A 140,496-nucleotide genomic window follows, 5' to 3' on the forward strand; every position below is an offset into this window, starting at 1 on the left:
CCATAGCTATACCCTTCTCATGACAACAATATACAGTGTAATGCTAAAGGCTACCGCCCACACTCCAGCACACGCGAGTCTCTCGTGTGATATTTTTAGCCTTGGCATTTCTCTAAATGTATTTGCACAGTTCAAAAACCAGAGTATTACATAATTATAACTCAGCTGTAAAGAGAGCTCAGTTCATCCATGCGACATGGGAACATAGTCAAAAAAGGATTAAAGAAAGCACACAAATATCACCCAATACAAAGCTTTTGGGATATGATGTGGCCATGGCACATTTGATGGCAATATTTCCAGCCTGCACTGATAAAAGCACCTGAAGGTGAAAGTTTAAACGTGTTCCCCCAAAAACAGAAGGTTCTGCAGAGACAGTCAGTGAGAGACAATGAGAAAGATGCAGTGTAATTCCACCAATGTGCTTTTGTCTTCCGTCTGCCTGGGTGTAAGATAGCGCTGGTGTCCTCATGTTCACCGTAATGCCTCCAAACTGTGTCATTCCAATCTGTCCTCTCTCATTCCCAGAATGGTGTGAAGTGTGTGGGAGCGCTCACTCTTCATGGTCAGAGACCATTTTATGGACAAGTAAATTCACTATGTGAAGCATATGTTAGTCTGCGCTGTTAGGACTGCACCACATTTTTTAGGCCCTGTGTTTTTGTATCCTTTTCCTGTTCATGATACAAACAAGAACCCACAGAGACAATCATTCAGATATCAACAGTAATAATATGCAAAATCTATAAACTTACGTGTGTTCAGAATTTGCCAGCTTAACTCATCCATAATGTATAATAGCTGTAATTTACCGTTCTGTGTATGCTCACTGTGTATCTAACAGTTTTACAAGTCGAATAGAAGATATTAACTGTGCTCTCCAGAGGCTTATTAACACTCAACAATATTCTTCTGGCTAATTTGTTCTGTGTAGACAGCTTATGTGGTCAAATAAACAGTGATGTTTGTTTTCAGGCTATAGTTTAATGGTGATTTTTTTTGTGAACTAAAACCTAGACAGCTGCAAAACTGATATTTAAAATATTATTTCTAAAACACATGCACCAAAAACTTACTGAACTGACATAATTTCAGCAAATTAGATATGAAAATGTTCATTTTTGCAGAAATTAAATTTAAAGTGGGAGGCAAGGTGTCCCCAAAAATACTAGGCTGCCCCCAAGTGGTGAAAAGGTATAACTGAAGCAAAAAGCAAACCCAGAAAAGGGTCATTTGCATTTATATCGTTGTAAAGTGGAGTTTTGGATGACATATGATTTTATCACAAAGCGTAAGTGTTTTTTTTAATTGGCAATTTCTTATCAAATGCAGTGGAGTTTCCATGTTGAAAGAATATTTTTTTTTTCAAAAGATTTATGAACAGACAGAAAAAAAACAGCAAATACACACATTATTGACAACTTGTTTTCCATTACATGTACAGTTTGAGTTCAACAACGCATTTACAAAATTCACTTCTAATAAAAAAGAAATTCTAGGGTTGTGCATCTTCGAAGCATCAGTTGAACAAAAGGCAAGGGATGGAAATATCTTTCTCGTTCTTTTGCTCTTTTTAACAGTAGAGTGGTTAAAAGGCAACAAGGTGATTGTCCTCCCTTCATCTCGCACGATCAGCCAAAGACTCACACAGTCACAAAACGGGTACTAATTATAGCTCAGTGGGGGAGCCCTGCTCACATCCGTAAACCCATTAAAGATTATATAGTCCCAACATAAAGCCGTATACCTTACAGCTGGTATATGATCCGTATGCATTTCCTGCACGCTACTGTACAGCCTGGATACAACACTAAAAAGGCATCGTGTAATTTTATCTTAAACATACTGTTCTGGCAATAATGCACATGAAAAGATCATGAATGAGGCAGATGAAAGGTAAAACATTCAATTCTGTATGAGAGCACAAAAAAAGAAGCCAAGTTATATATATATATATATATATATATATATATATATATATATTTGTGCTGCAAGGGACTTGAGAAAACGTCACTGTGAAAAGATAAATAAAAATATGAAATAAGAGATCCAGTAAGTCCAAGTAGGAATCCATAAAAAGGTGCTTAAAGTCTTTAGTTGTACAGCTGCACGATGATCAGAGGAGGTTTTCCAGTTAAAGAGCAAGAGAGTATTGATCAAAATTGTTAAAAACCTATCTATTAAATGGCATTTTCTATGTTAGAAAGGCAAAATAGCCACATTAATTTTACTAACCTTTACTGTATGTCTATACGACTAAAATATGAGTATGGCTTGTTATGATATGGTTCAAAATTAAGATGTTTTGCAATTCTTTAATCACTAATATATCTAATCCACTGGCTCTAATTTATATTACACTACATGTTTATTTTTGGTTTAATATTGCCATTTAATTCTCAGATGCAACGCCATTTATTTTCATCATTTCCTTTTGACCTGAGCACATCTAATCCATCTCGTTTCATTCGCGGTTCCAATCGAACATGGTTATATTTCAGGGACAATGCAATTTATTTTCAGAATTTCCCTCTGGCCTGTGTGTATCTAATGCATTGTGTTCCATTTTCATAGTCAACCAAATTCATTCTGATTTCATGAACTGCATAATAAATAAGAGAGATAGGTAGATCCTGCAGGTTACTTTGGACATATCTTCAAGATAAACGGAGCTATGTTAAAGCTCCATTCGATCACTTTGGCTGACAAGGCAAGTTGTGTCTCTAAAAGGAAAGTGCATTGACGTAACGGCCCTCAGGCATACTGACACATACACACGCACACACGCAAACAAAAATCGCAAAAATATTCCCCCCCGTTCATAATAAAATACCTTCTTTCCGCTTGAAATCGGTAAACATCTTTGTCACTGTTAATAAATTAAAGGTTCAGCAGTTCACATTCATCAGCTGGTTGTGTGTTTGTGTATCCGTGTGCAAGAGTATTTCGGGTAGGTATGTTGTACGGTTCACATTGGTTATTGTTGTCCTGTGGCTTTTTTGAGAAGCTCCAGGTCTTTGCGTGTTTGAGTTGCAGGTGCCAAACAGCCATATACTTCCAAACCCAGTGGCAGGTAGCGCTCCTGCAGCCCCAAGAAGTCATCCCCTTGCCCGGCTCGTAGTGAAACCCACGAAGGGGGTGAAGAACCGCCCAGGAAGCCCCAAAGTGCCAGACTCTCTGTGGTGAGAGGCAGCAATAAGAGAAAAAGAAACTTAAAATACAGTTACTAGACAGACAAGAAAAAAAAGAAAGACTGAAACATGTCACTGACCTTTATCACGCAGATCTGCAGCTTTGGCCATACCAAAGGAGACCAGATGTGGAGCGAGCTCAAACAGCCCTTCTGGCCGACCTCGGGTGGCCATGAGCACTATTGATCTGGAGGAAAGAAACAGGTATGCAAGCAACTAAGTAAAAATCTGGAAAATTTGGTTATATTGTGCTGTTTTTTTGTTTTTTTGTTTGTTTGTTTTTTTTTGGGGGGGGGGGGGGGGGGTATGATCATATGAATGCTGTTTACTTAGCTATTCATACAATCAATCATTCTTATTTTCCCTGGCTTACCGCTTTGGTATTCCAGTTTTCAGGTACTGTTCCATCTTGGCATCCATCTTGGCAAATGAGGTTTTCTTCGTGACTTTTCCAGAACAGGCGTCCACTGAGACCAGGAAAAACCCACGCTGTGAGAAAGGCATGGTCACCTCATTCACCTGGTGTGTCACAGGAAAATAAAAGCGGTTAGATAAACTCTGATTACAGATGAGACAAAGTGTTTGAATTTGATTTGGCAGCCTGATGTGCTCACGGTGATAAAGGAGATGTTATCTTTCTGCAGCTCTTTGCTGCTGAGAGATTTGATTTGTGTCTGGAGGTAGGAGGTCCATGGCTCACTGGAAAACACAAGCTGAGACAAAAACACACTGATCAGCAGCAGTGGCTTGTGTTTCATGTGGCTAAACTGAGGCCATCTTAAATGTAGCAAAACAAACCTTGTGAGCGCCGCAGCCTTTGCAGGGTTGTGTGCTTAGAGCCGGCATAGGCACCACTGCTGAGGGAGTCTTGGAGTACTTGGGGTAGGCTTTGGCTGTACAGTTACAGGTCTGTTTGGAGGATGTAGTGGACATGACTTTCACTCGTTCACAGCCTTTAATTGAACAGTAGCTCTGACCGTCTCGACTGTGCCGGGCACGAAGGTAGAGCCATAGTAAACTGGGAATGACAGAAGGAGTGCAGGGAAACACAAAGAACATTCATAAATTGAAAAGTTTAAACATGTGTCAGAATACTCAGCCATCATGATGCAAAGGTTGGCCTTCATATCTTTATGTCAGTTAGTATCAAAAGCCAAACTAAATCACTTAAATTTCTAAACCCACTCTTGACTTTGTGCACACCCTGTAACATTTAGAAGTCCAAGTGTGTGTTTGTGAGATGGTTATGACAAAAATTATCAACTGAGGATTGGATTTTTGTTCTCTCACCCAACAGATTGGTCAAAGAAGTACTTCCTTTCCATTGGTTTCTTCTCCAGCTGTTCGAGAGACGACACAGTGCCGTAGTCTGTAATGTCATCAAAAGTGTTGCTTTGCCTATCGTTGATGTCGGCCATGATCTGAAATGTGGTGTCTGATGGGTAACAGAGTCCCACCAACACCCAGTCATCTCTGAATGTGAGAGAGAGGGACATTGCATTACATCATTTGGGATCAATAAAAAGCACTACAACTTTATGGTCTGTTAATGCAGCCATTAAGCTGAAAACTTAATTTAATGCAGCGATATATCCTCATTTATGAGATAATATAGATATCCTCTGACTTGCACTCAGATAGATACTGCTTCATTATTGCTACTCACTTATCAAAGTTAATGAGAGACAGGACGATCTCTCTGGGCGCAGGTCCGCTCCAGTGCAGAGTGTAGCTCTTGCTCATCATAAGAATGGGCTGGTACTGCTGAGACAGCGCCCCCTGGCTGTTAATGCCCCTCAGTACCAGAGGAGCATTGGGATATTCATCTCTGCTGATGGATAAACTGAGGCTAGGGGCTCCCTGTGTCTGGATGTACACCTGAGGATGTCAAGGATGTTGTGGAGTGTAATGTCAGGGAGAGTCCATTTTTAATATCAGAACCACGGAATGACAGATGAGGTCTCGACACAGAAAGTGCTGTACCTGAGAATAGCGGCCACTGCAGGTCACTCCATTCCACTGGGCCAAGTTCACACAGTCGGGATGCTGGATCAGGTAATTGTCTGCACGGCCAACGTAAGTGTCCCTGTAGCCTGTTACTGACCCGTCCACATCATGAAAAATGGAGTTCTTGTCACCGTCCAGGTCATTCTCTTCAAACCACTGTCCAGGGCGACCAAAGAATGCCCGCAGACCAACCTGAAGACAGTATTTGTAGAGCGTGTTGTGACGGTCGCATTTACATTGTATCACTGTTTACCAATTCAGAGCATCATTGCTTGCTTCATTGCTTCTTCTCGTATTTCAGAGTGCACTCGCCAACCCAGTTGCTATTTACACTGTAATTACTTTTTCATCAGTGTAAGTGGCCATTTGTTTTACAGGTTTCTCTGATTATTTTTGCCCTCCCGAGAGAGAGATATTTGAAATCAAGCCTGCTATTTCGATAAAATTAAAAAAGTTTCTCCAAGTTTTGCAGAAAAACAAAGCATTGCTCTCCACTCTCTACACTAGTCATTTGGGTCATCATTGTATTTTGCCTTTTTGCTAGAATACTGACTGCATCTATCAATCTTTTTTGGAGGGGCTGCATTGCTACACTATTAAAGGATTGTATTTTGGGGGCTGGGAATACATATACTGTAAGTTAAGGATGATTATCATAACAAAATTGTTGTTCAAGACATCATTTTTAATGATGATACATAAAGAAATTGATTTAATTTTAAGCAAAGGACGTGTACTACCATATGTCACCACCAGGGGACACCAGTGACTTACAATAATTCTCTGTAGGAGTAAATCTGAAAGGGGTCTGAATGCCTTCTCTTGAGGTCTGTCTACCTTGAATAACTCTCACCTCTACTTTTTCCAAGAGTCTGACTTGATACAATTAAAATGTGAAAATGTTTGTAGGAGGGGAAAAGAAGCAAAGTGTCAAAGAGGATACAATGAAACCCAGTGGGCCAAGAGAATGGTACACTGGGTCAAAGTGGGGATAAAAGAAAGATACGAAAGACACATTTTAAAAATAATCCGTCACTCTAGGGAGTGTTCACAACTGCTGTCTTACCAGCAGCAAACCTGCAGACCAAAAAATAACCTAAACAACAGAGTAAGAGGCAGCAGATGGAGAGGAAGGAAGACTGAATCAAAAAAGAGCTGACACAACAAAAAGGTGAAAAGAGGGCACAGAAGTCACATGGGAGCACCCTAAAATGTCACATGACCAAAGCCTCAACTAAAAAAAGCTAGAAATGTTCACTAGCTATCAAAAATCATTACTTCATTCATATGGGCAGAGCACAACAAATAATTACATAATATACTATAATGGAGTTAATAAAACAGAAAACATAGGAGTGGATCCCAGAGACCCACAGTCTTAGTCTGAGCAGGTTCACATATTACTTCACATTTAAATTCACTTAAAAATGTAATATTTACAACATGCATATACGCTTACATCATATTCAGCTCACTAACATGTCCATTATACTTAAAGTGAAGTCGTATCCATCCTAGATATTTACTTACAGTGGAGGAGAAGCTGAGCTGGGAGAGGTTGTTCCGTGGGGTGAGCTGCCAGGTGTTCTTCAAGTTAAATCCCACTGCGCTGGTATAACGTTCCGGTCTGGGGATGAATCCACGAAATGTACTCTGTGTTAGCCTCACGGGACCATCATAGATCTGGAAACCTCGGATTGGAAACGTTCTATGGTAGAGAAAAAGAAGAAATGGGCAAAAACCAGGCAAGACATTTGGCAGCTAGGCATGAAAGAGACAAAACGTAAAGAAACGCAAAAAGACTGACATTGGTAACGCAGGTGAGTGATAAATGTTATTTTAAGACATGTTTGTCAAAAAATTAGAAAAACACATCGCACATCTGATTTCACCCCCCTTTTTTAAATCATTCTGCTTATTTTGCCGTTTTCATTAAATGTTTGTAGCGGTCATCAGACAAAGACCTAAGGTTCACCAACTTTATTTTCAGAACTTGTGTTGCAAAGTGACTAACAGAAAATTAGACTAGTCTACTGCACTGCAGCAAAATGTCCTCATTTTAGTGAAACTATCTTCTCTCTGGCAAGAAAAAAAAAAGAAGTTTCAGCAGCTTTGGCAGCAACCACAATGACGACAGACAAACCAAGTGAGCCAGATGTCACAGTGCGGTCAGGGAGCCTATAAAATAGTTGTAAAGTTGTACGCAGTGGTCACAAACTGACACCCTGGTTCTAAAGAAACTGAAAAAGAAGCAGCTAATTGCCAGTGTGGTGCTTATGTTGCTTTCCTCTTGTATAACAACTTCTTTAATGACAGAAAGAAAGACAGAAAAAGTGATCAGGATAGGATAGTCGACTGAGTAGGACGTGGTATTACAGCATAGGGAGACTATAAACTTTCATGTAACAGAAATCCAATTAAAGACATTGTCTGTGTGACGCTAGTGGTACACAGCACTCTGGCCATGTCAAACATCCATCTGCGATAATGAGATCTTATGTCTCCTTCTTAATACTCAAAATGATGAAAACAATAAAGAAACCTAGCTGAAACTGATGAGAGCTGTCAAAAGCCAGACATTCCTAAAGAGATCACTCTCCTTGCTCTTATGAAACCAAATTCTGCAATGAGTGTTGCCTTCCAGTGAAGCCCTGTCCGTGATGCCACCACAGTTCTTCATAAAGTGCTTAAAATATCACTGGAGGGAAGTCAGTCAAAACAGAACTTCCTTTCACAAGTCCACCTCCCACTAAAAGCAGCTGTAGCAGCCTCATCTGTCCATCTGTCCAACTACCTGATTACCGTGCTGGCTCTCTCTTCCCTTGTTTGTTTTTCCCAGCATATTTTTCTTTGGCAGCTCCTCCAGCCTGCTATTCCCTAGAACACTCAGTTTGATTTAGATTTTTTTACCTCTCTACCTCACATATATCTTTCCTACTTTCATTAATTAATGTCTCCCCATTTGCTCCCCCTCACCTGTTTCTCGGCAGTGTCCTCATCTTTCCATCAGGGCCTCCATCTCCCCAGTATTTATTCTGTCCCCCATTGGTCCCTGTGTTTCGACTTTCACCCACAAACAGGGACTGCGTCACCTCCTGGCTGGAGCCTTCATCCTTAGGGTAGCTGCCATCACTGAAGAATAACATGATAAGGGCATATAGTATTATATCAAACACACATGTAAAGATATATAGAATTTATGTCTTTTTAGGGCTGAAATCAGCAGCAAAAAAGCAGTGTGTTATAAATAAGGCATGATGCTTGTGACCACACAGAAAGTTTTAAGTTTCTGTTCTATGGTCACTATCAATCAAAATTGGTTTCTGGCAAATCCGTTTGGCAGGAGAAGAGGAAAGGCAAAACTGACTGAAAAATAAATCACAACACTGCTAGTAGCAGATTGGGAGAAGTACGTACCTGGCAAAAGACAAACCTACTCCATTGTCTGCAAAGCTGTTCAGAGAATAACAAAAGAATCACACATAAGTCTTACAAAATGTCTATTAATGAAATACATAAAAAAACAGACAAGAAGTGATCAAAGCTCCGACTAAATAGAGAGGAGCGGCGGGTTAATTTATTCAAAATGATTCCAGGTAACTCAGAAAATATGAATCTGTGAATCCAGTGTTACCAGTGGAGCAAGAAACACATCGATGTTGAACATTAAGTGGATGCAAATGTCATAACAGCTGTATGTGGTAGGATTGCATCATATTTCCAGCACAAGTCATCCCAGTTTACGTTGCGATGACACCATTCTTTTATTTTTCACCTCTGCCCTACATTTTCTGGAAGACTACGAGCTGACTCAAACTGAACAACAGTCTGTGAGCCGTCTCACCCCGAGTTCTGGATGACGATGTCTCCACCTCGTATCCAAGCTCCTAAGTCATTGTTCTTGAAGGAGATCAGAGTGTCGATGACTGCGGCCACCCGAGGACGGCTGGGGTCGGCATTCTGGTGAGGTCGGAATCTGAGAAAGCGCACATGAAAACTCATACTTTTATATTCTTGTTCTGTTGGTGTTTTGACATCTTTGTGACTTTCTATCCTTACTACAGCGACAAAGTCATTTTACCCCCTAATTTATCAGCACATACATTCCTTATGTAGGTCGCATGCACAAAATAACACACACAAATTGATTATTATAAGGTTATTGTGTCATCATGTTATAAATCTGCAGATACATGAGTGACATCAAGACTAGAAGTCTAAAACACATTGTTGAACTCTAGAGACTGCAGAGACTGCTCTTTGCCTCCAGCACTGCATCTTGAGGGTGGCATTACAGGAAAGGACATGTCATCATTACATCCAGAAGGTTTCAGCAACATTTTCTAAGACTTTTGTTTGTTTGTTTTTTTGTTGGAAACCACAAATTCTATCATTGAAAATAGTTTCTACAGAGTTGACATTATGGCTTCAAAGCAACCAAAATTTGTTTTTGTGCTCTTCAAAAGCAGACAAGACTCATTCTCCCTTTTTTCAGGCTAATGGTGGCGTGTGTGGCTGTTAGTTTTAAAAATACCTTGTAAAGGAACAAGGTCTTGCCCAAGGGAAAATTTCGACCTAAATGTGAAGCTCGACGAAAGCTCAGAGAATCACATAAATCATAAGAAATAACTCCCTGAAAACTGTTACAGTCTAATATCCTCTTTCTAGTGTGTCTTACAACCACACAACACATAATCTCCCCCTCTCTCGTGTACTTGCACACATTTTAACATTTTAAATCCTTCCCCTCCTACCTCTGCACACATGCAGACACACACAGATATACACAGAGCGTGGCCAGCAGTCTCAGTGGACACATAAGATTTTTTCCATCTAGTTGAGGGCTGTATTTGGGTAGGGAGCCGCAGAACGGAAACTCTATCTGTGAAGACTTGTTTTCTCAGTCAACACAAACCCGACAGACCTTCCACTAAAATGTAGTAACACACTATAAAGGCATCCATCTATCCCTGTCAATGGCCATATCCTCATAGATACACAACAGGGAGTTATAAACAACCCGATTCATACAGTTATTGACAGTGGCATTAAACAAATATATCAGTAAACCACAAATACCTGAATATTTACACAGTGTAACTATACACCAGGATGCAGACGATAGCCCACCACAGACCCTGTAACAGTGCACCGTTATAGGCGCACTGTGCAAAAACATACATTAAGCTGTAAATCGCTATCCATTTGTTAACACTCACAGCTAACTAATCCAGATGTCCCTACTAATATTAATAAAGTTTTCACACACACACACCTTGCGTTGTTATCTAGACACAGGTATTCCCGGGGGTCGGCAGCACTTGCATTGGTCGTCTTCACTCCTTTATCAATGAAAAGTCCAGCCTACAAAGACGAAAGTATGATTAGAATGAAACGCTGAGTTTTTTTCTAAAACTACAGCTTAAGAAAGAAGATTTCTGTTGGACCGACATAAACAAGACTCCTAGAATATTTTATATTGTGGTACCCCTGAGGCAATAATAAATGGACTAAATTTAAATTTTGGCCCAGCAGCGTTATAGACAAGATCCTGTCCAGGGTACTGCGGAAAGCAGAGAAGTGCCAGAAAGAATTCCTGAGAACAGTTTAAAATGCATATGAAGGTGAAATGTGTGTTTACATAACTCCATAACACAGGAATTAGTTTTGAATGTTTAAAATATGAGTTGTAAAATAAATTAAGGGAAAATGTAATATGTCTGTATGTGTTTGTATTTTGGCTATATGGAAACCTGTGCTCTGAGTTGGTCTTGTGGTATAAGTGAGGTATAGTCTCGAACCTCTATAAGAGAGGCTGCTGTGGTCAGACCGGACAAAGAACTTACAGTTCACCTGCCCGACTTCTGTCAATACACAACAGAGCACCATTGTAGAACCTGCTGCCGTGTGTGTGTGTGTGTGTGTGTGTGTGTGTGTGTGTGTGTGTGTGTGTGTGTGTGTGTGTGTGTGTGTGTGTGTGTGTGTGTGTGTGTGTGTGTGTTCATGCCTCTTTATCTAAGTGAGTAAGCAGAGAATTATGCACAATGTTTTTTAACAAGCTGTACATAAACACTGTGTTCCTCTTGTCTCTATAAAAAGCCAGAGGCAGAAAGTGACAACACAGAGAGATCTGGCTCCACATGGTAAACTGTAACACTTAAACATATACGGGGGAGAAAGCACACTAGCAACCAATACTAACGATACCTTAAAGTTGGAATGTACGCGATTGTTGTAAAAAATCCCCAAAGGAGTGAGCTCTGCCTTGGTCTCTGGTACCAGCCCATGAGAGTCTCCTGTGGAAGAGCTGTGGAACACAAACCATATGCCAGCATCCTGGAAAAGGAAAGAAGAGTACAGACAAAGGTAATAAAGAAAAATCATGTTCATATTGCAGCTGCACAACAGCAGGAATCTCACTAGCTAGGCTTATAAACAAGCAGTCTATAGGTGGTACTCCATAAAATACAGAAATAATATTTGTGGCAAGGCAGGATGTCAGAGGTCTCTCAAGTCTCACAGCAAGAACACAGCAGAAGTAGGAGTTCATAGGAGCTCAGTGGCTTATTAACGTTTGCAGTTCATCTGATATGGAGGAGAAAATGTAAATATCACAAAAATACCCCCAACCAAAAAGTAGTAGAGTGCATAACCCTCCCCTGTGGACATCCATGTGGTTAGTGCAGAAATGAAAAAGAGATGCAATGAGCCATCTTCTTTTCCTAATTTCAGAAGTCTCACTATGTTATTGCACCACTCTATTAAACATAAGAGCCTGGTAAATCCTCTTTTATTGGTGGATCACTTTCTTATGAGCATGAAAACCTTGATTTTTTATTATGTTCAGGAACACCAAAGCCAGTGCAGTAACAGTTAATACTCACATAAGTGGCTTTTCTCTTCAGTGACTCATTTTTTCTTAATAATTAGTGAAAAGTCAACTGGAAGCCATTTTCTTACATAACTCCCATGTTATTACCTGAGAACCAGCAGCTGCATTGCTGATGAGGTTGTTGTTGGGATTGGCTATCCAGAATGTTGAGACTGCCCTGGAAAACACCCCCACCACACACAGGGACAAAGACACAATTACATATACAGCAACTGGAAAGTTATTAAAAAGAGATATTAAAAAGACAGTCCTTTGGCATATCAGAGACTATGACTAATAAGCAGAAGGCAGAGATCAAAGAATCCTGTGATCTTTCTAAAATCCCTCAATAAGCCACCACTCCAACACAAGCTTGGTCAGGGACGGCACTGCCAAGACTCACAACACACACACACACACGCAAAGTCCTGGAAACAGACTTTGCTGCTTCCCTTCACAGAGGCACTTTTCTTGTTCCTACTATGACAGAAAAACATCCCATGGAGAGGAGAGGTTGTTATTGCATGGATAAAACCTTCCTGCCAATAAATGTCACACACTATTGCTAAGTACATTATCTCTCTCACATACCCATGGACCATCTGTTTTCTCTCAAAGTATGTCCGCACTATCCCACAAAGTTTCTCCTGTTGATTCCAGAGTCAAAGATTTACTGTGACACTGACATGGACACGTTTAAAAATGGATAATATCCCCTCTTAAATATGCAGCTGAGTGCTTAACAAGACCTCAGGGTCTCTGAATTGCAGGTGTTTTATTTTAAAAGAATAATAACATACAGCACCTTTCTTTTTGTTGCTATAAACAAAAATGTACCTCCACGTGTTAGTCAGGGGTTATAGCAAAACCACACCATAAGGGATGACAGTAAAAATGAAAAGCAATACACAGACATACATTAAAATAAGTAACAGATGCATTTAAGATAAAATGAAGGCTAATGGGTAATTGCTCATATCTCTGTAAATATACATATATCATCCTTAAATCTTACTTGCACTCTGTACTGGGTGAGGGAGTGTAGCCCTTGAAGACTTTGTCCTTGATGCTTGTACACAGAGTCTCATTGCGATCAGTGGGCAATAGAGTCCCAGGTCGAGTCAGCAGGCCAAGGTTGTGAAAGAAAGTGTTTCGTTGCTCAATCCCGTCCTCGAGGAAAAAACAGTGGCCCAAGGTGTCGTAGCCTACAGTGTTCTTGACCTGGGTGGGAAAAAAAGGAGACCACAAAATAGAAAACAGAATGATTAGGAGCACAGAGTGCACAGACTACAGCAGAGTCCTTGGCTGCAGGGAAAAATAAATACAGTACTATCCCGATTCCCTTTCACAGCATTTCCTTTCCAAGGAAAAGGCAGTTTTCGCCCAAATATGTGTAAAATCTTGGTAAACAAGAGGGCAAGGACAACATTTGTTAGTCCACCTTGGAATCATCAACACTCCACAGGAAAACACAGTACGTTCCAACTGCTCGATGTGTCTAGCCTCTTAAGTACTTAAAATTCCTGAATGAATTTCCCTCTGAGGACAGATCTTATTATGAAGGTATGTAGAGAAAGACGGTATAAAGAGGGCTGCTGAAGAAGATACACTAGAGAATTTCACACGGCGATTGTGCCAGAAGGGAAACAGGAAAAACAACAAGGTCAAACAATGCCATGCAAAGCTACAATTCCATTTACTCTCTGAAGTTTGGAAAAATGCGTCAATCCTATGGTCACAGGAACAAATGTTAACCCGTCACTTTTTGATGTCAAGAAAAAGCACAAATCACACATGCACTGAAGCAGGCAAAACACACAAATTCACAGGCTGCATACAGACAGTGTGACTCCAAAGATTATTGTGGGAATGGACCGTGTGATTTTACTTCTCCAAAAAGTAAAAACATCTACACCTGTCCAAAGAGGCTGCAAGAAACTATATAATGGAGAAAAAGATGAGACAAACAAGATTCAGGAAAAAGGGAGAGCAAAGGATAAAAAAAGAAAGACATAAGCCATAAGAGTAATCCTGTGATTGAGGCTGTAATGGATGGGTTTTCTGACAAACAGTCTTTATCATGCGGTTCTCATTACTAAGTATATGAATACACCTGTTGTTTCGACATTAAAAGATACATCGGTTTACTCCACCACTCACACGCACACTTTACTAACCAGCAAACCATTGGTAGCATGGATGGTGAGACAGCGTGAGAAGGAGTGGTGAATGGAGAGTCCGTCCACATATGTGGGTTCCCGGTATCCTCCGCTCTGGTCGACATCCCCGCACATGTGAAAATGGATTGGGTAGCGGCTTTTTTCTCGCTGTTGACCCATGTTCTTCAGCTCCACGTGGGACAGATGCACTGATGAGAAGTTACTAAAGATCTGTAGATGTTAGAGAGAGAGAACACAGCAAAGTTAGAATGGAGGATAAGTCAGACAAGACAGGAATTTAAAACTTATCAAACACTGCCACAAAAGTAGGCTGACTTATTGAAATGATAAATTAAAAGTTTACGTCTACAGTATGATGGGAGTTTGTCAATGATCCCACTGGGATGTGAACTATAGCTGTGTTGGCACCATACTCCAGTGTGTCAAACTGTTCCAAAACCACTGATGTTAATGAATAAGACATGTGAGTTAGAGAAGCAAAAATGAAAAGCCAAACATGCATACTTTAGAGAGGCACACAGCAAATAGTCAAACATGAATGTCAAAGAAACACATAATACAAATATGCTGTACAGTGCTCTCTAGGAGGTCTTTTTGTGGGTATGGCATAATCCACAGTGTCTGGTTTCTGTTAAGGAGGTATTGGCCAATCATTTCCGCAAACTGAAACTCACCCGAATGCACACATACATACTGACCAGCTCCCTCACCTCTCTCTCTCTGACTTACACAAACACACACATAAACATGCACATAGACAGTTCCTACAGTGTATACGTTGCCCAAGATAGGGAGCTCAATACCTGCTGCATATAGTCAAGACACACATATGTATGAGTTCTTGCACACATAAGACTGACAACACTGCCAAAAGCTTTATATCTTGATCTAGATGGAGCAATCATTTTAGAGGCAAATTGTGTAATGTGCTCTTCACTTTCAAAAGGAAAGTTAACATTGGGAACAAAGTGTTTATTTTGTTTAGCACAAGGGGGAAAATTACATAGAGCCCAAGGAATGCTATTGTGTATTTGCCACCAATGTGAATGGATTCATACTATCATTGACCAAATTAGAGGGAAGTCACAGACCATGTAGAAACTGATGTAGGACAGAGAGGATATAACGCTCCAGCTATTGCTGTGTATGACCCTAATCTGTTTTCAGTGTTTGTTCGCATTTATGGAGTGTGGGTCTTTTGAAGAGTAAGCGTCAAGAAAAAACATTAACACCTGATATCCAGAGGCAGAAGGGAGGGGAAATAAGAGAATGGGAGTAAGAAGGAGAAAGGAGAGGAGAACTTCATATAAACTGAATTGGGAAGATGAATAACCCCTCTTATTTAGAACAGTATTTAAATATAGAATGCATGCACACTTTCACAGTACAGAAACTGTAAAGCATATCACTAGTGGCCTTTAATGAGAACGTGAAGTCATGCCAAGACGTTTAGAAACATGCATCACCAAATGCAGACAGTCTAAACAGGTGTGCCATAAAATTACGCACACACACATAACACATACCTTGATGTGGCCTCCATAGGTGTCGTGGCTGTAGAACTGGCACATGTTATTTCCGTAGCAGGAGTTTTCCATTTCTCCATAGATAAGAATGTTTCTGGAAAGCAGAGCCACTTCAGCACGCATGTCGACTCCATCTACAATCTCTCCAACATGGTTGTACTGAGGTTTCCCTGAGCGCAGCACAGAAAGGGAGATTTTTGATCAAATGCAACAACACAGTGAAATTCCTAAAGAAAAATCTGTTGGACGAAACCATGAAAAGGTGCAGGTCATCGCTGTGGATAAGCACAAGTGTAAAGAAAGTCAAAGGAAACTGATTTAGTTTTGCTGAATAATGCAGCAACACAGTTTGACAACAAATTCTTGTGAAACCTTTCTGAGGTGGCACATGTCATACTGAAACCACGCCTTTACCACTAAAATAATGGCTTTTAAAAAGCGTTGAAACACACAGGGATATCCTGCCGTCAACTGACAACCACAAGAAGCATGCTTCGCCGCGCCCACTGAAACATGAACTGACCATGCCCCAAAGCCAACAAACCAAATACCAGACATGTAAAAGCAAAATTAATCAAATGCATATGAAACACTAAATAATCAGCTCTTCGACGATGCGGAAAGTACCCTTGTACACAGGGTGCAGCTGCCAGTGATAATTCCTAGCCATGCTCCAGCTGCTCAGCCTCTCCTCATGGCAGCAACACAAAGCTGGGCCCACACACACAATAACACGCCCTTGTCTCCAGGAAGGGAGTTGTCGTTTGTTGACAGCAGAGAAATGAGATCAGGAAAGGTTTCTGATAGACAGATGGGCTAAGAGTAACTAACAGATTGTTAGTGAATGGCATGAAAGGAGCAGAAAAAGGGAACAGGATGTGAAGCAAAGGCCGTGTATGCAAATCTGTGTTTGTTATAAGACGAGATTCCGATCAAACCATAAGCTCACAATGTCTTTTTAGCCTCCTCCTAATACTACACCACCATAACAGCTGAAAAGGAAATGAGATCCCACTGGACATGAGGATTCATAGCATTACATCTGCTAATCACATGCATTGACCATAATGAAGTGTCTTTGCTTCCTTCTGCTTTTGCTGCACAACACTGATTCTCTAGTCTTCTGAAAAGCTTCATAATAAGAAACATGTCTGTACTGTATTCCTCATTTTTTTCTTCCTGTTTCTTTTTGTCCTACTAGACAATTTATTGGTAATATATATGACTGTAGCTCACACACATGAAAGGAGTAGACTCACAGAGGATAAACAGTGACACAGCCAAAGCTACTCGTAGTTTGCAAAAACCAAGCCAAAACAATTCTCTCTGTACACACACTACTGCCCTCAATCTTACCTTGTATCCAGACTTGTCTTCTGGTACAGTGGGGGCAGGGCAGCAGGGTAAACTCTTCAGCCTGGTGCATGGAGTAGTCTGTACTAGCAACTACAATGCGATCCCCGGGTTGCCAGGTAGGCTGCACTTCATCCTGCAGGTTTAGCACCACCTGATCCACAGCATCCACCTGGAAGCCCGAGATGGGGAAACCTGGGGAGTAAAGAGTAGCATTTAAACTCAAATAAACAAGAGGCCAGTGGTGTGGAAGAAGTACACAATCCTTTCCTTAAGTAAAAGTACCAGTACAGAAATGAAACAAGTCCCGGAAGAAAAATCCTTATTATGTAAAAGCACATATGTTATAGAAGCAAAATGTAGTTAAAGTATAAGATAGAAGTACCAGCTTGGTGTTTTGACTGATTTAATATTTTACATGGCATCACTGGATTGGAACTACTGAAGCATCGGCTCATAAACACCAAGTTACTGTTGCAGCTACTGCAAGAGGACTAAGTTTGAGACACTTTATGTCCAGTTTTATACAGAGACAGCAGATAAATCTGAGGGCTTCAGATAGTTCATGAGACAGGAAAGAAGAAGAAACTAAATTTGCTCCACAAACCTGTCTTCAATTTGTGGACTGACATAATCTTTTATTAAACACTGGAGGATCACTGAAGCATATTTTTTGAAATGAAAGTATGTGTGAAGTTTAGAGGAAAAAATGATTTGATGGAGCTGTTAACAACTCAAAGATATCAAAAAGGTGACCCCGACTACACATCGCTGTTTATAAAAAGCCACACAAGTTTAATTATTACCAATGTGTCAAACTTGTTTTATTAGCCACTGTGTGAAATATAGAACCCAAAAACTGGACTTGAATACAGAAACTGAGTAAATGTAATAAGGTTCTTTCCACCCCTGCATAATGCACAGCATAACGAATCAGAGAACAGAATCCTGATGCTTTCTTATTGTCTTTATAAAATATATTTCTAACTTTTAATGAGGAATTAATGATAAAAACTGATTTTGAGATTGACAGTCAGGATGTTTGACACTGCATTGAATCTTCTAATAATTACAACAACAAAAAAATCTGATCTAATGGACTTTCATAACAACTGTAGCAAAACACTTTCACTCCGTCTATTCTTAGTAGTCATTAAATGGGGGGAAAAAAAATCCAAAAAGCAAATGAGAGAGAATAAAAGTTAGGGAGAACTAAATAATTACTACGTGTCCCTAGTGCACTGGGCTGCACTCAGTATTTCCACTGAGCAGTAGTTTAATTTTGCGTTTCTGAATAGTCCAAAAACCACTGAGATGCAATGAATCAAAGACAGAATCAATTCAGAGGATAAGTCTACAAATTTCTGTCTTTGATTATACTGACTCAGCCTCAGTTCTTGACCACCTACACAGAATGATACTAAATAATTACAGTTACTGCATCCTTGTTAATTGTTTTCAGCACTTCTTGATATATGTTTCAATAGGTTTTAACTGATTACATCATAGGCTGTTTCTCACCATTCTTCCACTCGCTGTAGGCAGTGACAGAGAAGCCCACTCCATCTACAGTGGTGAAGCTGCGTCTTGCCAGAGCTCGGCCTCCTGTGTCGTGGTTTTCATGTTCCTTAACGTCCTCGGAGCATGACGCGTTGCCACCACCTACCACAGACACCAAAGCCCACGCCTGTCTGAACAGACCAAAAAGATGAAAGTCAGTATCAAAGCAAAGCAAGCTATTATGCTATAGAGCTTAGTTTTCCACAATTTGTTTGAATGACAAAAAGCACCCTGAAGTGTGGCTGAAACTCATTAATCAACACTCAGGCACTGGTTCATTATTACCTTTTCCAGCCTAATGTTTGTCCATTTACACAACCACACACACACTCAAACGATGGAATTTTCTTGCAGATTTATGTAAAATAATGTTAATGTGATCAGTACTTTGCACTAAGCATGAGAAACTCTTTGTGACAGATAACCATAGCCATGATAATAAGGCACTAAAGGTGGAGGCAGCAAGAGAATCCAAGGACCAAACTCAGTTTAGGTGGATGCAAGTGAAAATAAGTAAAACAAGATAAAGAGATTTACGTACTCTCTTATGAAAGAATAAAGTTTCTGTTTGAGTTTCTCTGTATCAGGGCTCAGGGTGAGTCACACACATAAACCTCATCCACCGAGTCCACAGACTCTGCAGATCATAAAAGACAGACCGTTAAACAGGGTGTTTAACCAAGAGATTCAAGTGGTGTGACAAACCCAGAGGAATGTTAGAAACCTGACGAGGGACAGAAGGTGAAAGAGGAGCAAAAGAAAATGAATGACAGCAGACTGAAGGATATCAGAGAAGTCAGAGGATTATCAAAATGACGACAGGAGACATCAGGAAGGGTGAGCACACGGCTCAGAGGAATTATGGGTGTACCTGATACCGCTCCTGATTTTTTTCTCTTTTTAAACTTTTGCTCCTTGTCCTGCCTTCTCATTCCATTACACGCTATCTTATAAATCAGGAATGTCAAGAAAATTATATTTAAATGGGATCAAATAAGGAGAGGCTGAAATCATGTCAGCAGAGGAGCTTGAGGGTGTGGACGGGGAATGGGACTGGGTGTGTTTTTGGAGGACGTAAGATCTGAAATAAGACAAAAATACTTCAACTTACAGCTTGAGATGTTTCAAATGTCACGACCTTAGCTTGTTTAAGAGGCATACTAACCCTAACCCTGACTCTAACCCTAGCACTAACTCATATTTATTTACCAGCATTAGCTAAATGACTCAAGAAAGTTTAAAACCTTTGTTGTTCATGAATTTAATAACATTTTAATACCGGTGTCCTAATCTATAGCACAACCTTTAAACTCTTTATGAAGGCAAACCAACCCACACCAATATGACCTTTTCACTCAATTAACCATTCATGTTGAACCCTCAGAATCATATCTGAGTTGCCAATTGTCCATTTAGACTGAAGAAAAGTGATTTCAGCAAAGGTCTCTTGTTTCCACTGAGGCATTACTTGGCCCATTCCACACACTGTAAACAATCCCAAATTCAATTCTACAATTTACCTCTAAAGCTTTATTTCATTTATAACAGAACAAAAGCAAAGCCTGAACATTTGAACATCTTGCCAAAGGCTACTCTTTGGAGACCTATTTTTTTTAAAACAATTCAGTCACAACAAAATAAATCACAACCAAAAGCAAGTTCAGAGATCCAGTGTTTACCTGCAGAATCTCTTTGAATATTTGCAGTAATTTGTGATGCTATCCTCTCCAGCATCAGTCTCTGTAACAGGGTTTCTGCAGTAATCCACCAGTCACATTTAATGCTGTTTAATGCTATTTTAATGCTACACTGTAAAAATGTTAATGTCACGACTGTGAACTCAACAAATTACATGGGTTTATTTTTTTTGTAAAAGATGATTTTTATATGAAAACTGTCTCTACATTTCACTATTTCTGATTCAGAAACCACCCCTGATCACCCACAGGATTCTCTGAAATCCACATTTTCTAGCCATTTTTGCTGGAATTTGCGTTTCTCAATTTCCCAGTTCTCCTCCACCTGGTGCAGCACCTGGACACTTTTAAAAACACGCAGTTTTTGGCAATTGTACCCAACCGGCTGGAACAAATATTGTAGTGGTCCGGCATGTTTACGTAGATGCACATATCTGACGAATCACAGTCTATAATTATAGATTATTATTATTACCACTATTATCAAATATTTTTCTTGAAAACAGCAGAATGAATTTTTAATGCCACTGACAATCAAATCTGATGATTTTTAATGCCAGTGAAGGCCTTAATTTTCACTAAATCTATTTAATGACTATTAATGCTTTCTAATGCCCTGCAGAAACCCTGTGTACTAATATCTGTTGACAATAATTGCTCTCGCCGGCATGACAATCTAAGCATGGTTTTTGAAGATGAGACACCTCATGCCTTGTAACTGCGCACCCGACTGATACACAAACAGGATCCATATGCGAATCCACTCTGTTCTGTCATTACCGCCTCAGTGTGTGGTTTTCTGTGGGTTGTCCTGCTCAAGGAAGACCTCCTTTCTGTCCTCACAGCCCATGTGAATGTGCACAATTTAAATCAAACAGAGATGAATCCAGTGGCTAGAGAAACATAAAGGGAATAAGAGAGCAATTGTATCACTTTTACTTTTCCTACATCCTTGATTTGATGCTTATCAGTGTTTAACAACTTCATTGTTTGGCCGGAATAGCAAATGTGTGGAGGCCGGAGGTGAATTCACTCCAGACCGGCCTGGAAGTGTGTTTATGCATGCGTGAATGCTCTCCTTAGAGACAAAGATTAGAGACAGGCTGTTCAACAAGCACGAGGCCGGAGCCAGCGCATTCGTGTATCTGTGCCAGGAAGGATGGTTGACATCACTGAAATCAACCCATGGAAATTCAAAGGTATGTTGGTAATGTGGTCTTGGTTCTTTTAGATTTCAAGTCAGGCATAAGCTGAAAGGGGCAAGGTGTGCTTTTTCTCACAGCACTGGCACAAAATAATTTTCAAAAAAAATCTTCTTCACTACAAACTTTTACATAGCATAAATGAATCTGTGCTTCATCTTCATGCATCATCCTACAGGTCAGATGCCTTTACCACCCAACTCGTTCAGCCTAAAATCACTCAGCCTGCTGTAGTGTGACTTTAATAAGACATTAAACTGCATCCTGTCTCGTAAATACATGCATTTGTGCTACCACAAACAAGCCCACATGGAACTAGGATTAAAAATAAACAGCAAAAGAACTAGTAGAAAGAGCACAACCTTAAGTTACACACACAGAAACACCTCTGAACATACACAGTATGTCATCATCTGATCCATTTATGCCACTCTGTCGTGTATTGAGGGGATCTGTTCTGTTGTCTTGGCATCCGTCTTCAAAGGACAAATCTAACACTGGAAAATCAGGCGAAGAATTTGGCTTTTTAGAGAAGTAGCTACCCCACCCTGATGAGCTGCAAATAATACAGCTATTTGAAATTCTGAACTTAAAAATGCATGCGTTTGACTGACGGTAACAAAAGATCTAATGTCATGTGCAGCTAAAACTCAGTGTTCTAATCTGGAGAGGGCTACACCCTTGCCTGTAAATTTCTGGCATCCGTCCTTTTGAGGGCATAAGCAGCAGAGAAATAAAATGTCCTGAATTGTCACATTTTGCACGAATCCTGGAAACTCTGACCATAACCCCATTATCCTGTACGCGCTTCCTTTTCTGGTGGAACGCGATACAGCAGAAACACAAATGAAACAGGAAGGCAGATAATTAGGAAGGATTCAAGGGAACATCCCAAATGAAGAGGAAGATACACGACAGCGGACATTTTTCCGATTAGGGTGGACATGGAACAAAGTGCTGGTATTGTCAGTCCAAGTATTGAAGCTTCAAAGGTCAGAGAGTTTACTTTAACTATTAAACAAAAACACATTAACCTCTTTTATCAGCCCCAGGAGACAAAGAATAAACAAAACACTCCCAAAGACTCACACAGGCAACACACCTCGGAGAACCAACGCAAGCTCAGAGAGAGCTGGCACCGTCTGCAACACAACTAAACCACAAACATGCTCACATCTGTCTTCACACACCCTGACAGCAGATATATAAACCAGGGCAACATCAGGAAACCATCTGTGTATTTTGATTTAGATTTGATTTAAAAAATACATAATTTACAGGTTGTTAAGACATTTCTTATATGCATGCAAAGGCAGTGTTTACCTGTATTTGAGATCGTAGACGAAGCTGCTGCCGAGTTTCTCTTCGATGGCCTTCTTGGTTTCATCCAGCAGGTTTTTGACAGCAGAGTCTCCTACAGCTAGTGTGACAATGCGGCCTGCCGGAAGGGAGCGAAGCAGCTGGGTGAGCCGTCGACTGTCGTTACGGGACTCATGAGTGTCATACCGCTCACTGGTCAACACGGCAGCTGTATCCTGGTCCACCACGCGCAGGTTGATGCCTCGGCTGAAGTTCCGCTGGAAGGCATATCCCCCTGTGGCTAGCCCGGACGCTGGGATGCTTCGGGTTAGCAGAGACCAGGAAACTCTCTCAGTACCATGTAGCTCCAGTGTCCCACCACCCTTAACACCGATGAACTTGTGGCCAAGGCCAGGAACCTCAGGAACGGCCTTGTTGTCAGAACGGCCCATAAGGGCGATGGCTGCATGAGAGCGGTAGCGGCATTTGGGGGCACCAATATGGAGGGCTCCACCTTCTTCTATGAGGATGTAATGTGTCCTCAAAGTTATGTTTTTGGAGCCATCAGCATTGTCTGCAAAAACTACACGGCCTGTGAGAAGCCAAAGGAAAGATGGTAGTTACTATAGCTGATAAGTATGAATTCACCAAGCTATAAATTCTACTTAACAAATGATGTATCTTGATGTGCTTACCTCCTGACTGGATGGTAAGTGAAAGGAAAGTCGCAGAAGCATCCAATCTTAACAAATTTCCCTTCCTGACAACAACAGCCTTCTCTGGTTGGTGACCTGGACTCCAGCTACTAAGGGATGGGCTGTGATCCGGACAGTTCTCTGTAAACATGGCCAGTTAGTAACAAATCAGGAAACCTCATAGTTAGGATTACACAAAGATATACAAAAAAATTACTTTTTACAGCATAGAGAAATACATCAGACTCTTAAAAATGTTAAATCAGTGATTTGTAATACTAACCATCTAACACATCTCCACTTGTGAGACTAAGAACAAGGATAAGAGTGAGGAAGAAAGCACCCAATGATACGCCAAAGCAAATGAGAGTGTTTTTTCGTTGCTTTCGTTGGAGGCTCTGAGCCCGCTCCCTGCGCTGGTTCTCCACTGACAGGCTGAATGTGTTTTGTTGAGCAGGCGGTCGTCCATGAGGTTTTATCGGTGGAGGCGGTGGAGCTTTGGCAAGTGGCGGCGAGCGGACTGGAGCCACCCGTCCAGGAACATAACCTGGAACCCTCTGATGGTTGCCGTGAGGCGGAGCCACAAAGACAGGGAAGCGGCTGGGGCCATCACTCGTCGGCATCGTATACGTGTCTGCTACCTGAGAGGAGAAAAATGAGAATGAGCGGCAGCGTTAGAGCGAGAGTAAGTGGCAATAAATATCAAAAAGCATAAAAGTGCAGTTCAGTTTGCAGTGCTTTTCTACGGTCTGTCACATTCAATTTTGTACTATCATATAAAATGTGACCTTGGTGGGAGTCGGATTATTTTCAAATTAGTGTTACGTTTGTCTGGTGCCGTTTAAAACGCACATACTACAAATATGTGCGCTTTCCTGTACAGACTGCCCAACTGTAAGCAAAATGGTACAACCTAAGAAAGCGCTAAGGGATGAAACAAGGGAGTGACTGAAAAAGAGTTCAGACAGAAGAGGTCAAAGTGGAGGAAGAAGACACTGAAGGAGCACATATAATAAGAGTAAAAACAGTGGGAGGTGAAGGAAGAAAGGGGCTGATTCTGGGGAAACAGGCAATAACACACCAAGCATCTCACTTGCAGACCTCTAGGTAAAGATTCCTGGAGTGGGTCTTAAAAAGACTAATAACCCGCTCCTTCAAACAGTTGATTTATCCCCTTGCTGATTTGGCTTGAACGGAGTGGCATTGGCTGCTCTTGTCCACAGTAACGCAGGAGGTCGTGAATAATGGATCGCAACATTCCTCAGACTACGTTAGCACAGCCAAAACAGATGGCACCAATTACAGTAGGGAAGGAGAGGGCTCTCGATCCAGTCTGTGCTCTCTTTATTTCACACAAAGGGGAAAAAGTAGCACAAAGTGAGCTGAAGCCGTGGACACACACATGGTCATGTTTCACTTCAGAGGACAGCACACTGACTTACATTAATTTACAGGAGACTTAGCTGAACCTATGCTTTAAACAAGCCTTCAAAGCAAAATTTATTGATGACGACTCTTTTTTTTGGCATGAGCGAGGCATTGTCAAGTAAGTTATATCCCACAACATGTATTCACACAGAGAGGTCAAATGGGCGAACACCTGCACACACAGGGGTATAGGAAATGACAGTGCAGCAAAAAAGGCTTCAACTGCACTTTTCCCCAACACAAACACCCTTCACCACTGTACTAATAACACAGCTCAGCTACTAGGTCATCACAAGCAAAATATCAGAAGATTTACATAAACTGGATACTTACCGTTTGAGCTAAAGAATCACCACGTCTGTTTTTCATAGTGTCAAACGGCAACAAATGTTCATGACAGCCTCATTTTACATCAAAGCCACCCTGTAAGCGATTTGTAATCTCTAAATCATTTGAATGTATCCCATCTTTTCGCACACGTCTCCGTGCCAACCCACCAACACACACACACAACGACCATTGTCTCCACAAACCAATTAGTCATCTTTTTAGGCCGGAGCAACAAACAACAGCCCTCTTCAGCTCGTTAACAGTGCAATGTACAATCAAGGACTGTAAGACAAGGCCTCAGTCATTTATGCAGGCCAACAAATAAACTGAGCATAACCACAGCTGGTTCACCCTCTTCAACTTGAGTTATCCCATTACAGTGTCTGGAAGACGCTCTTCACAAGAGGTTTAGCAGATAATTCTCCATGTCTCACACTGATTACGTGTTGCTTTGGATGTTCACATTCTCATAGTCTGCTGCCCTGCATCGAGACGTCCTCAGTAGGAGCCCTGTGATGGGATGATCCCCCAAGGCATCAGTTTTTATAACCCTATCTCAGGCTTATGGTTTTATTCACATTCCTGGCCATAAAAGGGCTCAGACTGCTCCTGCTCCCCTGCTACTCACTGACCTGTCAGGACATAAAGAGTTGTGGACACCTCAGTGCTACTCAGAGTCAAGATGAGGATCGGGTGTATTTTTTTTCTATTAAGCAGGGACTCCTTCCCTCTCTCACTCACACACTCACTCACTCATACTTTCCTGATTTCAGAGCTACTGAATATCTAACAGATGTGCGGGGAAACACAGGAGTCAACGCAGGACAGACCATCATACATTCCTCAGCTGTAAAATCACCCCTTAGTTTGGAAATGGACATTGGCAGTGTAACCAACAGTAAGCCATGTGTTTCCTATATTAACTAACCCACAAGCAGAGCTAAAACAGCGCTTTCACACCTCTCAGCACTGACTTACAGTAAATGGGACAGGGGAGACACAGAGCAGTAAGGTGTGTTAAATGGAGGGATGCCATTATATATGGTGATTAATGGGCTTGTTTTGACTCCTTGCACCACCTTTCCTCACAATAAAAGCGCACTACAATAGTCTCCAGTGGCACTGAGCAGCACCAACACCACAAAAGAGGAACCAAGAGGCAACATATGGCACAAAGCAGCGGGGAAAGTTAAATATATTACAACAGAAATGCAGGTTTTGTTACAGCTCATGTCCTCCACTTTGACAGTTACAGTAGTTTACGGATGCGACACGTAGCAACGGGCTACACACAACTTTCCCAACACGAGCTTAGCCAGTTGTCACTTTTCCACTAAATATATTGAAAACCCAAATTGAGAAGCCGCTTTTTAAGAGGTCAAAGCTTCACCCGGTGAGTCCTCCTTCACCCCCACGGCGGTTGACGGACACAGACACGATGTAAGCGGCCGGGCGGACGGTGAGCTCCTACCGTTGGTGAGACTGTCCCGCTCCGCTCTGTCCATTCGCTCTCCGCGGAGCCGGTGAAAGCGTCGACCCTTACTGCCGGTGAGACGAATGAATCCGTTTCTCACCCTGGCAAGTTTGCGCTTTTCACGTCCCTTTTATGTCTACCTTTTCTTCACATGGTGTTTTTTCTGCTGATAGGCTGCCTTTCGTCCGTCGCTCAGCCCCCAGTCCCTCAGAGAGGGAAGCAGGCGCGGCTTGGAGCGGAGGAAGTGGTGCTGCGTTCAGGAACTGTCGGACACAGCGTGCCAGGAGCAGATCCTTCGAGCATTTCGGAGTGCGAAGAACACAGGAGGGAGGTCAGAAATACCGTCCTACTACTGTGTGTACTGTGACAATGAGTGTATTCTTATTACTGTCATTGTTGTTGTTAATAATGTTAATAATAGTAATAACAATAATAGTGGTAGTAGTAGTGGTAGTAGTTGGAGTATTAGTTGTAGCAGCACTAAAGTGAAGAACACAAGTGGGAGGATAGAAAGATAATTTTCTCTCTAATTAACGTGTTGATTGTGCTAAGCAGTGTTATTATTACTATTATTATTATTATTATTATTAACAAGTCGTATTTTTATTTTTATTACTCCACCAAGGAGCCAGGTGGAGTTATATGACAATTGGCGTACGTTTGTCTGTCCGTCTGTTATTCCGTCTGTGTGCAACATTACTAAGAAATGGACTAATGGATTTGGATGAAATTTTCAAGGAAGGTCAGAAATGACACAAGGACCGCCTCATTAGATTTTGACAGTGATGCAGCTTATAGTCTGGATCCACGGATTTCTTAAAGATTTCTGTATCATTGCGAGATAGCAGCACGGCATCACTGTGACTATAACAACAAGTGAATGCTACATCAGCTGCGTGCTGACAGTCACTACTGCATAATCGACCACTGCGGACTTATCGGGACATATCTGTCAGAAGTGATGCAAAGAACAGTTAATTAAATTGTGGCGGTGTTTCTGAGTTCCATCAATTCCCGCCTTCCACTACATATTTAGGTCGCACGATTCGGTATCCGTACATAAAGTACACATGCATAACACACACCTGTGCTCAGCACAAGGTCATTTTGTTTGTAGGTACATCTATATTAAATGGCCACATTCTATGTAGCCATGATTTCTGACAATACCATATGGGGGAATGAACAGCCTTGGCAGAGTACTGCGCTCTCTGAGTGCTTTTCTTGTTCTACTTTATTTTTATTTCATTGTATTGCTGTTGCTGCTGTTGTTAATAATAATATTAATAATGTCAGTAATGGTGGTAGCAATGATAATATTAATGGCAGTAGTAGTAGTAGTAATAGTAGTGAAGTGAACAACATAAGAGAGAGGTTAGAAATAAAGGGATTTCCTCATTATTAGATAAGACAAGATAAGTCTTTATTAATCTCACAGTGAGGAAGTTTTGTGTTACAGCAGCAAAGGTAGCGTAAACATTGGGGAAATGATGTACAAAATAAAAAAATATCCAAAATAAACCAAGATACACATAAGTATGAAATAGAAATGACATTATTGCACATGCCGGTGGTGTTGCACAGATTCTTATAGAAATGGAAATACTGACACGAGTATTCATATTGCACAGCTTATCTATGTTGCACAGAGTTTAATGTAAAGTAGAAAACTACCTATGTAACACATGTTCTAGATATGTATAAGAATAACAATATTGCACAGCGTATTTTAAAAAGTCCAGAATGTTCATCATTCACAAGATGTGTCTGTACTGTACTGAGAAAAGTATGACAACTTGTCAGTGAGCGGTCTACTGGGAGCAGCGCTAGTTGTACAGTCTAACAGCAGCAGGAAGAAAGGACCACCACCTCCACCAGATCGAGGGAACATCCCAGGACAGAGCGGACCTTCTTTACCAGTTTGTTTAGTCTCTTCCTTTCTGTTGTGGAGATGCTACTCCTCCAGCAGACCACAGGCTGACACTGTCACAGAGTCAAAAAAGGGCCTCAGAAACACTCCCTGTACTCCAAAAGACTTGAGTCTCCTCAGCAGATAGAATCAGCTCTGCTCTTGTAGAGAACATTTTTATTGTCCTTTCAGTCCAGCTTATTGTTCAGGTGAACATCCAGGTTCTTCTGAGATGTCACCATCTCCTTGTCCATTCCCTGGATGCTCACTGGTGTTGGCTGTGTAGGTTTGGACCTGCGGAAGTTCACCACCGGTTTGCTTTCATGTGTTCATTGGGATAAGGAGGGCACTATTATTATTATTTTTGCCGCTGTTTTACTGTGAATAATAATAATGGCAGTGGTAGAAAAAGCAGTAGAAATAGTACAAGTTATAGTAGTAGTAATAGTATTTCCAGGTACGAAGAACAAAGGGGGAGATAGAAATAGATATTTCTCTCCTAATAAACATGTTGATTGTGATAAGGAGCATATTATTATTATTGTTGTAGAATTAATAGTGGTATTAGCAGCAGGTAGGATTTCAGAACTGTTGATCTAAATACTGTTTTTAAATATTTTTCTATACTATGATGGCAAGTTTTTTTGGTCCTAAAAATACTGATAATAATAATAATGAATATTTGCATCGACATTTGCTGTCAAATACTCAGCTTTGTGTTCATTTTTTTATGGCAAACACAGGACATCAGTGTCATTGATGCAGTCTTAGTAGCTGAAGTAGTAAAATTATGATTTTTACAGTGATGGTAGGCTAGCATATATTAGACTATGTCATTTTATATAAATAATTTGTGTTCATGTAAATGTTTATCATTAATATAATCGTGCCATAAGCTGCACATGAGATGCTGGACTGTGGTGTGGAGTCTGCATTATGAAAGAGTACACCTCCAGTAAGATCATTACAGTCCTCTGTTGGCAGGAATTAGAGGAGTCAGACAGAAAACCAGTCTGGAACAGATGACAATGTTACCATGTCTAGACCAGTCTTATTGTCAGCAGTTGAAAGCTCTCGATTCCCTGCCCAAACATGAGCTAATAACAGTAAAGTGCCGTGAAATGACCAGCAAACGCTCAATTAGTGAAACTATCTCCGGAAAAAAAACATGCTTATGATAAACATTCATCCCTGTAATTTTGCAGCCGAAGCAGAAAATAACTTACTTACAATAAAGCACCCACAGAAGGTGTCCTGTGTGATTTTAATTCCAACCTTGTCTTTAAGACTTGTAGCAGCAAATTTACGGGTCTCCAAGGAGTCTTTGAAGGGGTCATTAAAGCACTGTTGGCTTTAATCTGAGCCACAGCGCCGCCTTCTGGTGAGAAGAAGAACATCATCCTCCAATGTTGGCAGCATTCACACTAAGTCTGAGGTTGGCACAAGTTCCTTCACTGCGGTGTGCAGGCCGGCTCAGTGTTGTGAATTCTGAAATGTCAAGCAGTGATATGATGACAGACACAATAAGAGCTGCTTTGTTTGAGGAGTGCACCACTATAACGCCCATAGCCTCACCATTTTTATTTTCCATTGTAGTCATGCTGCAGGATTTCCCCCAAAATAGTTCTGTAACCTCTACAATCTTCCAGTCATCTCCTCATCCTATCCTGTTACTGTCCCTAAGCGGAGCAGCACAGTTAACCTCTTGACCTCTCGCAGTATCAAGTTTACTTGTTTTCCTTTTAGTGAAGTCTGCTTTGAAATATTATCTGTTTAATTCGACGTCGGGAAAGTACCAAACTGTGCGCAGAAACAATGTACACAACAAAGTACTGGACTTCAACAACTGAGCACAAGTGATGCAGTGTTATGAAGAACAAGCAGCGATATGAAATTCATCTTTCAAACATGACCTGCTTCTGAACCACAATATGTTTTGTGGTTCCATTTAAAACACAATTTAAAAAAAAACATTTAAAGATGTTTGTACAGTTTTACCAAATGATTGCATATTTATTACGCAGCCCTAAAATCAAGCATAAAGTTTTCCTTTCAAAATAAAAATATCAGTCACAAGTTAGATTGTTTGTCAAACACCATTTTATTGTCTCTATCCATGTTAGAATTACTATATTCGTTTTGTTACATATAGGTTCCTTCCGTATTGAAATATGCTATACAAAATTAACCTAATCAAATCAGAGATGACACTTGTCAAGGTGACCAGTACAAAGGTCATCTGAAAAGCCGAAATGCCGGCCTACCTTGGTCTAATTGTCATATCAAGAGTTAGAGAAGTTAGCAGAAATACAGTTGACAGATGACAAAAGTTAAAATAAAAATGACATGTCCAGTAAAAATATTATTTACAAAGTAAAAATAAAGGAAAGCATGAGCTTGTTTATAAGACAAATAAGTTGTGACAAAATGTTTTCATAACAATAGACCATCAAGTGACACATGACAGTTACTGATCTTGATCTAGATCTTGGTCAATTCCACTCAACATGTAATTAATCAGACCTGAAGGTTTACAGTAGCACCCATTGGCTTATTGGTTCATTGTCACCAAACAACAAAATTTGACCCCTTCTGAACACAGGCTCAAGTTTAAAACAGGTATTAAAAATACCCCTAAAAAATGTTTCATCAAGAATTCTTATAGATTTCTGCCTTTGTTATGCAGGCCAAAAACATCTAGAGAAAGCAGCCATTCGTGGCATGCAGTAGCACTTTGACATTTGCTTCTCAGGCCCCTGATAGCGCCTAACAGAGACACCAGCACGCTGATGCTTTGTGTTGCCCCACTCAGCATTAAAGGGCAAATCAACATACAACAATGGGTTTAAAAATCTCATGCAGATGGAAAGGTAAAGTTAAGACAAAAAGCAAAACATCCTGTCCATCTCAGACGCCTTTAATGCTGAGCTGCTCACACAGATATAGCCACTGTCCATTCATTCTTCAGCAAGAAATGCTTAAACGACTTGGAATTAGGGCTGGACGATATGACGATAGATTTCGTCTGGACGATAGAAAATGTCTATCATTTTATGTGAAGATCCTATCGTCGCAGTGTCACAAAACATGCTTTACGGCAGTATTTTACGTCACCGACGTGACTTACGGCAAGCCAGCGTTGCCAACTTAGTGACTTTCTCGCTAACTCTAGCGACTTTCCAAAGCATCCTAGCGACTTTTTTTGTCAAAAGCGACTAGCGACAAATCTAGCGACTTTTTCTGCCGTTTTGGAGACTGACAGGAAAACTCGGATCACTCTGCTGTTACTGTTTTCAACGAGCAGCAGGTGCTGCTGTGAGCTTCTCCCCCTCCCAAAGCACAGGCTGTCAGTCCAGTAACCCCGCAGCAGTCCCAGTGTCTGATTAGAGGAGACCCACATCACTCCGCGGCCAGACGGCAGATGAACCGTACATGCACAAAGTCACTACAGATCCCATCCAGACTTACAGAGCGGAATATAAATGAAAATGTTTCTTCGCTGTCATACTAAAATAAACCACAGTATTTATCCTCTAGTACAAAAACATATTTTGGGTGTTTTATAATCACTTTTTGGTGTCTTCCACAACGTTATTCCTCTCTCCTACAACGTTGATTACAATTACATGCAAACTGGGAAATGTGCAAATTAGGAGATGGTGTCATTTAGCGACTTATAGCGACTTTTAGGACAGCCAACAGCAGCTTTCCTTGCTGAGGAGTTGGCAACACTGCATGCGGCTAAAACATAAACAGCTATGGAGGAAGACGGTGGACTCGACTCAGAAGAACATTCTAAACAACAAGATGACAAACAACCAGCTCAAACCGACGAGCTTGTACCTAAAAGAGGGGGAACTTCTGTCATATGGCGGTGGTTTGGATTCAAAAAGACCGACAAGGATCTGACTACTGTACTTTGTAAGGTATGCCGCTGCCTGGTCCCAACAACAGACTCGAATACGAGTAACTGTTTTTATCACCTGAAAAATATGCCATATCGTGATGTATATCGTATCAGGATATAAAATAAGCTATATCGGGATATAAAATTTTGGTCATATCGCCCAGCCCTACTTGGAATACAACATTGACAACTTTTTTTAAACAACTTCCTGAACCGAATAAAGTCGATACCAGCTGTGTTCATAACGTTCATCATGATTGGCATTAGTGGTTTAAGTCTTGATCAGAGCATTGACCGTTAACTGCTGTCTCAGTAGTTACATTTCTATCATATAAAAAGATTTATCTATAGAAAGATCCTAATCCTGGTACGTTAGAGAGATCTATAATAACTACACACATTATTTAACTTGATATCTTCAAATCCAAAGGCAGGAAAAAAAAAAAAAAAAAAACTGTCGTCAATGGGCTTCAGATACGTTATTCTATTGAGGCGAACATGTATTTCTGAAAAGGAGTGAGATATTTTGTCCACAGATGTGGCCAGCAATCATTTTCTCTGAAGACATCAAGTTAATCGCCTACAGCGTAGTGATACTAATCTTACAGCAACAATACTTCAAGTTAAACTGTGGAAACGTTTGTTGCGTGTGAGGAAATAACCCCCACTTTGTTGGTCAACGATATACAACCCCAGCCTTTCAACCGGCTACATAAGCTGCAGACTGAGCCTCATTCCTGCATCATATTCCTCTAGACTGCAACATCAAACTGTACCACTTTAAAACTAAACAGAGAAGATCGAGTACAGCCAACCGAGCTTTGGAGATGTCACTAGGTGGTATCTGAAAAAGTACACTTCTTCGTGTGCCTAAGTCTATATATTATACTAAACATTTGGCAACACTGGCACAGCTAGGTAATATGTCAGTTTGTCATGTACAGTTCTTCAGTGACAGCTGATACGTGCAAATATTATGTAGAATATAAAAAATATAATAAACAGTACTCCAAAAAAAGATGCCATGGTGACTGCAGTGTGTAGGACCAAACCAGACCTCAGAGTCAGATGGAGTTCAGCTGGATGTGAGCGACTCGGGTCCAGACTAGTTTGTACAAAGGCTGTTTTTCTTAGAACCTCAAACGGCTGAAGAGCTAACAAGAGGTCTCCGTTATGAACCGTAGACCATGTCCTTCTCAAAAGGCAGCAAAAATGTGACACATTCACACACACAGTCATATATATATATATGTCCACATGGTATGTTGCCTGTTGTGGGCATGTCTACTTGCTCTTTCATTCACACACTTTCACAATGTGCAATTTTCGACATGATTAAAAAAAAAAATCTAAAAGCTAAACAAAATAATGGGTACTTCTAAGTTCACAGCTGCAGCATGTGGAGTGGAGTGGAGTGGGCGGGCAGGCCCTGGGCAAACTGGAGCTCCGAGGTGAGAGAGGTGCTCGATAGTGAGGAGTCAGCCACCATAAGGTCAGTACTACACAGACAGACACCACTTCAACCTGCATCACTTCACCAAAACAGAAGAAAACGTTGTACCCCTCTTCCATCAACCAGCCACTCCTCAACGCTTTCTTCTCCCCATCCCTCTCCGCCCTTCCTTCCAGCTCCTCTACAAGTTGACCAGCTCATGTGCCACAAACTGTTTGAGTCTCTCCAGGTACTGTCCGTAGAGCTCCACGTCGTTGTGTCCGGCTCCTTCCACCCAGAGCGGCTCGACGGGGCGCTGGCAGCGTTCGTACAGCGCCAGGCCGTGGGAGAAGTCGATGACCTCGTCCTCCGTACCGTGAATCACGAGCACTGGTGACGTCACCTTGGAAATCTTGTCGATGCTTTGGAGTTAGAAACACAGGGGACACGTGAAAAAGAAGAATTAGACTTTGGCTGAGTTACTGTTCTCAGTAAAAATGCAAATTCAAAACATCATGAGAATTGGAGCTAGTATGCAAAATGACCACCAGAGGGAGCTGCTGAGATTTAATTTATCTAGACTGTGACAAGAAAAACACTTCCTGGGAGGATTTGACATTTACATTTCATTTGTAGGCTTCAGTGTTTTCCCTGATACAAATTCAGTCCTACAGTAATTTGTTTTTCTGTAAATTTATGTGCAATGTTGTCATATGAACAATCAGAGGAAGCCTGTGTGCCTTTCAGTGGATATTCAGGATGCATTTAGCCTGGCTGTCACACATGCCATCTGTCCGTCCAGTCCACTCACTTTGGGAAGGCGTCAAAACAGTAGGTCTTCTTGGTGTCGGGGAAAGCCACTCTCATGCCAGAGGTGAGCGGGGAGTGGAGGATGACGGCAGCGCTCTCATAGCGAGAAGCCAGATCCACGGAGGGCACGGTGCCAATGCTCTGACCGTACACGATCACATTCTCTGGACGGATGCCATACCTAGGAGGGGGACAAACAATGTAAGGAGAATCACGCTTTCACTCACCCTGAACAGGATATTTACACGACCAGTAGCCAGACACTCCGATAAATTCTGTTTGCTCAAGCAGACATCCAGTTTGACTGGAGTTAATTACAAAAAGCAGCTTGGTTGGCAAAAATAGAAAAAGTTTTAATTTGGGATCCACTAGTTAGTGCTGAAGCTAATTTCCTTGAAGTGCTTTTCTCCCCCCATGGCATAATAAATACACTTACGCTGCCAATTTGTTTCCCATCGTTCCCCTCATTTCCCCCACATGCTGCTCCTTGAGCAAACACACACCTGTGTGCTAACTGTGACTTAGTCATACTCTATTATCAGCAGAAACGTCATGCCTCAGTGACTCAGTGATTATAGGGCCCCCTAAAATAAGTACACAAAGATGTGATGCTGCCACAGTTCAGTGAATCTGGCTTTCTGCTGCTTTTCAAAGCAGCTGAACAGAGAGGACCACCGCTGTAGTCTTGTGACTCAGGAGGGAAAGGAGGGGAAAAGGAACAAAATCAGCAGAAAGAGAGCGAAAGAGACGCCGATATTGGTTTGAGGGTGAGGGGAAAAAAAGGAGAAGACATTCCACAGCTGATTATGGAGAACGTGACCCAGTCTAGCAAGCAGTCAGCTGACGACCTGAAACCTAGTGGGAGAACACTGCATCTCTGTCTGTGCTGCTGCACTGCTGGATGGTGCAGAGTTAACAGTCACAACCAGCTCTGCTCTGTTATTAAAATTAGGAGCTTGAACAAAACACTAACATTATAGGCTTAACGTTACGGCCTCTGCCACTGCACTCCTAGAACACACAGTGATGAATACATGAGCACCCAAGTCTGGCACCACTTTAGACTGCTGGGATGGATTATTATACTTACAACCCTTGCAGGGAAACAACCTGCAGTAATGTGGGCTTGTTGTTATAAAACGTGAACGACTTCAGTGCAGGCACATCTGCTTCAGAAGAAACATGGCAATGGACACACAGTGCAGCTTGCAGACTGTTGTAAGCAGCAATATAGGAGCTGTTTACTGTTGGTGTGTCAGCTGGTCTTTACGTATAAATAGGGGTGGAAATACTGGCACAGCACGGGAGAGTGTTACTGCAAACTGATGGGTGCTACGGCATTATAAGGACCATTAACTCAGAGGGTTGGCTGACTATAACGTACACAATTCATGGAATGAAAGCCTGTATCATTTATACAACGTGAAGCAGCGGTTTAAGGAATCTGAAGGCGAGTAAGGACAGCAGAATTTGAAGGCCTTGAATGAACTGCATTAAAATAACTCTGCCGTTTCTGCTGTGACAACTCCTAAAAATGTCCTCAAACCACTTCCACCCCATTTGCAAGTAAATGCCATCGTGCTTTTACAACCCATCGTGTTTGCAGCAATTTGACGATTTTCATCAAAATAAAAAGCCACAAAAGCTCATTGTAAATGAAGAACACACTTCCGTCTAGTCGGGGTTGTGGAAAGGCTGTTGCTTAGAACATTGAAAGCCTCAGGGGTTTCATAATAAGCTCACAAAAAAAGAAAGCAGATTCACTGAAAGCAGAATTCACGCAAGATGTTTACAGGAAGCCCTTCAACTGAAGAATGACCTACTTGCCCGATGATGAGAATAGATGCTAGATTCCAACATTTGCCTGGTTCAGTTAAAAAAAGGAAAGATAGCTGACCCTTTCTGGAACTCTGGAAAGAAAGACAAAAACAGAGGAAGTCAATCTGAGAGATGACTGCCACTCTGTTGATTTTAGAAAGGATATTCGATATAAACTTCTCCCAGGAGACACAAGAGTAAATTGCCTGGTACCAAGAGACTGTTAGGTTCAGTTATCAGCCTGACCAATAATCTAATCTACCATTTTTCCAATTATCTGCATCATTATCATTTTTAACCGACTCCTACTAAAGAATATTCATTTGAAATTTCTGTTATTTTGACTCTCCAATTGCCTATTATTTGTGATGTGTGACCAATCAAAACTGAAGGATAGGTGTTGAAATGTTCTCTTAACCAAACTTATCTTATCAGCATAACTGACAGATGAAGTAAATGATTTTGATAATCTTGGTACAATAAAATGTTCTGCTGGGAAACCTACGGTCCTGGCATTCATGTGGGTGTTTCTTTAACATACTTTAACACTTATTGCAGAACAGGCACAGTCCAAGATTGCCCAACAATCTGAAAACAACATTGGTCATATGTATACAGATCTTTACACATAAATGATCACAAAATCATTTGATCATTAGAAATCCTGAATCACTGCCTTTAATTTAACTCAATTATTCCTCCTTTGGCTCAGCAGCATACACAAAATGTTGGTATGGGTCATCTAATAACTCAAAAAGTCCAATATCTAAGATTAGTTGTCACTACAGTGTTTTTTTCTTAAATATTATGAACATTTTTCATCAGTGTAGCCCTCATGTATAGCTTCATATGCCGTCACCTTTTATTTATGCTTATCTCCTTTCGTTTACACCCATTTAGTCAATGTTCTTTTCCATATCATACCACTAAAACCAGGCCAATCCTGAGACACAAACATCACATGGATGTCACAGCAATGTAAAGCTTATGCAAGGTCAACAAAGAGAGGGTAAGCTGAAACATTCATCATTTTAGTCACCCAGCAAAAAGATAGAGGGCAGCGAAATGAAGCACGGCTGACCCCAAAATCCCAAACTTTGCACTTAACCCATGTTGTCTTCTGGCACAGGAGCGCAAGTGTGTTTCACCCAAGGACATGCAAACACAATAAATAATGCAAGGCTTGAATCTGTGACCTCCACTTAAAGTAAGGTCACTAACTGCTAACCCACACTGCTATCTTGGCACTGGTAGATGGGCTGCTCTGACTTTTGCTCACACATCCAAAGAGGGGGGAAGGCAAGCAAGGAAGGGAGACAATTGCAGGGCAGAGCTGCAGCTGCACTTGTTTTAAAAAGCCACTATGACAGGCTTTGACCAACCCAGCTCCGTGCAAGATGCAACCCCTCCCCCGGGGCTGGTCAGCACAAGTCTACAATTTACTCCATTGCATTTCAGCTTGAATAGACCTCAGTCATAGTCATGCTCCCTAGTTACAACCCCCCCCACACACACACAAAAAAAAACTTCATCAATTTAGTCTCCTGACACAAATCTGATCTATTATGCATCACATCCTCCCTCGCTCCCCTATTGTGTCTCTCGCCCACCTATTGCTCCCTGAAGACCAAAAATACTCTCATTCTGTGGCAGCCGCTATGACTAATAGATATTTTCAGGGCTTCCTGAACATATGTATAGCAATGTTTTAACAGATTAGAGTACCACCTGCACTACAGCAGGGGGATTGTTGACTGAGATGCTCAATGATCCGTCATGCTTAAAACCATTGCACTCGCGTACTTTTATTGAATACTCCCTTCCGTGGATTTTTGATGACAATGAGTAGATGATAAGATCTGTTTTGTGGACTGATGCCAGTGACACTGAATTAAATATTACGATGTGAGGACAATAAGTATAAAAGCAACCAACACCAGTTATAAGCACTTGTTTCTGTCTGTGGTAAGAAGAACAGTCAGGTGAGCCATCACACTACACCTAACCAACTTCAGACAGAGCAGCTTTTGTCTGTTGACATTTCAAGGTGGGAAAAGTAAACTTAAATGTTGCTGGGTTGCCACTCTGCATGTCCGTATTTGAGAATTTCTTACCAGGCTACAACGTCTGAGGAGATGTATAGCGTTTTGAGTGGGATCAATAGGGTAATTGACCAGGAAGTGAGTTTTCCCCGTTTGTATTTATTGGCCACAGTGTGGGAAGACCTTGGTCTGAAAGCTCATTGCAAATCGGTTGCTAGGCTACCGCTCAATATTAGACTAGCAGGATTGACTGCTGGCCCGCCTCCACCTCTGAGGGAAAAGAAAATGATACAGTGCCATTTTGTATTGACACACACACACACGGTCAGAGAGAGGAAGTGGACTAATGACTTTCATCAGCTCAGTCACTCATTAGGCAATACAACGCACCTCGAGTGCAATTTCTTCTAAACTGGTACAACGGATAGTCAACGGGTCACATTTTTCTGTTAGGTGTAATCCTTAGTTGGCTAATGGAGGCCATGCAAATGTGCAAACCTGCTGACTCACACAGGAACGACTACATCATATGACCCGCTCCCTGCCAAGGTAAAGGGAGTGTCTCATCCACTGTGGCTGCACCAAAAACAACACACAGGAGGAGATTGTGTCCAAGTCCCTGGTGGTTCAGTTGTGCTCAGACAGTCAGTGAAGAGACAGGTGGCCGCCCAGTGTCATATGACTGTGGAGAAGAGAGACAGTCGCCTCCACAAGTATGTCAACACTCAAAAGGAGGTGAAACCGCAGCATCATGAGAGAAAAAGACAAGATGACACAGAAAAGCAAAACAAACGTAGAAAAAGCCAGGACCGAAATGACAAATCATTTAAAAAAAAAAAAAAAAAAAAAGACGCTGACAAAATTCAACAAACAGAGAGCGGGAGAGATATGAGAGCGGCTCTCTTCTTCAGGCTGCTCGTCTGATCCAACATGAGAGCTGTGCACGAGGGATGTAGGCAGCCGACTAATGTGAGGCCACGCAGAGAGGCCTTTTGATGTGATAAACACAATCTAGTTGATTCATGTTCAGCGGGGTCAAAAGGCTGGGCTGTACCCGCTTTCTATCGCACAGACAGTCAATTATGAATCTGGCACAGCCCTCAAACAATCAGGGACAGGCAGCTGAGTCAAACAGATAAATAATATATGCTACTTGAGGACTTATTTACAACAAGCTTTGAAGATTCTAGACGAAACTTACAAAAGCGGACGTGCGCAAGGCCAAAAATATTTTTAAATTGTGCACAAGATTTCCCTCCCTGTATTAACTTCTTATGCATCCACAATGAAGTCAAATCAATCAGCTAGCAACTGGCCCCGAGTGGCTGTGAAAAATCCTTACAAGCTGCTGTCATTTCATTCTTCATGTAAAAAAAAAAAATTGAACAATTATAGCACAGGACTGAAAACAGAAGTTAAGCCGTTATAACACAAGAGGTCTGGAGATGTTTCACCAACCAAATGGGTTTGGTTTTTGGCAACATAAGCGGCCACACTTCTGACAGTGGAGATATTAGCATAATGTAACTGGAGGGACACCAGAGCTATCCCACACAGAAAGAAAAACACTGACATGGCAAGAAAAAGCAAGATACATTTTTGCTGATATCCGAGCCACAAATTTTACATCGATGTCACGTAGTCAAGTCAAAAAGTATGCAAAATGGACCCACTGATGTAGAAGATCCCAAGTCGTCTTTTTGTTCCTGTGCTTCATCATGACAAGTGCTTTGTATGAGACATATTAATAAAATATTTTGCCACACTCTGTAAAATGCATGCGTACATTTTATTAAGTCCCACATGTGGGGATTGCTCTCAAAAAGTATATTATTCATATCTTTGCATAAAAAGCAGCACTCACATTTACAGCCAAGAGGATTTCCCTATCCACACACCGAGACGAGCTTGTTTTGTTTTCATGCCTGCTTACTGTGGAGCACGCTGAACGGGGATTCACAAAGGAAATGCAACGACAGCTTAGCTGTTCTACCTCTTTTACACCAGGTATAAACATGATTCCTGTATGTGGATTTTTTTTTTCTTGGGTAAGGGAACACATGTTAATGCCATGATTAAATGTGAGCACAGCACATTGGGATCAGAGGGGGATCAATCAGCCAGCTGACATTTAGAGGTGGACAGGTTCACAATGCGATTGGTTTTCTCAGCCAGGTGGAAATGCAATCTGTACATCGTGACTCCATTCTCAAGACTAAACATCACTCGAACGAGGTGAAATGTCATCTACCACTGCTTTTCAAGTCAAAAACACCCAAGAAGAGCTAAAAGTAGCTCTGCAATGAAAAAAAGAAAGCCCACACATCAACATTGCTTCATGTGACCTGTGAGTGCAATGTCTGTTGACAAGCCAGCCAGCCCCGCCTAACCAATTAAAATGAGATTAAATTGTGAGCACAACTGAGATAACGAGGACGGATCTTTACGCCAGGTGTGCAGGAAAAGACCACATCAGATGTCATTAACCAGAAAATATATCCAGAGTGCATGTGAACACTGGGTGTAATACTTGACATTTGGCTTTTAAAAGTCATGTAATATGCAATGATTAAGCCTTGTTCAGACTTTACTACTAATGTGATAAAACACTTGTCAAACATTACAGATGTTCATTAAAAAAAAAAAAAAAAAAACAGTATGTTTTTTTTTTTTTTGTCAATACCAAAAATCAAGATGACGTTTCGGCTCAGTGTCGCTGCCTTTAACATGGGTGAGGAAAAAAAAAAAAAAGTAGAACCCTGAGCTGCCTCAGTACCTCATGACCTGTTCCTAAACACTGGCTTGGACTGCAGACACCTTATTAGTCACTGTGTGAATGTATGCATTATAAGGACGTACAGGGTAATTACCATTTATGCAACATATAACAAAACACTGCACAGACAAAACAAGCAGTCAGCAAACCCTGTTCAACTCGTCTGTTAACCATGGGATGACGAAGCACGGGATGCTCAGTGCCCGCATAGACTGAGGCTGTGAGGATATCATTTGTTTCCTTGTCTCTGAAAGCCTCTCATCTGTTCTGGAAGTCATTTCTTCACAGATTGACTGACAAATGTATGCGATACAGTATCTGAGAATAAGACCTACTAATGCCTTGCTTTCACTGACAGCGTTTATGAACAGAAGTGTTGGTCAAAAACGTGACAACACTAGCAAGCTTAGTAACACCAGTGTGGAAACTGCCTTCTGACCTGTTCAAAGTGTAAAAATTTAGCTGCTGTAGGCAAAAATAGATAGCGAGACTATGGAGCTGGGTGTGTAGTGCAGTCACTTAGCTTGTTGAGATAGTCTGCTAATATTTCACTGATTACAAATTATATCTGCTTAGCACTGCTACAGTTCAAACTGCTTCACGTGTGAAGACTTGTGGAAGCTCTTCACAGTATAATAAAGTTGGTAGAAATCAGTTATTAGTACTAAAAAAAAAAAAAAAAAAATGCAGTATCGAGAGACTGACAGTCCAGGGTATGTAGTGAGCAGAACACAGTCATGGGAGGTAGGTCACATCATGCAAATCTCATTTTATCATCATCATCATCCTATAACTGTGCTTACATGGAAAGAGCAGGCAACTCCAAGGATTTGCATTTACGTGAATATTTTCCGTTACCAGCCCTGTCCCACACACAAATGACCAAAAGTAGTTTGAGGATTTCCGTTTGTTTTGTTTTTATTGCTCAGATTAAAAGTAATTTCAAGCTTAATTTTTAAAATGGTCACGACTGTGAGTGGGAGCAGGAGATTCCTGACAGCTGAACAAAAACAACACCCAAGGAAGAGAACAAGAGCCTTAAATACTCCTCTCTCTTTCAAGTAGACTGCTGCTGTGTATAGAAAGATTATAGAAAGATCGTACTCGACATTGTAGCTAAAGCTTTTTGTACACAAGCAGGAAAAAAAATAGGTTTATTATTAAAACCAAAAGAGTTTTATTTATTCCATACATACAGTCACGTAGTAGGGCACCAGGCCAGCAGAAAAGCAGGTTATTCTTCACAGCAGTGGCTTGTGTGCTTAACTTTTACACTCGAGTTTCCTGTTTAACTTCCCAGTTTCCTTATAAAGGTCCTTACTTACAGAAGCCCAGTCATTATATTCTGTGAAAATGCTGCGAGAGAGATTCACAGTAGAAGTCAGCAGCTAATAAACAGTAACATTTTGTTGCCAGTAGCCTTACCAGAGTTATTCATCAGCGCTTTTAAATCTCTGCAGTGCCAACACCTGCGTTTACTACAGAAAGAACGTACACCCGCTTCAGCATGGACACAAGAGGAACACTCAAAGCATCATTCTTATGGCCGATTTACATTGTTTCGGCTTTTCTAGTTTTCCTGAGTTACTCCTCATCTGCTCTCATAGTAATTTGTTGGTCCTCCAGCAGGGAGCTTACAAAGACAAGAGTGTGTACTGGATGAATTTCTATTTTCCCCTCATCTGTAAATGCAAAAAGTCACAAATATGATACATATTATTTTCTCTAACACATCAACACATCCTGCTCTGTCAGGTGTGTGACCATGCACAATTTTTCAGTCACCCTTTTCCTAATAAATATTAATGTATAAATGTCAGAAATAGTGGATGATGTCACAACTTCACAAACCAATCGGAAGCAACCACCTCTACACTGCTTGCTTTGTCCCATCAACAAACAAAAGCAGACATTTCATTTACTATCCTATGAAATACTTACAGAGCAAAAACTAACAAGTGCTGGTTAAACCACTAATGGATTATCAGAGAAGTTTCTGATGCAAATAAACTGTTCAAGGAACCGTGTCAGCTCTACACATGTGCAGTGTATGACATATATGGGACAGCAACACAGAGGCTCTTGTGGCAAACCAGCCCAAAAGACATGAAGCACAATGTCTACGGTGTCACAAAGGACAAAAGAAGGAGATGACGAGAGGGTCAGAGACAATAAGCAGACGTCCTTAAAGGAGGATGGAAGGAAGTGAGGGACGTTGGGTTAGAAAAGCTGACTGATCAACACTGTTTACATGTGGAAAGGCCTTATCTGGGGGAAGGGGCTGAAGCTGAGCAAGAGTCCACACCTGTAGTGAGATAGTTGGAAACACTGTCTTTTCTGGATTCAAACAATAAATATCTTAAAAGAACGAGAAATATAAAGGACAGGACAATAGGCTAAATTAATTTTTCTCTGGAGTTTACTTGCGTATTTCTTTAATCATCAGAACAATTCATTGTAATAGAGCAGGAACTCTAAACCAAACTCTTCTAGGCCATCTGCACTGTAAAACCACAAGGACATTATGGGGGTTCTTGCATCTTTCACTGTCGTCATACAGCTAAGATACAGGATATTGCATCATATATCATCATCAACAGGTAGCACTGAATAAGTATGCAGTATCAGCTAGAAAAATTAGATACAATTTGTCAATTAGTAGAGACATCATAGCCAATAAATATCCATCTATTCATAGCCTGCAGAGCCAAAAGATGCAGCAGAGCACCCACTCACGCCTACATATGGCGGGCCAGCATAATCACAGCAAACCACGCTTCTTTTTATCGCCTACAAAAACCTCATGCCATCCCCGCTAAAAGATTGCTTGTCATGTCCACACATGAATCTTGTCAGAATCAGCCCAGCTCCTTCAGCACTCCTCGTCTTCTTACTCACTCTCTTAACTCGTCATGCATCAACCCACATCAAGAATGGAAATCTCGTGATTTTATTCCACATCTACTTGGAGTTCCTTGATCCCTGTTTAATTTAAGACTTTCTGAATTGTCCCTACTCACATTCATCATTCACAGGATAAACAGGAAAGGTTGACGTTGTTTTCATTCACATTATTTCTCAATAGCAACACGTAGCTGTCAAGCAAAACATGAACAGAGAGTTGCTATAAATACGACTCTTTTCTCACTGTTTACACAGCTGACAGCTTAATTTGCTACCGGCAGCACGTAGAGGAAAAATTATAAGAAATATCGAGGCTAAGTTTATCATCAAGCATCACATGGGATGCTTTTAGTTGTTTTTTTTCCCCCATAATATTTACATCGTTCACTTCCTCCTACCCTTAAGATTTGGGATGAGACAATTTACTGCAAGTTAAAATCAATCATTTTAAGTGTTCTTCCACTTGTGTGGATGTGATTCCCTACAAGTTCACGAGATTAAAGTCACCATTCTCTAAGTGGTTCTCAAACCTCATCTACATCGCCACTACATGTGTGGATGGTGTCATTAAGTTATTAGTGTATTGTGAGGCTTGCGTGTCCGCTCTAAACTAAAGCAATTGCAGGGTCTATGTCCTATTCAACTGTTCTAATACCACTGCATTTATTGTTTTTTATTGATTACTTCATCCGTCCTCTCCTGCACAGGTTCTACCCTCTCCCTTCCATCCATCAACATCTCCCCTTACCGTGACCGAAGTGCCTGCCAGGCAGCGTCTACATCAGCGTACAAGTTCTTCTCTGAAGGTTTCCCAGAACTGGCGCCGTAACCCGAGTAGTCGTACGAGAAGACGTTGCAGTTGATTCGTGAACCCAGGCCGATGTAGAAGCTGCTCATCTGCCCCAAGTCCACTGCGTTGCCGTGAGAGAACAGGAGAGTGTACCGGGCGCTGGGCGAGCAGCGGACAAACATGCAAGCAATGCGGTTCCCTCGTGACGTGCGTGTCATGAAACACTCGATGGCATCTTTTTCCCGGGCTGAGTACTGCCAGTCAGCGCGCTCGGAGAGATGCAGCGTCCATCTGCTGCCACTCTCGTCACACATGAGGCTGTAGGTCGGCTCTGGGGGCAGGAAGGCCAGCTTAGAGGCAATCTTGCTGGGGCACGGCGGACAGCAGAAGAGGCAGCATAGCTCACTGATGGATAAGTGGTTCATCCTCAAAACACTGTTGCAAGAAGAGTAAGAACAGTTAAAACAGAAGCATACATTTAATCAACAGATAAAATATAAGAATTGTTTGTGAAAGTGAACAGAGAAAACAGATAACTCATTCAAACAAGCCAAACTATGCACTCAGAAACAACTGAAAGGCTAATTTGCCATTGCATCCTCAACAAACTGGTCACAAGGAAAAACACCACAAGAGCAAATTTGTGCCACAGGGCTCCTGAGTGATGTTCTCGTTCTATAAACTGTTGTCTTTGTTAAGTGAAGAAGCAGGGGGTTTCCGGGGCTGGGGGCCAAAGCCAAGCTACTGTCCTTTCTTTATTTTTTTATACTCTAACAATTCCCCTCTCCAGAGTGCATGGCTCTGTTCAGACAGGCTTCTAAAAAGAGATATAGTCCCTGACCCTTTCGGAGTGCCAGCACTCTGTCTGCCTCAAGGCTCCGCAATCACTCAGACAGTATTGACCTAAAAGGATTTTTTGTTTCACCATGCACCTGGACCCTCACCCAAGGCTAGCTCTGAGTTCTTCAAGGTGTGTTTAAATTGCATTTGCCTGCAGTAGAGATGTCTGCAGAGCTTGTTTCAGTGACACACAAGAGGGCTTGTCAAAAATATCCTCCAGGAATGTAATTTCTCAAGTCATTCTCAAAACTGACTCAGGTGGCAAGAGTGCTTTGTAACGCGACTCCCTTTAACTGCACATGCTTTTTGAATAGGGAGTAAGGGCTCATTAATGTCAGGTCACGGCAATGTGTTCAGGATTGTATTTCCAAAAAAGGTGCTTGAAGTAAGATATTACATTACTTGCTGTTACAACTTTATAAATACAGGGTTGAGTCCATGTAAATATGACTGTATCACAACTGGACATGTGAACAAAAAGCACTCCCCCCCCACCCTTAGTGACGAAACAATGAAAGCTCTGTCTAGTTTAAGGAGAACACCTGATGTGACACAGATTCTTAACTTTACCATCATTTGAAATCACTGTTCTGTAGCTTTCTCTTAGCGTTAGGAATCATTCTCTTCCTGACAAGTAAACTTTGTCCATAAAGATTTTTTTTTGTGTCAGGATACACTGCCATGTTGCCCATTTCTTTCATTTTAGCCTCTATAAGGCCTGCAGGTCACAGTGACTTGGACCTGGGAAAAACAAATGCCTGTCAGCCATGTCATCAAGACAACTCAAGAGACAAAGATTTGCTACTGGCCTCTCTCACCAGTACTTTCACGTTCACTTTCAAATCTTCCCTTTGCAGAATCAAAGCTGCTTACATCTGTCCACTCAGAGGATACCTTGATTGGCATTTTTCAACAATCTTCCAGTCCAGCTTTTTTTTTTTTTTTTTAGAAAAGTCCTTGAGCTTCATGATGCAGTTCATAACTGGCAAAGCAGCTGTTGGACTTTCCAGATAAACTTGTCACGAAGCTAAAAATGACTTGTCACACCCTTGATTACACAAGTCAATGCCTGTGTGTCACTTATTCTATATAAACAATTAGCTGTATAATCTATGATTTAGGGTGAGTGCTTTTTAAAGCCACTTCCAGTCTAGGAATGACACTTCTGCAAGATGCTGTGACATCCCAAAGGAGCAGGAAAATACACAGCGGAGCCTATTTGTTTGACATAATCCCCCAAATAAGTCCATCACCTCCCAGACTTGGAGACAGAATGGAGCCTTGCAGCCCTTTCCAGTAAAATGGTGGATGTAGCAATGTGTTCAGGGAGATTACATTGATTCTAGGCTGGTTTGTGAGGGTTTCATTTCCTAGTGGCTGCAGACACAATTTACTGCCAAGCGTGGTGGGCCAATTAAGCAGCAACACAAGTGTGCGTGTGTCCCTCATTTGAACTGAGTGGAGAAATGATCTGAACATTACCTGCACGGCGGCTGGACGCTTGTTTTCTGTTTCTTTTTTTTTAAAGGATGACAGAATTGGCCAACGTCGCCGTAGTCTATCGTTATCTTCACACCAACTTATCTTCTTCTCGATGCCAGGAGATTGTCCCGGTTATCCTTGGCCAGATTATCCTTCTGTTCCGTGTCCTATTTGTCAGCTATGTCACGTTGAGTGTGAATATCCCTCTTGGCACCGCGGCTCTGAGTTACTATTAGCTATTAGCCACTTCGTCCTCCGGTCCAGACAGCCTCCTAAACTGCCGTTTCCTTTTTTCTTCCCCCCCGGGTTTCTCAACATATGGTCCGGAATGATAACGAGAACAACTCATTCAAAACGTTCAACCCTGTACAGCTCGACGGCAACATGGGTAGACACCAAACAGGTCTGAAATCCGTGTACAGGGTTCCGTGGTGGTTTGCCAAACAATTCACGACAGTCTCACTTGCCTCCGAAACATCACCGCTTTCGTTGTGTGAATATCGCTCTGCTTGTTGTCTTGGCTTCTAATGAAGGAAAGGCGTTGATTGACAGCTAAAGCGGCCAATAGCAAAGAGGTTAGCGAAACGAGTCCACCAATGGAAGAGAGTGTGGGTGGAACTTGGCGACGCCGCAGAGTGAGGGACTCATGTTGTGATTGACGCCTGATTCAACCAATCAAAGATTACAATTGGAAGGCACAGGCCAATCAGCTTCGACAGTGATCTTCCTAACGTTCCAGTAGCAAGAACAGTTTCATTGAACAAATTTGTAAATTTAAAAACACAACTGTATTTAGTCTCTATTTTTATCCCAACAAAAATGGGCTTGTTTTTGTTTACTTTACCGATTTGTAAGGAAATTGTATGTTTTGACGTCAGTGACGTTTCATTATGCGCACGTAGTACTTTTTCCGGGTTACTGGTGTGGCTGGCATGGTTCTTGTATTTCTATACTCGCATAACGTGTGTAGCTAAAACGTCTAAATAAGATGAGTTCTCAGAAAGGTAATGTTTCTCGATCGCGACGCCAGAAGCATCAAAACACGACAGCCTACAAAAACGACAAGTACGGAGCGACAGTACAAGTGAAGGTGTGTGAATTTTAGTGTACTGTGTAGCTGTGCAGAGCTCGGCTTAGGGTCTTTAAAAAGTCTTAATTAAAGGTATATTACATGTTATAAAGTTAATATTTGTTAGTATGTGGAGAGAATAATATGGTTGACGGGTAAGGTTGAACAGTAATGCTGTAACGCTGTTAAAATAGTGTATGAAAATATAGTTAAAAAATGACTACGGAGTCCTGAAAGGGTCATGAGGGGGAACTTTTTAAGACCTTGCGTTCCCTCGCAATAACATTTACATTTTTTCTGAGTTGTGCATGTGTATCTGTATAACAGAGTCTATACAACAGACCTTCAACACTGATAATCTGGTGTGAATTTGGTCAAATATTTACAGCTTCATCTAATAACTGCAACAGCTCCATACATTAAGTCATTAACCCAAACTAAACTATCACTCAGCAGTGCTTAAAGATGATAATTCAAAGATGATGATACGACACTTCTCTTGGTACTTGTGCTTCACCAAGACACCAAAGCAAGCCACAGAAAACAATGATTGGAATATCACGAGGAATCCTCGGGTCCTGACTTATATGTATGTAACTTTGACATATACCACCAAGGACAATGCCCCTCACAGCACCACAGAAACTCCTTGGGAACCTCTCGAGAAACATGTCAGAGAACCCAAGGCATTAATCCAGCCTCCAGATTCTCTAGATCTCCATTTATTAAGCATGTATAGAATGCACCAGAACAAAATTGATCAGCGTAGGCCTCACCCTGCAACCCATAGCCCTCAAACAGTACACTGCTATGTCCCACATTACAAGCTTTTGATAGGCTGAGGCCATGTTACGACAATATTGCTATAACATTTCTACTGTGTCTCTGCTTATGTGATCTTAATTCTAGAGAGCAAATGCAAAGATCCACGATGGGCTTTGTCAACATTGTAAGGATGTTCTTGAGTGGAAAGTCAAGTACAACAAATACAAGCCGCTGACACAACCCAAAAAATGGTAAGAACACTTAAGTCCTGAAGACATTTATTTCAATACAGAAATATATCTTAACAGCTGCAGCTGCTCATGACTTTACACCTCCTAGATAGTCTGAACTGTTACAGTAAATGAAGTTAGTAATTATTACAGAAGTGATCAACAAATAATTGACAAAGCAAGAGAGTGAACTTGGACATTGTTTATTGTTAGCTAATCAGTGTATTCATTGATGAACCCTTGGAAGTTAAAGGCTCACACCAGCTAAGAGCTGCTTCTTTTCCCCTCATCATTACTTTGACGCACAGAGAGGTAGACTTTGATCAAAAGAATTTACTGAATATTCAGTCAAGGCTGTTTAGATGAGATAAGATTTATTCGCCAAACTAACTCACCAGCTAAATGCAGAACCGGCCAACAGCATAAAGCTCTGGGAGGATCCACAGGTCAACTAGCACTGAGAATTATCGGCTGCTAGTATGAAAAAACTCAACTGTATCAGTTGAGTTCAGAGATACAATAGTGAGACTTGTACAGTCTTTGCAGGTGTGTTGTGTATGTGCAGGAAAGTGTTGTGATTGATTTCACTGGGAAAACTGATGACATTTGTGTGTACATGTTTTCTTTTTACAGTGTCAAATGCTCTCAAAAGACAGTGAAAGATGCTTATCACATCATTTGTAAGCCCTGTTCTCTTCAGCTTGACATCTGCTGCAAGTGTGGCAAGAAAGAGGACATTGTTGTTCCGTAAGTGTAGAAGTCATCTTAAATTCTGCTTACTCTTTAAATCTGTCTACCTTTAATGTACCCAATTTTATTGCACCATAACTTCCTAATTCTTTTTATGAGGATAATCTGTCCATTTTTCATCACAAACAAGCAAATACAAGTCTGCCACCTAGTGGATAACAATTTACATTACCACTGATACTCATTGACTGCATTTTTGCTTCAGTCTGAACATATTTAATTGGTTGTTGCTAGAGATACGGACCCATACCCGTAGTCTGTGGACTACGGATACGGCACTTGCCATTTGCCAATCAGATACGCGAGATCTGGACACGTGACTCCCGGTAGACGCTAGCGGTACGGACCCGTAGCATCGGTACTACAGGTACAGACCCTAAACCTAACCCTAACACTAACCCTAACCTTAACCTTTGCTTACCTTTCAACAGTTTGCAGTGGTTAGCAGCTTCTTGACTCGCGAGACTCACGTACGGGTCCGTATCTGTCTGGCAAATGGAAAGTGCCGTATCCGTAGCCCACAGGCTACGGGTACAGGTCCGTATCTGTAGACACTACCTATTTAATTTGTGGCCCTTACAATTTTTTTGCGTTCCACATTTTTAGAGTCACTGTATTCCAAAGTGTCATTCTATTTATTTATTTCTGCATTCAAAGCAATACTCACGGATTAATTTTCTTTGCTGTTGTAAAAGAACAAGTAAAACAAAAGCAGCTATAAACATTTTTTTTCCTCACTGTGTAGGGTAAACTCACATCTGGACAAAAAGGAGCAGGAAGAAGATGAACAAGAGATGAGCAAGAGAGTTTGTAGACGAAGAAAGAAAGACGCGGATGACTTGGACAGTGATGATGATTTTGGTGACCTTGACGATGAGGAAGATGAAGACTTTGACAGTGACTCAGGACCACAGAAGTCTCAGAGCAAACCTGCTGAGCTCCCAGATGTGTCCCTAGTTAATGTTAAAGATTAAAGATAGTGAGAGTTTTTTATTAAAATGTGTACAAAATATGTTTTCTTGTCAAAGTTTATTATGAGAGCTGCTATGTGACGACTTTCAAATGTAAATTATATAATGCTGGTTTGAGGTGGAACCTGAAAGAACAATTAATGTCAACATCAGGAAAATTGAGTGGACGTTGTTTACCTAAAGAACCTTAAGTACTTTAAATTTACAAACATTTCCATACATGAATGATTTACGCTCACTGGCCACTTTATTAGGTACACCTTGCTAGGAAAAGATTGGACCCACTTTTGCCCTCAGAAAGTAGTCATGGTATACTTTCAACAAGGTGTTGGAAACAGTCCTCAGAGATTTCGGTCCGTATTGACATGATAGCATCACACAGGTGCTGCAGATTTGTCGGCTACACATCTATGATAGGGGCTGCACAGTGGATTGGTGGTTAGCACTTTCGCTTTGCAGCTGGAAGAACCCAGTTTGCATCCCAGCCTTCCTGGGATCTTTCTGCATGGAGTTTGCATGTTCCCCCTGTCCATGTGGGGGTTTTCTCCGGGTACTCCGGCTTCCTCCCACAGTCCAAAAATATGCTGAGGTTAACTGGTAATTCTAAATTGTCCATAGGTGTGAATGCAACTGTGATTGTCTGCATATGTAGCCCTGTGATAGATTGGTGCCCTGTCCAGGGTGTCCTCTGCCTTCGCCTTGAGTCATCTGGGATGGACTCCAGTTCCCTCACGATGAAGATTAAGCGGTGTATGGATAATGGGATAGATGGATGGATGCAGATCAATGATGCAAATCTCCCGTTACACCACATCCCAAAGGTGCTTTTATGAAATGAGATCTGGTGACTGTGGAGGCCATTGGAGTACAGTGAACTCTCATGTTCAGCATACCAGGTTGAGATGATTTGAGCTCTGTGACATGGTACATTATCATACTGGGAGTAGGCACCACAAGATGTCCACTGTGGTCACAAAGGGATGGACATGGTTAGAAACAATACTCAGGTAGGCTGTGGTGTTGATGCGATGCTCATTTGGTACTAAGAGTCCCAAAGTGTGGCAAGAAAATATCCTCTACACCATTACAGCACCACCAGCAGCCTGAACCGTTGATACGAGGCGGGATGGATCCCTGCTTTCATGTTGTTTATGCTAAATTCTGACCATCTGAATGTCGCAGCTGAAACGGAGACTCATCAGACCAGGTAACATTTTTCCGATCTTCTATTGTCCAATTTTGTTGAGCCTGTGTGAATTGTAGACTCAGTTTCCTGTTCTTAGTTGACAGGAAGTGGCACCCGGTGTGGTCTTCTGCTGCTGCATCTTCTTCAAGGTTGGACGTGTTGTGCGTTCAGAGATAGTATTCTGCATTCCTTGGTTGTAACGAGTGGTTATTTGAGTTAATGTTGCCTTTCTGTCATCTCCAATCAGTCTGCCCATTCTCCTCTGACCTCTCATATTAACAAGGTGTTGTCCACACAGCTGCCACTCATTGGATGTTTTCTCTTTTTTCGGACCATTCTCTATAAATCCTAGAGATGCTTGTGTGTAAAAATGCCAAAAGATCTTCAGATTTTGAGATACTCAGACCAGCCCGTCTGACACCAACACCCATGTCACGTTCGAAGTCACTTAAATCCCCCTTTTTTTCCATGCTGATACTCCATTTGAACTTCAGCAAGTTTTCTTGACCACGTCTACATGCCTAAATGCATTGAGTGATTGTCTGATTAGCTATTTGTGTTAACAAGTAACTGAACAGGTGTACCTCATAAAGTCAGTGTATATATTTAGCCTGTCATACACTCTTCTATTTTAGATTCATGCTCAGTTTCCAGTTTACCAGGTATATGTATCCTAAGCTGAGTCTAATACAGCAGCTGTACAAAGATGCAATGTCTCTAATATTTTGTTCATTTATGTTACAAAGTATTAGAAATAGAATTCAGCATTTTAAGAAAAAACAGACATTTTGTGACTAAGCAGCAACAACTCTAAGCATTTATGTTGTGCCTAATGAAGTTTTCAGATATTTAATATGTGTTGGAATACTAAACACTTCAGAACATCACTAACTTGGGCTTTTCCATAAACCCTCTACAACAAAAACACATAAGTTTGAAAAAACATTGAATTGCTTTCAACTACACAAACTTCAGAAACATATTAAAGCTAACTTATTCATAAATATCCAATTAACACATGTATAAAGGAGGTTATTCTAAACACCTGCATAATACATTTTGTAAATTTTGATGTTAAGTCAGCCGTAACTGCTGTAGCCTTTCAACATGTCATCATCTGTTAAAATCATTTCAATTGACAACTTATTTTGTTTCAAATTTCACAAAAAGTGCTGCACACCAAATGTAACCTATACAAATACACTTTTCTTATCATGTTTGTTGTACAGCTATGAGATATTTCTGTGTGGTGTTTGATAATTGGAAACCTTGTGGCGCATCTTTTCAAGAGAACATGATCTTCTTCGAATGAGAATAACTTGCCTTTTCGACTTGTTCTTGAATTTCCCGTCACTGTAACCTGAAGTTACATAGAAATGTTGCCTTGCATGCACACTGATGTCACCTCAAGAGGACGTGCATTGTGATTCATCATGTGGGGTTGATAAATTTAGAAAGAATGACGCAATACTTCTTCCTCAAGTGTCATTGTGGAAAATGCGTGGATTGATCATTAGCTCATAGGATCCCCTTTTTATTCTGTGCCACATGTCTTCTTATGGCTTTGTTCTGCTTACACACTCGTGACTGAAAGCTAAACATTCTTACCTGACGTTGACTGCACAGCCTCTTTCAACACCAAGGTTTATTGAACTTTGCTGAGACAAAACTTTGTCATTTTTCTTCCTGGAGTACAGCAGACTTAAGACAAGACATGACAGAAACAAAATGTTCCAAATTGTAGTGGTAAATGGAATCCCTCCTCCTATTGTTGAAGCAATAAAAATGATGTATTTTAACACTTCTGCGGTAGTCAAGACTCCTGAGTGCAACACAGATCTCCATAAACCCTGGAGTACCTCAAGGAGACCCTCTAGCACCTTTCCTCTTCATCATCAGCTTAGACTATGCACTGAGGAACGCAATCTTACCCTCCGATGGCCTGACCCTAAAGCGTCGTCAAAGTAGAAGATACCCTGAAGAAGTCCTCTCAGAACTTGCATTCGCAGATGACATCGCCCTCCTAGAAAACACTCTCAGTGAAGCAGAAGACTTTCTGCCTCGGGTAGAGCGAGAAACAAAACAGATTAGACTCTTCCCGAATGCTGGAAAGATGAAGTTCATGCATCTTAACCCAACATCTGAATGGACGCTGCATGCATGAGATTGGTCAGAATTCGAAGAAATTTATGATTTCCTAAATCTTGGAGGCTACGCCAACACAACACATGATATAGAAACAAAAACTGATGAAGCTTGGGGAGCTTTAAACTCTGTTAAAAATACGTGTATCTCCAGTTAAAAGGACAATCAAAATGAGAGTATTCAAGGCGTCAGTGGAAACCATCTTGCTCTGTGGATCTGACTCTAGGTCACTATCACAGACAATCTCAAGAAGAATTGATGAGACGCATACCAGAATGCTACGGATGGTACAAAGCATATCCTGGAAATCGCACCTCACCAACAAGTCGCTATATGACTCACATCCACGCTTGTCAACCATCATTAGGTAACGTAGACTAGCCCTGGCTGGACATGTGGTGAAACAATGAAGCAGCTGATCAAGTACTGTTATGGAAACCTGATACTGTCAGAAGGGTTGGCAGGCCTAGCACAACATTAAGCAAGAAGACACTGATCTAGAAGACAAAGAACTTTTGACTGCAATGCTGGATAGCGGGAGCTGGATGAGGAACTTTATTCATGTCACCAATTTCATTAGATGCAATTGACTGACTAAAACAAAACCCAGCTGGTTATGTTTTCTGTGTTAAAAAACATTTTATATAAACAATTAACTTCCACTCAGTTGTCAGTTGAGGACTTAACTGTCTTAGTAAATACAACATGGTTGCAATGAATTCTACCTTCATGAGGATTGCTTCTTTTGATGTTCTGCAATTTTGTGGTACACTGAAAGCACCACACCTTGCTGATGTGCAAACTTTCCATATGCAGCCATATATTGCTAAATTAAATATTGCATATCTGGCTTGTTAAGATTTTATTGGGTATAAGGAAAAAATATGAACCCCGTAAATATTAGTGAGAAAAATGGGTTTGTTTGTTTTTTTGTTATTGGCTAGCTGATTGGCACATAGAAACTACACATGCAACAAATGGTTGGAATATAAAGGGAAAGAAATTTGAGTTAATGAAGATACTAAAGCTATAGTCACTACACTAATGCCATGATATTACTCTAAAATTCTCTTCCATTGTTACCTTAAATGGTTATACATGAACCAAATACAAATATTTAACCTTTCAGTTTGCAAAATATTCTCCTTGTGATTACTAACACATTACCTGGATATTTTCCTCTTTTACATGCCCCATCAGAGTCCTGTAATTAGCAGAAACCACTTCATTGTTACATCTCTAATTTAGTAGCTGCTATCAAAACATGTTTTATGTGAAGGAACGTCTCAAACACTACGATAGCCTGGTGTTTGATTATTTAATTTACTAAACAGGGTGAACTCAAACAAATAAGAGGAACATGTCACCCACTAAGGATTAATCTCATACAGTTTTGGCCACACCCTTATGTGAATGGACACAGACCTACTACTGTCAGTCTTACAGGAGGAAATGTACAGAATGCTCTTTTTCAGAGTATCTATATTTAGATTGTTCCATCTGTGCCCTGAAGTGCACTTTGTTGAAGCGTAAAAATGCAACTGCAATAATTTAATGCAGATTATAGAACTCATGAGTCTGCCGAACCCTGAACTTATAGAAGTGATATGTTTTCTGAGGGTCATGAGATGTAAAGTTCACACCCGTCTCTGTTTCATGTCTGTGCATTTCCAAGCTGTAATATTTTCGCTTTCTTTACCAATCGCAGGTTGTCTGATAATGTAAGGGGCTCCTGTGCAATTTGCTTCTCACAAGTACATATTTATAAAAGTCAAGTCCATTTTATTGACTAAAATGTTAAGAAAATCATTTCGTTTTTGAGCTGACAGACTGTTTCTGGTCAGGGATTAAATATTGAAATGGAGTTTTTGAATCCAAAGACTCCAAAGCAACTTTGTTTGATTCAGATATCTTTGGTAATCCATAAAACTCTCGCAAGTAAAGTGATGTGGAATCTGTGGATTTTATTTTATCATGTTTGTCACTGGGTTGCACTGTGGTGTCACCTTCCAGCCAGAAGATCCCCGGTTCGCATCCCAGTCTGGGCCTGAGATCCTTATGCTTGGAGTATTCATGTTCTCCCTGTGCATGCGTGGATTTTCTCTTGGCACTCCATCTTCATCCCATAGTCTAAAAAACAGGTTAAAGTTAATTGATGATTCTACATTGTCCACAGGTGTGAATGTTACTTTGCTTGTTTTTCTTCATATGTAGCCCTATAATAGACTGGTAACCTGTCCAGAGAGTTTCCTGCCTTCGCCCTAGCCGGGATAACCTCCAGCCCCCCTCCACCCTAATAAGGATGAAGCGGTGTATAGATAACAGATAGATGAATGTTTATCATTGCATAAGGTAGCGTCTACAGATACGGACCCGTACCCGTAGCCTGTGGCCTACGGATACATGAATATTAATGAGCCGGCTGATGAACGCGCTTTGTGATTGGCTGGTAATCCGACGTACATAAATATTAATGAGCCGGTTTGGTAATCCCAGTGATGAAGGCGCTTCCGTGATTCGAGGTGAATCTGCGTGCCGAGCCTGTCATGTCAGTCATCTGCTGTTCTCTTTTCTATCATGCATAATGTCTTATGAATATCATTATCAGACTTTTTCACGGACAGCGATTTGGGGGTTGAAATCAGCACTACTATTAAAAATAGCAAAACTTTTTATTCACGTGACCCTGTTCTAATAAAGCACAAACAGCAAACAAAACAAATGGCAGAACTAACAGCCAGCAAACTACAAGTATTTTTTTACCTTCAAAAGTAGCGACAGACTATTACATATTAACAACCTAAACAAAACCCTGACGTATTTTCTACGTCTGTCAACACAGACACTGCACGTCAGTCACTTTAATTTTAGCGGACTCTGTTGAATGGCTAATTTACATCACCACAAACAAATCTCACAATATCACAGTAAATCGAGTTTGTGTTTTTTTTTAATTCATGCCGAATTAAAGAGCTGCTCCTCAGCATTCACGAGTGTTTGTTTCATATTCGACATCCTTAACTTTATCTTGTAAATTAGCGTCCGAAATTAAATGGGAACATTTGCAATGGAGTTCGTCAGCCGCTTCACCACTGAACGCGGTAAACTAATTAATAGGAACTGGACTTCAAACAATTTAGACACGGCGTCTAAAAGCGTAAAAACTGCAATGTCTAAAGTGTGAGAGGAGACGGTGTATTTTTGGTTAAATTATACAATGTTCGCCGTCAAAGTCATTCATATAAACTGCCTGTAATGTGCAGCAAATAGTAGTTAGCTGGCGCCAGCTCTTCAGTGACCTTAGCGGGTCCGTACCTCTAGTACAGATGCTACGGGTACGAGTCCGTACCCGTAGCATCAACCATTGCATAAATTCGTGCAAGAGAATTTGTCATCCAAGTGCAGTCTTCTGATTCTAATGTTATTTTCCAGGAAAAAGATGACTGAAGGTGCAGCACTAAAGTGACTGATTATCTGGAAGTACAGCTCATTGCGCAGGCCCGTCTCGAAACAAAACGTGCAAAGCGAGCCAGACTGGAAATGCCTCATACAGCTGACAGAGATACACTCCTGAGTTGATTCTATAGTCACAACGTTTCGACAATAAAACCCCACACACCCTTTCCTCTCATTGGCCTGCGGTCAGGTGGAGTCATGCGTTCTGGTAGGTGGTGTTTGGAGCTCCCTGTGGACAAAACTCCGGTGCGCTCCTGCTGCTGCTGCTGCTGCTGCAAGTATCTCACTGCTCGATTAGGACAGATCTGCTGAAGATATGGCAAACCCTGACAATGCCAGCGTCGCAACTGCGTACGTCTACAGGGGAACTTTAGTCCACTCGACCGAGCAAACGGCGCTGCAGGTCCTGGAAGATGCGCTCCTGGGAGTGGACACACACGGAAAGGTTGGTCAGACTCTTAACATATCACAAACATGTTTTAGTTTCATGTTCAGATATTAAGAAAAAAATCTTTATTTATCCATCCTTTGGTGTATACATTTGCCTGTAATTTGTATGTAATGAATGTCCAGCGGAGTATCTCTGTCTGGGTTTTGCGCATCAAGACAAAATGTGCCAACCTTACTTCAGAGTTAAAGACGCACGCTTTCCGAAGGATAAGGCATGAATCTGTTATATAATACCTTAATTGTGTCCTACGGTGAACTGTTGCTTAGCAACTTACACAGTTTGGCCCATACAGGTCCTTAGACACAAAACCTTAATTACATTCTCAAGTGGCCTCCTTAAGTAGTTTCACAATTAGTGAGATTGAAATTCATAGAACATCGTTAAACCAACCCCAGAAAAGTAGAATTTCAAAATACTGTATAACATTAAGGAAAATGACTTTGTGGAAATCAAGGTGGTTATAAATGAAGTGGGTTGTGGCAAGAAGTTTCCATCAGCAGCATCATGAACCCATCAGTGGTGCTGCACACAGAATCTGACATGGGACATCTTTGTCTTGTTGATGGATACATAAGTTAAATCATAATAATATACTGTAGTTTTCTCGTTTTTCTGTTTCCTGTCTTTTGTCTTCTCAAATCTGTAGACCAGAGGACAAAAAACAGCCTCATACAGTTAACATATATATGCTTACTTTATGATATATGCAAAACACTTTATTGTAATCACATTTTATTTCAATAACTCTAAGCTGATTTCCATTTTACCGTCAGATTTCCTTCATTGGTGAAGGCAAGAAGTTAGAAGCACTGTCCCAGGTCTTTGAATTCAGCCCATCTCAAGTCATACAACTCACAGAACAGTAAGTGGAATATGAAATAAACTACTGAATATGTGAAACTGTTTGATAGTGGTTACAGGACTCGACACGGAATGACTTCAGCAAGTCAGAGAGTAACACTGGTGTGTCATTTCATTAGATGGAATTGTTTTTTGTTTTTGTTTTTTTTTGTGGCTGGGTTAAAAAAGTTACTCAACCTTATGACACCACGGTAGCTATGGGCCAGAGTGTGCTGGGTTGATTTCACCAAAATGCTTGTGTTGAGCTATTCAATTCACCCAACATATGGCTGTAATTAGCTCTCTTAGTGATTTCAATATTTAAAATCACCAATTTGGCAGGTTAATTCCTGTCTCAGTCCTGTTTTTAATCAAATAATATTAACCTACCATAAAATCCTGCCTGCCTTGTGGAAAACCTTCCAACCCTTTTGAACAAGTGTAAGCAATGTGTTCACAGTGTCCCAAACACCCAGCTTTATCAACTTAGCTATGCGTTACAGAAACAGCCCAGCACTGTTTTTTGAATGAACATACGTGTAAACAACTTTTATGACTTGCTGCACTGCAGTGAGTTCCTAATGCCAGGACTGGTAGATACCCACATCCATGCATGCCAGTACAGCTACGCCGGCACAGCGCTGGACCTTCCTTTGCTGCAGTGGCTCAATACCTACACCTTTCCTGTGGAGTCACGCTTCAAGGACTTGGAGTTTGCACGCAGAGTCTACACTCACGTAGTGGTGAGTTTGCCCGCATCACGAAACAAGCGGCAGTCAGAATGTGCTCAGTTGCTTTGGATCTTTGTGAGTTTGTGAGTGAGACACAGCAGGCAGCGAACCAAAACTGAAAGCACTCTGAGTACAGCAGTAACAATGTTTATGATGTTGTAAATGGCATCATAATTTGCACAACTCTCTATTGTGACACATCCTATAATTTGAGAAGCATGTGAACAGATCAGATGATTAATGTCTAGGAAAGTGAAGGTATGTTTGAGTGTCATCTTAATCTGTAATATGACTCCATGTGCTTTACAGAGAAGGACGCTGACAAACGGAACAACCACTGCATGTTACTTTGCTAGCATACATACAGATGCCACCCTGTTGTTGGGCCAGATTGCAAGTAAGATGTCCTGCACTCAAACACACACAGTTTGACCTGAAGCTTTATGGTTAAACACTGGCACTCTACAGTGTTTTCTACGTGAGATTAGAAGCTGAAGTGTGTCATTTTGTGAGATAAAGTCAAATGCTGATAATCTTATGTGCTTCTTAATGTTAGTTGTAGTTGTAAAATCCAGCCTGCAATTTGTAATAATCACCAGAGCAGCAGGTCTTTGTAGAAACGACTGAAGGCTGTGCTTCCAATGACAAATGCAGAGACGGTTACTCAAATAAAAAAAAAAACTGAAGAAGATGCTAGTCATTTACGTTTACTTTCACACGTTATACATCCACTCAGCTCTTTTCTTAACTCTGTAAAACATAATTGGCCTTCACCTTTATGCCTTGTCGCTATTATCTTGGTGTCATAGTACACAACACTGAACACTCAGTCACTTAAATGTTTGATGAGAGCACCATATTAAACTGGCTTGGACGGCTTCACACAGTCATTTTTGTGTAACCAAATCATTGCACTTTGTCCTGTTCTGAGCAGACAATCCTTTTTGAAAGAGAAACTGTTTAACTCAAGCACGTCTGTGTATGCCTGTGTGCGTGCGTGCACATTCGTGTTTGAGTATTTCCATCACATATATTTAAAATTCATGCTTCCTTTCTTCACATATGTATGATGAATTGATCAGTTAACTTAGATGCATAAAGATGTATAGGCAATATATGCAAAATCCAAAGTGCTATATTTATTCAGGTAAGAATCTTGTTAGGTCCAAAGTTCAAGGCAAGGTTTGAGGGGAATCTGACATAAACACACACACACCCTCTCCCAACCACACGCCATTGGTACGGTCAACTTTTCAATAAAACCCTTTTCAAACACGGGATACGTAACATTCCAGGCCTTATCAGTCTTAAAGTGACAGCTTTCTGTCATTTTGTCTTCCTCGCAGGTTAATTGACACCACAATTGATGGATAGAGTCACTTTATGGACACGATGTTTGTCAGTCATGAGTTTTGACATAACATTAAATCGTGTATAATAATTTTGTAATACAATAAAAACACAAGACTAAATCGAAACAAACAGAAAATTTATCAAACAGCAGCCAATTTTTATAGTTCCCTAATCACTGAAAATTTCATGTGTGATGATAATCTAATAGCTGCTTTACAAACGGTAAAATAAAATAATCCTGATAGCCAGATCAAGCTCAGGACTCAACCTGAGAATGACTGACTGGTAACAAGTGATTTACCTGTAACTTCTAAACTAGAACTTCATGTGCAACAGCTCATGCGTTGAGTAAAAAATTCTTTCCTAAATCACGCTAAACTTGTGGTTGTTTTGCTTGTCTGTCTGGTTACATGACAGGTTAGTGTTCAGGCTTTTGATGTGACAGACAAGTGTATGTGACAAGTACTAGGTGGCTTAACTTTTACTGAAACCCTGAGGCAGACGTGTTCAGTCCTGAAAAGGGCTTATAGACTGCCTGTCAAATGTTTGGACACGCTTTCTCATTCAGTGTTTTTTTTTTAAATTATTTTATACATTTTGCATTAATACTGAAGACATCAAAACTCTAAAAGAATATATAGAATTACCTTGAAAACAAAAAAAAAAAGTTTTAATCTTCAGTACTAATCTACAATGTAGAAATTAATCTAAAAAAAAGCATTGAATGAGAAGGTGTGGCCAAACTTTTGACTGGTAGCGCAAATAAACAAATCTAAAGATTAGCATGTCACCTCATAGTGGGTTTTAGTTATTTTAGCCAGCTGACCTTTTTCACAGCAGACACTGTGTTATCACGACAGGAAACAAATTTAGTCAGCAAGTGCTCAGTTCTGTGAAGTATATCAGTAGAGAAACACATCCGTGCAGCTTACATTCATAATATTCAGCTTTTCCACAACACATTAGCAGGAGTTGACAGTTTACTCGTTGCTTCCAGCTGTTTGTAGAAGTCTTTCTTATGAGTTCATTAAATACCTGCAGCCTCAAAAAACAGCAAGATGCATATGAGCATCTCCAAATAGAGGGAGCTGTGCGCATTTATGCATGTTAAACTGTGAAATGAGTCGACTTATTTAGTAGCAGCACCAATGAACAAGTTCACCTTGATGGATTGCAGTTGGGGCTGTTTGTTATCAAGTACACCTGATCATTTCCTCCTATGACAAACCGAAACGTCTCCTGTGAACAGGTCTACTACACCTCTAACCAGACTGATAATGAGGATGATAAAAGTGTATTTTTAGCCAACCTAACAGGCAAAGATAAATGCCAGCATGATGGTAAAAAAAAAAAACACAGACTGGTCATGTCTATCCAGTCCTGAGGATAATTAGCTAAACTAAGTCAAATCACCCAAGTGGTGGATGTTAAACACTCTCATGTCCATGAATGAAAAATTGTGCTGTAAATAATGATGGTGGGGAAAGAATCCACGGTGGTTGTGTTGCAGTGAATCACTATTTCTTTCACGTCTTTGCTGTGGATTCATGCCAACAACAGAAATGTTCCACTGGGACATTTTCACAAAACAGTAAAACAGGTGTCTTATTTAATGCTAGCTAGAAAATGTCATAATTCCTGTTCCAAATTCTGCTTATAGCTCCAACTTTGATGTTAATTTTCATACTCAGTCGTCCGTTTTCTTTCTTTCTTTTATGCAGATGACTTTGGACAGCGTGCCTTGGTGGGTAAGGTGTGTATGGACAGGAACGATTCTGTAGAACATTACAGAGAGAGCATTCAGGAGTCCCATGATGAAACCTGCCGGTGGGTATCAGCTGGTTAAGACAGCTTATTTCAGATCTAGTGTGTTGAGACGTGTTAATGCATGTGCAGACTGTAGCTATACAGTGATACAGTAAAACAACATTAAAAACCACAGTATTTCAAACAGCATCAAATAGAGCAAAATGCATAATTGTGCCCTTTTAACACTTTTAACATTACAAATAGATTAGTAAGCTGTGTAATGCTTCAAGTCCTAAATGAATTAAGAATTGCTGTTTTTTTCCCTCAAGGTTCATTAAAGAGTTCTTAAACAAGAAGGTAAGACTCTAATAATACAACAAACAGAACATTAAACTTATGCAACAGAATAGTTAATGCCTCTGTGCTGTTGCTGTTAAGGTTTTTTAATTGTCTCTTTCTCCCTGTGTCTACTGTTTCTTTGTGTTTTAGTACCCTCTTGCGAAGCCGGTGGTGACTCCCCGTTTCGCTCCGTCCTGCTCAAGAGAACTGCTAGAACAGCTGGGGGAAATTGCTAAGAATAACAACCTGCACATTCAGGTGAGTTCACCGTGGCAACCAAATCATGCACCACAGGTGACTTTTTCCACAGAGACAAATTAATGTTGGACCTGTGAGATTTTTTAACTGTGAAAAAAAAAAAACACGCATGAAAATATTGAGGGACAGCTTTTGTCATTAATTATCCAGGACTGCCTAAAAGCTACAGCTTCTGTCAAAGATTCTCTTAAATTACCAAGCTAATCTCTGACGTTTGTGTCTTTTGTTTCTAGAGCCATATCAGTGAAAACAAGGAGGAGATCCAGCTTGTTAAGGAGCTGTTTCCAGAATCGGAGTCTTACACAGATGTCTATCACAAATATAACCTTCTCACTGACAAGGTGAGTGGAAAATCACATCCCTGCCTTCACAAAAGCACACATTTATGTATAAAAATATGGAAACCAATATAAATGTTGTCAACAACTGATATTGTTCATGATGGGGATGGTTCACAGACAGTGATGGCCCATGGCTGCCACCTCAGTGATAAGGAGCTGGCTGTGTTCAGAGAGACAGGAGCCTCCTTGTCCCACTGTCCCAGCTCCAACTTTTCGTAAGTCTCTGACAGTTTCTTAGAAATATATGTGATCAAAGGCCATTTAGGTTTATATTATGCAGATCATAAGATCAGAACACAACAGTATGATAAATAATTGTAAATGATTGATCATAACGATAAGCAACATGTGACACTTTATGGATCCATGAAATGTAATTTCAATTTCATTATCAGTATATCAGTATAAAGGTATTTGAATTTACGAGAAACGCCAACAGAATACTGTAAACAGTCCTGAATTCCCTGAATTATATAATAATAAACTGTACAGTCATGTTCATCATCTTTCTCTCTGTCTGTCCAGGCTGTGCAGTGGAGTGTTAAACGTCCGCAACGTCCTGAAACACAATGTGAAACTTGGGCTGGGAACAGGTGTGTTGCCCTTTTTGCCCTTACAGAAGCTAGCTGCCACTAAGTTAGTCATTTTAGCTCATGACCAGGTGATTACTGCAAATCAGAAGCAATTCCAAATTTCAGTCCTCAAAAATGTGAACATTTGAAATGCCTGTTTTTCAGCTCAACAATTTCTGTTTGTGAATGCTCATGTTTGTGTCTGTACTGTTTTCATCTGAGCCTGTCTGTCTGTGTTTGTGGTGCTGCTCCAGACGTGGCGGGAGGCTATTCTTCCTCGATGCTTGATGCTGTGAGGAGAACTTTAGATGCATCCAAAGTCTTGACCATCCAGGACCCGACACACAAAACACTCACCTTTGAGGAGGTGTTCAGACTGGCCACACTGGGAGGCAGCCAAGGTGAGACACAAAACCAGCTGTCACTCAGAAACAGCTGCATTACATTGAAAACATCCAAAATGTTTAGTCCATTTGCAGTCATATTCTCCACCAGCAGCCAGAGTGTCTTTATTCACTCTCCGTGTTAGAGTGCTGCAGCAGAAATGCCTGATTCAGTACGCACACTGTGGCTATGAGATAGTGTTAATGGTGACTGATTGCAATTTTATGGGACAGTAGGGAACACAACAGCTTCTTTTATGATTGGTTTTGTCTGTAGCCTTGTCGCTGGATGACCAAACTGGGAACTTTGAAGTGGGCAAAGACTTTGATGCCCTGAGGGTGAATGTAGCAGCTCCTGGTGGACCCATCGACCTGATCGATAGAGAGGAACCAAAGGTTGGTAGTGTGTCGATCTATTCAGACACCAATAAAAACATAAATTCCAGTTATAGTCTAACACTAATTTATCATCATTTGACTTTCAGATTCTTTTGGAAAAGTTCTTGAACTTGGGTAAGTTTCACTTTCATTTCATTTTTCTAAACAGTTCAAACTCTAATCGACATTCACTTCATGTTTGCTTCTCTTAATTGGTCTTTGGCAGGTGATGATCGGAACATAGTGGAAGTGTTTGTAGCTGGAAAGAAGGTGGTGCCATTCACAGAGCCAAATGCAGAGTAAACTGTCTGCTCCTTGTCATACCTTCACCTCCCTCAAAGCCCAAAATACTCATGTATCTGAAAGATGATATCTACTGTATGTAGCACAAGCAGTGGCGGCTGGCCAGTAGAGGGCACTCGCAGTGGCTGGTTTAAAAGGTTGTACAACAAAATAGTAAGTTAAGGGTACCTTCATTTTTGTCCAGGCCTGTTTCATATTCATACAAAGTAATCTTCAACAGAAGAGTACTGTCTGTCTGTATACACACACACACACACACACACACACACACACACACACACACACACACACACACACACACACACACACACATTTATTCCCTTGACCAGATTTTTCTTTGTATAAAGTTGACTTTAGCACATCATCCAGCAATGTATTGCACTAAGTAATGTTTGGATAGTTGTTCACTGAAATGTTGAAATCATCAAAATTGTTGCAGATTGTATTTTTCTTTGTCTGCTAATTGAAAAATCACTTAATTGTTGCAGTTCTGATCAGTTAGTAACATTTAGCTTTATCACAAATTACTATACAGTATTTTTCTGTTCTAGAATTAATGTCTTAATATACTTAGCACTTAACATAATACTTGAGTCGTCAATTCAACACTAATGCACTGTTTCATGTGCTCAGCTGTATATATAATTTATTGCCAAAATTGTGGTTACGCAATATGTTGTGCATGTCTTGTGCAAAAATGCCTCAAGTTATTAATATTGGCATTAAATAATGATTATTTCACAGAGCACTGATATCCTGCCGTTTCTGTTCAGTTGTATCGGGATGGTTACTGAAACTGACTTGATATGGCACAGCCCCACCTAGAATATTTTTCACCAGCCGCCGCTGAGCACAAGATTAACCAGCTGAAAAGGCCTGTGGTTGCATGGACTGCACTGTTGCACAACTGCAGATAAATAAATAGGAAATGAAATGAATGAACAGGACAGATGATGCAGCTCAGTGAGGGTCACATCATACAAGACTGAGGTCAGCTGAACTTGAATTAACTTTGGTCCGTGTGTCTTTTTAAAGTTAAAAGCCACTTTGATTTATAATATTAGGATAATATGGATGTTAAAAAGGGAATTTAGGATGAACTAAGTGTGGTGAACTTTGCATTTTTTTAATTTCATTAGCACTTGATGATTAACAAGCAGATTTTTGTTTTTATCCAAGTTTTGTTCTGGCTCAGACCTTTTAAAATTTACTTGAGCCTCTCAAAAAGAAACAAACACTGATGTTGGCAGCCTTTACAATGTGTTCAATACAGCATGTTTTCCATTGCATAATGACATGAAAGTTAAGTAACATAAACGTAGGACTTGGTGCTGGTGATGTAAAGCTGTTCAGTGTATTTGCAGTGCCTGACCTGATTATTTGCAGTGGCTTGACGGTCACATTTTCCTGCTTGCGTAGCAGGAAAATGTGACCCAAAGTCTGGAACTGACTTGACTTCTAATCGTTCAGTTTTTCACTGTACACTCCATCCTAGTTCAAGTGTTAAAAATGGCACAGACACATGATTCTGTAGCATTCTCCTCCTGACTGCAGTAGTTTTGTAGAGTACAGTCTGCTGTTCAGTGCAGTAAACAACACAAACTGTTTCAGCAGGAGGACATTATGTATCATATGAAATGAGAAATGTTTTAACCTTCATTAGTACTGACACTTGCTCGATTTCCCTCAAATTCCACATTCTGATTTGACTCAGTGAAAAGCCACTTTGGCCCCTTATTGTGAGAATCAGTTTGTTCTATCAATTACAGTTCTAATGTGTGTTATGTTGCCTTTACAAACTCTCTTTTAATTGTGTGAAAATGAAGGATATGTAGCTGAATGTGTGTTTGCTTTGATGAATAATGTTTAGGACATCTTTACTTTTGTACTGAAAACATGGAAAATTTGTATTAGTATATTTTAACAACAGACATGTCTATTTTAAAGTCTTGGTCTTTGTACTATTTGATATATTGCAGCATGGTAGACTGAAATAAAGAATACCACCAAGCCTGTTTTATGCTATTTATCTCCCATCTGATCTGTGATAGTAACACATGATGTTTTGAAGAGATGTGGAGGAACTAAATGCTCTCTGACCCTTACATTCTGCAAACACTCCAGTTTACAGCTCCTTTAATGGACAGTCTTAACCATCTGGGCCAGACAGCTCAGATCACAGAATAGAGACATGAAGTTCTGCTTTAAATAGACGATTATAGATTCAGCATTGAGGTGAAGAGCCTCTAAAGGGAGACACTGGTCTTCACATACATACATGTCTCTGTTCAGACGACCAGTAGATGAGGTGTAGGCTAAAAAGGTGTTGATTTGTACCCTCAATGAACCTGCAATAAAACATGACAACCAACTAAATCACAGGTTGAATGAGGTCAGCCCCTTCTGATAAACAGAGGAGAAAGATCCTCAAAACCTCTCAGTCGTATTAAATACAGAGAATGACTGGCATCAGAATATCTCAATACTAACTGATAACACTGTTTAAAAGATTAAAAACTGTTATCTTGGCTTTCAGTTAGAACACTAAAAGCGCCCATCTTAGAACACACACATACATGTCTGGTAGCTTTTACATAGTGTTGAGGTGAGCAGTGATTTAACAGTGAGTTATGCTCATTTTCTTTGATATGCAAAATACGAAGAAACTATCCTATGGTGGATTTTTGAAAAATATAATTTTATGTTTGAGATTAAAACAGTAAATGTTGCATTTCATGTCACATTCTGGGTGCATGAGGTGGTTTGGTGTTTCTGCTTTAAACACACAACAGTTCATTGACCTTGTTATGTAGCTAAACCTATCCTCTGTGGTAACTGAATCTGTTATTTTTTGTGTTTTTGTTTTGATTAAAACCTAAAACCATCAGACTGGCTGGTTACCTTTAGATCTAAGTGTGTGGTGAGAGAATATTGAATTTTCATTTAATTCAAGCACGCTTCAGGAATCACTATTTATTTCGGCTTTGAATGTTTTTGTCTTGTGTATTTTACTTGATCCACTAGTGCTTGTGAGTTCAAAAAAGCTTCAATCTTACAAAACCACCTGTTAACTTGTAAGTGAACGTTTCTGAAACTGCTTATTGACCTTGAACGCAGCTTGAATGCAAAAAAAATAATTATTTTTTCCCTCAGTACAGTCTTTCAGGTAGACATGACCTCTCAGACTCCGAACCACAGCCTCACCAATAAAACTGTCAGTTTGTATGGATTTGTTGTTAGTATTTGCTTCAGTAATGAGAGGAAGTTTCGGACTGCTTTTTGAGCTATTTGCTGCTGACAGGCTGAGGGGGTAAATTCCTGAGAGATAAAGCTGAGGGATGAATGATCACAAAATCCTACAAGCCAGCAGTAAGGAAGTGCTGCTGAAAATCACGTAAGTTAAGTTAGAGCAATGTTTATACACAGTTTTCTTTTATTTACTTCCCTGTTTATTCCTTTCTATGCACCAAACGATATCAGACATTATTAGATCTGGCATGTGGGGGTCAATGTAACAGAAATTCTTTTATTACTTTTATTATTTATCTCATTTATGAACAATACCTAACCTGACCTCTATCTCTCTCTAAGTGGTTTATCTATTAATCTACTGTAACTAGAATATAACAAGTTGACTACACACTAATACAAAAGCAGTATAGTAAAGATCAAATACTAAATATCAACTGTTTACTTATGAACAGTGTGATGATAATGTGAAACTGTGACTTTTTATATTAGTGTAGTTCTTTGACTGCTTTTGACACTCCTATCAGTTGTTGCTGTGAACTTTTAGTTGTGACCATTTCATCCAAAAACAAAAACAAAAAAAACCTTTTCATGTACTTTTAAAGTCCTGAGAAATTATGCAACTTGTAAAAGAATATATGGAGCATGTAAGAACTGTGTAATGTATTATGAATATTCTCCATGTTGCCCCACAGATCCAGCATCCAGTGCAGCTGCCAAACCAGCTGAAACCCTGCGATGCCTCTGTTCAGGGCTTTGGATGAACATGGTGGGACAAAGGCTCGGCCCGGCCAGAGGGGTAAGGTGAAGAGTAAAGACTGGATGGGGAGCTGCTGGAGGACGGATGAAGATGGCTCCGTCCTCTCGTTGACTCGTCTATGTCTGCTCAGCCTTGCTGACAACATGAAGGATGTGTGGGTGAAAGACTATGCTGACAAATACTTGGATCACTTTTCATTCAGCTACATCATGGGACCCTTCAACTTACTGCGTGAGTCTGTGAGGGCTTAACTCAGTAGATAGCAACAGATTTTTTTCAGTTGTGATTTTTACATCTTCCTTATATCTTTTCATATAAGATTAAGTGAGCTAAAGAGTGACTGATCACTTCTAATCCTGTTGCGATGCCTCTTTGCCTGTTAGCGGGCGACCTTGTTGAGGAGCTGACGCGCCTCCTGTGCACCAGAAAGCAGTTGTCCCTGGCGGCCCTCCACCTCCTGCTGGTCCCTCAGCTCCGAGGTCTGTCTCTGGAACTCTGTCCCGGTTTGGTCACTTCAGCCCTCTGTGGCCACATTGCTGCACGTTGCCAGGTTAGCTGGAAACCCCCCAACCTCTGCCCTCTCTCTACTGTTCATTTTTCATACCAGCTTTTAAAAATTAAAACGCTTCTTTGCATGTTTGTAAAGATATCCCTTTTTTTGTTGTCTCTTACTGTGGCCCCTTTTCCAACAAGCTGGTTCCAGTGCTAGTTCGGAGCCAGAGCTTGACTTAGCACCGGTTCTTTGTGTTTCCACCAACTAAGCACCGGTTCCAGGCTTCAAAAACTGGCACTCAGCAAACACCAACTCTTTGCCAGGCCAGAGTTAAGAACCGAGTACATCCGAGTTATGGTGACCAACAATTTCAATGGTGAACACGCAGAAAAGCCATTTTTAAACGGCCGAGCAAGTAGTAGTAGTAGTAGTAATTAGTGTTAGTGTTTTGAAAACTGCAAGAAATGGACGCCAAATCCAAGCAGCAGTGGTCTGAGGAGGAGACCCAGTGCTTCCTGGCACTGCGGTCTTCAAATTCAGTCATAGTTAGAGGGTGCCTCTAGAGCCAAGTCGGTGTTTGAAAAGATCCAGCAGGAGATGGCCGCAGTTGGGTCGGCGCAGTATGAACTCCTCAATAAAAATGGATTTTATCATCAACTTACTGTGTTTGTTTAATTGCTATTTAATGGATGCAAACATAGTTGAAGCTAAGTAGCCAAGCTAATGCTCACAGGTTCACTGTTAAGAAGCAAAACATCTTTGACAATTACCTGTCTTCTCAAACGTAGTTGCTGTTGCCTGCCACTACAATGAAGACAGGTAGCTACTAACAGTTTGCTTTTTTGTTTCTGGATCCCAATGTAGGTCTTGCAATGCAGGAATGACACTTGCATGGTTGCGATGCGCGAACGTTGTTGAACGGCTACACATGCAGTGACATACTGACGTTTTATGGTCACGCAATAACGTGGCTCTAACTTGGCTCGTTTGCCAATGGAAAAGCAAATAGGTTCTTAGGAGGTGCGAGGTTTGAACCAACTAAGCACTAACACTGAACTAGCACGTGGTTCTTCTTGGTGGAAAAAGCATATGTGTTAATTATCTAGAATTCTATGGATATGTATGTAGGCTACAATTTCAGGATGTTTTACCTGATGCCATAGGCTATATATTTTAAATAAACAGGGTTTCCAAAACAAAAACTTAGATGTGTGGTTGTTACCTTGATGTAACTGTTACATCAGAAGGTAGGCAAGGTATAGACATTAATTAAGGATGTGATTGTCTTTCTCTCCTTTCTATATCTTTATTTGGATCTTGTCGGTACTTGATCTTGCTATGCTTCATGCTCTTGTCTTGTCTTGTCTTGTCTTGTCTTGTCTTGTCTTGTCTTGTCTCAGGGTCTGTGGAGTCTGGATCTGTCTGGAGCCAAGTATCTACGTTCTAAAGTTCTTTCTGAGACCCTCCACAGTCTGCCGGCTCTGCGCTCGCTCTCCCTGGCTGGCCTGCCTTGTGACAGATGCGTAATCATGACAGTCGCTCACTGCTGCCGTCTGTTGCGACATCTAAATGTATCCCACTGTCATTTGCTTTCCCCAGCCTCTCTGCTTCCTCTTGGAGGTAGTGTTTCCCGCTCACCTTCTGGAAGTCTCTCTCCAACCCTGCCTCCTCTCCCCTCTGCAGTCTACTGGCTCTGGATATTGGGTTTGGGGAAAAGGAGGGAGACTCGGTGGTGGCAGCAGCCTACCTGCTTCTCTCCTTGCCCTGCCTAGAAAGGCTGGCTGTGGAGGGCGTTGGACAGGCCTGCTTCCTCATCGAGTGTAGAGACTTCAGCCAGGCAGATGAATTTACTGACAGGGAAGGAGTTCGGAAGCTGGAGGAGGTGTGGAGGGAGAGGAAGCAGGCTGGGGATAGTTGGAGGAAGAAGAGAGAAAGAGCAGCAGCAGATCGAGAGCAGGAGGATGAAGATGAGGAGGAGTGCTTATCCTGGGAGGGCTATGCTAGTGAGAGTGAAGAAGATGCAAGTAGAGATGAAGGGCCATCTTGTTCTGAGAACCAAACACATTCAGGCTTGATTCTGCGGCTGAAGGAAGTCAAGGGCATAACCTGTCATTGCCTGGACCATTTAGGCCAACTATGTCCAGGAATCTGTTCCATATCTGTGAATGCTGACAATCATGAAGATGCTGGAGGAAGAAGTCAGGGGTCTCTGTTAGCTACAGGCCTGCAGACCTGGTCTGGGCAGCTGCAGAGCTTCTCAGTACATTTCCCAGGTCCTCTGGTGGATCTCCATCCTGCTTGCAGGTTGCAGGCTCCTCCCTGGTCTCTCTCACTCTGGAGGGGGTGACAACGAGCCCCACAGCCCACTACTGGAGGTCATCAGGGCCTGTCCTCGACTGAGAGACCTACTCATCTCTGCGGAGCCTCCTACTACGGTACAGGAGGAGGACGTTGAGGGGGATCAGCAGGATGATCAGGATCTTCCACAGCTGCCTTACCTCTGCTCTCTCACACTAAAGTAAGCTTGCTGTTGAGCTACACTGGTTAGTCCACTAGGAGCTACACACCCTCATTTGAATTCTGCAGCACTGACCTTCTGAGTCATTTGTTCCTGTTACAAATTATAGCCCTGTCTTGGACAAAGCTTTGATGGGAATTAGCTTGGAACTAATGTTGTTTCCTATTGACCTAATACAAATATTGATCAGGAGAGTAAAATGGAAATAGAAACAATCCTACATTCAGCATCTGCCTTACAGAAGTAACTTTTCTTGATGCTAAAGCTGCCAAATATAGCACATTATTGTGGAGATAGCCCTGACCTTTGACCTTGTTGAGGAAGTTGAAAGTGATTGAATCGGGTCTAAGTGTTTTATGTATACACACACACACACACACACACACACATATATATATATATATATATATATACATATATATATATATATATATATATATATATATATATATATATATATATATATATACACACACATACACTTAAGTCAGAGTATTAATTTCTGCACTTTAACACACATGCTGTTTAGAGGAAACAACAACATGAACTGGCACTACGCCAGGTCACTTTTGATTGGGGATATTTCTTAGAACATAGTCCACACTTTCCAACTATTTGAGTTTGTGTCTGGAATCAGGAGCATACACATGTTTAAGTACAATATACTGTTGCAAAATCAAGATGGCACTTTATCAAAAGAACAACCAGACATGATGGAAATAAATTCTCTGCTTAGAATAAAAGCATGATGATCTTCATATTATCCAAACATAGAAAACTCTTACTAATTACCAATTTATTAACTGATTTAAGCATGTTAGTTTTATCTCTTGCACTGCAACTACATCTTAAGGAATTAAATGACATAATCTAATAATTTGTAGTTGGTTTTAAATATTTTGTTTTACTGCATCCAGCTTCAAGCCTAGCTGCGCTAGACAACCCATGGCAGCGAATTTAATTCTCTGCCAGGGTGGTCTAGTTACCCTCCATAAGGCTCGAGGTTGGATGCTCCTAAAACTGGCCGACGAATCACCATGAAGTGTAGAGTCAGAAGGCGGGTGTAACTAAGTGACGACAGAGGCGCGACGATTCTGACAGAAACAACCGAAACAACTAGCCTAGCCGCGCTAGACAACCCACGAAACGAATTTAATTCTCTGCCAGGGTCAACAACAAAAACGACAACAGTCGTTGAGCTCCATTAGCACCGACTATGAATAATCTTTCCTGTTAACATGTCTGTAATATACTTGAGCTTCACCCATTGACTGTATAAATAAGGCTTCACCGAACTACCGCATCCTCTGATTTCCGGCGCTCTAGAACTACGTCAGCCTATTTGTTGCGCTGATTGGTTGTATACCTACCCAATTGCTGCAGAGTGATTTGAAAGACAACCTTTTAGCCCGCCTCCCTCCCTGTCAAGAGTTCCTAGACCCTTGTATCTTCAGACCTGGGTCAGGCGCGGCTAGGCTATCCAGCTTCAGGTTCACTTGCGAAAACTAGTGTAACCTTGTAACATTGTAGCCACAGAATAATTTGATGAATACAGCAGTTTTGAAGATGACCAGCAAAAGCCTGTGAAAGTAATCTTCATTTGCTTTGTGTTCCAAAAGTTTCTCTATGAGCACAGCCGAATGAAGCCCATCATGTCCTGGATGTCCCTGAAGAAGGGCTCAGGTGTCTCCTGGCTGGTTCTCCTTTACTGGAGAAGCTCTCGCTGGTCTCCCTGCCATGTCCACTGAACTGTAGTTACTGCAGAACGTGCTGCATGTGTCTCACCTGCATGCTTCTGCAGATTCCACACTTTCACCTCCGATGCCACTCGGACGGCTGCCAGCACGTTGATCTGCTGCGAACGACGTGATGATGGAACTGTGAAAGGTTTAATGCAGCAGAGCAAGAGACTGAAGCGTGTAGATGTGAGCTACTGCTGGCAAATCAGTAAACTTGAGTGGTCGAACTGCAAGACGTTCAGAAAAGTCCAAGTTGTCTGGGTGTAGTGAAGATATGACCAACTTCCAATGCAGGAGTCAGTGTAGAAAAGGGAAGAACACAGCTTTAAATTACTCTGATAAAAATAAAATGCACTTTTTAGCAGCGTCAATTGCATGAACATAACGGCTTCTGACTGCTTTGTTATCTTTGTAACAGAGATTGAAAGATTTTTTTTTGTACTACACATGCAACACATGTTCAATACTTTGTCCAATCAATATAGATGCACTTTACTGAACATTGTACTTGAGGCAATGTGAGTTCCTTTGCAGTTTTTTATCAAGATTACATGAAAAGTTAATTTGATTTATTGAATTCTTTGACCAAATATGATTCAAAATGTATTTTTAAATCCTTGTATTCTATAAAATAGCTTTTTTTTGTCATGTTAAGAAAAATCTTTTTCTTCATCTAATCACAGAGGACATGAACCATTAATGACCTCCATTTACCAGTCCTTTGTTCTTTTGCTTGCACTCATTATGGTTGCGCTATTCTGTTCTGGGAATGAATGACAACCATTTTTGCTTGCTCTTTTACTATTATTATTATGATTATTACTGTTATTAAATTTTAAAAACTATTTAATTAAATTGAAATCTTACCTGTAATGATTTTGGAGCCAGCATGTGTCAATATGGAGCGATTGACTTTTCGTGTGTCCTGATGTGCTGCATATGCCCCCAAATATTGTGGCTGTAGATGAAACGTCGTGGCCAGTTGACCTAATGACTACTTTTTCAATTTCACAGGGGGCGCTATGGAGCCGTTTTGCCCAGAGTCCACTATATTACCATCTTAATATAAGGACTCTAGTTTTGCCACACCGTGCGCAACTCCATAAATATAAAAATTTTCAACCAGTTCTAAATTTGCATGCAAAGTTTGACGCGTTTTGGGGTATGTTTAGGCCACCAAAGTGGAGTTTGAAAAAACGGGAAAAGAGTGAAGAAGAAGAAAAAGAAACCTTAGGGTTTCAATAGGGTTCTTTGGCACCGTCGGTGCTCGGACCCTAATTAACTGTCATTTCATAGATTTGCTTCCAAATTATGTCCTTGGTCCAGGAGTAGGTGCGGTAATGCGCCTTAAATCCTTGCTGCGAGCTTTGTATTAATTGTAAAGGAAGAAGAGGGCTGTTGGGCGGGTTGGGTTTGCCCGTTTGTTGGCCGCTGCCCGGGCTACACGGAGGTGAAAATCAAACACACCTTAGACTCTGCTACACGTCACGCACTGAAGCCCAAGTAGCGTCAGTTAGCCAGCGGTTAGCATCTGGCTGCTCAGAAATGTCAACTTCTCCTCAACGGGCGGGATTCTCACTTATTTATTAGTAAGTACTAAACCAGTTAAACACTATAGCGTGTGTCATACGGTGAGAAAATGACGAATTGTAAAAATACGTTAAATTGGTGTTTTTAGCTCCTGCAGTCAAGCCTACACAACAGTTACTCTGCTCAGACACCTGAACACGTTAGTAATGTTAGCTACAATCTGCTGTATTCCTCAACCACATTTATTTATTATAATTTCGCTAATGTGTGTGTACATTTTAAATACGTTGACATTGTATATTAGCATGTATATCTCATTGAAGCTAGAACATGTTGCGTTCACTTGTCAGAGCACTTGTGTAACATCAGGCTTTATGACAACAAGAGCTCAGAGTTCCCAAATGCTAACAGAACAACCTTTAAAATAAACGATATTTCCCCTTCAAAAGATCATGAAGACAAGTGAGGAAACCAGGATGGAGCCGTGGAGCAAGCTTCCCTCCGCCCGCTTGATTTGTCGTAAAAAGTAAACGAACAATACAATCTGCACCATGGGAAGGTTGGTTTGATGCCTCTGTGGGAATGCCGCTCATTCACATACCTTTCATTTTATGTGACATTTTAGGCATGCTTCGCTGACGCTCTCCCTTTTTAATTGCTGACAGGATCAGCTTTTTCGTGCCTTTTCCCAGCCTCATGGCATTTCAGCCTGTCGTCCCAGGTTCTTCCCCGGCTCCTCATACCCTCCATAAGGCAGCTGCTTCTTCATCGGCCTGGTCTTCTGCCTCATTGGGGCTGCTCTACCTGCCTGCTGGTCGCTGGAAAGGGGCATGCCAGCTGGATCACAAAGGAAAATCACTTCCATAGGTACAGCTGTTGTCCAAGTGCAGATGTCCTAAGAACACAGGGAGTGTATTTTAAACATGAGTATTTCTTTGTTGTTTCAAAAGGCACTTAGCAAGGGTTACTGATGTGGATGCAAACAGATACAAGCAACCCCAACCTGAAACTACGGCCTGGTCGTGGACTGTGGCAGCAGTGGCTCCAGGGTGTTTGTGTACTGCTGCCCCGGCACAAATGGTAACCCCCATGAACTGCTGGACATCCGGCAAATGCGAGATCAACACCGCAAGCCAGTGGTCATGAAGATCAAGCCAGGTACGACGCTCAGTGTTTGGCTCTCATTCCTTATTGTTTCCAGTTTCTGGGCGTATTTCACTCTTGTCACATTTTTACAAGTCTCTTGTGTCACCGCTTTCCAAAACGTGCTCCACTATGGGGGAAAAAACAACAACTGTCTTTTGGCAGCAACCTACCAACAATGAAAATTTAAGTTGTGGTGAGGAATTTGATTTATCCATTTTATTGCCAGTGAAGATGTCCTACCGAAACAAGTCCACATGTCATTATTTTAAGGGAACACAGATCCTTACTTCGTCCTGCCCAAAATGACTATGATTGGTTTAGAGAAATACAAATAAGCCAGAGTATTTTCCCCTTGTGGCAGAACGATAACTGAGGTGCAGTCAGACCATTATGTACTACAGAATGTTTTTTTTTTACTGCATTTTTCTTGTATTGCCATTACTACAAGTCAAGAGAACTCAAAAATGTCTTTTGTGCATTATGACAAAGTTGTAATGCCATAGTAATTTTTTTTTTAAACAAATAAATGAAAGTTGAATTTCTCTTTATACTTGCTTTATTCAAAATGAAAAAATCTGGAATCAGCATTACAACACTTCTCCAAGTGCTCACGTGTGTTAACAAGGAACCTATAGAGTATAATGATTTAGTAAAGTATCATACAGCTTAGATTTGGTTTGTTTTCCCCACCAGCCCATCACAGATGAGTTAAAGGACTTTTGAAAAGTTACAAATCTGATGTCTCTCTGTTTTTCCAAACCCGCTGGTGGTTTTTTGTGCTTCGGGGGGTTAAAGGAGAGGATGCAACAGTTTGTACTGTATGCTGAATTTACGAGATTTAATGTCTTAATCTACCACAAAACATTAAAAGCTGCCTGATTGTACTGTATGCTTGCTGTAAAGTTTTTCTTTTATTTTGCCCTTGTAGGTATCTCTGAATTGGCGAAAAACACCAGAGAAAGCCAGTGATTATATTTACCCACTGCTCAGCTTTGCAGCCCAACACATTCCCAAAAATAAACACCAAGAAACACCCTTGTATATCCTGTGCACAGCTGGAATGAGAATCCTTCCTGAGAGGTAAAGTTGGGCCTCATGAGAACATTCTCGTATTCTGTAATTGTGGCTACCAGAAATATTTAGACCTCAGGTTTTAAACAGCACTGAAAATGGAAAACGTGACATTTCTGTTTAATCTCAGTCAGCAGGAAGCTCTTCTTGAGGATCTGCGCACAGATATCCCAGTCCACTTCAACTTCCTCTTCTCTGATTCCCATGTGGAAGTGATCTCTGGAAAACAAGAAGGTGAATACATGGAAAATGAGTGTTGTGGACTAGAAGCACTTCCTGTCTTACGTACATTCATGACTTCAGAAATCATTTTCATATTCAATCATCTCTCTGTGAGCATTGCAAGATTTCCTGCCCATTGCATACCTAAATTAGTGAAATGTAGGGTTCTCTTCAGTATTATGGACCTACTGTTTAATTTTCCAGCGGTGTAGCTTTGTCGATGCTGATAAAAAGTTCAAATAATAACTTTTAGAATTGTATTGGTTTTAGGTGTCTACGCATGGATTGGAATAAACTTTGTCCTTGGAAGGTTTAATCATGTGCACAATGGTAAGGACCCAAGCAGATACGAATATAGTTATGTTCTATTTAAAAAGGTTGTTTTGCCATCAAGCAGCTAAAGTGTCACAGTAGTAAACTTAGACTCATGGAGAATGCAAGTAGCACAGTAATGACACGATGCCTGACTCTCTGACTTCTCCGCTGTGTTTGATAAAAGATGGGGAGGCTGTAGTGGAGGTACATGTTCCAGGCAGCGATCAGCAGGAGGCGCTCATGAGGAAAAGGACCGCTGGTGTCCTGGACATGGGCGGCGTCTCCACACAGATTGCATACGAAGTGCCCAAAACTGTAAGCTTTGCTTCTCCACAGCAGGTTATTATCCACAACCAATTCTGTTTTCGTGCTGTCTTTGGTTTTTTGTCACTCACCCTTTGTTCTTCTCCCTCCTTCCAACCTCTGTCATTCCCCGGTTAAACCCCTATGAACCATTTTTGTCCGTGGAGATGATCTGCTCTCCATTCATCACTATTGAAGGCATACTGTAAGCCTGCTGCATGACTCTATAGCAGGATTTAGGACTATGAACATGAAGTCATTTATGTAGAGTCCATCAGATGCAATGGAAGTTGTCCATGTGTAGAATTTGTGTTTGTGTTGTTGTAATTTTACTTCTGTAGCTGGATCGCATACGCTGTTTGTCCTTTTTACTCTTATTGTTTTTTCTTTACACCATAATGATGTTCAGTCAAAACTGTCATCCTGTTAGAGACGTTCTGCTTCTTTGAGATACATTAGACTGGACTTAGCAATATTAGTCCCCTCTTATATGGCCTTAAGCAGTGATAAATCATGGCTATATAATGAGGTTCTAAAGCTGGTATCTGTTTGTCCTGTAGGAGGAAGTTGCCAAGAACTTACTGGCAGAGTTCAACTTAGGGTGTGACGCTCATCGCACAGAGCATGTTTATCGTGTTTACGTGTCACCTTCCTGGGTTTTGGTGGAAATGCAGCACGCCAAGATACGAGGAGAGCCTCATCAGAAATACTGCCACTCGAACAAGTAAGATCCACGGAGCACTGTTTGATCAAACCTTTACTTTGTGCATGTCCTGAGCAGTCGCTACACAGTATTTAAACGGTATTCTTGATTTGTTAAGGCTCTTAGGTCAGCATGTAGGGGAGACTGCAGAGTCTCCTCTCCTGGATCCTTGTCTCCCCACTGACCTGCAGGATGAGATTGGTCAGTCGACACAGAAGCTCTATCTGCGAGGCACAGGAGACTTTGACCACTGTAGACAAATTCTGCAGCCATTCCTCAACCGCACCAATGAGACCCAAACCTCCCTCAGCGGTATCTACCAGCCAAACATTGACTACACCAACAGTCAGTTTTATGGCTTCTCTGAGTTCTACTACTGCACCGAGGATGTGCTGCGCATGGGTGGAGATTATAATGCCTCCAAATACGCCCAGGCTGCCAAGGTAAATGCAGCATCCCATCCTTTAGAAGTTCTTCTTATTTCATGCATCTTTCAGAAAGTTTCCTGGAGTGAAATGGTATTTCTGTTAGAAGACCAGTTCTATAGTGCAGTTAAGATGCCTCTGTAAAACACACCACAATGGCCTACTTTTAGTTTTCTTTGGACAGGACACGTTTTCTTTGTAAAAATGTTCCACAAATAATTTCAAATCAAAATTTTAAAACCATGCCGGTAATGTTCATGCCGTTTTAGGATTGTTAGTTTACTTGCATTGAAGTCAAAAGAATGTATGGTGTGTGTTCTAGGATGGACCAGGAATTAGGAGCTGACCAGTCATCTGTCTGTTCAATTATTGGAACCAACATTCAGCATTTTTCTTGTAATTGGTATTGTTAGATTATTTTTTAACTGATTATTGATTTTTTTTTTTTCCAAAGTGCTACTTTGGCTCGGATGCTGCCACTTCTCTTTATCTGTAGTCTCCACTGTATTGTCTGACAGGTTAAATGCCAACATTAACAGCCTATGAGCACCGAAGGATAAACTTTGAAGAATCCTCTTTAATCACAAATATGTAACATATAAATCAACAAAGGCATCTCAATGAAGTTTTGATGCCAAGATTTCAATTTTTACTGCAAATTTACATCAGTTCCAGACATGGGTTGTCTGTTTGATTTAAAAACTGGTTTGAGCCCTGAAAAAAATATTGGCTGATCCTCTATTAGGAATAGTTCTAATATTCTGTAATTCCATTTCAAATTTGTAAAAATTGTCTATTATTGGTCTTTGTTAGTATCATGCTACAGTAGGTTAAATAGGGTAATTACTGGGAGCAACAGAGAGGTTTTTAAACTGTTTATAAATGTCTTATTGCTGGAAACGTTCCTCATGTCTTTGTTACACATTTGTAGGGTTACTGTGCCACCCAGTGGAATACTCTGAGGGAACGCTTTGACTCTGGATTGTATGCCTCTCATGCAGATCTGCACAGACTGAAGTAAGTTATACATGATTATTATCAAACTGTTCTTGAGCGTCAACTAACCACATGTCTGCTACAAGAATGTTTACCAGTGTCTTTGTTTTAATGTCTGCAGGTACCAGTGTTTTAAATCGGCATGGATGTATGAAGTTTTGCACTCAGGTTTCTCTTTTCCAACCAATTATAAAAACCTGAAAACTGCCCTACTGGTCTACGATAAGGAGGTCCAGTGGACTCTTGGAGCTATTCTTTTTAGAACACGGTTTCTACCTTTAAGGTAAGATGGATTTGCTCTTTCAGGTGCCCCTTTCTTAGTCAGTTTACTAATCAAGCCTTGAGTAGTGCACTTAATGATGATAATGATAATCTTCTGAAATCTCATCTAGTTAAACAATTTCATGCAAGTGAGAGAATGATTGCTTTATCTACACAGCTGTTTTTAGTAGCAACACATACACAAAAGGATCTGTATTTAGCATTTTCTGGTAACAGCCGTGGCATTAATGTGAATAGACAGTGGCAGGAAGTAAATAAAGGCTGAGGGATCTCACTGGGCTCAACCTGTCCAGTGAAAACTCAATAAAATAATTCATGAATAAAAGCAATGACACTAAGCAACAAAAACTAAATAATTCCTCTGCAAAATCTGTATTTTTTTAAGCTCACAATCTTTCCACATAAATGACTCTACAAATACAGGAAAAAGTGATGGTCTTGATCCAACTAACCTGGAATAAGACTGCAGTTTGACAGGTTTGTGCCTAATGACATGCTGCTGAGATAACAGCTCAGAAATGGAAAACCTAAGATTCTAATCAAACCTCCTTAGGTTTTAAATATGAGGAACCAATTCCCACCTGCATTGTTATGGACATAATATCTTCCAGTTTAAAGCTCATCTAATAGCTGTGGGTTGTTTTTGTTGTGGCCTCTTTCAGGGACATCCAGCAGGAAAGTCTGAAAGGACTGCACTCTCACTGGCGGCACAGCTTCTCCTTTGTCAACAACCACTACTTATTCCTGGCCTGTTTCTTCATTGTGTTTTTGTCTATCATGCTGTACTTACTGCGACTGCGCCGTATCCATCGACGCGCCGCTCAGCGCTGCACCCCTTCCTCTGCACCGTGGTTGGAGGAGGGCCTTGGCTCGCCAGCGCTCCCAATCAACCTCTAAACTTTGTAGAACATAAAGTCTGAACAGCGTATGTCACTCTCCAAAGCCAATATTCACTCCTTTTCTGCCATCTGCTAGTTCTCTGGATCTTTAAAGGCTGCTCTCGACTATTCGTTAAGATAGTACTGAGATTTGGAAAAGCGACAAAAATCTTGCACGAGTCTTCAGGCTTTCTGAGGCAATGTCTGCGTTTAGGTTATTTTTGATGTATTTTTTTTTAGAACTCATGTTGTTGCCAGCCACACTTTGTCAAATTCAAATGGCAGCTGCCTCCAAGTGTCTTCTATTTAATTTCTAAAAAGACAAACACAGCGGTACATTTCTCTCTAGGTAATCCAGACTCAAATAAATACTTGGTCTACATAATGAATTTTATGGAGATTGACAAATATACTATGGTGGCATTTTATTTCACTTTATATTTATATGTGGGTACTTGCCTTTCTTTATGCCTTTTTACATCTGCATGAAGACATCTTTTTTTGTTGTAGTTGTGGGATGGAATAAGCACTCTGCAGAAACCTCAAAAGCAATATGATTTATAATTAGTAGAAGGAGCACTTTTCAATGCAGTTGAGATGCACGTCTCAGCTGGAATGGTCTGGTTTTTTTTTTTTTATGTGTGTGTGCGTCTTTCCGCCTCATATTTATACTGCGAGACAAGTAGTCTTTAACAGCTATACTAGTGCAATACATGTCTTGTCACTGTTGGGAGATTATTCAAAACTCATCTGCCCATTTTTCTACATTATCAATCTCTTAAGGCTCTGCCGAAACTCTTATGTTGGGTCATCTGACTGTTATGTGCGATACCATTACATGTATTTATGTTGGGCTTCATTTTCAGAAGCTGTCATATCACTGCTGTGAGAGGGGTTGTCAATGAGAGCACATGCCCTGTTATTTATATGACATTGGTCTAATGTTTTCACAGATGAATGCAAAGTAAATGTGACATTGCAATTCAGTAATAAAAGTTTTATTGTAAATGTGTCTGTTTATTTCATGAGGAGGGCATGACACTAAAAAAGCAGTTTGTGTATTTCAGCTGAGTGAATTTGTAGTTTGTAGTTGTGGTGAAATGTGAACACAAATGTCTTTCTTCATCTGTCAACTGAAATAATCTGCAAGTAGCCACTAATGGCAACACAGGTTTTTCACTTAGAGATTTTACCTGTGGTGAAGCTACTGTGAAACAAATAGGACAAATGTAAAATTTAACTGCATATTATCTGACGGTCATCAACTGTGGGGGAAAAAAACAGAATTTAGATGAATGAATGTCTTCAGTGAGGCTCTGTGTATCCATAACATTATAGAGTGACCAGTGCATTACTTCAGTCAAAACAATATTCAAAGACAGCCATGCGGTGTGCAGTGAGAAGGAAGTGATAAAACTTGATAGACACACAGACTGCAGTCCCCATCAGGTGGCATTTGCAGTCTTCTCTCATTGCAGCTTCAGTAAAATAAAACAACTCACTGTTGCGTTGACTACCTGGATTGGAAGATATATTCATGCCCAGTCTGTATATTTCAAAATGTTATAATAAATCCTGTATTTGCCTCTCCTGTTGTAAACCTTTAGACTAAATACAAGTTGTTGCCAGTCTGTAAATCACTTTTGCAGCTGAGTCTTTTGACAGAAACTGACATGATAATTAAGATTTGTGCACAGTTATGTTTTTGCTGTGGCTTTTTTAGCTCTCTGATCTTCACCATGGAAATCACTGCACTAACTAGTTCTGGCATTTAAATGGAATTCATCAGATAAGATGGTGACCAAATTAAAAATTAAACATCTCAAACTAAACCAGAGCTTTTGGCTGCAAGGAACAGAACTTTGTGTGACATAAACTGTCTGCAGATTAGTAAAGTTTTAACAATTGCACCTCACACATGGTGTCAGAAACTGTATAATAAAGTGATGATCACAGACAGTACAGGGTTTAAACAGTCAGTCTTACAGCTCTGACTGCAGTTCCCCCACTGAGCATGTGAATAATGTGTAACAACAATGCCTGAACAAGTGGCTCTTTAAGATGTCAGGCTCCTATAATGCTGAGTCACTGATATGTCATCACGCTTGGCCAACACACCCACAGTGCCACTGCAGTGAGCTTCGTGTAGAGCTTATGTTTCACCCAGTGGCTGGGGGTACTGTAGCAATGGATAGTTTAATAGATAAAACCAAACACGTTCCTGTGTACATATAAGTAATACTGCATTTTTTTTTTTGTTGCTTAAATAGAATAAAATAATTTGCATATCAAAAACTCTGACCAAAGGGAAGAAACAGAAACCTGAAGAAATAAACGTTCAGGTCTGTCTCTGTGGTGTTGAAAGGTGAGTGGACTGACAGGGAACCTGTGAATCGTAGGTGTGCTCAGTCGAATCAGGTGACATCCTGAACACAAAACGAGATACAGTTGAATGTTGAAGTGAAATTCAAACTTGGGGCTTGCAACTAGAGACAGGAAGACACAGCCAAAAAAAAACTATAAATAATTAAGAATAAAAGATGCAATTAGAAAAATGTGTACACATTAATTTAGCCTCATTATAATGATTAATCTCAAACAGGCTCCTTGAAACTATCTGAACTGTATGGAACCTGTGACAACAATGACACACTTTTTATTCAGGAGCTGCGACTAAAGCGTAGATGTGGTGGATCATTTATAAAGAGGCTTGTGTTTTCACTCTAGGCTGTTTCATATGACCATTCACATGATGGGAAGCAGGGATGATGTGTGCAGAACAGTATGTTCAAATATATCTTTTTTGCAGGTAAATAGGTTTCAAAACACTAACTTATTATTATGATGGTTTTTAAAAAATGAAAGCAGTACTATTAATTAATGCAATTGTAAGCACAAGACTTACATTTGGTCACAAACTGACTTGCTTTCCTTCTATATCTTTCATTAAACATTAAAGTCTTTCAGCCTCAGCTGTTGAAGACTTTTTTTTTTTTACCAGTCAGTACAAAGACAACCTGTGATTCTTGAATTATCCATGTCTACCCTTTGAAATAGTTGGAACTTAATGATTTAAAATGAATAAAGAGAAACAGCAAGTTTCCACCATGTGTGCTCTCAAAATTAAACTATGTAACCTTCACAAAATAGACCAAAAGTCAGTAGAGAAAATGTTCAGTACGTAAGTGATGGGGCAGTTTTTCTCTTCTTGCTTGAGATCAACAAATGCAGAACACAGTAGAGCTGAAACAAATAATTGGTTAATGAAATTAATCTGAAGTCTTCGGACAAATGGCTAATCAGTTTAGTAATTTGACAATCAAATGTCATTCTTCTTTTCTCAAAGGAAAGAATTTGATGTATTTTGCAAATTTTGTATCATAAAATAAATAAAAATAATCTTTGCTTATATTTCCTAGTTTTGTGTTCTATAAATTTAATTTAATGAGTTGAATGGACTCTCAGCTGTTCAGTCTTTCAACTCATCATTTCAAGTCAAGGTGTCTTGTGTTATAACAACTATTGTTTTTAAGTTCTAAAGTAGTCTAACTTTTAGGACCCTTGTTTTTCACAACACTGCCTATTGAATTGAATGATTGCTAAAGTTTGAGGTGCTTGTCCTATGCCTCCATCCAAATTAACACTTAGAATAATTTAAATAAGTTGTAATTTAAAGGTTTATTCTCCTCAAAGCACAACTTTTTGTGACTGAAAAACAAAGGTCCTACAAATGCAGTCTGTAAAATCCACCCTCTTCTAGCTACATGCTACTCAAAAAAATCAACCAGAAATGAGCAAAACCTATATATTTACATTAGATAAACTAGAAAATAGAAATCTATCCGACTATATTCCTTTATGATGTTTTACACTAACAGATTTTGCCATTTCTGTTCTAATATTTCAATATTTCCTCTAGGATATGATGAAACCGCATGCAGAGTGAAGAAACCACAAGTAATATATGTACCTTATCTTGAAGGAGTTTGACAATTTCTCTACCCTATTATTGAACAGATGCCGACTGATAGTGACACCACGCCTACTTATCTACTCAAGCAGGGCTCTCTGATTACACTTTGTCAAGCCCATTCAAAAACTTCTGCAGAGCAACACTAACAGCATGGATGCACAAATTCTAACAGCGAGGCTTTGTACCGTCAGAGGACTGTAGCATGTAAACTTTTCATTGGCCGCCTCAAACCGACAGCCCGCCCTATTACTCAGTATCCGCGGCGTGATTGGTCCGTATTCACCTGAGCCACGCCTCCAGCCCAGTTCACGTCACTTGGGCGCTGGAACTCCAGTAAGTAGTGATGTTGTGGTTATCCATGCCGCCGATGCATCTCTGAGCGTTATCTGGTACGGAAGAGCGCCTGGGAGAGCTCACCACGCATGGAGTTGAGTTCGGAGCGTGTGGTGGCAACACTGGAGATGTCGCAGGTCACGAGCAAAGACGAGGAGCCGTTTAACAGCGACGGAGACTACGAGAGCTTGCCACCTCATGTCTCAGTGACGACCCACATGACAGCAGGCGCCGTGGCTGGCATACTGGAGCACACGGTGATGTACCCCGTGGACTCTGTCAAGGTAACGCGCACACAGGGAGCCAAACAGTCGGGCACACTTGTTTTGCAACCGCAGCTCATTCACTACCGAGCTACAGAGCTCTGCTAACTGCTCTGCTACCGCTTGCTAACGAACGCTAGCTGTGAAAATCTCCGGGCTGCCCATCCTTAGTTAGCTTTCGTGTTAGCTAATTGAGCAGCCTGCTGCTACCACCACACTGAACAAACTAGTTCAGCAGGCTAGCATAAAGTAAATTAGACTTAAAATATAACGTGTGGTTTAAACCGAGCTAATAGTAAGGGCTTTACTGTTTTTTCACCTCTTTCTCGATATAACTCAACTTTGCTAACAGCGCGAGCGTACTCAACGCTCACTGTAACCATATTTTACCTCAGGCACGTATTAGCAAGGTTAGGGCAAACTTATCCTCATTTCAAACATAAGGTTGTTTTGTCATGCGTGAACACGTTTCAGTGCTATTCTGGGATTTTTTCCCCCCTCAGCATTACAGGTTTTTTTTTCGGTCAGTTGCAAATAAATGTTACTCAAGTTTTTCCAGTTTCTGGCTCAGGCAAAGTGAAGGTCATTCATATGGTTTGGCTGCAATACATGTCAGTCTGCCTTGAAATTTAAAATTGTTTTTTTATAACCAAAACATTCCAGTCAGTCTTAAAGTGTGAATAATAACTTACTACTATTGTTGCTAAACTCTGTAGTGCTGTTAGATAGTAAACTTTTATGTCCCACAGTGGATGCTTCCACTAAATTAATAAAAGATAAATGGTTTCCTGTTGGGCTACTTATTTAAAGTATAGGGTTACAGAGGCAACATGTTTCACATTGATCTCTATTAAAATGCTTTATTTTCTTCCATAATGGGCTCAAGAAAGACATTGTATTTACTGGATCAAAGCTATCTTTATTGTCATTGCACATCCTAAGTGCCCGTACAGTAAAATGAATATTATAACCAGGAGCAAAGTGCATTAACTGTAGATACGATAAATAAATCAACTATAACAAATGAGTTTGTGACCACAAATGGTGATGTAACCTTGTCATTCACAAAATAGACCAAAAGCCAGTAGAGAAAATGTTCCGTAAGTCAGTGATGGGGCAGTTTTTCCTCTTTTTGCGTGAGATCAACAAATGCAGAATACAGTAGAGCTGAAGCAATAAATAGGTTAATGAAATTAATCTACAACTCTTTGGACAAATGGCTAATCAGTGTAGTAATTTGACAATCAAATGTCATTCTTCTTTTCTCAAAGGAAAGAATTTGATGTATTTTGTACATTTTGTATCCTCATATACTCAGTATTGTTTGGTTTTTGCCTGTAAGTCAGACTTTGTTTTAAGATTTTGGTTGACTAAATAATTAAATGTAATAAAAAGTGTAAGTCTGATTCTGTATTTTTCGTGACAAAGTCTAATCAACTTACTATGCTCTTCTGAGATCAGTTATATTTGAGTAGAAAAAGAACGGACAAATTCAATTTTGAAAATTGTCATTTAAAATCCCTCAATTCTGATCTGTTACAAGTCAACAACCAAGTGCAGTTTTTTTTTTTTTTAGCTTTGTCTAAAAAAGAACCAGCGAAATCAGTCCTGGTACAACATACGCTTCCATAATAGCGGCTTGAATCACTGAATTGTTGCTTTGGAGCCACATTGTTGAGGAAATCTGTCCTGCTTGATTCAAACACAGCGGCAATCATAAAGGTACACAGATAATGATTGTGAATTTCCAGTTGTTGAACCAGCTTTGACAATGCAAATGCCTGGCAGGGGCCACATTAGTTCATAAACGGAGGAAGCCTGCCAGCATTTTTTTTTTTATATCAAGGGTTTGGCAAACGACAGCCAAATTTGCTCACTAATGCCATCTTGAAGTTACAGCCTATTGGTGTGTGAATTTTTAGGAATTAAATATAATTACTGGCTAGTTTTGAGCTTGTTAAAAATTGGCTTATGTCTCCGATTGCAAACTGTTGGTCTGAGAGGGAACTTTGCCCCTGAAATCCTCTCTTATGCCCAGCTTTTGTTTTCTAACAATGTAGCATTGTTTTGATATTTCAGCATCAGTAATCTTGACCTGGCACAGACAACTTAATAAAATATCATCCAAAAAGTAATTATGACATCCTTGCTCTGTGTCGTATTCTTGGCATTTTCCTTTGTTGACTCATGGGCCATTACCCAAGCCACTGTTGCCATTTCCTCTTAGGGTTTCTGAGTTTTCACAAGCAGCCTCCAGTTGTAGACAAAATCTCCATTCAGATCTGTGCTGAAATTTCATCGGAGCTAAACTGACTAAAGTATACAACGTGGTCACAGTTTTATCTCATTTACTTTGACAAACATTAAGGTCAAACAGTGCATCTAAGACATCAGAATAAGATGTGTTTATTTACAGTTAATTATCTGAATTTAGAAAACTGCGTTTGATGATGTAATGAGTTGGTTCTTATATATTGGTCTTGCTATGTGTTTCGCAGAATGGGAGTTTCTAGTGGGACAGGATGTGCTTATTCAGAATTTCAAGGTTCATTGGTTCGTTGTAGAAATCCATTCACTGTAACGTTTGTCCGAGTACAAAGCGAGACAGATCTAGGACTCGGGGAGTAGCCTGTGTTCGTGCTAGGAGGGGTATCTTATCGGTTCTGCACACATTTAGAATCAGCCTCATGCAGTGAAAGGGTGTGTGTAAGCAAATGCTCTTCTGTAGGGTTGATTAGTCAACGGCCAGAGAAACAGAACTGAGAAAGCTAAATTAAATAGATGAGACTGTTTTCTTCAGCATGTTGAATAATTTGAGTAAAATATCTAATTGCAATCTTTCTGACAGATAATATAATCGGATTTGTGATATATTTTCCAATTAACCGTCAACCAAGACGTGATGGAATATTACCCTGAGACCATTAAAAGTGTTACTGGCACGCAAAGGGGAAGGTTTCAGTTTGTCAAAGCGTAGACATGACAGGTTAAACATTCGGTCGGACACGCTGCGAAATGTGCGAGGTGTGGCTATTACATAACGAGACTGGTCTTATGCAGTTCAGAATGCATGCCCGAACCACGTCATATACATTCATCAGTGGGCATGCATAAACAGCTTCTGAGAGTTTCAATCCGCTCACATTCAATAGAAAAGAACAACAGCGTTAATCTCATCTTTGAACAGCTACACCTCATCTACCCTAACTGATCTAACGAACCTTTGCCATTTGCTAAAGTTTTAAATTGCAATTTTGATTTGAAATTGATTAATTCTTTAGTCGTCATGTATGCAATGTATTTGAATTTTGAGGACAAATGCAACTGTAAAAGTACTGACCTCATTTTTTAATCAGCAGCTGGAAATCTAATTTCTTTCTAATATTCTAAAGTTAATGTTGAAGTACTGGACTTTTCTTCCCATTGTTATTGTCTGTATTCCAGCAGAGTTTCTAAAAATTTCCTGTCAGGTCCACTGCAAACATACTTCTTTTACATTCTTACTTTCCTGCCATAACTTGACTGGCTGATATCAACATCAGCATTTGAAAATTAAAACATTGTAAAGGTATACCGTCAAATAACTATTTTAAAAAGAAAAAAATCTTTGGTGGTCATTGCGTCCCATCTCAGAACATCAAGTAATCTTTACAAACATTTATTAAGTTTTAGTCGCCTAACCTAAACCAAACTGATCATTTCTGTAAATCATCTTTGTTTTGGTTACTGTAGAATGAACTGGGTTTCATAGGAGACGTCTTTTATCATCAGGCACCCAGAAAGTTACCACTTAAAAAGAGTGCAGCCATTGGGTTCAGGTGGAACTGTTCCCCAGCATAATTTAAGCTTCAGGGTTTGTCTAGAAAAAAAAGTTACTTTTCTTTTGTTTAACATGTCAGAGACCTCACTTATCCTCACCTGTTGAGTTGTGAATCTAAAATTTAAATTAAGGCCTCAGTGTTGAACAGAACAGACTTGTGGCAGAAATGCCGCCACACAAGCCTAAATTATAAACTGTGCTGCCAAGTTCCATGTGCCCTAAGTTCCCAAATCTGTATCCAACGGAAATGTAAGTGATATTTTATTGTCAACCCAAAGGAAGGAAACCCAGGGGAACATGCTGAGGGAGATAGACTCGGCGTATCTCCTGAGGCAGTCCCAGATCTCCTCACAAATAAAAACATGCTTTGTGTTGTCCAGATAACTTGGCATGGTGGAGTAAAACAAAGAGCTGCCACTGCCTCCCACACCAGCCTGGGAGAGACACATATCAGTCAGACAGGAGCTCACCACTGCCAAGAGCACTTACTGTCAGAACAATGTGACAGCATTACAAGGAACAGTATTTCAAGAAATCATGATTTGGCCTCCAGCAGGTGCCAAGTTTAAAGCAACTCACAGTCACAGAGATGTTGTAGCTGTCATTGCATCTAACTAAACTAAAGCAAATGATAAGTAATGGTTAAGATACAAGACTTTCACTTTTTCAGACAAGGATGCAGAGCCTGCAGCCAGATCCGAATGCACAGTACAGGAGTGTGTATGAGGCTCTGAAGAGGATCGTCCGGACAGAGGGGATCTTCAGACCGCTGAGGGGCCTCAACATCACCATGATGGGAGCAGGGCCCGCCCACGCGCTCTACTTTGCCTGCTATGAACGGGTGAAACGCTCACTCAGTGATGTCTTTCAGAGTGGAGGCAACAGCCATTTAGCCAATGGTATGAGTTTCCACATCCCAACACAAGTCACTTGAATGACACTAACTGATTTTACAGTAGACTAAGCAATATGACCTGGAGGAGCTGGGATAAGTCACATTGACAGAGACTAGGATGACTGTATGGTTAAAAAAAATCCACATATGATGTGTGATAGGTCATTATAAACCAGTGCTTTTTCAGTAGGTAAATGGCAGGAAAAAAATTGTATTGCAGCACGACCTGAACTGAATTATTGTTTTAAGTTTTTTTTAAGCATTTCTGAGATTTTAGTCATAATCTGATCCATTTATGTTTTACAGGTGTGGCAGGTAGCGTGGCCACTGTTCTCCACGATGCCATCATGAATCCAGCTGAAGGTAACAAACACAAATCTAAGGCGGTTCTGTCCTTGCCCATCGAAGCAACAAAAGAAAACACAAACCAGTATTTCAGAATACACAGCCCTCCTCCTGCAGCTCCTCCCTCTCAGCTGGTCATAGCCTCACCCACCACACAAACACCCGCCTCAAACACGGTCGAGCTAGAAGTCGACGTCATGACTTCTCCTAAGTGACAGTCTTCCTTTTAACCCACTGCACCACCACGTCCTGTCCTCACCATGAACTATGTTGCTATTTATCCTATCTTGGGTGATCGGTGATAAGCCCCATAAGCTCTCAGCACAGGTTAGAATTTCTAAAACCTGAAAACACTTAAAACTGAGCCAGGAGAAGGTGCAGGAGTCTAGTTTCCTCTAAGACTACTTGGATTACAATATGCTAAAAGATTAATATGAATTTTTTTGCCACTGCTTAGTCCTGCCTACTCCAGCTTTAAAGGGTGATATTATCCAATCTTTCGTGTTGTCTACGAATCCAGATAAAAAGAACCAACAACAAAGCTTTGTAAAAATCTGACTGATTCTCTCAAATCTGATCTTTAGGATAGAGTCTGTCCACTGTTATTTGCAAGTGATCAGATCGGGTTTGTAGCTCTAGACATCATCAACCTATCAGCATGGATTACTGTGGAAACAACACAGGCATCAGTAACTACATAGCTATGCTGGTGACGTGGATTTCAAATAAGTAAAATATACATCGGACACAATGCTATCCCTCCAAGGCCAACACAGTTTGTTTCAGCCTCTATCTACAGACTTGTTCTTCATGTTGCTAATAGAACCATAAAGTCTAATTAGCACTTCTGACGTCATTGTCAAGTGACACAAAAGACACGCTGAAGTCTACTTGGAGCCCGAGAGCGTAAAACTGGAACACATCTGTAGAATTTTTATTGGCTTGAATCCAATTTGCAAAAATGATACTTTTTTTTGGTTGTCCAGACTTTCTGAAGTCAATCTGGATACAATTTGTTTACACCCAATAATGGATTTGGTCTGGTATTTTGAACAGCACCAAAGTGATCCTACTAACCAGTATTATCAGTTTGTCATTCATACTTTTTTCCTCTGTGTCATGAAGCTTCATTGTTGTAGAAAAGCATCCGTGAACCACCCTCCTGGGCTGGATGACATTTTCCTTTATGACAGTGGACGTTGGCACTTAAGATTGAATCATCTTCACATTCACCATCCTGCTGCAGTAAAAGCTTACAAATGTACCTAAAACTGTATTTCACACCTGTTTTTGAAAATTTCTTAGCATCATTCAGAAATCCTTTGTCCAACTGGCATGCATTTTTGTTCCTTGATCTCTTCCTTTCTTTTGGTCAGGTTTAATTATGATCATTAATCTGGTTTGCATTTAAAACCTATTTAAAACATAAAAATAAGATAATATTTCTCAGCCTAACTAAATCACTATAATCTTGTCTTTTTTATGGTATTTGTCTAAAATTGGATAGAATTTATGCTAACACACTTCCTGTTTTTTCCTTTGCTTAGTGGTAAAGCAGAGGATGCAAATGTACAACTCTCCATATCGAGGACTTTGGGACTGTGTTCGAACAATAACGTACACTGAAGGTATCGGAGCCTTCTACCGCAGCTACAGCACACAACTGACCATGAACATCCCTTTCCAGGCCGTTCACTTCATCACCTACGAACTGATGCAGGAGCAGCTGAACCCTCACAGACATTACCACCCGGGCAGCCACATAGTGTCAGGAGCAGCGGCGGGAGCCGTTTCTGCTGCAATAACTACTCCACTCGATGTTTGTAAAACGCTGCTCAACACGCAGGAGAATGTAGCGCTCAACTCCATGAACATCAGCGGGCACTTGTCAGGAATGGCCAACACCTTCAGGACAGTGTACCGGCTCGGTGGTCTGCCAGCCTTCTTCAAAGGGGTCCAGGCTCGGGTTATTTACCAGATGCCCTCCACTGCCATCGCCTGGTCGGTGTACGAGTTCTTCAAGTACTTCCTGACGAAGCAGCAGCTGGAACAAGAGGCAGGACCTCGCCCGCTGTAATGGAAACTGTCGGAGCAACACGTGCGTAGATAGACGGAAGAAATCTCCAACCTAAAGGTGTGAGAGCTCGGTGTGTTTTTTTTTTTTTTTTCCGTGTGCTGTTAAGGAAATAACACCAGTTAATGTCTCACAAGGAAGTCACCGTTGCAGAGGTGTGGCAGTGAATACCACTCCTGGTTGTTCATTTATCAACGTGTGCTTTTGACTTGGATTGATGTTGCACAACCATGATATGTAACAGAGATGACTATGCTTAAACGGACAGATCCTTGAAGAAGAATGTTATATTTTTCTTCCTCCACTCCACAAACACATGAACCACAAGTTCTTCAGATTCCCTTGTGTCTCGATGTGCTGACCACATATAATGTTGTCTCAAACATTGTTTAGATTTCTTGATATTGGAACTTTTTATTTATTTTGTTAGCTTTGCGAAGCTTGTATTTTATGGATGCGGAAGAAACACAGTGCTGTTTGTTTTATTTCATTGTGTGTTTATAATGAACCATTACACCACATTCTTTATTTCCACTGATGGGACAGTTGCACTTTCCAAGTGCCTCGTCAATATTAACACTGCTTCTCCTTTTTTGGCTCTTTTGTTCTTTGCATAGCAAGTTTTTGCTTTAGCTTTTTTTAACCATATCATTTTTTGTTTGGTCCAAGTGATATTTAAGGAAAACACTCCGTTCTGTTGTAAGATGACATCTTAGACAGGCTCTTCATTTTATAGTCAGTCACATCATAGTGTTTTCTTTTGTTCCATTATTTTCTCTGCACTAAATGGTCAAATGTCACTCTCAATTCTCTTGTTTTTTAAGTATATTTTTTTATTTTTTAATATAAGATGTGATGTAAAATGAGTGTATATCCCTTTAAGACAGGTCTGTTGGCACGCTTCTCCTTTTAGAGCTGGATGCAACGTGAGCATGTTCTATGTGAAATCGTCGACGTGTCTTTGACGTCATGTGAGCATGCTTATGTCACATTCTCCTTTGAAGGATGAAGAATAGAAACGCTGCACCTTGCCTTCAAGAGGTCTACATGTAAATGTTAAACCATATCTCAACAGATTAAGGACTAAAAACACCGTTTATCCTCCTGAGAGACTCTGTGTCTCAGTCTCAAGATGTGTAGGGCGTAATGGTCCAGTTATTTGCCTTGCTGAAGTACAGTGCTCCTGAATCACGCACAATGCTAAACTAATTTAAAGAGCTGTTGTAGAAGGAAGGCAGCGTGTTTGTAGGTATGCAAAACATGCATATCTATTTTGACAGTGACTATTTCTGAGAAACCTCTTTAAGCATCTCCAAGTGTGGATCAGATTAAGGTTGTGACTTAGGATGGTGGCGACGTCTCATCCCTCCGGTGCATTTGTACCGGTGTGATGTTTAGCTTTGGAGTGGCCTGTTGTGTTTATGTGTATCATACTGACCTTGTAAATGAAGGTTGTAAATTGTATATAAAATACATAATATATGTTTGGCTAAAACTTAACATGCAAGCTCTGTGATCCAAAACATCATAACTATAGTTTTATCTTGAAACTGAGCAATGATTGTGGGTATATTTTGTTACCATGAGGCTAGTAAAAACTTGATGAACTCGACTGGTAAGCGGGCGATGCTGTTTTTTTTCCTTTCTTTTTATTTTTTCCACTCATCCTGTTGTAGTTACACATTTCCTGTGTGCTCTCTGCTCTCTCCAGCCTATTGTCTATTTTGGATTCAGTAGTCATTCTTCCAGATATTGATGTAATCCTGAAAGCAGCCAGATTTATTTGTTTTTAATTATGGAAAGTTTTTTTTCCTTTCTCTGGAAAGGTTTGTCAGATTCCATTGGTCTCAGAAACCCTTTTAGCAGCAGACTCCTCACGCTTGTACAGTTGGGTAAATATTAATAAACCAAAGACATGCGTTATATTCTATGCATCTTACTTTTCATCTGTATGATGCTACTCTACGTGCCTCCCTGCTGTGAACTGTCATTCCATCTTTTTTCCCATAGTTTCCACTCGGAGTGGTGTTAAATTACCGAATCACTTGAATGCTTACGAATCTCTTGCGTAGCTCTGAAGGTAGAGATTTTCTGCATGGGTTTGGAGCTCAGTGGTGTCTTAAACAAATTCAGTGGAAAATGGAAATTGTATGTTACTTTGAATGTCTTGGTAAGTTTTCAGTATGTTTGGAAAATCACATTGTGACCTAGTTTTTATTGACTGATTTGGCTGAATTACTTTACACTATATAAAGTATTTATGTTAAATATAGTTTCTCATGCGTTATGGATTTCTCTTGAATGGATAACTTGAATATAAAGGGGTTTAATTAGCATTGATTCATACAGATATTTTTATTCTAAGCTAATAAATTTACAAATGACATTTGTAAATTTTGTTGTTTTTTTAAGTTGGCTGCACTGATTACTCTAATTTTGATTTAATCATCCATCCATCCATTCTCTATACCCCGCTTTATCCTCACTAGGGTCGTGGGGGGTGCTGCAGCCTATCCCAGCTGACTTGGGTGAATTCATGAACAAAATTAAGATAAAGCCAGTCAGAAAAAATGTTTAATTTATTGCCTTTCCTCTTCATTCCGTATGAGGCATTGATTTTTAACAGTGAGTCTTCACCGTAATGTTTTAATCAAAAAAGTAGAGTTTCAAATAGATGCTTCCACTTTAAAATAGACAGGAGACTTGATATTATGTGTCAGGATTTCCATAATGTAAATACTTATATGCTACTTACGCACAAGTGATTGAACTGGGAGGCGGGTGATTTTTGGTGAGTGCCATTTCCAGAACAGGAAAGCTTGGAAGTTTGGCTGTGCAAATGTTAAATGATTGTGATAATGCTGCTACAGTTTGTAACACTGGAGCTGAAATAAACGTGCAAGTGAGGAATGCTGCGTGTTGTTTCTGAACTAAATCTGTGTTTTCATACTCTGTTTTGTTTCAAGAGTTTTTTTTGGATGATGGGGTCCTGCTACACAACATTCCCAACACAAATGAGGCGACACTGCAGGTAATCACTGTTAGCTTCCTGTTAGAACTAGTCCTGTTTTACAGTGAAATGAAAACATAGAAGAAACCAAATGATAGTACATATCATTCATATCCGCCAAACCACAACTATCTGCATAACTAAGCACTACTTACCAGTGAGGGTGGGAAAATTTGATATGAACCAACCCTTTAAAATGTGCATCTTGCAGGAGCTCCACAGCTACAGTAGAGGGCGATATGACATCACAGAAAGGTTGTTACACAGTGACAAACCTCAAGGCAGCGATGATGTTGACCGCGATCCTTCACCCAAGCTGTAGTCAGTCCAGCACTTCTGACTCTGCTCTTATTTTTGAGCCATTTAAAGAGAAGTTTTTAGACTGTGCAAGTGTTTAAAGTGATTTGGGAGCTAATTACATTCCCAACACTGAAAATTCAAAATAAAAAGAACACAACATTTAATATATTTGAGACACTGCAGAAGACACTGGATCTGAAGGAACTCATCAACATTGGAACTTTTAAAAATCTCATCAAAGATCTTGCAGCAGCTACTTATCACGCTTGTTGTTTTAATGTAAATTCTTAATCCTGTGCTTTTATCTAGCATGGATTTGACTTATTTTGTTGAGTGAGTTGGTGTTGTTTGTCAGGCTGCTGTCTTGGCCGGGCTTCCCTTGAAATATAGGTTGTTGTATCTCAACGGGGTCAACCTTAGCATGATGCTATTGATTTTGTGCCGAATTGTAGCAGAAGTGACGATAAACTTTCTAACAGTGATTCATCTCAAGTGTCCCTCATACACTGTATCCCTTTGTCCATCCATTCATTATCTATACACCACTTCATCCTCATTTGCGGCTGGAGTTTTCCCAGCTGACTTAGGATCAAGGCAGGGGACACCCTGGACAGGTCGCCAGTCTATCACAGGGCTACATATAGAGACGAACAATCACACTCGTGGACAATTTAGAGTTACCAATTAACCTCAGCGTGTTTTTACACTCTCAGAGGAAGCTGGAGAACCCAGAGGAAACCCATGCATGCCCAGGGAGAACATGCAAACTCTGCTGGGATACTGGAAAGGCCGGCACACGAACCGAGGATCTTCCAGCTGCAAGGCGAAAGTGCTAACCACCAATCCACTGTGCAGCCCTGCTAAACAAAATAACAACCAATTGACGTTGTGACACAACAAAATGCATCTCAAAAAGTATCAAAGAACTCAACCAGCTCCTTATTGCATCAACTGTTTAATTTTAAATTCTTGTTACTTTTAATAAAAGATTAATTAATCCACTTGTATATATAAATGTACATACATGTTCGGGTCATGTTGGAAATAATACTTTAACATGTATATATACAGTTTCATGTTATCTTGTTCTAAATGTTTTAATGTTTAGGCATATTATTTTTTAGAATCATGTACAGTGGTTTTTATGTATATCTGTATATATTCTAAAAAATTGTGTTTTTCTTCATTTCCTCGTGTCAGCTCAGTATAAGTTGTGTTTTTGTTTTTCAGATTGCCTAAGTGATCATTCAGCTCCTGAACAACATGCCAGATCCTTTAATTACTTCATTACCAGAGATCACATCAACACCAGCATTTCATTAAAAGTAGGATTAACTGAACACACACCGTTTTTTTTGCCCTCATTGACATATTGTTCACAATTATAGGGTTTTTCTCCAGTGTTTTATTCTTACCATTTATACAAAGGTAAATACTGCTCTACTACTACACACAGTCTGCAATAACAGAAAAACAACTGGTCTGATTTTATACTGAGATGCAGACAGCGCAGAGCTTTATTCCACCCCAACATGCTTCAGGACACGTACACTTGTGCTGTAACCCTGAAGTGTTTAGTTTTAGCCCTCGTCCATGAGCAGGTTGTTTATCTGAAGCGCACAATGAATGCCCCCCTCATCCACGTCCTCCGTCCTTGTCATATTTTCTCGAATCACTTTAATCTGCAGTAAACTGTCCCACTACTTTATAGCATTATCTCGGAGATACGAAACCTGGAAAATTACTCCTCTCTCTGTCTGCTTGTCTTCCTCCCGTTTCTCAACTCTTCTTTCTCTTTCACACACACACACACACACACACACACACACACACACACATACACACACACATACACACACACACACACACACACACACACACATACACACACACACACACACACACACACACACACACACACACACATACTGTACGTACAATCAATGTTACCCATCGGATAAGTTTGATGCTGGAGTGTATCTGCTGATGGGAGAAGAAAGGCAGCTGCTCCGCTGGGTCCGTAACATGAGGGATCCAGTTACACTATCCGAGGAAGTTTATGAGTGTTCCCATGAGAAGATCAGGGCTGTTTTAAACCTTCTTATCAACTCTGGCAAATTTGTCAGACAGTCACGGCATATTGGAGCACCGACAAAGGCTGTCTTTGTGGTCAGGGTTGCTTTTCTCCTCATCTGTTAAGAAGATCTGCTTGCTTTTCAAAGCATCATTGGCCACCTTGACGAGAACGACGACGGCTCCACGACTACACTGTTATTACACTCTGAAAAAAACATAAAAGCAGAAGATAAACTCTGTAACGGAGAGCATTTTTGCCTCCTTTACTCCCATGTATGAGAAAATGTATCATTTAAATATAGAAAAAGAGATTAAAATTCAGTGTTACAAACTCCTCCTTCCTGCTTTTCATCATTTACTCGTCAGTTAATCCACGTGGCCCAAACACAGATATCCAGACACGCCCCAAAACTGAATAACGAAGGAGAAGGACACAGATAAGAGGATGTTGTTTTTAAAGTCTTCAGTGTTTGTGAGCCAACGTACCGTGTCTCTTTGAGCCTTGCGGAAGTGCAGGTATTACAATGGCAAGTACAACAATAACAATTCTCTAACCTTCAGCTTCACCCTTCAACAAGCTCCTTTATCTGATGAGCGTGTCCATATACAGCCTGAGATGCTGAGAGATGCAGTCGGATTCTCAGTGTCGTCAAAACAGATGTTATCTGCCCTCTTCATGTCTAATTACCTGTTCACCCTGAGGGCCTGGTGAATGGTGCAGCCACTGGCACCGTTGATAAGAACTAGTTTAGTTTAAGGAAATCATTAAGAGCTGAGATTTAATTTTCCACAGCTTCTACTTCATGCCACACTGTTGGTCTTTGTGCGTGTTTGCAAGCTGACATTACAGTATATCATAACTTTATATTAATGCTTTCTAACAATGAAATGGAGTGATTTATCCTCATGTATGACAACTGAGGGGATGAAAACTCTTCATAGACATTTTTTCAAAATAGATGGACACTTTAGGAATAAGAAAAATAGGATTATGATCATCTTCACTTGTTGCCCAGCTGTCTATGAGTCAGACAGGTTCGTTCCACGAGAGCTCTCAAATCCCCTTCTATCGAATCCATCAGTCCTCTGCTCACACTTTGGTTATGTTACGACAAACATGCCCTTCTTAAATATGTAAAGCCCTAAATCCTGCGTGCCATCTTATCAGCACTGTAAAGCACCGTACTGAGTCAGTCCAGCATACCAGCCTGCATGAGGTTACACTCACGTCTGAGGCCTCGTTCCCAGTGTTCAGCCTTTACGTATGTAGTTCAAAGTTACTCAAAGTAATAAACTGGATTCTGAATGACTAGATAACATAAATGTAATTATTAGTAAATCTGTAAATTTGTATTTGTATATTACATAAATGATCATTTTATTCATTTGTGGAAATGATAAAAATCTAAGGAACTATCTTTCACCCTTATGTGTGCTCAAAGAGACACACTTGGCACTCATGAGCTTAGATCCTCTCCTTATACACCAATGAAGGTGTGAAATGTGTTTTCAAAACAGGCCTGCTGTCTGCAACACTTCGTTTAAATGTGATGAAAAATTTAGTTTTCCCCCCTTTTTGATTTTATACCGGATTCAAATAAGAGTGAAATTTTCCTGTAAATCTGAAGTATATGCAAGAAAACCAGACTCAGCTGTGCTTGTGTTTGCTACTAAAGCTCAGATACTTGGACAACACCAAAGACTGTGGTACTGGGGTTTAATGCTGGACTTGATCATTTTGTTGCAACTTATTCATGAACTTTCTCATATCTCCTCCTGAAGGACCATCAAAGCCCTCAGATTCTCCCACCACGGTGTATTGACGATGTCTTCTTCACAGAAAAAGAAAGAGCGTTGGATAGAACGTTTACTGAAACACCTTCTCAGATTTGCAACAGCCTGCAGGAAGATGGTACACTTTAAAACTTGCTAAAATGTTGACTTTTAATTGTGTCTAATTATTTTGCACTTCTTGTACCCATTTCCCTGGACAGAAATTTGTGTTTAAATTGATTGTTCATTGTTCACAGAAGAACACTTCACGTTTCCTCATTGCTCTCATTTAAACATTCCATGCTTTCTCACTGGTCGCAACCAAACTTTCATGCATCCTCACTGGTTATCACTGAACATTCTATGCGTCCTCATTGGTTGTCACTGAACATTCTATGCGTCCTCATTTATTGAATCTGAACATTCTATGCATCCTCATTTATTGAATCTGAACATTCTATGCATCCTCATTGGTTGTCATTGAACATTATATGCTTTCTCATTGGTTGTCATTGAACATTCTATGCATCCTCATTGGTTGTTATTTAACATTGATAAATGGTCTGTATATATATAGCGCTTTACTATACCTACAAGGTACCCAAAGCACTTTAAAAGATACTTCACATTCACACACTGATGGCGGAAGCTGCCATGCAAGGCGCTACCCACGACCCATCAGAGGTAAGGTGTCTTGCTCAGGGACACCTCGAGCAAGACGGGGCGAGGATCAAACCAGCAACCCTTCAGTTGCAAGACGGCCACTCTACCCACTGAGCCATGCCGCCCTCATTGAACATTCTATGCATCCTCATTGGTTGTCATTGAACAATCTATGCGTTCTCACTGGTTGTCATTGAACATTATATGCGTTCTCATTGGTTGTCATTGAACATTCTATGCATCCTCATTGGTTGTCATTGAACATTCTATGCGTTCTCACTGGTTGTCATTGAACATTCTATGCATCCTCATTGGTTGAATCTGAACATTCTATGCATCCTCATTGGTTGGAACTGAACATTCTATGCATCCTCATTGGTTGTCACTGAACATTCTATGCATCCTCATTGGTTGTCACTGCATCCTCATTGGTTTCATTGAACATTCTATGCATCCTCATTGGTTTCATTGAACATTCTATGCATCCTCATTGGTTTCATTGAACATTCTATGCATCCTCATTGGTTGTCACTGAACATTCTATGCATCCTCATTGGTTGTCACTGAACATTCTATGCATCCTCATTGGTTGTCACTGCATCCTCATTGGTTTCATTGAACATTCTATGCATCCTCATTGGTTTCATTGAACATTCTATGCATCCTCATTGGTTGTCACTGAACATTCTATGCATTCTCATTGGTTGGAACTGAACATTCTATGCATCCTCATTGGTTGTCACTGAACATTCTATGCATCCTCATTGGTTGTCACTGAACATTCTATGCATCCTCATTGGTTGTCACTGAACATTCTATGCATCCTCATTGGTTGTCACTGCATCCTCATTGGTTTCATTGAACATTCTATGCATCCTCATTGATTGTCACTGAACATTCTATGCATTCTCATTGGTTGAATCTGAACATTCTATGCATCCTCATTGGTTGAATCTGAACATTCTATGCATCCTCATTGGTTGAATCTGAACTTTCTATGCATCCACATTGGTTGTCACTTAACATTCCATATATCTTCATTGGTTGTCACTGAACACTCCATGCTTTCACATTGTTGTTACCTGAACACTCTATGCTGTGTCATTGTTGGTGACTGAATAAAGTAGATGCACAGGTGCTCTGCAGCACTCTTTGTAAAGTCAAGTTTTGATATTGAACCTTTAAACGGGAGAATGTTGGGGAAGAGAGGGAGAACTGCAGATCCTTATTTGTTGGTGGAGCAGCAATGTGGTACGCGTGGAACAGGTAGAATGAATGAACGCTACCTCTGTTATAAAACACACCAAATGGGTGGGCTGGACTTAAGTAGTAAACGATTGGACAGACAAGGCCCTTGTGACTCACTGACGCTGTGCCTGTATGTACCAGCGAAAAGCTCCGTTTGTTGTGATGCAACAATAAATTACAGGTCATATGAATGATTTATTGTCTTTTAATGCATTTTGCTATGAAATGTGCAGCTCTAATGGGATCTATGCTGGTTCTTGTTTTTTCTCCTCCTCTGTTCTTTAACTTTATTGTTCAAAGCCATCTGCTTGTTTCAATTGTATTTAACAAATCTGGCTCGAAATATTTAATGCCATATGGACTGTAATATACACAAAAAAGTTGAAGATGACGTTGATGTTTGTTTAATCCTTTTACAGTCAAAGTTAATAATCATTTTTTGAACTTCCCTAAATGATATCAGTTAAACCTTGAGAATTGTTAGACCTTCAGCAGAACGCCAGCATTAAAACCCCAAGAGTAATGAAATGGTATAATATTGACAGCAATAAATACACTAAACCTGCTGAGTGAAAATATCACCATTTAAAGAAAAATGCGGCCAAGTTACTTAGCATACTCTTTGTACTGAGGATGAGTTTCGGAAATTATATTTCAGAGCAATAAGTGAATAAGTTTATGTTTTAACATGCCTGTATGTTCTACACTTATGATACAACATGTTGATGACCACCTACTCTTCCTCTATGCATCTACAAAACAGAGAGAAATAAAAACCCTTATTTTTTCATTCATAGGAGGGCTTCTCCTATATAGTCGGCTTATCCATGCTCTGCTATTTTCTCAAATAGTCATTCTGATTCTTTTCGTGTGTGTGTTGCTCCTCAATAGATTGTGTGTCTGTCCCTCTCTGTGCTTCTCTTTCAGGCCCTGATTTCAAATCTCCTCATGATTCATCACCAGTTCCTGAGTCGGGCAGTGTGAAAGCACTGTGTGAATTTTGAAAATAGTAAGACACCAGATCTGGTTTGGTAACGTTACACTGGAACAGCCTGTCACTGGAAGGATTTCTGTGAACTTCCAAACCCAAACTGTAAGCAGCGCTGGCATGAATTTCAATGATGCTGATAGCAGGTGAAGTTGGTTCGGTGCAGAAGATGCCATGATGACAGTGTGATTAGGCACCAGGTCTCTAATTACTCTACAGTTTTGTTCAATATTTTCATTTTAAATCACAAATGAAACAAATCCAAATTTGTATTAGTGACACCGGTGGATGTCAGGGCCCCCTCCTCTTCCTCTGCCCCACCTGATATCCCTCTACCTTTTCCCTCTCTCTCTCTCCCTCTCTCTCTCCCTCTGGCTCTCCTCCGCTGCTGTCGAGTGGAGTGCAGCCTCACGACTGTCTCCACTCAGCAATCAGCATCTCCCCCAGATCCCGGGCAGCTGAGCGTCATCTACTGATTACCACTTCTGCCATAAAAGACCAGTCTCTCCATCCATCCCTTGCCAGATCGTAAACTCTGCCCTCACAGTCAGTTTCCCTCTCGCAAGAAGTATTTTTGTGTCAGTAACTCCTGCCTGTCTTCTCTCCACCTAGTTCGACCCAGCTGCCCGGAACCCCTCCCGCTTCGCCTGATCCCTCACTCTGGATCCCCTCCTCAGTCCCCCACCTGAGCCACCAAACCTGCCCGCCGCCTCGTCGCCCCTGAACCACCTGTGCCTGGCTTCCCCCTTCCTGGAACCGAGCCTCCTGCCTGCTCGCTGCCGCCGAGCATCCACCCGCTCCCTGCCGCCACACTCTTGTCCTCCCGGGGCTCCCACTGACCACTGATCCCTGGCTCCGCCAGACCTCTCCTCACCTGCCCTTCCTGGATCCCTCCACCGCTCCCTCATCCAGGGGCGGATTGAACATTATTTCATTCGGTCGTTTGACCGAAGGGCCGGTCCACATCTGGGCCGGTGCACTGGTATTTATTAAATAATTTTGTTAATTGGGCACCCAGCCAAACTATCCAAACTCTCGACTGACCACACCTCTCTATCAAAACCCACATTTTGAACGGAGCCTGAGGGGTTTATCCTGCTGTCAGACCTCGCGGCAAAATCTGAACCACTTTCCGAAGCAGTCATGTGGTTCAGCCAGGCAACGAGGCTTCGAACGTCATAATTTTTGGCTCCTCCCCTAAATGAAGCAAGCCTCGATACGCGCTTCGTGGAAACGCCCCCTCCATTACTCGACACACGCTTCGAAGCCTCGGCACATCTCCTAACATCACTACCTGAAAGCAAAGATTGTTCAACATCATGGTTTAGGGGAAGGATACAAAAAGCTAGCTCGAGATTTCAGCTGTCAGTTTCCACTGTGAGGAACATAGTGAGGAAATGGAAGACCACAGGCACAGTTCTAGTTAAAGCCTGGAGTGGCAGGCCAAGAAAAATCTCAGATAGGCAGAGGCGAAGGATGGTGAGAACAGTCAAACTCAACCCACAGACCAGCTCCAAAGACCTACAACATGATCTTGCTGCAGATGGTGTCACTGTGCATCGTTCAACTATTCAGCGCACTTTGCACAAGGGGATGCTGTATGGGAGAGTGATGCGGAAGAAGCCTTTTCTGCGCACACGCCACAAACAGAGTCGCTTGAGGTATGCTAAAGCACATTTGGACAAGCCAGCTTAATTTTGGAATAAGGTGCTGTGGACTGAGTAACCTAAAATTGAGTTATTTGGACATAACAAGGGGCGGTATGCATGGCGGAAGAAGAACACAGCTTTCCAAGACAAACACTTGCTACCCACAGTAAAATCTGGTGGTGGTTCCATCATGCTGTGGGGCTGTGTGGCCAGTGCAGGTACTGGTAATCTTGTTAAAGTTGAAGGTCGCATGGATTCCAGTCCGTATCAGCAGATTCTTGTGAACAATTTTCAAGAATCAGTGACAAAGTTGAAGTTGCACCTGGGCTGGATACTTCAACAAGACAGCGGCCCTAAACACTGCTTAAATTCTACTCAGGCATTCATGCAGAGGAACAAGTACAACGTTCTGGAACGGCCATCTCAGTCCTCAGACCTGAATATTACTGAAAATCTGTGGTGTGATTTAAAGCGGGCTGTCCATGCTCGGAAACCATCAAACCTGACTGAACTGGAGATGTTTTGTAAAAAAGAATGGTCAAAAATACCTTCAACCAGAATCCAGACCCTCATTGGAATCTATAGGAAGCGTTTAGAGGCTGTTATTTCTGCAAAAGGAGGATCTACTAAATATTGATGTAATTTTTCTTTTGGGCTGCCCAAATTTATGCACCTGCCTGCTTTTGTTTAAATAATTACTGCGCACTTTCTGTAAATCCTGTAAACTTCATTTCACTTCTCATATATCACTGTGTTCATCTGCTATATGATATATTTAAGTGAAATTGCTGATCCGAACAACCAGTGATTTATAAAGGAAAACCTTGAAAATTATCAGGGGTGCTCAAACATTTGCATACCTGTGTGTGTGTGTGTGTGTGTGTGTGTGTGTGTGTGTGTGTGTGTGTGTGTGTGTGTGTGTGTGTGTGTGTGTGTGTGTGTGTGTGTGTGTGTGTGTGTGTTTTAGCTTTTGCTACATTGTGGGGACCAAATGTCCCCACAACTGTAGGAAAACCGAAAACTATGTCACTTGTGGGGACCTCATTTCGGGCCCCACAAGTTTAAACAGTGTCTTCTTGGCCATGTTGTTGTTACAGAAAAAAGTAAAAGTGCAAAAACGTTTCTTTAGGGTTAGCCATTGTTTTGGTTAGGGTTAGGGTTTGGTTAAGGTTAGGGTTAGGGTTAGGGTTAGGGGTCAGATATGAATGGGCGTCAATGGTAAGTCCCCACAATGATAGAAAAACATAGTACGTGTGTGTGTGTGTGTGTGTGTGTGTGTGTGTGTGTGTGTGTGTGTGTGTGTGTGTGTGAGTGAAAGGGGCAACAATAAAAATAAAGTTGAGATGGAACAGAGAATCTAAAAAAAATGTACAATCTTAGCTTTATATCACCCTCTGTTGCCCTCTCTCACAGTAGATCTCATCTTAGCAAACAGGTTCCAACTATCTACTATAAAACAAACAATACCACCATCCCATTCAGGAGGTCAACCACATGACTGCTTCATGCCCCAGTGACATAAAAAAAAAACTGACATCTTCTTACAGAACTTGATGGTTGTCTTTGATTTAAACAAATATGTACTTTAACAAGCCTTGTATTTTAGATCAAGATGTGTGACAGTCTTAGATAAATACTTCCTTATTTTGTAAGTTTCTCTTCAAGCTATTCTTCACTGTTGTATCCTATTATTGTTCACTCCTTTTGGATCATCTCATCAGATAACTTTTTCTACTTTTTCTTTTTTTTTGGGCTAGAACACTATGGTCTATAACTTATGAGCTAAGATGTTTATAATTTTGTATTTCTTAGCCTCACCTTCTCATGACGTCATCTCAAGAAAGTTGAAGAGCAGTTTATCTCCATGTAATCAGGTCAGTGGCTCCTTAAAGGAATCAGGTCTCATTCTTCAGCCCTCATTGACAACATCATCCCTATCTCAGTGCCGTCTTATCATCCCAGAGTTTAACTTCATGCAGATAGTTTAAATGCTTTCAGTGTAAAACACTCAAATTGTCAGCATACAGTGTATCTCTATCTTTGTCTGGCTGTTTCAATTTTAAATAAAAGCATTTGACACTTTCTTCAAATCTTACTATGCTGTCATCTTTATAACAAACTATGCAACATCACAAAATGTTTTCTAAAAATGAATTAAGATGTATGACTGTCACACAATTTAGTCCATAACTAAAATGTTCCTAGAAGCTGCAAATCATGTATTTTCTATATATTTTAACACAGAGCCTTATAGAAAAATAAAATCCAAGAAACCCTTTCTAGGCATTAATTTATTCATGATTTATTCAACAATGCCATACTTTAATTCAGTGATGACTGGCTCTCTGTTCAAACCCGTATGTCACGTCCATACAGTACGATTTGCATGATTTTTGGATAATGCTTTTTTTTAAAATAGAAAAACCATCTTAAAGGGCAGTTTCAACACAGGAGCAGACACTGGATTCCAAATCTATGTCAAATAACAAATAATCAACATTGATGGTGAATACAGAGCTTGAATTTCAGGGTTACGAAGCATTTGCATATGAATATAAATCATAACTCCACACTTCAATTCAGTGTCACCATAGCACTGGGCCCCAGGGGCCACTGTAGTCCCACAGGTAGGGTCTGTACTGATAGGCTTTGCAGAAAGTCGTTATTAGCGATGATCTGACCAAGTCCTCTCTCAGTCCCTCTGCTTTGTACACATCCTTACAGAACTCTGACGTTTGCTGCTTCCGTTTCGTTTTGTACCTCCGGTTCTGAAACCAGATCTTCACTTGTGTCTCGGTCAGTCTTAAGGTGCTGGCCAGGTGAGCCCTCTCAGGGGCAGACAGGTATTTCTGGTGATTAAATTTCTTCTCCAGTTCAAGAACTTGGAGATGTGTAAATGCAGCTCTGGATCGCTTCTGTTTCCCTGTGGAGGAAAAACTTGACTCTGAGGAACTGGGACAGGACGCATCCAGAGTCTCTGTGGAGAACAGAACAGATGTGATCGGTTAATTAAACAGACATGTTGCTTTGTGGTCTGCAGATCAGCTTAGTGGTTCATCATCAGAAGGTGAAAGATCCCCACAATGTATAAAAATAGAACAAAAAATCTCTTTCCATTCACAACTATATTTTCATGTTGCATTACGACAACTTCTCATGACATAGATGCAGAATTTATCCCACAAAAATCTGTCCCATCTTCTAAAACATTCTCCTGAAATTAAAGTCAGATAAATAAAATGTACTGGGTTATCTATCCATAACATTCCTGCTAATGAATGCTTGCTGAAGCTCACCTGTCTGCACTCCAAATGCTTCCTCCTGAGGACAGAGCGGTGCTGACAGATTTTCAGATTCTTCTTTCCACTGTGAACATCTTTCCATCTTCTGCGAGCAGCATTTCCCACTAAACCTTGTGCTGTCCTGAATGGAGAGGATGTCCTCAATGAGGAAGGAGGTTCGAGGTTTGACTGTGTCCGACATTTCCATCCCAGTAATCCACAAGTCAGAGGCCTGCAAGTGCCAGAGAGCTGCAGCAGGGGAGACGTGGTTAAGCAGTGTGTCTCCTTACACACTCACACAGTCTCAATTTATACAAGAGCCGGGGCGGGTCCATCCACACTGCACCGACAAGTGAAAGAGGTGGGGCAGAAGTGGCCACTCAGACTTCTACCTTGAGTCACTTTCATTTGTTTGCCTCTTCAGATCAACTTGATGGATATTTCTGAAGTGAAACAATAATGATGTGTTTATTAAATAAAGCATTATTACATTTCTTCATGTCATAATTTAAATAATTTCAAATGCTGAATGAATGAATATGTAAAAAAAACACAATTTCTATGCTTTAAATTGAATATGTCTATATACATTATACAGACATACAAGTACAGAAAGCTCCATGTTATGTAAATATTATATAATACTACTGCATACACCCAATTGTCAGCTCACACAGTAGAACTAGCTACGACTAATACAGACTAATACAAGCGTAAATCGGCACTAAATCCCTTCTTGAAGGTTATGATGTTCTTACAGCTGTTCAAACCTTTGAGAGGGGTGTTGATTCAGGTTTACTGGCAGCTGTTTATGGGGCTATTGAATTGATTGTGTTATACTTATTACAAATAATTAAGTATATAAATACACTCATTACATTGCATCATACAGAGAGGTGTTGTTCCTGTGTATAAATTAATTATAAGAGGCCAGGACCTATGTGCTTTGTATGCTAAACCCACATTTGTATCCTATATGATCTCACTGAATATTTAAGCCAACTTTAAAATAAGTAGTAATTTAACAGCAGACACACAAATGATGTATGTTCATGTAGAAAATGATGGTAGTTTGACAAAACTGTTAGGGTTTGGATTTTCCCCAAAGACAGACAAAATTTCCACGCTACAAGTCCAGACAGCAACTTTGTTCTAGTATATGGTGTCATAGCAGTTAAATGGCTTTAAGTCGTACTCTTCATGCCCCTACCAGCTCAGTGCAGTAGCCCAGTAGTCTGTGCAGGTTTCAGCGAGACAGCTTTGTCTGGAGCGAGGCAAGGAGGTGGGGGTCAGAGTGGGTGGTCATACCTCCGGGACCACTAATGAGTTGGACACATTTCGGCCGGCTCCTCAATGGACACATTCATTGTTCGGTGGCTGTTTATTTGTTGTTCTCTGTGGTTCAGGCTGACCTTTCTGCAGCCGCTGAGATGTTTACTAGTGCGGTCTGTGTTGCTGTGGGATTTCATGCTTGATTTGGAAATGCATGAATGTAGGTATGATAAACACGACCCCCTCAGTGCCCCCTGGTCCCGCTGACTCCTCCAACTGCCCTCCACCAACAACACACCAATGTCACAATGATGAACGCTTGTAAAATCGACTCTTTTTTCCCAACTGCACTAACTCATTTTTAGCATGTTCTGTCCTGCGTGTTGTGGATCATCATTTATAGAAGCCATCTGTTTGAAATCTGCTGAGAGTCCTCATCAGCTTTACCTGCTGTCCTGTTAACACAGTATTAAGATTATCAGTATGATATGTTTTAGCCTGAATTCTTCGTCTGCGACTGTCTGTCTGCTGAAGTATGTTGAACTGTAAGCACAGAAAGCCTTTATCCCTTCGTCTAGACACGGGTCTTCTCTCTCTTTTAAAATCCCTCATGTTTATTTTTGGTTCAAATAACACTGAATGTGAAATAAAATATAAAAAAACAGCGTTCTGGAGGAAGAAAAATAAATTGCAAAAGCTTTTAAGCTCCACTGAAACTGTGCATGTTTATTTAAATTCAGGCCACTTAGGTATTACTTAAAGAAAAAAAGCCAAACACATGTCGTCAGAGACATCTTCACTTGGCCGACAAAGAAACCACATGTTGTCTGAGGACAAAAGCATAAACAAAGTGAGCAGTGAGAGTGACTTCCTGTGTTGTTCTGGGTGGGGTGATCATACATTTGGCCCTTCTAAGAGTCCACCAATGCTGTCATCCTCTGTGCCCTTATGCTGTGACAATCCACATGATTGCTCCAGGGTGAAAACAAAGACATCCCCTCTACATTTATTGTGCAAAAGCATTTGTTGCACAGATATTACGCTGCATATTTGTGCATCAGATGTGACCTCTGACCTTTTAGCCTGGGAAGGCATTTGTCTTCCACAGTGCAAACTATGTGGTGACAATGTTTTCTTTGACCCACTGAAAGTTGTTGCGCCATCAATCTTCTACTATTTTCCTGCTTTTTCCATTGTCTGAGTTGGTGAGTAGTGAGTCTTTGTTGTAACAGTAGCATTGTCAGAATTTTGTCCTGTTATCTGCTCGGCATCAGAGTTGATTTATACTTTGTCCTGCACCTGGTTATCACACAGGAGAAGTCCACCTCCTCCTGTGAACTGTCTGACATTTTAACAAATATGCCATCCAGCTGATGAGATCAATGTGAGGTTTTAACACAAACCTCCAGCAGAACACATTTGAGTGTGGAAAATAAAAGGCTTTATGTTGAAGGTATGATCAAATTTATCTTGTCAGAAAACGACAGACTGATGCAGTCAGTCCAGTACTCAAAGACAGAGCAACTCAGAGCGTCTGGAATGTATTTCTCATTGCTGTTGCCCAACCTTAAATCCTCCAATCGTATGGTATTGGTTGGGTCTGCAAATGAATTGATATGTCTGACAACCGCTTTACAAGCACTGCTCAACCCATCAGAACCGGAACTCCTCGCACAAGTATCAAACTGTGTTGTTTAATAAAGAGGTGGCACTAAAGTTTCTCCCTGTTTAACAAAAATCTATTGTTTTTAGATTGGATTTTGTGATTGTGAAAAAAGGGAGAAGAATTTAGAAGAATACTTCAGATAAAGCTAAATGATTGTCTGTCTGTATATGTAGCCCTGCGACAGACTGGCGACCTGTCCAGGGTGTCCCCTGCCTTCGCCCGAGTCAGCTGGGATAGGCTCCAGCACCCCCTGCGACCCTAGTGAGGATAAAGCGGTGTATAGAGAATGGATGGATGTTGGAATTGGGGAGGTTCTTTCATGCATGTGAGTCTTCCAGTAGAGGGAGCTTTAAAGTCACACATCAGGTCTCCACAGAGCAGCCTCTTCTACACAATCTGCTCTGTACTAACAGATAAGAGAGAAAGACTACACACCATCAAATGTTATGTTTCATCGTCTTTAACTCATGGCTACAAAGCCACTTCTTGAGCTGATTCAGTTGTTGCAGGGTGGACGGTTAGACAGTGGGACTCCTGGATTTGTAAATCATCTCAGCAGCAATCATAAACACCAGATTATCAGGTTGGCATTTGAAGGCTATTGCATAGCCACAGACAAATCTGCTTTTCAAAGCTGGCATAACTACAGCATGACTTCAAATCTTTTTAGATTACTCATAATGGGTCTTTCACTGATGGCCAGACTCACGTCATCCTCTATTTAAACTGACCCTCATCACAATAGTGTAATCAAGCACCTTTATTTGGGAAGTTTTCTTTCATTCATACATCTCTCTCTCTCTCTTTCAACAACACAACTGCTGCATTTAAGCACAGGATGAGTCATGCGAAAATGAGACACTTTGTGAAAATTTGTGTTGTAGAATAGTTTATTGAATTACTCCAAAGACTCAGCTTCCAAATTAATAAAATTGTATAGGCATTATAGTCCTTATAACAATATACAGTGGTGGAAAAAACGCATTTAGATACTCTTAAAATTTTACACAATCTCAAATATTATCATGAAATATTTGTGGAAAATCGTTTTTTTTTTGTTTCAAAATGTGTGGCTGCATTAGATAGACACAAACAAATACAAATGCTTTTTTTTTATTGTTTCCAAGAAAAACAAACAAAACTTAAATCTACCAAAATGACCCAATATTCAAACTTTCTTATTTTTATGGAACCAATCAATTTTAAATTTTTAATGTCTTTTTTTTAGGATTTCTTTAGTATTATGGTTGTGCTTGTACTAAAATAAATTACAATTGAAGAGTGCACCTAAGAGTGATTCTAAATGCAATGCTTCACAAAAATATGGAGTGTCTGAAATTATTTTCCACCACTGTATGTCAATATTTTATTGTCTTTACAAAATCATAGAATGAAAACACAACAGCAGAAGTCAAATGAAATTATAAAGTAACAAAGTAAATTACATAGACTAATTCCTACTTCGGTAAAAAATAAAATTAGAGACCCAAAATAGCACCAAACAATGATAGGATAAGTGGGATTCTATTACTTCTATTCCTCCCTATAAGAGGTAATAATAAAAATAATAATAACAATACATGATAATAATAATACATAACATTTATATAGCGCTTTTCAAGACACTTAACAGCGCTTGCGTGTAGGATATGTAGAATGAGTACAGTGTCAGCTCAGTCTTAAGGCTAAAAAACGAAGACAACATGGACGTGCTGTATTGAACTTCCTTAAATTATCACTTGAGGCTGATAATAAAAATGAGTCAATCCCTATAGACCCCATGCTAAAATGTTCAACTTTAGGATACAAATAAATATGTGTACAAGCTGCTTCACCTCTTTGTTTACTTTTGAATTCATCAGGAGTTGCGTAGAGTCATGTGTTACCAATATGGCAATGACTGGAGCCACCACACTGAGCTTCAACACCACTCTGCAGGACTCCTGTGGCTGACGTTATGGAGGATCCGTCCATCTTTATATACAGTCAGTGATTCTTATATAAAGTGTTTGACAATCCATTGTGGTTACAAGACTCTTAACAAATTTTGTGACTGAAGGAAACTTTAATAACTGCTTTGCTTGTTCATTTTTTGTCAGGCTGGCAGCAGCCGGGCCTGGTTAGTTTTTTCTCTCTCTCTCCCTCCTTTCTCTCTCTCCAGGATCATCAGGGGAGGCCGACAGTGGCAGGTGTGGCTCATTCTCATTATCAGCTGCAGCTGGAGAAGTGCATCCAATCAAGCCCTCTTCATCACAATATAAGCCAGACTCCTTTTGTCTCCCAGTGCTGGATTGTTGCACACCTAGTAATGCCTCTTGTGCGCACTAGTTTGTTGCTCAGTGTGGCTAGCTTTTAATTCTGACTGTCTCCTTCGTTCAGGTTTTGGATTCCACCTGGCCAGCCAGCCTCCCTGGCTAACAACTACCGCCGCAGGCTGCCTCACTGAAGACGTCTTCCTTCCTCAGGCACACTCCACTGTACCTACCTGTCCAGAACTGGAGCTCCTAACTTGCCAAGTCCCGGGCCCAGTCCGAGCGTCCCGTTATTAGTCGTCTCTAGCTAAGTTGGAATTACCTAAAGCTGTGAACTATAGTTTTTGCAATAGCGTACCTTATCTCATTGTTAGAGTTGTTGCTTTGTCTTTGAATCTGAGTTTCGCTCTCTAGCCTAACTGATTTAACAAGCTCCTAGTAATCCTGTTCTACGTTTGTGTACTTTGTTTCATAGTTAGTTTCCCTGAACCACCTTGTGCTTCACTCTTAGTTGTTCACTGAGTTTGGAAGATTTGAGTTTGACTTGAGCTTGTAGTATTTTAGATTCTGTTAAACCCATTGAAATGCACTCTCTGATGTTCATTTCCTGCACCTGAGAAATCCTAACATTTTTATTGTATCATTGCTTCCGTCAGTCACTTGTAAATCTTCCACCTTTGTCATGGCCCACTGAGCCAGGTTGTGACAACATATAAGGTGGTGTAATGCTGTCCTTAGCAGAGGGTGAAGTCATGCTCTGTCTGAGTGCTGTAATCTGAGCTCCTTTGTTCTGTGTATTGGTAGTTGGTTCAGCCATGTGCATGTTGGCACACGTGAGTGCCTCTGTTTGAACTGTTGGTCTTCTCCATATGCATAAACAAACTTTTGTCACACACAGCAGGCAGCATAGCTCACGAGGAAAAACGCTCACAACAAGATGGTGGGTTTTTTTTTTTTTTTTTTTTTGAAAATGGAGTGTAAGATAGATGGGTAGCTCAGCACAGCATCAGCAGTAATGTGAGTGTTTAGCAGACCATCGTGGTGAAGATGGACCCAGCTGGAAGAAAAAGCTCCTGATTTACCAGTCGATCTGCATTCCAGCCCTCACCTGTGGTCATGAGGTCTGGGTAGTGACCTAAAGAATGAGGTCACAGGTACAAATGGTGTAAATAAGATAGGGTGAGGAGCTCAGACATCTGGCGAGAACTGGCTGCTCTTCTGCTTCAAAAGGAAATAGTTGAGGTGGTTTGGCCAACAGATTAGGATGTCTCCTGGGCACCGTCCTCTGGAGGTTTTGCAGGCAGGTGCAGCAGGAAGGAGAACCCAGAACTGACTGGTTGGATTGTACATCTCATCTAACCTGGAAATGGCAGGGCTCCAGACTAACTTTAGCACTGATGCCACCAACTTTTTCACAGGGCTGGACCTGAATATCTCACTTGGTCGCATGCACCTCTCACCAGGGCCAGAGTGGGACTCGGGCCGTTTACACGAGCACGCTTGCAGGTGAAAACGGCAACATATTTCAACAAAACACCCTACCGTTTATACAAGGACGGCGTTTTGGGGGCTTGAAAACGCAAAAAATTTGAAACCGGCCTCCAGAGTGGAAAAGTAGAAAACGCTCCGCCGTTACGTTTCCGTCTAAACAGCAAAACGCAGAACTTTGCCGAGATCTGACCACGTCGCGTACGCGATTACATCACATACGTGCTTTGGTTTGCCGGCCGGTACAAGGACGTAAACAAAGATGTGATTATTTCCATCCTTCCTACCTTCAAGCAACTCTGGCAGCTCTATGTACACTACAGGAGTCGTACCAACAAACGTGCAGAATCTGTACAGATTCCATTCATGAACATTTACCGCGGCGGAGATCCGAAAAGGGAGATAGTAAGCATGCGTGTAGACGTGGCAGAGTTTTATCACAGCGCCACCCAGCTGTCTGGCATGCATATCCAACCGAATTCCACACACTATAGAGTCACCGTATATACGCAGATTTCCTTCAAAACCGCTCGTCTAAACGTGAAATGACAAGACGCCACTTTTGCGTTTTCTGTTAGGATGGTCCTCGTGTAAACAGCCCCTCATTTTCAGCCCTGGACTTTCATGCCTCAGACCGGCCCGCTTTAGATCACGACCTATTACTTTTAAAATCATGTAATTCTAGCCTTGTCTTGGAATTCAGGGTGTTTTTCTAAAATATTTCCAGTTCAGTGCAAGTAAAGGTTGCTTCACAATGTGGATTTATTCCAACATGAGTGCACATCTCCAACATTAATATCAGAATCTATATTCAGTTCAAATAAGTGTTCAAGGATATCCAAACCTTAAAAATGATAAAAGGAGAAATAAAAATATTAAATATAAAAGGTGTTGCACTTTCTAGTAATACTATCATCTTCTGCAACGGTTCTATCACAGCTTAAATTTCACACATATGAGAACATCAGTTAAAGGGTTAATCTAATCTCCAACATTATTCTTTACAACATCACAATGTCCTTTTTTGCAATATCAAATATCAAGCAAATTAGTGTTCACAGATATCTAATCTTCATGAATAAAGAATAATTATTGCACTGTTGTCTGCAAGTTTATTATTCATAGTATAACATAACTTGCTAATGAAGTTTTTAAAATGCTATGATTTTCATTTTATATTTACAATAACAAGAAAGTAAAATCAGTAAGACACAGAAACGAAATAAGGTCCGTTTTTTTCATTTTCTGAGACCGGAAGTGGTCATCAGCCAATCAGAGTACTATGCATAGACTGTAATTTTTTTTCGTTAGTTTTTATGGTCAAAATGAGAGATCAGGTGGTCGATCTTAAAATAAATCAACATTGAAATTTCTGGAATAATTGACAAGTCCTATGGAGGAGGCAGCCCAGACTCTTTTCTCCTTGTTTGGACTAATTCTGATATAATAACTGTTGGTTTATTTATCGGTGGAGCAGCAGAACCTTTTCCACAAACACTTTTTCTGCCTGTTGGCTTGTTTTAACCAGTTTTCTACCTTCGGCTGATTCTACCAGCAGACACTGAAAGGACTCTGATTGATTGGTAAGTGTGCCGCTTTTAATGCACTTTATATGCAGCTGTAGTGTCAGATATAATGTGTGCCATGCACTCTAGATGTTGGTGGAGTTTATTTCAGTGTGTGCTGACCAGAGAAGAAAGTTAGCATCCGGTAAATATTAGTTTTAATGTTAGCAATGCTAACCGAGCTAGCTGCTCTGTCGTAGCTTGAACCCTGTTACGATGACGGGGATCGGCAGGGATCACCGGTGACACCGCGGCGTATGTGTATTTCAAATTACTGTAACTCCTCGCTACTTCGTGCAAATTTTAATCATTAAACTGCCCCTGAAAGCTGTGAAAGTTAGTGTGAAAGAGCCGGAGGAGACTGTACATGGGGAGGATTCAGTCAGAGTTTTGATGCGGTTTCTTGGAGTTTAGCAAAGTTTTAGTAAATAAATCCATGGGGTGGGGGTGCTGGAGTCTATCCCAGCTGACTCGGGCGAAGGCAGGGGACACCCTGGACAGGTTGCAGGGCTACATATACAGACAAACAATCACAGTCACATTCATACCTGCGGGCAATTTAGAGTCATCAGTTAACCTCAGCATGTTTTTGGAGTGTGGAAGGAAGCCGGAGTACCCGGAGAAAACCCACGCATGCACAGGGAGAACATGCAAACTCCATGCAGAAAGATCCCAGGCCCACCCCAGGATTCGAACCAGGGATCTTCTTGCTGCAAGGTGCAATTGCTAACCACTATACAACTGTGCAGCCCATGTAAATAAATCCGAATCTTGTAAATAATAGTTGTAGTATTTTTTTCTTGAAGTGATTTTCTCGTGTTTTGCAATTTTTATGTGTTTTGATGAAATGAGTACACAGATAAAAGACAAAAGACAGTGTTGGGAAGGAAAAAGTGCACTCTGTGCCACAAAAGCACACCTTGGATGTGCTATGTGTGTCATGTGGGTCTCTGTCTTCAGGTGGACAGGAATTGTTTCAGAAACTACCACTGCTAAAATAAAAAACGCCTGGCTATTGACAAATATAACAGCCTGTAACATGGACTCAGAAAGCTCCAGAAATGTAAAACTGTCTGAGTTAAGACATATTACAGTAAACTTTACTTAAGTGAAGAGCCTGAAGGTGCACAGGATTTGATTATTACATTCATGTCTAGGTTAAGCTTACCTAAACTAACAGAAGAACAAAATCAAATATTGAACAAACCTATCACAATACAGGAAGCATTACAGACTCTACAGGCAGGAAAGGCCCCAGGCCCTGATGGACTTAGCTGTAAGTTTTATCAAGAATAAAATGTTTTGGCGCGATAGCTCGCGCCAAAACACCGACGGTGGAAACGGCTGTTTTGAGCTATCGTGCGATTTCGGAACGAGATTTGCTTTCTAGCGTCCTGAGATTTGGATACAGACCACAACAAAGAGCGATCGCCAAGTAATGTGGAGGTTTTCGTTCACTTCTCATCTCTAGTATGTTGTGGGACACTCATTGAGACTATCCAAGCCGGTCGGTGTGGGAAAAAAAGCACGTTAGGGCGGACTTTGATGCGGGGGGGCAAGTTGCCACATACTTTTTGCTAGTTGAGCTGCGAAGCTGCCTGCCTGGCTAAATACTGGAGCTATGTCATAAATTAATTTCTCCATCACTCACATGTATGAAATGACATGTGGGTGGATGAAGCCATGCAGCTGAGTACAATCCAGACAACAACAAAGGAGTGCAGCGGCCCAGGGCCAGACCAAACAGAGTAGCATAGTATGTCTCTTAGAAAACATCATAATAAGTCTTTGGTATGAAAAAACGCCATCATATACATCGTATATTGTACAAATAACAAGTCAAAGGAAAAAGACATACATTGTAGAATTGTAGTAATTGTGGACTGACTGATTTACTGATTATCAGTATTTTATTTTTTACTAATTTATGGTAATAAATAAATTTATAAATGGTGCTACTTTGGTTCTGAACCTTTATCTACCTGTGGTCGCTCTGTTTTCTGGAGTGATTTGATTGGTTATACGTCAGGAATATAACTTCTTTAACTTAGCATCTGTAAACAAAACAAAAACATATCAACAAAGTTTTCTGTTAGAGTTTGTGTTCTTCTAAGTTTAATTCCAAGATTTTAAATACTTTCATTTACTGGAAACAAATATCTGCTCTAAATGTCTCACTAATAATCATTACCAGCCTTAAAAACTCACAAAACACCCCTCTATACTCGACCACACTTAGTACAGTCTAGTTCCCCCTTCTATAAATCTGCTTGGAATCTTCCACTTCCTGTTTGTCAAAGTGGCCTTCTACCTGGACAGGTTTTGTTGGAGCTCATGTAACAAACATTTTTGGGTAACTGCACTTTAATATGAATGGATGACACTGAATTAGAGTGTGTTTTAATGAGACTGAGTTCAGATGTGTAGCTCTGTCATTAAACAGGAAATTATTTCTCAGAAGTATGAAATGTTTGCTAGGTTAGCGTCCCACATGTTCTTTGGCTCAGCTAAAGCTAACTCTCCAACTTCTGGATCTCTTGAGTTGTTTGTTGTTAAAATATCTTGCTAGAGGTGCTGAAGCTCAGGAACTCTGAGATGTTTGTTCAAAATAAGCTCATTCTCAAGTATTATCTGAACTTCAGAATCTTCAGTCGAGGCCAGTCAGAACTTCAAGACCTTCTATCGGCTGGACCAGATGTGGCATCAGCTCCCTCTGAACATCTGGATGACAGGAGAAAAGACAGAAATCAAACACAGATCACAGAAATACAATTTATTCATTTTCATCATTTTATAAAATTAGCATTAACTTTATTAAAACTGGACAACATTAGCAATGAAAGTAAATGTTTTTTATCTCATCCTATTCCCTTTCAATTGTGGGCTTTGTGTATTTACTGTCTTTTAATGGTAAAAAATAAAATGGGTCACTACTATTGTTTGGGCATAGGAAGTATTGGAACTAATGCTTGCTTGTTCATTCTGTTCCAACAGCTCACCTGTTCCTTCCATACTGACAGCAGTAATCCCCTCATCACTACTGGCTCTGCCTCTGACACTAAATCACATTTTTAAAATGGTCAAAATTCTCAGCAGAAATCTCCACTTTTTACAAAGCCGTCAGGTCAGTTTCATGGATGTAGAGCTGAATCATCTCGCATCTCAGGGCACTTCTCATACAGAGCAGGTCTACACCAGACTCTTCATTATATTCATTCTAATAATATTCACTCAATGAACAATCCTACCTCCCACTCTGGACTTGTGGCTCTTGGCTGCTGCTTGGTGCTGGATCTTTCTTCTGACTCTGAGGGGCTGCAGGACAAAGTTTCCCAGTTATGTGGTCGAATCATGCTATACTTCATACTGTCAGTGGAGGCGGCAGCGGTAGCAGCAGAATGATCAACCCAGTGCCATGACTGAACGCCGGACCTCGCAGCCCAAACATCAGACCGGCCCACCGAGAATTGTCCTGGTTCTCCCGATTAGCCACCCCGGGCCTGCCTCCCACCTTGTCACAGGCAAAAACACACCACTTGTTGAACACCTTCTTATCAACAGATGCCACAATTTACCAATGTTCCCTGAACGCCCCACATTGCAGGCTGCAGTAGCTGCTGCTTGGTAGGCTCATTGCTCAGACAGGTGTGTGACCAAAATTATTTTGAAAAGAGTTAAAGAAGGGCGTTGTAAAGTCACAGTTGTCCAATATGAAGCTGAATGATTTTTTTTAGGTGCGCTCTGCATTTTATAAGAAGACTACATTTTTAAGCATAAATACAGCAATACACTGAAGTCATCAAAGTAGAAAGACAACTGGAGTGACTTGCTTTGCTTTCGGCCCTGCAACTTGACCCCAGAAGAGAAAGATTGGATGGAAAGAACTGACAGCAATCAATTACTGCTATCCAGTGTATTTTAGACTTCTAATATAGGCTTTTGGTTGCAGCTGAAGAATTCTTTTAGTTGCCTCTTGTGTATGATTGTCAACTGAACATGAGAGAAGGGTGGAGGAGGTGTGGCTGAAATGCCTCCATTTTTAATCTTTTTCTGAACTGCTGTAGCTCTAGTGCGACACCCAGTGGCACTAAATATCACATACTACACCTTTAAAGCTGCATAATGTTTCTTTAACAATCGGCCTCACAGTGACTGACCACCAATGAATGAGCAAGAACTGGATATGTCAACTATTTCTCTCTAACTTTCACAGTAAAGCAATCTGAATGTACAGTGTTCTATCTATGACATCCTCTTTATCAGGATAGTTGACACGTCACCTTTGCAAATGTTTATGTACACTGGGATTAATATATAGGGTCATCCAGCCCATTGCACTACATGGTAATGAGATGTGGAACCCACTCAGTCAGCACAGCAGTGCTTAGATGAATTATTCTGCAGATATGTGTACACAGAAAACACCTACAAATGTGTCTCAAGCAGAGTTTGGCAGAAACCCACTGATCTGATAAATAACACTCAAATGAGGGCGCTCACATGTTTTAGTGGCCTTAATTATTGCAAGAAAATCTTCAACCTGGAACTGTTTTCTTGTGTTATGTTCTAGCCCTCTTTTGTTACCGTAGATCTCAGTACTCTGTCTGCTATCATGGACAATCCTGTTACATTCTACCCGACTCGCCTCCGTAACAAGCATTTCAACCAAAGTGACAATATGAGCTATTTCCACTTGACTCTGACTCCTCTGCTGACTGGGAAATGTATTTTTTTCTGTGCAGCTGATCTGGTAACTCAAACATTTACATATCCAGACTTTCTAGACTCTACTTTAAAGACAAAGTTTTAGAAGTTGTGGTAAAGTGAAAATGGTAAATTATCCCATTTTGTTGGACAATCACATTTTGCAATTTCAGTATTAACTATAATGTAATACGTATTGTTCAGTTCTGAACTGATAATGCAATTTAGAGACTAGATTTATCTTTTTGGAAAGTCAGTTCTACCTTCCAGTGTCATTTGAGGAACAAAATACACTTTTATCATGCCAATATATTCCAGATTATTCTTTTTTGAAATTGAATGTGTAGTTCATTCAGGCCGTGTAAAGCTTGAATTGAATTGAATTTTTTCCATTTTCCTCTAAAAATACAGACCTGGCAACACTTCACTGGAATTGAAGCAACATATGTACTTTTGCTTGCTTATTTTTGTCAGAAGTAAAACAGACTTCCAGACTGCAAAACTATTTAATTAATCAACTTAACCACCAAAGTATCTAAAGCAGGATCAGGTGGAGTAAAAAAACATGTTGCTGACCTAAATTTAAATTTAAATAGTGCACATTGAATTGAGCATAACTTCACTTATATTTTTTAAGTGTTTCTGATTTTTAGCATGAATAAGAATTGGCAGATAACATCAATTAGACTTACACACCCGCCATTAACATAACTGCTGCAAAGCCTTATTCTAACATTCAAACACACACACACACATACTTTATCTGATCTCTTGGTCTCCTCTCTGTCTGCAGCTTCGTCCTTATCAGTTCAGAGGTGCTCCTTCAGCTCCTCTGAGGTGTTTCTTCTCCTCAGGCTCTTAGAAGTGACACAAACTCACATGATTCATTCACCGATCCACGACAAATTTCAACAATCCAGCCCACAGCAGCCTAACCAGGATGCCGTGTAAGTGTGACATCTGGATGTGATCGTTTGGATTCCATTTTCTTTGGGAATGCAGAGACTCAGGTTGAGTGGTTTTAGGTTAGATGGGACATTCTGTGTGGATTCAGTCTGAATCTGTGTCTCCTCAGTGACTGACAGGTCAGACTGGAACTGCTCCTGGTTTGATTGAAAGTTTGACAAAGTTAAAGAGCCACTCTGTCTGCGGGTTTGTTTACCAAGCAAAGCTCCGAGACAGGACGAGCTGCCCGTCTTATCAGCGGATTTGTGAATGGGACAATAATGAGGCCGGTTTGATAGAGCAGCCCTGCAGGTCAGATGTCACTTCATCCATTAGCCCTCAGATGCTCTCTGCGATAAAACCACAGCTCCATAGCCAGCCAGGGGTTTCTAGGTGCTGTTTCTTCTATTTGATCCTGAGTGGAACAATAGACAAGTTTATCTAGATCTCGGTGCTGTTTAGGAAGAGATGTCCAGGTATTTTTAACATCAGTATTCGCGAAATAAATGTTCGATTTTCTTTGACGAATTTGGAAAATGTGTCAAAGAAACTGTCACAAAAAGAAAGCATTTATTTGATCTGGAAAGTAAATTACAACCATTTGTTATTGTTATTTTTAGATCAATTCACATTAAATAAACTTTTTGTTACGAATATTAGGAAATCAGAATGCATTAATCTATTTTAGAAATATAAAATCGTCATGACTTCTCTAATGTCTGAATGAATCAATCAATTGCTGGTCGATTTTTTTCTAAAGAAAAGTGAAGAATTTATTCTTTCAGACAATCAACAATTCTCTTTCTCCACTTCACAACAGCTCGTCTACAACCCCACACAAAATATACAGTAAACATTTGACAGTGGGATGTATGCTATCTATATATACAGACTGTTTTTATTTTATTTTTTCTTACCAGCCTCTTACTGGAGACTGAAAGTGTCCGTGCTCAGAGTTTCCTACTAAATCAACCATCTGTGCAGCCGAAGGAGACACACTGTGATAACTGTAAACGCTGCTGTTTCCAAACACCGGGCTGTAATGTCCCAGAGTCACGTTAAAAGGAGCAGAGTGGGAGCCGCACAGCCTCCCGTCCCGGACCAGCACCGGCACCGGGACCCTCCTCCCCGCGGCCGGAAACCCCGCCAGCTCCAGGCTCTGGTCCTGCCGCTGCCGCTTACATTTGTACCTCCTGTTCTGGAACCAGATCTTCACCTGGGTGGAGGTGAGCTTGAGCAGGTGTGCCAGGTGGTCTCTCTCCGGGGCGGACAGGTACCTCTGCTGCCTGAAGCGCCTCTCCAGCTCGGACACCTGGGACTGAGAGAAGAGGACGCGCGGCTTCCTGCGCACTCTGGCGCCGCTTTTTGCGCTTTTGTCCCCGTCAGGTGAACAGTCCAGTCCGCTCATTTCTGCAGAGAAACAGAGAACACAATTAATTATTGAAACTCTGGAGGAAAGAACATGATTTAGCTAGCATATGGCAGCATTTTCAGGAGGAAAATCAGAGCCAAGAAACTTCACTTTCTTGGTGAACAAAGTGAAGCTTCTTTTCTATGTTTAGTTTCTTCCACCTGATAGTCAGCCATCACCTGTGGGAAGGTGATTTACTGACACCTAATATGAAGTCGTTAAATCTAACACACACTAGGGGATGAGTCCATCTCCATCCTGAGTTGAACAGGGATCCAGTCCATCAGCTCTTTGGTCATGATTTCTTTCATTTACATGCTTTACAAGAGAAATTCTAATTGTCATGAATACGTCTACTTTTGCCACCTGTTTGAAAACTCTAGTTCATGTTTTCTTTCTTTTTTGTTGTTGTTAAAAAGAAAACCAAATGTCAGAAGGTAAAGTTGTCCGAGTTGGAAGATCTGAATTGTTTTTTGACGTGTTCAAAACACTGGTTAAAATTTAACTTAAAACTAAGTGGCAAGCAACTAAATAATCCAATATGATTATAAAATATTGTTTACCACTTCACCAGTGTTACATGATGATTTTGTGGAAACTGTACTTGTAGAAAAAGTGTCAATTTCTCTTGTAAATCCTATCAGTCACATGAATCCTTCCTTTTTCTTAGAAACTGACTTCATTCCGTTTGGATGTTTGGTGCCAAATATTACAAATTCAAGGACCTCTCATACATGTCAAAGTTCACCTCAGTAGTTTGCCATCTGTTTCGGTTTTCTGACAGAGATGTAAAGGAAAGTGAAAATGTGGCAGGTTTTAGGCCGCTCCATCGTGCGCCCTGCAGGTTCCATCCTGTCCAGCGGCCGAAACCCACCTAGCCAAGCATCAGCCGATAAAATTAACTTATTATGAGCGTCAGATATCACCTTACCCTGCTCAGTTATCTCCTCTTCTGCCGTTGATTTCTGCGCATCGAGCTCCTGTATCCCTGAGACGCACGGCTCTGGCTGACAGTCATAAAAGTCGCCGTGTCTGTGCATGTGCTGATGCTGCATCGGAACAACTTGGTCGGTCATCAGAAACTCATTTTCATAGTCGTTGTGGTTCTCCAGCCTCAAAATATCCCTCACAGAAAAAGGCGTCGAGGTCGCTGAGCTGGCATGCATCCCCACAGGTTTGGTTTTGGCTGAGAGTCTCTTTGGTTTGGTTCCTTTGACGCGCTGAGCTGAGAGCAGCTGCTGATGCTGCCGGACGGAGCTGATAGCTGACTGATGAGTGAAGGCCCAACGAGATTCAGATCATTCAAGGGTCCGAGCTAATGAGTGTAAGGCTGACATATATGTGAGCAACACACAGACAGGCTGCCTCACAGATGTGCAGCTCCTGTTCTTCTCGCCTTACAGGAACACCTCTCATCATATCCGCCCTTCTCTCAGTGTGAGGAGGCGTAATTAGGAGGGTTAATTAAAAAGAAAAAAGACCAGGTGACGGAGTGTAACTGGAGTATGAACTTATAGCAAAAATAAATGGAGCAGCAGCTAAACAGCAGAAAGAATTTCCAACCTCGATTTTGTGCTCAGTTGCTTTATTTGTGACAGTTCTGGCACAGGTAAGGCGTTGCTTCTGTTTGTTGTTTTTTTGACACTCTTTTAAAAAAGCAACTTTGCTTCACTTTTCAGTACATTGTAATAAAATGAACGTTATTTCCTTCAGTGTTTTTCAGAACATTTTACTGTTACTTTATAAAGTTTACCTGTTTTATTGCATTGCAGATATCTAACAAAATCATAGGAAAGAATAATCAATTACGTGTTGATTGTAGAAAAATTACATTTTTTGAAAATTAATCTTTCTTCTAAAATGTTTTACTGAAAAATCGCACTCCACATGTACTTAAGTCTACTGATACTTTTTTTTACATACATTTGCCATATTTTGAAAGGAAAAACCATGTATGTAAAGGAATAAAATTGCAAGCATTAATGTAATATTCAAAAATAAATTGCTATTTTACAGATTTTCTCAGTTTTGATAAATAAATAATTCTCTTAAAATCCCAGGAAGGAATTCATTTACTGTTTTTCAAATAGTTATTAATTCTTTTAAAATGATTTTTTTAACGTGGTAAAAGCAGCAGATATTTATATATGCCATATTTTCAAAGAAAAAAAACGTGTATATTAAGCATTGAAAATAGTTAATTTGAAAAATAATAAACATATTTTAAATATTTTCTCCATTTTGTTGCATTACAAATAACATCTAATAAAATCACAGAGATAAGTATTAATTATGGTGTTAATTATAGAAAGAATACGTTTTTATTAATTAATAGCTTCAATTAAAATTACATTGTTCACCAGTTTTTTATTTCAGCTGAATATATATATATATATATATATATATATATATATATATATATATATATATATTAAAATGAATTTTTACAATATTTTTAGAGAATAATATAGATGATATCTAATGAATTCACTGGATAAAATAGTAATTTATATATTGACTGTCAAAAACAAACCGATTAAAAACAGGCAGTAAAAGTGTAAAGAACGTAAACATCAAAAATCTGTAGTTTTTACTAAATGTGCTTTTTTTATTTTCACATGCATGACTATAAAATAACAGTTTTACTACATTTAGATCAGCTAAAAAAATATCATTATTTGACAGGTATTTGCACCGATTTCTGGAACACCAAGGTATTCCACAGTCATTTAAGGTCTTCATTTTTACCTTTTCTTCTTTTGCAGTGTAGACACGAACATAAATTATTAGAATTCAACACAATTAAATCTTGTGGACGAAAGTTTGCTGCCTTACTGTAAACTAGTGAAACCTTTCCAGACTAATGAACCTGTTTCTGTTTTATTCTGTGTCTCCTCTAACCTATCTGAGCGTCTTGATCAGCTCGCAGCTCCTCCGGGGGGCATTCACTGACCTCGGGTGATGTCGAACAGCTTTACCATCAACATTGTTTTCAGCGTGTTATGAGTGTTGTGGGGCCACAACAAACAGTAACTTTACACCTGATGTTGTGGAAGTGGAGGAGCAGAGGCGCCAGTCCGCGATGCTTCACTGAGGCCGAGACGCGCCTCCACGCAGACAGGAACACGGACAGACGGACACAGACGTGGAAGTCCCACTGAGGCAGATATATGGAGACACTTAGGCTCTGGAGGGTTATTGTGTATGTTAAAGGGTCCTTGACAAGTGGAGGCAAAACAGATAAAGGCATTTAGTGGCGACACTCCATAGACTAATAGGGTTAGAGAGCAGCTGATTTAATGCGTAAAAAGTGAAGAGGTCAAGATTTTTTAACGTATAGTTCCGTGGATCCTATAAATTATGACAACACAGAAAAAAAATCTGTGTTGAATTAACTCCCACAGAGTTGATTTCAATACTTTTTCTGGGTTTATACAGCTACACACTCTAGAGTTAAGCTCCTTTGTTGAACATTTAACACTGTGCCAGTTCATACTTTAACTCGCTAAAAAAATGAGCTAATGAACACTGAGGGGTTAGACAAGTAACTCTACTGAGATTATCTATCTATCCTTAAGTGTTAGAATTAGAAGAATGAATGCCATTAAAATTTTTAGGAAAAAAAACATTACATCTGTTTTTCCTTTCCCATCCATCCATCCATTCTCTATACACCGCTTTATCCTCACTAGGGTCGCGGGGGGTGCTGGAGCCTATCTCAGCTGACTCAGGCGAAGGCAGGGGACACCCTGGACAGGTCACCAGTCCGTCGCAGGTTTTGCCTTTCCCTTGAAACTTAAAACATTGTGAATGAAGGTATGATCCACAGTATATGAGCTTTGAATATAATGTCTTCATTCATTGCACTTCAAATAAGTCCAGCTTCATATTCTACACCATCAACGTTAACCCAAAACTTCTTCTGACAAGATCATTTCAAGCATTTCATTATTGACCATGATGGAAAAAAAAGGTCCCCTGCTCATTTTGTTAGAGGGGAAAGTTTCCCAGTGAGAAGCAATGGTCATCTGAAGCTTTTAAGCAAGTGATTTGGTTACGTTTTAAAATTTTAAAAGAATCCTTAAACAGCGTATGTTTGGCTTCAAACCTCATTGATCATATGTATAATAAGGGGTCAATTATCCTTCTAGAAGATGGATAACAGATTATGAAAGATGCTTTTGTGTGAATACAAAGTGCTTCAGTTTTGTGGTAGGCATGTTTACCTTGAGTGAGATAAGGTAAAAAAAGCAATACAAGTAACACAGTATAGTGCTTCTCATTTAGAAGTCACTGAGTTTATTGTTTAGGTTAATGATTTAATGGACATGTACACACGTGGACAAAATTGTTGGTACCCCTCAGTTAAAGAAGGAAAAACCCACAATTCTCACTGAAATCACTTGAAACTCACAAAAGTAACAATAAATAAAAATTTATTGAAAATTAAATAATCAAAATCAGCCATCACTTTTGAATTGTTGATTAACATAATTATTTAAAAAAAACAAACTAATGAAATAGGGCTGGACAAAAACGATGGTACCCATAACTTAATATTTTGTTGCACAACCTTTTGAGGCAATCACTGCAATTAAACGATTTCTGTATTTGTCAATGAGCGTTCTGCAGCTGTCAACAGGTATTTTGGCCCACTCCTCATGAGCAAACAGCTCCAGTTGTCTCAGGTTTGATGGGTGTCTTCTCCAAATGGCATGTTTCAGCTCCTTCCACATATGTTCAATGGGATTCAGATCTGGGCTCATAGAAGGCCACTTTAGAATAGTCCAACGCTTTTCTCTCAGCCATTCTTGGGTGTTTTTGGCTGTGTGTTTTGGATCGTTGTCCTGTTGGAAGACCCATGACCTGCGACTGAGACCAAGCTTTCTGACACTAGGCAGCACATTTCTCTCCAGAATGCCTTGATAGTCTTCAGATTTCATCGTACCTTGCACACTTTCAAGACACCCTGTGCCAGATGCAGCAAAGCAGCCCCAAAACATTACTGAGCCTCCTCCATGTTTCACCGTAGGGACAGTGTTCTTTTCGTCGTATGCTTGGTTTTTGAGTCTATGAACATAGAGTTGATGTGCCTTACCAAAAAGCTCCAGTTTGGTCTCATCTGTCCAAAGGACATTCTCCCAGAAGCTTTGTGGCTTGTCAACATGCATTTTTGCAAATTCCAGTCTCGCTTTTTTATGAGTTTTTTTCAGCAGTGGTGTCCTCCTTGGTCGTCTCCCATGAAGTCCACTTTGGCTCAAACAACGACGAATGGTGCGATCTGACACTGATGTACCTTGGCCTTGGAGTTCACCTTTAATTTCTTTGGAGGTTGCTCTGGGCTCTTTGGATACAATTCCAACGATCCGTCTCTTCAATTTGTCATCAATTTTCCTCTTGCGGCCACGTCCAGGGAGGTTGGCTACTGTCCCGTGGGTCTTGAACTTCTGAATAATATGAGCCACTGTTGTCACAGGAACTTCAAGCTGTTTAGAGATGGTCTTATAGCCTTTACCTTTAAGATGTTTGTCTATAATTTTTTTCGGATGTCCTGGGACAATTCTCTCCTTCGCTTTCTGTTGTCCATGTTCAGTGTGGTACACACCTTTTCACCAAACAGCAGGGTGACTACTTGTCTCCCTTTAAATAGGCAGACTGACTGATTATGAGTTTGGAAACACCTGTGATGTCAATTAAATGACACACCTGAGTTAATCATGTCACTCTGGTCAAATAGTTTTCAATCTTTTATAGAGGTACCATCATTTTTGTCCAGGCCTGTTTCATTAGTTTGTTTTTTTAAATAATTATGTTAATCAACAATTCAAAAGTGATGGAAGATTTTGATTATTTAATTTTCAATAAATTTTTATTTATTGTTACTTTTGTGAGTTTCAAGTAATTTCAGTGAGAATTGTGGGTTTTTCCTTCTTTAACTGAGGGGTACCAACAATTTTGTCCACGTGTGTAGCTCAAGTTATATGTGTAATACATTAGATGTTGTATTTTATTTAACACACATTTTACACTGATATGTTTCTATATGTTTATATATATTTTAGGACATATTTTTCTTCTTGTGTTTACATATGTTTTGTACAGGTTATATTCCTATTACTTTGAAAGGGGGCAACTAAAGCATAAGAAATTTCCCCCTGGGTATATCAACAAAGTATTTCTGATTCTGATTCCTAATCTCAGGTTATTCCTGCGACCTTCCACAGTGAACAGAAGGCCTGATATAAAAGTCCATGAAGAGTTCTCTGATTGTTGATTGGATTTATTCTCAAATTAAATCTCGGGAGGACTATGCTGACAGTCTGTGTTGGTAATCAGAAATCAGAAATAGTTGGAATGGAGGATGTCTCAGAAGGCCACGTTAAAGCAGAAGTGTTCATGAACCACCAGAGGGAGTTTCTCTCATCAGCCAGCAGCAGTTAAACGTTAAAGAGAAGTTTGAAACTGAATCGGCCCCATTGATGAATTCTCAGAGGTCCTTTCATCTGCACCCCTGGTTTAATACACAACCAAACTAAGCTGCAGGTTTTAGATAAATGCCGCTAGAGGTCGCTGTTTCTGAGGTTTAACTCAGACCTGCTGCACACAGAACACACAAGGCTCAGGTTTATACAGTTAAAATAATTTTATTCATTTCCAAAATTTTAATTTTTGTGTTGAATTATAAATCCAATTTTGTTGTTATTAATACAGTTTTGTCTCTGAGTCCCCTCCTTTAGCAGCTCCTCACCTCTCTATGCTGCAGGACAGGACAACTCGTGTGCCTCTTTGCTGTGTGTGCTATGTGGCAGTTTATAAATGATCTGGGCTCAAAATATTTAAAAGATGCTTGCTGAGCCTGGAAGGTTTATGAAATCATTTAGTGGAGCCCAAAGTTCAGAGCAGACAAGATAAAAGGGTGTCTTACTGCTGGAAGCAGCGCTACTTGGATTTACCCAAACTGTAACTGTTTCTAAAAGTAAGCTAAAGACGGCTCTTTTTTCAGCTGATTTTGATCTACTGTTTTCATTTTCCTTAACTTCTGTCAGCTGCTTTGAATTATTCTTCTAAAATCTGTGTGGACTTTATTGAACTTGTTAGTACTGTTTTAGATTTATTTTGTTTAATTTAATCCTGTATTTTTGTTTTGTTTTTATATTTTTAATAGTGACTTGATACAAAGGAAATATACTACATGAGATATGAGACTATGAGTGGTGTTAAGCATGACGCATTTCCTTTGAATTCGTGCGGTCATGCATGACCTTCAAGACATGAAACAGTGCCTCAGTTACATGCAGTTATCACAGACTGTGTAATATGAACTACGCATGGCCTCTGAGTGACAGTTGATGACATTCAAGATGAGGAGGGAATGTTCATATGCTGTGGAGGATGAGCTGAAGGAAAAGGTTGTGTAGCTTAGGTGAGAGAGCATTGGCATGGGAAGGCTAGAAAACCAAGGTCTGGACAGGGCCTCCTAAGAGTCCATGCTGAACAGAAGCTCATCTCTGCTTGCATTGGTTAGTCATAGCCAACCAAGGAAGAAAATGAACAGAAAGCACATGAGCACTTGCAATGAAGATCAGAATATCATTCAATTGTATCTCCACTTATAATAATAGTACCCTAAGCCACAAGGAGGACTGTTTTAAGAAGGTATCTACATGCTGACTAAACACCTAGACTTTGAGTGAGAACATAGAGTAGTAAGATGTTTATCATTGCCTTCTGGATGAACTTCTTTAGTCCACAAGGAGGTAACAATAGCCATTCCAAGAAAGCTAGTGTAGTATCTGATCTGAGACATGTATTACTTAATAAGTTAGTAGAAACCACGACACTAGAAACTGAAAGGTCCAAATGTCCTAAAACTCAAATTTCTTAAGTCCACTTTCATTTCAGATTCAAGAAAGGAGGAGGTGAACAAGTGCTGAACCAGATTATATTATCATTACCTGTTAGTATGTGGCTACAGGGGTGAGACGGAGCTGCAGGAGTCACATACGCAGGTGAATCGGCAATGACGTCACTCTGGTGGGCGGAGACAGCGGACTTAAACCCGGAAGCTGTACGGCAGGTAACAGGCAGTGAGGAAATTTGACTTTGGGGCTTGAATTAGAGTTTATGGTGTGTAGAGGAGAGACTGGAAGAGACACGATGAGAGGACTCACAGAGCTGGAGCAGGATTTAAATGGTCAGGTCTGGATATTCCTGGAGGAGCCGGTGCTGGTGGACCGACGGGATGGGTGGAGCTGTAGAGCCTGAAACTTATTTTATTACTCTTACTGGATTATAAAACTGTCTGAAGAGGCACTCCGGCCAACACTCGAGATTTTGGACACGCCATCTCAGTTTCTGTAAGGCTGGCCCATTTTGACAACTGTAATCTAACTTAAAGATGAAATCGGTCAGACATGATCACAGTCAGAAGGTAAAAACAAATCTCCAAATACTAAGTTTTACAACCTGCATGAGCGAGGAGATGAACAGCAGCGATGAAGTGTGGATCAGCAGAGGTTGGTGTAGCAGCATGGAGCAGACTGAAGTAATGAATGAATGGAAGCTGCCTCGGTTATAAAGCACACTAAGTGGGAGGGTTGGACTGAAGTAGTAAATGATTGCACAGAAAAAGGCCTCGTGACTCCCTGACTGTGCTTAGTCTCCAGTTAATCTGACCTGCAGAGGGAGTCTGTGTAAACTCTACGTTCATTCTTACTATGCCCTGTTTATTAAAAAATGCTTGTGCAGCATGTGCAGCGGTTGTGTATACTCTTTCTTGTGCTGTGTGGATAATCAAGCACGGAGCATCTTCCCTTTTTGGCACTTTTTGTTTGCAGGAGCTGGTAAAACTCACTGACATTACTTTCAAAGTTGCACACATGGTAAACTCCAGATAATGCTAAAAACACTAAAGAAATTATTCAACACGGAGGTTAAACTTGATTAGCATTTTTCTAGCGGAGCTTATCCTGGTCATCTCACCACGGCAACCGGACACAGCAGACTGAGACCACAATGTGGAGGCACACACCCCAAGTAATATGAGATCGGTGATGGCAGGTGGAATCATGAACTCTGCTACACATGGTCAGATAATGCATGTTCATGTTTACCACAACTTTGTAAAAAACAGTATAATGCAAGCTGTTTAAAAGGCTGGAAAGTAGAGACTGTTTTTTTCTTTCATTTCTGAATTTAAAGCAAACATTTACACTCTGAATAATGCAGGCAGTAGCTGGAACAATACTGTTACTAGGGTTGATAAAGTTGGTTGTTCATCAAATCAATCCTTGACTCTTTCTATTGAGTAACATAAGGGGCCTTACAGCAGACAAATGTGAGAAAACGAGCAAGTAACTGAAACAAGATGTGAAAAATTTGTCAGTTGACAAGTCTGAGTGCAGCTGGCAGGTATCCTGCTGCAGCGGCTGCAAAAAAACAAAAAAGAAAACAGTGAGAATTCCAGCTTAGGTCACGGCCAACACACTCCAGATTACTGCTGGGACCATGATAGATTAATGCTAAAGCAATTCAAAAACAAGCAACACGTCTGCTTGACCTCTGGCAAGAACAGTGAGAATTCCTGCCCCAGCTGAGGGACGAACAGTCCACAGCTTTAATTAATGAACTAAATCATTATGAGTCATTCATTAGCTATGCATTATGCAAGTTAATGTTTTCATGCCTGTGTGCCGACGACAGCTGTGGCCAGAGGCTTTATGTTTCTGGGCTGTCCATCTGTCTGTCTGTACAGCTCTTGGGAATACGATGTCTCTCGGACACCTTGAGGTCATTTCTTTAAATCCGACACAGACGTTCACCAGTGAGCTGATTAGGTTTTGGCGATCAAAGGTCAAAGGTCACTGTGAGCCCATATCTCAAGATGCTCATTAGCGGGGGGAAAAAAATCACAAAAATATCTAATAGGATCAAATGATGAAGTTACAACGTTTTGTAGCTGAACGGTCAAAGGTCAGCTTCACTGTGACATCATAATGTTCTGCAAAAACACTTTTCTGGCCACTACTCAGCAGCATAAACAGAAGGAAAGATGGAATTTACTGGTTGGTTAAGGCACACAACCAAGAGACAGGAATTCTAGTTACTATTATTGTGATGTACTACTAATAAATAAATCTGCTTCACAGTGTTTTATTTAAATTTACACAATAAAATAACAATTCATAATAAAGTAATGTATTATCTGCTCATTGATATTGAAAGAAAAGTAACCACAAACATAAGATATTGGATTAAATATGGATATTCAGTTGTTTATCTCTGTGTGCATGTGTGCTAGGTTTATATAGCAAAAGTTAATACTGATAGAATTCTACTCTCACACTCTAAAATCTAGAATTTGGTGTTAAAACATGCAATAAAACTGGTCCAAAACACAAAAGAAAAGCCTTTTTTTTCAATCACATAGAATGCAGTTGTTTAGTTTAAGCCACTACTTTCCATTTTGGTTTGTGTTTGATTTCTTCCTTTCATCTTTTATGCATTTGGTGGATTGTTATATATGCTTTAGCTGCTGCCAGGACCTGCTCTCCTAGCGAGATAGACGTTTTTTTTCTTTTTAAAGTTGAAACAAAACATGCGACGCTTAGATTTTGCACTGTGATATTCTGTGAAACAAGCTGACAAACCACGAAACCTGAACTTCAAAAGCACAGAGCGGGAAAAAAACCCAGTGAACTGTTCGACACCTTGGGGATTTCAGGGTGTCCGGTTTGATGGGTAAATTACTTAATCACTGCCGCAGTGTTCTCTGAAGGCTTCAAGCAACGCCGAGCTTCTGTGACTGCTGCTGCTTTAAATCACCTTTCCCACTAAATCCACCACACGTCCTCTCACGTGTAACTTAAGAAGCCGGCCAAGTACAGTTTACCACAAATACCCCTAATTCATCATACAGCAAAATAGGAGGCTGATAGCAGCTGAAAGAGGAGATCGAGTCATTTTACACTGAGTGAAACTGAACCCAGCCTTTCTGCGAACACGAAAGATACTCATCAGAATGTTTTGTGACATTGATGTTTCCATTCAGGAGAGACGAAAACTTTTCAGGTAGAGAGTTTGTTAGACTCAACCGGTAGTCATGAGATATGGGAGCAGTCTTTTACATTCTCCACAGTGTTTATTGTGGTTTCTACAGACACTCACTAAAGCTGAAAGAGGCTGGGTTTGACAGCAGGGAGCGCTGGTGGTCAGAAATGACCTGCAGACTGAAGACTACTGTCAGCACCCCAGTGTCAGCGTGTAGCCACGTTGGACTGACCGCAAACCAGGACAACATTAGCGGCTCCAGATAGGCTGCCCTAGTCCTGTTTCTGACCTCTAAACTTATAGGACAAAGGTGCAGGGCCGCAGTGGGACTCTGGACTTTCATGCCTCACACCGGCCCACTTTAGATCACGACCTATTATTATGACAATCATGTAATTATAACCTCACATGTTAAGTCCACAATAGCAAACTTTTCTGTATAACTTTGTAATTCAGTGTATTTTTCTAAAAATAGTTCCAATTCAGTGCAAGTAAAGGTCGCTTCACAATGTGGATTTATTTCAACATAAGTGCACATCTCCAACATCATTCTTGACACCACATACTTTCCAACAATATCAGAATCAATACTCTGTTCAAATAAGTGTTCACAGATATCCAAAGCTTAAAAATGGATTAAGAATAAAAAAATATTTCATTTTAAATTAAAAAAAGTAAAATAAAAGGTGTTGCCATTTCTAATAACACTATCATCTCTTCTTCTTCTGCAAGGAAACAGTTCCATCACAACTTAGATTTCACAAATATAAGAACATCAGTTCAAGGGCTAATCTCCAACACTATTCTTTTCCACATCAGCATGTATGTATTATTAAAATACATCCTGTGACTGAGGGCGAGCAAAGTAATCAAAACCATCAACCGACTCATCTTCATCTGTCTCATCCCTAACTTGTGGTTCAGGTTCTGCTGCTGTGATCAGTCCCTGAGGAGACTCTGCTCTCCTTTCACACTTCCTATAGTTTCCCTAGACTTGCCTGCACCTGTATCACAATAATAATAAAAAAAGAGTCTGTACACACATTTTGAATTAACCAATTAAGATATTTTCAATGGGAGAATTTGCAGTCTTATTTCATATTACTTTCATTCTATTCGCGTTCATTTGTGGGCTTCCTGTATTTACTATCTTAGTTTTAATGATTAAAAAATAAAACGGGTCACTGCTATTTTTTGGCCATAGAAAGTGGTTATACTGGAACTAATGCTGGCTTGTTCACACATTCTGTTCCAACAGCTCACCTGTTTCTTCCACACTGACAGCAGTAATCCCCTCACCCTCATCACTGCTGGCTCCTGGCTCTGCTTCTGACACTAAATCACATAAAATACTCATACTTCTCAGCACAAATCTCCTCTTTTTACAAAGCCTTCTGATCAGTTCGGGCCAGTTTCATTAATGTAGTGCTGAATCATCTCAAGGCACTTCTCATATAGAGCAGGTCTACACCACACTCTTCATTATATGTATTTGAACAATATTCACTCAGTGAATCACTCTGGACTTGTGGGCTCATGGCTGCTGCTTGGTGCTGGATTTCTAGAGACACTGAGGGGCTACAGGACAAAATTTGCCAGATATGTGGTGTCGCATCACACTATTATTTAAATTATATAATGTTATGTGATCTGCCACAATGCCACACGATTCATTGACTTGATAATTAACCTGAACGGTGGTTTGAAGGCAAAGTTCAACATCTTGTCGCACCGTTTCATCATCCTCATTTGATGTTTAAAACCGCGAGCAGTGGCGTGCACAGACATTTTGGGGGGCAGGTGCTCAGAGGAAAAAAAGGGCACCTTGTGTGGTGTGTAGAACCACTGGCTGCCTTGATAGAATAGTGTGAGATTTAAAAAATTAAAAAAAAAAAATCAGGAACACATTTTCTGTAACAGCATTTATTTTAACATCTCAATAATTCCCTTTCTTTGTCTCTCTTTTCCTTTCCCTTCTGGGCATGCTGCAATTGGTAAATTAAAAGAGATCAACAACATCAAGACTAATTCCTGACATCAGGCTACAACAAGGCAGAAAGATACTTTTTCTTTTTTGTCATTTAGCAAATAAGTCCCAGCAAGTGTTGCCTCTACCTAATGTAGGCTAATAGTAAACCTTCACAAACTAAATATTCAGTTATAGTATACTCATCATATGCTGTACCTATTCACCAAATAACATTGGTTGTGTGGTCATCATCATCACATTATGCCAATTAATTGATTATTATTATTATGGGTAGCGTCCAGCTTGTTAAGCCGGCGGCTAAAAAGGAGAGAGGGTCTCCAGGTGGGTGGTTTCAGAGTGGCACAAGATATGAGGTGCTCCCATTAGAGAACAGACAGCCAGACTTTCCAGGTTATTCGTATTTATTGCTGGATAAGTCAAAAGGCTGTTGTACTATAGACAGCCGTGGCAGATAGCTGTGCTGTGATAGCTGTGGTTCTGAAATATTACAAACAGGAATAATAAATCAGTGACACATTTACCATAAGTACAGCTACAAATAATAATAATTATGCTGAGGAATAACGTAAAATGCACATAAACACAATAGCATAAACTGCAAAATACTGTGTATGGCTTAGCATTTCAATCACATTAACTCACATAACATTAGCAATGCATCCAGACACAGGCTGACAATCGACGTGATAGGCTAATAGCTAAGCTAATGTCCGTCACATAAAGTATCAATAACAAACAACAGGTAACAGTGAACAGTGTATAATCATGGTCTACACTGGGTTAACACAAGACCACTCACCTTTAGTTATTTACACACAGCAAGTAAAGGAAAATCCAACATGTATTCAGTCCGAACATGTGCACGGCAGAAACTCGTCAACAAACTGCAGAGAAAAACAAGGCAGTCGAGGTGCGTTCAGGGACATTATGGGAACAACATTAACATTCGATTAACTCAGCAAAGGAGGAAATGCACATATAAAATACAACTCAGACAATATTCCAGTCGAAATATGTGGTCTTTCTAACACGGGTCGTTGGCTAATTTAGGCTCGGTTGTTTAGCGCTGCATGAGACAGGCTACTTGATTCATTTACGTGTTACCTGGTTGGTGGCTGTAGTCTATGCAGCTAATGCCACGCACGTGTCCGCTCCTGGTGATCACGTTACGAGATGGGGCGGGGCGAGTCACGGCATGGCACGGGGTGTGTGTGTGTGTGTGTGTGCCTCTGTGTGTGCCTCTGTGTGTTTATGTTTAATGTTTAAATTTTTTTAAAAAGTTGAGATGCAGAGGGCACCTGCTTGATGCTGAGGACAAAGGGGCAGGTGCTCTAGCACCACCTGGTGTCTATCTGTGCACGCCACTGACCGCGAGCTCGTTTTAGTGAAGAAGTCTACAATTTCAGCACATTTGGCTGCATGCATTTCCAGAGCTTTCCTCTTTTTAATTCTTGCTTTCTTCGCGCCAGCCTTGCTCGTTCTATTTTCCATCTTTCAAACACCTCTGACTGTGTGGACGGACATGTTATGTCATTCAAGGAATTATCTTTTTAAAAAACATTATGAACAGCCTGAAATTTCCTAAGAAAAATAAATTCAATTTCAGCAATATTATGCCTCAATTTATCATTTACACATGAAAACTTTCAGATCACAATGGATCCACAACGGCACAAAACATTTACTCACAGCTATCTGGAACTGAATGATACAGTATTTACTTTATGATCAGAATGGCAAATGTCAGACAAAAAAAATGACAAAAACAAGACAAAAAAATTAACAAAAGTGAGACACAAAATGACAAAAACAAGAAATAAAATGACAAAAGCGAGAAACAAAATGACAACAACGAGAAACAAAATGACAAAAAATGAGACAAACATGAAACAAAGAACAAAAACAGACAAAGAATTAGAAAAAAGTTTCAAAGCGATAAAAAAAAATGGCCAAATGACAAAAACAAGACAAAAAATTCCATAGATGACACAAGTGAGACAAAAAATGACAAAAGTGAGAAACAAAATGACAAAAAATAGACTAAAAACACAAGCAAGACAAAAATGAAACAAAAGGACAAAAACAAGAGACAGCAATAAGTCAGACAAAAACCCAAAACAAAATATTACAAAAATGAGATACAAAATGACAAAAGAACAATTAACAATCTAGTATTTTACTTTATGATCAAAACAACTTCTCAGGGTCTAGAAATTATTTTAAATCCATACTTTTACAAATTTACAAGTTGCAATCAATGTCTTCAAGTCGTCCCATGGGCCGAATTGGACCTTTTGGTGGACTGATTTTGGCCAGCGGGCCGCATGTTTGACATCCCTGTTCTAGGAAGCCAAACCGAGATGGATTTAGCAAAGATCGCTAACCAAAAATCAAGACAAAGCTTGAATAATGGATAAAAACAAATTTAAAAACAGTCTAATTGTTATAATCACGCCTGGTGCTGTGATTTGAGGTTGTATTGTGGTTGTTTTCAGCTCCTACATTGAAATTTAAATATGTTTATATAAAAGCAGGTTGAGAGGCTTAAGTGCTTTTAACAGACATCCTAAAAATAAGTGTTAAATTTAAAGAAAATGTTCAAGAATTATTTCAAACACTTTGCACCTCGTGAGACAATATAGATATCAGAAGCAATAGCTGAATTTTAATAACAGTACACTATTATAATTGTTTATTCCTAACACTTCTGATACATCTGACCAGATAAATGTCCAACAAAAATGCTTCTGTATCGCCTCCTGTCCTTCTACATTGTTGCTGGGTTAAATTGCCACTTTTTCATTATTACCAAATACTAAAAATCTACTTGTGAAACATAATGTCAGTACAGTACATGAACATGTTACATTCTTTGCTGTTTCCATGTTTCAACCAAATTAGAGAGAAGGTGCACCAGTATTTTAGATTAATTTAGCATCTTAGATGAACCATTATTGTGTTTTTTTTATGGATTCCTTTTGGGATTTCTTTTGATAATACAGTGATATATTGAGCTTAATGGATTAAAAATACTGTATTT

At 40.4% G+C, this 140,496-nt stretch overlaps 9 protein-coding genes across 10 annotated transcripts; 5 read left to right on the forward strand and 4 right to left on the reverse strand.

Moving 5' to 3' along the window:
* Positions 1-1,223: 1,223 nt before the first annotated feature.
* cemip2 (cell migration inducing hyaluronidase 2) lies at positions 1,224-27,052 on the reverse strand. Of its 2 annotated transcripts, none has more exons than XM_022200856.2 (24): positions 26,811-27,052; positions 23,865-24,222; positions 23,582-23,722; positions 22,911-23,478; positions 18,650-18,819; positions 17,132-17,323; positions 15,776-15,945; positions 14,247-14,459; positions 13,085-13,290; positions 12,178-12,247; positions 11,406-11,534; positions 10,474-10,562; positions 9,043-9,174; positions 8,616-8,651; positions 8,175-8,330; positions 6,729-6,906; positions 5,175-5,390; positions 4,858-5,069; positions 4,482-4,664; positions 3,990-4,209; positions 3,806-3,904; positions 3,565-3,710; positions 3,272-3,378; positions 1,224-3,177 (listed from the first exon to the last, which is right to left on the reverse strand). In XM_022200856.2, the coding sequence occupies exons 2-24, from the start codon at positions 24,202-24,204 to the stop codon at positions 2,978-2,980; spliced, it is 4,173 nt and encodes a 1,390-aa protein (XP_022056548.1). In that variant the 5' UTR covers positions 24,205-24,222; positions 26,811-27,052; the 3' UTR covers positions 1,224-2,977. The 2 variants fall into 2 exon arrangements, with proteins under 2 accessions (XP_022056548.1, XP_051806899.1); XM_051950939.1 differs by lacking the exon at positions 26,811-27,052 and adding an exon at positions 25,343-25,480.
* Positions 27,053-30,804: 3,752 nt separating this feature from the next.
* Positions 30,805-48,062, reverse strand: abhd17b (abhydrolase domain containing 17B, depalmitoylase). Its single transcript, XM_022200854.2, has 4 exons — positions 47,524-48,062; positions 45,160-45,636; positions 34,873-35,052; positions 30,805-34,483 (listed from the first exon to the last, which is right to left on the reverse strand). Exons 2-4 carry the CDS (start codon positions 45,624-45,626, stop codon positions 34,264-34,266), a joined length of 867 nt encoding a protein of 288 aa, XP_022056546.1. The 5' UTR covers positions 45,627-45,636; positions 47,524-48,062; the 3' UTR covers positions 30,805-34,263.
* Positions 48,063-48,411: 349 nt separating this feature from the next.
* On the forward strand, positions 48,412-51,349 carry c7h9orf85 (chromosome 7 C9orf85 homolog). The gene is made up of 4 exons (XM_022200836.2): positions 48,412-48,613; positions 49,502-49,608; positions 50,221-50,334; positions 51,083-51,349. The coding sequence occupies exons 1-4, from the start codon at positions 48,512-48,514 to the stop codon at positions 51,309-51,311; spliced, it is 552 nt and encodes a 183-aa protein (XP_022056528.2). The 5' UTR covers positions 48,412-48,511; the 3' UTR covers positions 51,312-51,349.
* Positions 51,350-58,215: 6,866 nt separating this feature from the next.
* gda (guanine deaminase) lies at positions 58,216-67,803 on the forward strand. The gene is made up of 14 exons (XM_022200853.2): positions 58,216-58,540; positions 59,320-59,408; positions 59,958-60,129; positions 60,427-60,514; positions 63,192-63,297; positions 63,549-63,576; positions 63,709-63,816; positions 64,050-64,157; positions 64,275-64,372; positions 64,683-64,750; positions 64,984-65,130; positions 65,390-65,508; positions 65,598-65,625; positions 65,717-67,803. The coding sequence occupies exons 1-14, from the start codon at positions 58,412-58,414 to the stop codon at positions 65,791-65,793; spliced, it is 1,365 nt and encodes a 454-aa protein (XP_022056545.1). The 5' UTR covers positions 58,216-58,411; the 3' UTR covers positions 65,794-67,803.
* Positions 67,804-69,047: 1,244 nt separating this feature from the next.
* Positions 69,048-72,995, forward strand: si:ch211-214j8.12 (uncharacterized protein LOC100000539 homolog). The gene is given in 7 exon segments (XM_051951272.1): positions 69,048-69,187; positions 69,738-70,033; positions 70,186-70,352; positions 71,696-71,914; positions 71,917-72,589; positions 72,592-72,642; positions 72,645-72,995. Coding segments are annotated over 6 exon segments (1,536 nt in total). The 5' UTR covers positions 69,048-69,187; positions 69,738-69,780; the 3' UTR covers positions 72,818-72,995.
* A 3,742-nt stretch (positions 72,996-76,737) lies between these two features.
* On the forward strand, positions 76,738-83,431 carry entpd4 (ectonucleoside triphosphate diphosphohydrolase 4; the record flags this gene model as incomplete). Its single annotated transcript, XM_051951131.1, is given in 16 exon segments — positions 76,738-76,949; positions 77,033-77,063; positions 77,065-77,088; positions 77,090-77,240; positions 78,157-78,173; positions 78,175-78,308; positions 78,430-78,533; positions 78,792-78,851; positions 79,021-79,175; positions 79,700-79,781; positions 79,784-79,816; positions 79,819-79,882; positions 79,961-80,285; positions 81,199-81,284; positions 81,385-81,546; positions 82,208-83,431. Coding segments are annotated over 16 exon segments (1,875 nt in total), but the record flags the coding sequence as incomplete, so codon positions are not given.
* Positions 83,432-86,692: 3,261 nt separating this feature from the next.
* On the forward strand, positions 86,693-97,036 carry slc25a37 (solute carrier family 25 member 37). The gene is made up of 4 exons (XM_051951086.1): positions 86,693-87,013; positions 91,483-91,711; positions 92,014-92,070; positions 93,600-97,036. Exons 1-4 carry the CDS (start codon positions 86,819-86,821, stop codon positions 94,127-94,129), a joined length of 1,011 nt encoding a protein of 336 aa, XP_051807046.1. The 5' UTR covers positions 86,693-86,818; the 3' UTR covers positions 94,130-97,036.
* Positions 97,037-108,119: 11,083 nt separating this feature from the next.
* Positions 108,120-109,366, reverse strand: nkx3-1 (NK3 homeobox 1). Its single transcript, XM_022200838.2, has 2 exons — positions 109,130-109,366; positions 108,120-108,810 (listed from the first exon to the last, which is right to left on the reverse strand). Exons 1-2 carry the CDS (start codon positions 109,320-109,322, stop codon positions 108,419-108,421), a joined length of 585 nt encoding a protein of 194 aa, XP_022056530.1. The 5' UTR covers positions 109,323-109,366; the 3' UTR covers positions 108,120-108,418.
* Positions 109,367-123,919: 14,553 nt separating this feature from the next.
* Positions 123,920-125,583, reverse strand: nkx2.7 (NK2 transcription factor related 7). The gene is made up of 2 exons (XM_022200837.2): positions 125,349-125,583; positions 123,920-124,416 (listed from the first exon to the last, which is right to left on the reverse strand). The coding sequence occupies exons 1-2, from the start codon at positions 125,581-125,583 to the stop codon at positions 123,920-123,922; spliced, it is 732 nt and encodes a 243-aa protein (XP_022056529.1).
* Positions 125,584-140,496: the final 14,913 nt, after the last annotated feature.

Source organism: Acanthochromis polyacanthus, chromosome 7 (assembly GCF_021347895.1).
Source record: "Acanthochromis polyacanthus isolate Apoly-LR-REF ecotype Palm Island chromosome 7, KAUST_Apoly_ChrSc, whole genome shotgun sequence".
In the NCBI taxonomy this organism is placed as follows: Eukaryota; Metazoa; Chordata; class Actinopteri; family Pomacentridae; genus Acanthochromis; species Acanthochromis polyacanthus.

Excerpts from the sequence above, each read along its gene's own strand:
- nkx3-1 (XM_022200838.2), bottom strand. The coding sequence starts at position 109,322 with ATGGAAATGTCGGACACAGTCAAACCTCGAACCTCCTTCCTCATTGAG. Across the intron at positions 108,811-109,129 it reads AGCATTTGGAGTGCAGACAG|AGACTCTGGATGCGTCCTGT; the intron begins GTGAGCTTCAGC and ends TGTTCTCCACAG.
- c7h9orf85 (XM_022200836.2), top strand. The coding sequence starts at position 48,512 with ATGAGTTCTCAGAAAGGTAATGTTTCTCGATCGCGACGCCAGAAGCAT. Across the intron at positions 48,614-49,501 it reads GAGCGACAGTACAAGTGAAG|AGAGCAAATGCAAAGATCCA; the intron begins GTGTGTGAATTT and ends TCTTAATTCTAG. Across the intron at positions 49,609-50,220 it reads CTGACACAACCCAAAAAATG|TGTCAAATGCTCTCAAAAGA; the intron begins GTAAGAACACTT and ends TTCTTTTTACAG.
- gda (XM_022200853.2), top strand. The coding sequence starts at position 58,412 with ATGGCAAACCCTGACAATGCCAGCGTCGCAACTGCGTACGTCTACAGG. Across the intron at positions 63,577-63,708 it reads AAGAGTTCTTAAACAAGAAG|TACCCTCTTGCGAAGCCGGT; the intron begins GTAAGACTCTAA and ends TTTGTGTTTTAG. Across the intron at positions 65,626-65,716 it reads GGAAAAGTTCTTGAACTTGG|GTGATGATCGGAACATAGTG; the intron begins GTAAGTTTCACT and ends GGTCTTTGGCAG.
- abhd17b (XM_022200854.2), bottom strand. The coding sequence starts at position 45,626 with ATGAACCACTTATCCATCAGTGAGCTATGCTGCCTCTTCTGCTGTCCG. Across the intron at positions 35,053-45,159 it reads TGGCAGGCACTTCGGTCACG|GTATGGCATCCGTCCAGAGA; the intron begins GTAAGGGGAGAT and ends TCCCCCTCCTAG. Across the intron at positions 34,484-34,872 it reads TGTTTTGACGCCTTCCCAAA|CATCGACAAGATTTCCAAGG; the intron begins GTGAGTGGACTG and ends CTAACTCCAAAG.
- slc25a37 (XM_051951086.1), top strand. The coding sequence starts at position 86,819 with ATGGAGTTGAGTTCGGAGCGTGTGGTGGCAACACTGGAGATGTCGCAG. Across the intron at positions 91,712-92,013 it reads CAACAGCCATTTAGCCAATG|GTGTGGCAGGTAGCGTGGCC; the intron begins GTATGAGTTTCC and ends TATGTTTTACAG. Across the intron at positions 92,071-93,599 it reads CATCATGAATCCAGCTGAAG|TGGTAAAGCAGAGGATGCAA; the intron begins GTAACAAACACA and ends TCCTTTGCTTAG.
- cemip2 (XM_051950939.1), bottom strand. The coding sequence starts at position 25,378 with ATGAAAAACAGACGTGGTGATTCTTTAGCTCAAACG. Across the intron at positions 23,723-23,864 it reads AAGTGGAGATGTGTTAGATG|AGAACTGTCCGGATCACAGC; the intron begins GTTAGTATTACA and ends CCATGTTTACAG. Across the intron at positions 3,178-3,271 it reads TGCAGATCTGCGTGATAAAG|AGAGTCTGGCACTTTGGGGC; the intron begins GTCAGTGACATG and ends CTCTCACCACAG.
- nkx2.7 (XM_022200837.2), bottom strand. The coding sequence starts at position 125,583 with ATGCATGCCAGCTCAGCGACCTCGACGCCTTTTTCTGTGAGGGATATT. Across the intron at positions 124,417-125,348 it reads AGAGGAGATAACTGAGCAGG|AAATGAGCGGACTGGACTGT; the intron begins GTAAGGTGATAT and ends GTTTCTCTGCAG.